This window comes from Ceratosolen solmsi, unplaced genomic scaffold (assembly GCF_000503995.2).
Source record: "Ceratosolen solmsi marchali unplaced genomic scaffold, CerSol_1.0 scaffold10, whole genome shotgun sequence".
In the NCBI taxonomy this organism is placed as follows: Eukaryota; Metazoa; Arthropoda; class Insecta; order Hymenoptera; family Agaonidae; genus Ceratosolen; species Ceratosolen solmsi.
In genome coordinates, this window is record NW_011948412.1 from 26,786,911 (window position 1) to 26,931,089 (window position 144,179).

A 144,179-nucleotide genomic window follows, 5' to 3' on the forward strand; every position below is an offset into this window, starting at 1 on the left:
ATAATTTTGTTATATTCAAAATTAATATTATAATATGTAAATCACTTAAAATTTGACAATTAGAACTTTAATGGTAATGAAATCTAATCACTATAAATAAAAGAACCGAAGATATATTTTAAAATAATAAAAATGATTTAAACAATTTTAGAGAAATAATTATTGATTAAATTATTATTTTAGGTGCCAAAAGAATTATTTTTTCACACTGATTATCGTCCATTAATCAGAGATGCCAATAATTATGTATTAGATGAGCAAACGCAAACAGCTCCACACTTAATGCCACCACCATTTCTTGTAGATGTAGATGGAAATCCATATCCTCCGATATTACAAAGACTAGTTCCAGGAAGAGAAAATTGTAGGGGTGAGCAGTTAGTTCCAAATATCGCTGTTGGAGCAAGTGGTAAACATATTAATCAATTTCATTACAAAAAGTATATATTTTTATAATTATAATTGTTAAAATAATATAAAAAATATTGATTTTGGCTATCTTTGTAAAAAAAAAATACAAAATTTTATAGAATTTTACGATATTGTATTCGATTTGAAAATTAATTTTCTATACCTTTAAAAGAAAAAAAGATTTATAATAAAATATCAACTGAAAGTTCATATTTTGAAAAAAGTGTACATACATTATTTTATAAATTTTTCTGATAATTGTTAATATCTTATTACACCTAATGAAAAGATTATTTCGTATTAAAAAATTAACCGTTTCATCTACCTAATTTACGAAAAATTAATTTTATGCATATTATAGGTCAGCAAGAGGTCATTGAGGGTCTACCTGAACAAGAACAACCACGTTCAAATATCGACCGGTTAATAGAGGCGTTAGCTCAACGTCAAATTATGAATGTCGAAGGTGTACCGATTAATGAAGAAGAAGATAATAATGTTCTACAAAATGAGGATCAGCATCAAGTTCGGCAAATTGCTAGTCCGCGTGGTGGCAGATCTGGTTTACGTCGTGTTGGAGACGTTGAAGGTGTTCGTCAAAGTAGCGGTAACTGGCAACGTGATAATACAACACCCTGGAATAAGCCAATGCTTGCAAGACCTCTTAATCCTGCTATCCTTGATACTCAATATAAACAAACGTAAGTTATATTTTTTTTAAATGAGCATGCCTGTATATAAAAATATTAATTTATAAATTTATAAATTTAACTTCTGATTAAAATTTTAAACTGCTAAGGATTTTGTTTAAATATGAAACTTATATAAAATAAAGTAATAAAGATTTTTTTAAAATTAATTTATGAAAATATAATGTAATGTTGATATCACGTTTTAATAGAAATGCAATGGCTGAAATGGAGTTAGAATATTGGAGACGTGAAATGCGCAGAAGGCCTCAAGTGATCTCAAATACAACAATTACGTCAGAACAAAACAGATTTTTAATTCATGGTAGAAGGAATCGAACTACTAGACATAGCTACAGGACAAGGGCAACTAGAGGAGAGGAGCAAGAAGATGAAGAATTTGAAGTAAGTAAACATTTTAATCTATTAAAATGTAAATTGGTTTTATTTTATTTTTCAATTATTTTAAAGTTCGTTATTAAAATATTCATTTTATTATGACATACAATTTACTATAATATGTACTAACATAACATTGCCAGATAAATATTATGTTACTTAATAAAATATTCACTTTCAGAATCCAGAGAATTCTGGAAGTTCAGGAAGTAGCAATGAATCTTCTTCTAATGAGGAAGAATTGTGTTCAGATAGTTCGACTTCAGATACTAGTAGTGAATATTCAGATTGGATAGCAGATCATGGCGTAAATTTAGAACCACCAAAGCGAAGTAAAAGGAAACCTGTACAAAAACGAGCAATTACTCCACCTAGTGATGCAGATAGAAGAAGAAGTCAACGACCAAAGAAGAAGGTAAGCTATATATATATATATAATAAGTAAAAAAATTAATTGAAATAAGAAACATATTTTGTATTTTTATTATGTTATAATATTGTTTTAAAAGTGTCTATATAAATTCAATTTTAATAATATTTTTGAAAATACAGTCTCGGCTATTTTTTGTTTATTGTTTAATAAATTAAATATTATTATTAATTCATTTAATAACCATATATTTTAATAAAAAGTAATATTTTTATAAGTATTTTATTTACAATTTTTTCAATTTTGATAGACGATACCGATAGCAGAGCCAAGTTCTGTAACCGAAGTACCTGACATTTACCGTCCACCTGAATGGCTTAGTGAAGTAATTCCAAGGAAAGCACCTTATTATCCTCAAATGGGAGACGAAATTGTATATTTTCGTCAGGGGCACAAAAGATATTTGGATGCCGTTAAAACCAAAAAAATTTACGATGTCAGCCGTTCATTTGAACCTTGGACTAAATTAGATCTTAAAGTAAATATAAATATAAATAATAAATTTTTAAACAAATTTATCTTTTATATGTGCACTAATAAATATTTTTAAAAACCTCAGTATGTAATTTATAATTTATTTCAATATTTAGGCCCAAGAATTTGTAAAAGTAATAGGAATTAAGTACGAAATTCGCCCTCCTCGTTTGTGTTGTCTGAAATTAGCCCAAATGAATGAAGAAGGTTTATTAACAGGAATAACATTTACGATTAAGTACCACGATATTCCGGATGTGCTCGACTTTCTCGTTCTGCGACAGGCATTTGATAATGCACTCGAAAGAAGTTGGTCAGAAGGTAATAGATTTCGTTGCATGATAGATGATGGTTGGTGGACTGGTCAAATAATATCGGTGCAGCCACTTTCTGAAGAATTCTCTGATTCATACTTCATGTGTTTCAATATCAGATGGGATAGTGGGGAAACAGAGTTTATGAGTCCATGGGATCTTGAGCCCATCGATGAACAAAGTAAGTACCTGATTTAATATTTTTATTCAATTATATACAATTAAAATAAAATGAAAAAAATTCAAAACAATTTTAGAAGTAATTTTAAGGGTTAAAAAAATATAAGTAACAATTTTGTTATAAATTCTCAACGAATAAAATAATATTACCATCTATTTAATAATAAGTACAATATAAACTAACGTAAATAAAAATAACTGAAACTCATAATATTTATATAATATTTTGTTTATCGTTTGATATTGAAAATGTTCGAAACCGATAATACAATAATAAATGTATGTAAATTTATGTTTATATTATAGGTAAATAATTATATATAAAATATTATACATTTACTAATCTTTATGTAAATTAAAAAATTTAATGGCTCAATGCGAAAAATAAATCAATATCTAATTAATAAAAAAATTAAATTGACACAAGATTAATTTAAATATATTATAAGTATATGCATTCCAATGTTTTTAACATTTTTAGTACTATATTTTAATTAACATTAATTTAAAAATTAATTGATATAACTATAATAAAGCCATCATTTAACAGCTTTTTTTTTATTTATGTACATTTTAATTCAGTATTAGCTAAAATAAATATTTTATTTTTAGAGATCTTATAATATGTACAATACAAGTATGAAAAAAATAATTACTTTAAATAATATGCTTGTATTATTTCTGTACATTAGAATTGCTATAAATAAGGATTTCTAAATTATGTTTCTGATTGTGAATTTGTATTATGCAATTAAATTATTTTGTTATTATATTCACTATACAATTTGTTTATAATTTTTTTAGGATTACCAACAGAAGTAGGTGGTGCTGTGCCAGTGCTTGCAGAGGAGATCCAAGAAACTTTGTATCAACCTCAACCAGAAGAATGGCCAATGGGTGATCGAGAAGCTGCATGTCGACGTATCATACGTGGTCTTGATCAAGTTATGACTTTATCAATAGCTGAACCTTTTATAGCTCCCGTTGACCTCAATATATATCCATTATACGCATACGTTGTAGAATATCCAATAGATTTATCAACTATAAAAGCTCGTTTCGAAAATTTTTTTTACCGACGAATTACTTCGGCTCAATTTGATGTTAGATATCTTGCAACAAATGCAGAAAAATTCAATGAACGGCATAGTCAAATTGTTAAACAGGCGAGATTAATTACGGATATTTGTTTACGAATTATTAAGTAAGTATGAACAAACATTTCATTTTGTTTAAAAGACAATTGCTCAAAGATTATAATTTATGACTTTAAATATATTTATACAACAAAACTTACTATAGTATTTTGAATAAAATACAATATATTTTCATAAAAAATTTTAGTTCTTTATATTAGTACTCTTTTACAAATAATAAGTAATCTACTTATTAAAAATGATATTTAAATTAAATAATTATATAAACCTTGCAGAGATACTACTGATCATGATGTTACAACATTGTATCATGAATTAGCCGATGCTTATCATTCTTCGGATTCTGAAGTTGACATTGAAGATGATATCAACAGACCATCAACAAGCTCTCAAAGGCCCACACGAGCCATGACAAATCGACATTTAAATACACAAAATGTTAATAAAGATTGGAAAGTAGCTTGTCGACAACTTTTAGATACACTATGGCAGTGTGAAGATTCCATTCCATTTAGGTAATATTCAGTATGAATTATATTTTAGACAATACTTATTTAAATATATTTAAAATAATATTTGTCTATCAAATTTACATTTTATATTATAAATCAATTTTAAATCTTTAATTATAGGCAACCTGTAGATCGTTTAGAGAATCCAGACTATCATCTTGTAATTGATACACCAATGGATTTGCGAACAGTAAAGGAAGATCTACTAGGAGGAAATTATGAATCTCCTGCAGAATTTGCTAAAGACGTAAAATTAATATTTACAAATAGTAAAAACTACAATACGAATACGCGATCAAAGGTAATATTAAAATTTCTAAAATATACAATAGACATTATTTTTATAAAATATTAATCATTTTAAAATTAAAATATAATTTATATTATAAATCAGTTTAAGTAATAATTAATATTATTATCAATTTAAAAAAATGTTTATAAAAATTTTCTTAATATATGTAAATCTTTTCTGATTCATCAACTATTTTGATATTGTTTTATAGTCCTATTTGAAAAAAGAATATTATTATTGCTCTAATTTATCTGTACATTAGATATTGATCTATTTTAATAAAAAATTTGTACAAAAATGTTAATATATTAAAATGTCTATTTATTTTAACACAATTACCATACCAATTTCAAATTTAACATTTAGTTTGAATAAGAATATATAAATCTTAAATTTATTTTGTCTTATCTTAAATATTTGTTTCTTATTCATTATATAGCATTCGTCTACTATTCATATATATATATTAAAATATTTTTACCACATTTCAATATAAATAAAAAATTAATTTGCAGATTTATTCCATGACGGTTCGGTTATCAGCCATGTTTGATGAACTAATGCGTAAAATCATAAATAGATGGAAATCTGCTATAAGAATAAATGATAATAAAAAGACAAATAAAAATAAAAAAGGTTCTCCTATAAAGACTCAACTGATGAATGGAGCTGGTAAGAAAAGTTAAGAAATATAAATTAATAAGGTATTTGTATATTATTATATAAGTATATTTATTATGTATAAGGTCCATCTAAAAAAAAAACAGTTAGTAGTGATGATGACGAAGATGATGAAATTGAAGATGTACCTATAGACAATGACGATGACGACGACGATGATGACCATTTTGAAGATTTTAAACCATCAAAAAGGCCAACGCGACATTTAAATCATGACGTAGCGGGTAGAGTACTAAAGTTTAATTCAATTATTATAATACTAAATTTAATATATATTTCATTATATTTATAGTATAAGCTCACTAAAAAGAAAATAATTTTTAATATCTTAGGTCCATCTACTCTTATGAATGGTCACTCCAACCGTCTGGCAGAATCATCTCGACCTTCTCTACGTCCTCGTAATGTATCTGCCAAGCGACAAGTTACACATGTTAATTTCGATGATGAGGATGATGATGAGAGCGATGATTCTAGTCCAAGTTTGAGCGAGTCGAGCGACGATAGTGCACCTAAACGACGCACACGTTCGAGAAAGCCAATTATTTCTGTGATAAACGGTCATGTTGACAGTGACTCTGATGAGATATATGAACCAACCTCGAAAGGTAAACAAACACGTAACAACAGAGCAAAAAATATGAAAAAGACAAGACATAACAGAACTACAGAAAAGCACTATCTCGTGGATAATGATGATGAAGACGAGGAAATTTCTTGCCAGAGTGATAATAGTGAAGAAATTGGTCGTAATAGCAAAAGAAAACAGAAATTATCTATTGTTAAGAACAACATACAAGATACTAGTAGTGATGAAGAGGAAAATACCGTTACAATAATTAAAGAAAATAACCAATCACAAGACGACGAAAAAGAAGAGATCAACGAAAATATAAATGTCAGAAAAAACCAACTTGAAGAAGATAAAGATGAAGAAGAAGAAGAGGAGGAAAAAGATGACAATAATCATAAAAACGTAGAAAGCGATAATGTCGCCGATATCGTTGAAGACAATTTAATGAAGCAAAATCAAGATTTTAGTCATGTCAATCCCTCACGTACAGTAAATCAACAACTCCGAAAGCTCCGCGCTTCCCGTGATTCGGAAAGCAGTATTACTGCTAACAATAAGCATCATCTACGTCGTGCGGGAACCAAACGCATGCATTACAATGAAGACACAGATGAAGAAGACGACGAAGACGGTTATGATTCAGGTGTACCAATTACAAAAACACGCAGAAGAACGGTTAAGCGACCATATTATGGTGAAGCTAGTGATGAGGAAAGCTGTAGCCAACCAGGTTTAGGAGGGAGCAGTAGAGAACAGGATATGAGATTAGGAATCAGTGTGAGCAGCAGAGGTCGTGTGAGAAAAATGACACCTAAAGCAATGTCTGCATTGAGATAAAAATGACAAAATAATAGTAGTAATGTTTGATAGGCTATTTATAATTGTTTGAATAAAAGATGGAGAAACATGGCAAATTATTCTAGGACATTCTTGCTAATAGCATTGAACTCACGACTTTTATCACTTTTGCTTTTTGTCAAGATAGTGCAGTGTACACAAATATGGACATTTCAACATGAGTAAGGTTTGAGCTGAGACGTATAATTAATAATTGTATATAGGCTTCCGACGGTTACATGAAAATATTTTACATCGATAAACGTTTCTCTTTTATCAGCATTCGAATTATCATTAATATTATATCATTTTTTGTAGATGCACAGACAGTTAAATTTTCTGTTACTTGACCTTATTTAAAAGAAAACTATTTACTGTAATAAAAGCTTATGACATTACATAAAAATTAAGTAAGTTGAAATATTATAATACTTTTATTTTTCTATTTATGATTTTAAATCTTGTAGGCGAGAAACAGAAAATTAAATTATTCTTGTGCATTAATAATTAAAATATTTAAAAAATTGTAATATACAAATTATTCATTATAAACCGAATGCTGATAAAACAAAAATCATTCTCGCTGTCATAATTGAAATTATATGTTTTAATGAGAAGTTATTGAATGTTTTTAGATTTCAAGTAATGAAATAAAAAGAATGCTATTGTTTATATTTTTGGAAGAATTTGATTTTGATAAATTAAAAAAGAGATATTTTTAATATGGTCATAAAACAAGTATATATTTTCAAATATATTTAAAAGCAAATGTTATGAAAATATATAACAAGTTTTAGTAAAAGAAATTTATATACAGATAATATTAAAAATTATTAACGTTAATTATGTAATTTTTACTTTTCTATGGTTTAAGCTCATTCTTTGAAAAATTTTCCCTTGGTATGTTAAAATACCTTATTTTTAAAATACTTGTTTAAAAATTGATTGTTTACATAAGTAGAAATTACTTATATATCAATTTCAATTGTCATCCAAAAATGTAAAATCGAAAAAGTAAGTGTATATAAAAATAAAAAGTGTTGTTTGAAATAGCATTTTTTGTTGTTGTTTGATATTTAAAAACATTCCCCAAAATTTTATAAAAATCTATTCCACATATAATTACTATGATTCAATTATATTTCATAGTAATACAGTAAATCATTTTATTGAATTAAAAATTATAATTCATGATTTGTGGTAACCTTATTTATAATTTATTACTTCTCTACCAAATATCTGCAATTGTTTACAAATCAAAATATCTTACTACTTATAATTTAAAATTATCAATTTTATAAGTAACTATTTATTTTTATATGAAACACTGTATAATTTATTCTTCATTTTTTCGAAAAAGTAGTCAGTTTATTAACAGGTTTAGTGTGGTTATTACATTAAGCAAATTCTTTTTATTTATTTTTTAAATAAATGAAAATGAATTCTCGATTGTATAATCTATTATTAATATTTTTGTCTATATTGAAAACAAATTACCTGTAATAAAATAGTTTTGAATGTTTAATTTTAGATTTATAGAATTACTCTTTTACTTATACCACATCTAATCTGTTAATTTTAAAATACAGAAGCAACATGATTCTGATTAATCACCTACATGGCCTTTTTCATTTTCACGTTTTATACTGAAATCGAAAAGCGATATTTATTTTACCAAATTTTTCTATCTGTATTATAATTTTAATCTTTATAATGTAAATATTTTATAAGTTATAGTTGGGTATAAAACTTAGTATTAAACGTTTTAGATTATGAAATAGTCGCTCTAAAATGTTAACATTGTTTTTTGTAATTGAGAATAATTATTATTAAATAACATACATTTAAAGTAATAAATGATGATCATGATTTTGGATTATATAATTTTTTAAAATTTGGGTAAATTATTAAATATGTTCATTTTTATTACATTTGGCTATAAATTATTAAAAAATAAAAGGTATTATTCAGTATATGTTGTATATAATAATTTAAGCGGTATGCAATCATTTGTAACTTTTAAATTGATATTTATTTTTCATTTATACTTTTTTATTATTATATACATTTATGCAATCAGTTATTTATGATAAAATGATAAATTATTTAAGTAATTTACTTATATTTGGAATCTATTAACACTTTATATACATTTAATACGTGTGTATAGTCAAATGAAAGGATAGTAATAGATGATAATTTAATAGAATAAGTAAGAAATTATAATGGCATTCGAATTTAGAATATAAAAATATTTGAATCAAACAGCCTATTATGTACATATACAATTATATTATTAATCTTAACAGTAAATGCTATCTATTATATTTAAAAATTTTAGATTAAAATTTTTTAAGTCGCATTTTTATTTTAATTATAAGAAATAATATATTAACTTTTGTATTCTAATTTCTTGTTAAAATCAAATTTTATTTTGGTTATAGCAAAATTTTATATTTATTACTAGTTCCAATTATTTAATTATTCATTACAAATTAAAAAACATTTTACAATATTGATTTACTATACTATTAAAAACTAATTGAGATTTCTATCATTACGTAAAATAAATTTCATTAATCTAACGAATTAAAGATCTTTTGGAAGTTGTCAATGCTTTTTATCGTTATGCTGTCAACTAAAGTTTGCTATTAATCCAAAAATTAAGAAAAAAATCCGATTTGGCTACTTTATTCAAATAATTTTTTAGACAATCAGAATTAAGTTGTACTTATTTAAATATGTATGTCTTCTCTATTAAACTTCTTATTTGAGAATGCTTCGGTAACTATACTCCCAACTATCCAGTGAATTATGACCTGAGAATATGTAGATAACTATTAGAAGGTATGCTCTGTAAAGTAGCATTAGCCCCATGGATAATGCCTGTCAGGCTTTACTTAGTTTTCTTTTCCATTCCTTAATATACAGTAAGTTACATTCTAATATTATTTTATGTAGCCGCTTATGCCGCTTATTACGCTTATTATTAGGATGTATGTGACTACAAACCTTTTTAATATCAAAATGTTTTATATCAGTTCTTTTCGTACTCTAAAGATTACTATATTTGGTAAAAAATTTAATGTACTGTACATCATATCCATTTAAAAGTTCGTTTTTTCAGTTCCATTTGTTATCATTTGTATTTATATCAGATTCTCAGAAATAAATTAAATAGAACTTCAAAGATTTCTATATAATTCTTAAGAGTTCTTAAATAACTAAATATTGAAACCCATAAATAATATAATTTCTACTGCCATATTGATTGAATCTAATTTCGATTTAGCCCAATTTTCTATACATATAAATCGTTAAAAAATTTAACATCTTTTCCATTTTCACAAAGATCTCGTAAATAATGCGCTAACTTGAGTTTTATTTCAATGCTTTGTTAAAGAAATTCATGTTTTTATTGATAATATTTCTTTACTATCTGTAGTCTTCTGCATAAATGTTTTCTCATGCGATTTCTGTTCGATTTTTTCACTATATTAATCAATTATATATAACTTTGTTATCAATATATCTGTTATCAGTCACTCCACGTACCAATTTAAAAATCTTCTGTTACTTCCAAATAAAAAAACGTGTCCTATCGATTACTTCAGAAAGCTTTATGGCATTAAGTTTGGATATTACTTGTCTATTAACAAATTATAATTTTTTATTATAAACATTTTATTCGAATATGTAATTAAAATTCAAGTGGATAAGAAGTATATAAATTTTTTCTTTTATATCTAAAAATCGAATGTTCATAATTATAAATTCTTACTTTTATAAGTATTTAATAGAGTTCAATTTAAGTTGACATAATAATTAATATATTATCGATATGTATAATTTAAAGATTTTGTATATGTTTTAACTTAAAAAGCCTCGACATGATAGTATAAAATTATTACACATTTCAAAAATAAATCTCAATATTTTTAATCTTCTACATTAATAATATATTACTAAAAAGAAATATCCGATAAATTAGTCGAATTGCGTTACTTAATTATTTTTGTTGCTGTAGTCAGTTTTTGTTATTTTTAAAGAATATATTTAAAAAATGATATTATTTAATAAGTAGTAATGACAATGACTTTTCTTTATTGTTTAGTAAGAATATGATATAGATATCTAAACTTAAATTTTTAATTTTATAATTTATAGCAAAAGTAGTTTTTTAATTTTCACAATATTCAAAAAGTTGCATATTAAATTAATAAGGGATTAATATCTGTAATAAAAATGTAAGTAGTTAAGATACTAGTAAAAATGTATATACAAATAATAATATATATGTGTGCATGTATGTATTATATGAATAAATGGTAAACAGAATCGATGTACGCGCGCGCGTGTTCTCTATGAATTTGTAAGTGCGCATAAATATGAATTTTAATGAACTATTTTATTTTTGATAAAAAAAACTTTCTTTAACATTTAAAAACAGTAAAATAATATAATCGATGTAAGCATCGATTTATACTTTCTTTGAATACAGTACACGGTGGAAGTGAGTACGTAAGCATTAATTTTTGTTACATTATGGATTATTACAGAGCTTGTAAATAGTTTAAAATCAACATAAGATTAAGAATAAAGTAAGTTGTAATTTGTTAAAAACTTATATAATCAGTTGCTTTGATGAAATACTGTTATAAAACGTTATATACAATATGTCAATTGCTTGTTAAAGCGATACATTTTTGTATTTTAACCGAAAGAAATTTTTTTAATATACAAAAAAGAAGATAATGCTCAACATAAACGAGACAATCTCAAATTCATGGACGCAGTAATTTTTTCATAGTTTTTTAAATAAATACTGAAAAAAGAGAAACTATAGATACTGATGTTTTCAGTAGTATATAGTTGTATTGATCTATAGTTTTCTTTGATATTTAAAAGTAACTTTTTATCTATAAAATAGGAAAATGATCATTAGAATATTTTCTTTTTTTACTTATCTGATATATTAAAGATTTATAAGTTTCTGTCCTCGAAAAATAATTGTACTAAATTTATATCTACATAAACGAACAATAATTTCTTGGCATCAAGTACATGACAGTGCCTTTAATTGTCATTCAAAATGCGATACCAGCCATTAATGTATAATATATATAAACAATATGAAAATTTATACAAATTTCTTACTTAACGGCTGTTATGGACTGCTTGATGTAATAGAATGGAATAGAAGTTATTAATTTATACATTACTATTTCTTACAGTATAAATTAAAAACCTTTGTTTATAGTCAAACAAAATTAATCAAAACCATTGATGAAGATTAAATTGTAAGATTTTTTAAAATTATTTTTAATATGACCGCTAATTAGTTAAAGCGAAAACTACGAAATAAAAGAGATATTAAGTATATTCAGGTCTGCGTAATTAATGTAAATCTTGACTGTTTTAAGCCATTGTGATATTAGCTTAAGAAAGTATAAAGTAATAATTATTATACTAAAAAATGTGGGTTAGCAATGGTTATTTTTTTAATAACATTAATGTCATATCAATTAAAGTGAACATAGATTAAAGAACTTGACTGATATTATATTCATTTAATAATTGTCCCATCAACACTTTATAGAAGTTTTATTTTCTTTTTATTGTCTATCCGATGCCATTTTATGTAATCATATATAAATATGTATTAGAATAAATAATGAATTCTTACTATCTTTTATTTAATGCTACATAATACTACAATAAAGCGTATTTTTTTATAAAAGATAATAAACTGTGAATAGGGCCTAAGTGTACTTTGTGATGTACAGTGTTACTTTTTTCTATGGTTAAATAATAAATACTTATGAATTATTTCGAAAAAACTAAGCCATAAATTTATTCGATGAGAAGGTAGTATATACATTGAAACTTGATAATTACACTCATTGGCGATGTTATTTTGTGTAAAGTCGTTCCCGTACGTTTAGTTAGTACGCAAAGTATATAAATAATATATAAACTACAATCATATATTTATCTGCTGTTAAGTTTTCGCACATTATAGTATCGGCAAGCTAGTAATATTCATAAAAAATTCTGCTTAGGCGCCCATGTGGACACAATTGTATGCGGGAGAAAACTAATACAAAATAAAACAAAACCGCGATCAGTAAAATAATTCTTTATTCGGTCTCAATCCAAAAAATTAATTTAATAATAATAATAAAGTACTTTCGTAACAATAATAGTTGATATAAAAATAAATACTTTTTGATACTTGGTTTAATTATTCTCATTTGCTCGTTCTTTCACTCCTGTTTTATCCTTGCATTTAATTACCTTTTTATTTACTTGTTTCACTTTAATCAAACCTGTATTGTGTTTCTCTTTTTTATATTAACTGTTTTACTACTATTTTTCGATTTCTTACCTTTTAACATATTATTAAATAAATCCATTTTTACCCTTTACGCATATTTAATGTACTAGTATCACCTAAACGATTAAATTTTATCAGTCTCTCAAATATTAATAAGATTTTATAAATAGTTTTGCACCCGTAGAAAATGAAGAAATTCGTTTTTAACTTTTTTGAATTTTATTTTGTGATGAGCTTTCATTAATACATGGTAGGATTTGTAAAATCTTTTGAAATTGTAACTTTTACTGACAAACTGATGATTCTATTCGTTACTTTTTTCTCTTTTTGAATAATGACTTATTAAACGAAGACTTTATTTTCAAACTTCATGAACTATTATTGTGGACTTCAGATTTTTATTGTGCATTTAAAATGTTAATTTACGTCTAATTGTCATAAAATCAGATTGATTTTCTTGATCAGATTGTATAGAACTAATTATCTTTAATGATTTATTTACTTAGTAACCTATTATTGCATAAATCCGAAATAATATGAAGCTTTTTAACCGGATATATTAAACTCGAAAATGCAACTTTAATATGTATAGAATGCCACTTTATTTACTTTACTTTATGTATTTAAATTTCTTTCCTTCAATTCTTCATTATATTATCTACAATTTTATATTTGTATTTATTTTTATTACTCATATATTTCTTAAATAGATTTGTTAGATTTTTTCTTCAAGTATAACAATAAATAAAATAAGCATATGATTTCAATTGAATACCTTCTGTGATTGTATTACTAACAATATCGATAACATTATGTTAGTACATTAATTTTCGCAATGATAAATTTATCCAAATTATTATTGAACCTTGCAATCATAATTAAAAAGTTCTTTATTTCAGATAAGAACAGTTTAAATGTATGCCTGCATATCGCGTTCATAGAATTGTTAATTAACTTTATATTAATGTAAAGATTATTTTCACATTAATCATTTATTAGTTTATAATATATTTAATGTGCCTTTTATTAACAATTTTTCATTTAGATTTCGAGAAAATTAGTTAGCACCTACATAACAGTCATCTACTAAATATTATTGTGGTATACATTAATTCAAATTTTCTTTTTCTGTAAATATTTTTATATTATTATATTCTCATATAAATATGCAGTCTTTTGTACTAAAAGGATTTATACAATAATAACATTATTCATTATATTTTTATTTTATTTAGAAAGATTAGATTTGTAATAAAAATATAAAGCAAAAAATATTGTGGAGTTCAAAGTAATTTGAAAGTATACAGTTTTGATTTTAATAGTTTTAGAACATTGCTGTAACATACCACTAAATATAGACGTATATACAGGTGTAAGTAATTGTTGCTCCATAAACAAACACAATAGAAGAAAAGGCGATAAATTGATTTAAAAATCCGAATAAATTATTTCAATAGAGTTGAATTTATAAAATTTTAAGTAAAGTTATTGCAAGGTTACATTATAATTTTGTGTACACGTATATATTTAATAGAAAATAAAAATAAAGTTAATAGATTTGATTTTAAATTTAGAATTTGATATATATATATATATATATATTTTTTTTGTTTTGTTAATCTAACCAGTAAGCGAAATGATAATGATAATGATAATGTAATTATATATTATATGTTTAGATTAGTATATTATTGATTTATTTTATTACAATTTGATATTAAAATTCATTTAATTATATTGGGGCAAATATAGTCTACATATATTATGTATCGTATATAATTTTTAAACTGTGTTTGAGTTGTAATAGAAAACGTAACCAATTCAAATTTAAGAAAAATAACATTTTACCATCCGTCTCAAATGTTTCTTTAACCATGTATTCTGAAATCGAGAAGCGGAAGTATTTCTCTATTATTTCATTTACCTTCATCCTTCGTTTACAAAACATTAAATTTTATATAATTATTGTATTTTCCTCTTAACAATCCTATATATTTGCTATCCCTCCTTACTGATTGTTAAACTTGTGCATATATTATTACTATATATCTTAATTAAATTTCTCGTTATTAGTTATTTTAGAGATTTTCCTTACTTTGTTTATATTTCTTTATTGTTTATATTATACATAATATATGTATTTAGAGTATATTACTTAGTATCATTTTTAGAATGCAGGCATGCATTTAAAAAAGTTATATCTCTCTAGACTTATAATTATAATTTATATTTATATATTATTTTCAAGAATATTATTTTTCTAATTTTGAGTAAGCAATAATGCCGAATAAAAATCGTTAGTGATAAAATCTCTATTTGAGATCTTTGATGATTGTTTTGATAGATATTTAAGGACAAAGGTATTACTCAAAATCTCATATTTAAATACAAATCAAGAATATTTGAAATTTTAAATATTAAATTTAATTATGTAAGTTAATCTTTAAGAATTATAGTGAATATATGTTTTTCACTCTAGTAAACCATTATAAAAGAATCCCAGAACTGCAAGTTATATATATAAATATATTTCGATTCGATTCGCACTGATTACAGAATTTTAAAATATTGTAATCATAGAATTGTTAAATTACAATCTAAAAGAATTTTATTAAATAAAGCTGATATTTATATTAATAATAAGAACTAAAAAATTATAATAACGAAAAAATTAATTGAAAATGTATAACAAATATAAAATATATAATAATAATATACAATGATAAATATAAAGTAAAATAAAACATCAATAATAATAAGAATATTGATATTAATCATTAAAGAGATATTTTTACTAAAAAGAAATATGCTTTTTTCTTTATTTTCAATATTTTATTGATAGCATAGAAAGCTCTAACGACCGCTTAGGATATATATCTCTCCAATAATGTTTAACTATTCATGTACATCCGTTACACTAGTTGTGAAAATTATGTTTTACTGATATCGTAATATTCTTACTCCCATTTTTTATCTGTAAAATTATAAAATTTAGTAAGCAATCTAAGATTCTAAGCATGTTTAATATCTCTAGTAAAAATTTCTACTTCATAGCCTCTATTTATTGACTTTTAAATTACATAAATGATTATTATGAAATAGTCAAGTAAAAATATTCAAGTTATGACTGCCTCTCAATTACTATCAATGCTGATTCATTATCACTAAAATTATATTTACATTAAAATAGAATCTTATTTATTTCCTATTTTATCTAATAATGAAAAAAATATTTTATTTTTAAACCTGCTTGGTCATATATTTAAATTGATATTGTTTAAACCAAATGCGTATAATTAGTATACACTAATAAAATACCTAACAAAATCATTTTGAAGCATTTAATATAAATCTACAATAATTTTTTTACCATTTTACACATTATTTGTAATTACAATAAAATTAAGTAAATAATTATTTATTCTATATAAAATATAAATTTAATTTTTACTTATAATTTTATACAATTATTGATAATATTATTAATACAAAATTTTCTGTTTAAAAAATATTAACAGAAAAGAATAAAAAATTATTCTCAATATTTATAAACATATATTTAACTATAATTTTGTTATTATAAATTTTACTGATAACATGATTATAAGAATAACAATTTTTTAAATGTATTTATTTTCAAACCAATAAAAAGGTATTTAATATCTAATATAAAGTATATTAAAATTGCAATCAAATAAACATAGAGCTTTTTACTGTATATGTATGCATACGCTCATATATATTTATATTACTAAATAGTCATAATACATGTTATTTAAATAAAAACTTGATTTTTCTTTATTAATGTATTTAGTAAATATACACACACATGCCTGAGCACGCGCTCCATTTACTCATTAGTGGAACAGAAGAACAACAAAATGGTACTTTACACCAAAGATCGAATTCCTTTTCTATTAAAAAATCTATTACATTTTTCGTTCATGTATAAATAATATACGTTTACATAATAAGGGTCAATTCGGTTTTATTTTTAATTTCTTTTTTCATTTTCTTATTATATATTCTATGTTTTTTTAATATTAATTTTCATATAACAGATATATAAAGTTAGAAAGATTATAAATTATTTTAAAAAATTAATGAAAATGACAAGGAAAATGGAATTCAGGATTTTGATTAGATAGATTATGTAAATTATAATTCTAAAACTTACAACAGTATATCATTTAACAGCTTGCTTGTTTTTAGTATTACAAACATTATTTAGAATTACTTTTTTTATCTCAACTTCAAATTTGATTACTTTTTTACGTTTTTTTGATAAGTGTAGTAATCTTAGTTATAATAGATGTTTAACAATTGGTTCGCTTATTTTCTGATTATTATAGTACATCACATTATTCCATTTCTGGAATTTTTCTCATTTATTTTTTGGCAATGATATGACGAATCACAATACCTACTTTAAAAGATACTATCCTTTAAAATAGCTATAGCAAATGAAGCGCGGAAAAATTACTTTGTTCTTTTCTTAATTTGCCACTATTCAATAAAAAGAGTAATTCCTTCACTTATACAACAAATTTATAAAATACCTAAAAACATTGTGGATTGTGTATTAAAAAATTTATCTTAGTTTTTTTGATCTGATATAAGTGTAACATTTTTCATTTACATTTTTATAATACACATTACCATTTTTCTGTAAGTATCATATCTCTGATATAAAATAATTTAAATTCATTACTTTTGGTCACTGATTCAAAATAATAATTAGTAGCATAATAGACAATTAATAACATTGATTGTGATGACTCGCTTTCTCTTCATCTTCTAGATCTATAATTTATAATTTATGTTTAATATTTTTTATCCACCATTGGATTAAATTAAAATCAATGATTATTTCCATATACGTATGTAATTGTATATATGTATAAATAAGTATGAGTATGAATTTGTGTTCTACGCATATATATGCTTATAGTTGCAAGTGATACTTTGTGAAAATTTGTGTTTGTCTTTATTATTTTGCTTATGCACTACTTGAACGCAGGTGGTGGAGCTCGCTGTTGCTGACTATTTAACTCTGGCTTACTGTCTTCAGTCATTATGGTCACTAAGTCACCAACAGCCTTGCTTAAGTCATCTAAAATATGATACAAATTTTAATTGATGTAAATGATTTATTATTTTTTTATTTTATATATACTTTATTTAAAAGTGATCTTAAATATTGTGAAATTTTATTTTCTATATATGTAAGGTTTTACAATAAAAAATAAAATTAATCGACTCATAGCTTTAATATATTTGTTTTCAATTAAATAAATTTAGGAATAGAAAAAACATGAACATATAATTTTGAACCTAAATACTCAAAATAATTAGAAAGATTAAAAAATTAATTAACAGCATGTAATTAGATAATTTATCATTTTAATTACAAATTTATATGTGGTTTTGTCATACACAAAATATTTCAATTAAAATTCATTTTTAATTCTTGAAATTACAGTAAAACATAGTTTTACAAAAATTATAAGTTTAGTTATAAAGGATAAAAAATATTATACACTAATATATAACAATAATAATATAATAATATAATATAATATAACACTAATTATTATAAATATATCATATTAACAGCTTATGAGAAGTTCATGGACAATTTAAGATTTATAAAACTAAAAAATAATACACAATATTGTATGTTTATAAACTTTTATATATTATTTAGAATAAATTAATAATATAACTTTTTATATTTAAATGAGTAAAAGTGTATATAAAATATATAATAAATATCAACTGGAATAATTGAAGATATTTATGTTGAACTGGTTCTTACAAAGTTAAAACAAATGATAACTTTTATTTGCAAAATTATTGTTTCTCATGCCAATTTTAGAATAAATTCAGCTAAATATTAAAATTATTTTTAAATTCAAGAAAAGTCCAAATCTAAGAAATAATGTTATCATTATAAAAAAAGTCATTTTAATAAAATTTTTCTATAATAATAAATGAAAGTCAACATATATGAAATATTAAGTATAAACGTAATTATTATATATTATATTTTATTAATTACAATAAAAAATAATTTCATGCACAAATTTAAAATCAAAATTAAGATATATAAATTAATTTTATTGACACATATAACCAAACAACAATGTGTATATAACAGATTTGATACTACTAAATTTTCATAAATTTACCTTTAAAATTTACATTAAAATGGTATGTACATTATAAAATATAATTAATTTGCCAATATTCAAGAATTAATATTTTTTATAAAATAATATTCTGTTACAAATGTGTGAATGACTAGAGTATAATAAAAATATTAAAATTATAAAAGAAATTGTACATATTAATATAAAATCACTTTCTACTCGCACACTTATTTATTTTGCTTACCTTTTTACATCCATCCTAAAGTAATAGCACATAAAATATTAACATTTTTAATGAAAGGAATTATAAATATAATTATTTAATGGAATTTATAAATTCAGTTATTTAATTAATTATCTAAAATTAAATTTAGTGATTAATATTTTATTATATAAACGTAATATCAATGTTAAAGAGATTACAATCAGTTACAGATAGTTTTATTTATTTCAGTTTCATTTTTTTTAAAGCATACAATACTTTAAAGTTTTACTATTAATTTTTAACTTATAAGATTTTAATTATTTAATAAATCAATTGTAATGATTCTTTTTAATTTCCATAAGAATTCATTATTATATAAACATTACTAAAAATTGTTCTTTCTTTATTAATTTGGATGTTTTACATACTTTAATTAATTAAAATAATTTCTTTACTAAAAATTTGTAGATATTTAAATAGTATTGTATTTAATTATTGTATTAAATTTTAAACTTTTTCATTGAAGAGAAGGATATTAATTAAAATACATTGATTGAAACTATGAAATGAGAAATTAGATAAATCCAAATAATAATATTTGTTTACTGACTAATACTAGTTTGTGAACAATAAAGAATCGTTTATTTCAGTGTTTTAAATTTGTTATTCGAAGTTGATAAGTAGTTAAAAACTGAATAAATATTAAAAGATATTTTATTACCAAGTATTTGACTAATTATATATTTTATTTAAAATAATTGTGGAAATAAGAAGCATAAAACATTGTATTTGATTTTATCAGGATTTCACTTTTATGAAATATAAAATTTCAACTGACAATGTAACACAAATAATAAGAGTTTACTTCAAATGAGTTTATTATTAAATTGAAAAAGCAGATGATAAAAGAAGCTTTAATATGAACACAAACCTGCCATGTGTAAGAGGTTGCCCACATTATGATTTATGCCGTGAGAATGAGGCGGCGGCGGTGGCCTTTCTAAGCTGTTTATTTGACCATCTCCCGAACCTTCACCACCAGCTAAGCCCAAGCATATCCGAAAAGCACAATTACATAGAGAAAAAAGGATATAATGCACACAAAAGTATAAAAGAAAGTGACAAAGAGAGAGAATATAGATTTCTAAAGTTTTTATTTTTAGAATTAAGCAGATCTAATCATTTTAAAAATGAATCAAATAACTAAGTATAGCATAATTTTGAATACCATACATTTACCTTATAATAATCAAAGCATGAAAATTCACAAAAATCGGAAAATAAATTTTTTCTATTTAGTAATACAATTAGTATGCATATATATATATATATATATATATATATAACTCAAATGTTAATATAAATGACAAAATTTTCAATAATTTTGAGTTAAATATAATATTTGTTTAATATACCTGATGAATCATGGTAATGCCCATTGATTTTAGCAGGAGAATCAGTAGCTAGTTGCGAAGCCGTTACACTTCGTGTTTGTAGTGTTCCAGTTTTAGACGGGGATGATGCATTCGGCTGAAAATTTCAAACAAATTAATATAGAGAAATATAACATTATTTTATTTTGTATTCTCATGATACAAAAGTTTGTTTAACCTAGTTCCCTCAATTACAATAATGTATTGTGTATTAAAATATTCAAGTTTCTACAATAAAAATATTACTTTGTGATAATTATAAGCATACTAGCTTAATACATATACATTTTTAAATATATATAAAATAAATAATTTCTATTAAATAAAATTGTCTCAATTTGTATTTCTTTAATATACACTGTGCATATATAAGTAAAAAATACATATTGATTAATTAATTGCTACATAGTATATGCATACATCATCGAGAAGTTGCCTTAGTCTCTGTAATTGCGCTTCAAGCTGTCGGTTATGGTCCTCGAGTATTTGCATACGTGCTTCAAGCCGTCCTTTGTGCTGTCGTAACAGCTTCGCCTCAGCAATCATATCACAGTCGGGTTGTCGACTCGAATGAACGCCATCTTCCGGTGTCGAGCCTGGCGTTTGCTTTGAACGTAGCCTCTCATACTCCGCTTGTAGCGTTGCATTTTCCTCTTCTAGTTCACGAATCATTGCCTCGAGCTCTTCACGTTGTTCAGCATCAATAGCCGCCATTACCTGTTGACGGCATAAATATTAAGCATACCTTATTAACAACTATATATAGCATACATTCTACATATTGCAATTATGAAGAAATAAATGTAAAATTATGATGCACTTTAATTTAGTAAATATCTTATAAACATTTACACAGTATTTGCAAAATTCAATAAAATAAACCAATTGTTAAATTATTGAATATGTAAAATATAGAAATTAAATGTATCGTTTATAATACGGTTTAGTGATTTTCATTATTTTGTATACAAACATATGGGTTTAAATAAATTTATTTTATAAATTTAATTATTTGAAAAGCAAAATTGTTGTAAACAATATAAAATACAAAAAAAAACTTTCACTGAATATTAAAGTTAAGATCCATCTTGATATTACTTCAATAAATTACTTAAAGCATTATTATTATATGATTCTTACCTGTACTGGACTACGCGGTACGTTGGATCCATCGCCACCATTAAGATTCTGGCAATAATGAGCTATTAGTTGATGTTCATCATCACTATCAGGTGTTGAATTACTTCGAGTACGAGATAATTCAACCTCTGCCAATCGGGAAGCATAGATTTCAAGACGTGAGTGCATATCCTGGCTGAGTGAGTTATGCTGCGGTGATGGCGCCGGACTCTCCAAAGCATCACCTTCAAGAACTGTTTGCACTGGTAAGTAACCAACTCGTGGATGTTTTTTAAAGTATCGTTTTGACTTAAATTTGTTACGCAAAGCGCGCGTAAAGTCTCGCACATCTTCACCGGATGTTGTCTGCAAATAAATATGCATGATTTGGATTTAATTGCATTCAAATTTCCTTCGTCTAATTTCATTTTTCATCCCTTCTAATATTAGATTTTTGCATAATTCTTTACATTTTATAATTTTTGACAAATCCCTTTATTTAACTTATTGATTATATGATACTGCCAACCTTTTGAACAATCAAGAAATATTTTATAAAAGTGTCGAACAAAATGAATAAGTTTGTATATTATATAATCTCAAAATTATAAATAATATAAAATACAATAATCAAAAATACTGACCGCTGTGCAATACTCTTGCATTGGATGCGTAAGCTTATGATTTTTGGCCTTTCTTCCTGAAAAAAAACATCCTTGGCACATGTCGAAATTGAAACATTTAAGACATCTGTAACGGAAACCCATAATTGGATATTCTTTACATATGTTGCATTTGGCTTGGTGTTTGGCATTTTCAGCCGCAGAAAGTCGATGCAATACTGGTAACCACACCATACTTTGGGGCTCTTGTTGCAACCAGCTTAAAAAATTTACTGCCTCAATTTCAGTCTTGTCTCTACCAGCTTTTTCAAAGCAACTACGCACCGAAGGTTCAATATTTGATCCCCCGAAGGCTGCAACCTCCCCAAGCTGCCGAGGTACTTGAATGCAATCATGGAGAAGTAGTCCAAGTTTTCGTTGGTCCACAAGGCGATTCGAATCAGCAATTAGTCGAAAAAGATCTGACAGTCAATGACTTTATTATTTCTTTTATTTTTATAATCGACGTCTATCAAGAATAAATCTTTTCGTCTTTATAATATTACATTTAAAAAAAAGGATTTCATATTTTTTTTATTCTTGAATAATAGCTTTACTACAAAAATAATTTATAATTTATAATTTATTTAAGAAAGTGAATAATCTAAATGGTGAAATTGTTTTACGTATAACTCAAAGCAATTTATAAAATTATGCGTTAAAATTAAATTATATTAGATTATAAATTAATAAACCGATGGATATTTGAAAAACCTTGTTTTATACTTACATCTGTATTTTTCTTCCAAATATCCTTTACAAAGTAATACCAATCCAACTTTAAAAGATAGAACTCGAATTTGACCTGTTCTTTGGCTGTAAAAAAGTATGAACATTTTACGATTTCATTATAAAGACGTATTAATTACCATATTTTTATACATGTTTATCAATGTATTACAAAATTAAAATTTGTAAACTCAAATTATTTTTTATTTAATAATTGAAAGTAAATTCTGAACAAAGTAATTATAATTCAATTAAAAAATTTATGGAAAAATTATTTATTCTTGGCAAATTTTCTAGTAAAATACATTCAAAATATGGTTTAAGTAAGATATATTCTCAAAAGCCACGTCTATTTAAATGGAAATTTATTTCTTGTAAAGCTAATAATTTACTTCGATAAATAATTTTCATAAAATATAATTGTAATGTTCCAAAAAAATTTTTTTAATTTATTGTTTAAAATAAAAATTTCAACCAATTAACAAATCTATAATTTTTAAAAAATTAAAAATTTTAGTTTTAAAAATCTTTAATACATTTCATGCGCAAATGAATTTAAATATCTTTAAAAAATTGGTTTTATGTCGAAGTGCTGATATTTTTAATACATATGCGTCATATAATAAGAGTTCTAAATACATTTCGTTAACGATGCAGTAAGCACGTAATGTGGAGAACGTTAATCATGGCAATAGTTGGAATTATTATCGAATTTCATTCATTGTAAATATGAATCCAATATTCAATAGTCATATGATTTATTTAAAGCTCTATAACAACCGTGAGATTTGAACGAAGAAATTATAATATATCACTCATCATTCTGAGCTTTTCAACATATTTATTATAATTCTTTTTTTTCTGTATTATTTTTATCCTTATAGCAAAAGACTGAAAATTTTTCTTTTATATTTGCACTATCATAATCTATTTTAGCCTAAATTGCAAATTTATGGTATAGTTATACCACGAAAATCAATCTTATCTTATCTCTATATATACTAGAGTATGAAATAAAAACGTTCTTAGAATAATTTATTCTTCTTTTAATATTTGTATTATTATTTTTGCCCTAGTTTCCTAGTTGAGCAGCAGTCAATAATTTCATTCTAACAGCAAAATTTTGAATGATACTAGGTGTAATAATGATACCTATTTTGCAGGATAACAGAACTTTAAAATTTAATAAATTAATATTTTATTTTAGTTTTTTATTTATAATATTATTAATAATTTATGTTAATATTTATGGAATATGTAGTAATATTTATATATATATATATAGACTCAAGTTCAGCATACCTATGTACACGTAGCATACCCACATACAAAATTTAATTTCGACATGATTAAATTATATTAAAATAATATGTTATATACATTTACTTTATATTTATTTTTAAATTCATAAATATTTTTATTTTAATTATATTACGAATCGTATTGCATTCTTTATGAACAATAAGAAGAATCTCGTACCTATCGTAAACGTTAAGTAACCAATTAATCGCAAGATCTATGCAGAGTGATATAGACATTTGGGTTGGATTTTCAGCAATAATAAGTTCGTAAATTGAATTAAGAACTGTGACCATTGAGCTTATCATTCTGAGCTCGGAGACCGTGGCAGTCGAATTGTTCCAGTGCAGTGGAGAGGCTAAGCATATCCACTAAAAATAAAATACTATTTAGTAATACTGTTTTCCAATTATTTTTTTTTTATATATTATAGCTTCCTTAATTCAATTTAATTTTGTTACGCAACCATAATCTTCAATATTTAGAGCGATAGGAATTGCATCATAAAAAATTTTCCTAATGAATGTTTTTTTTATTTAAACAACTATTACATAAATAGCTGCGATTAATATAAAATCAATGATAATTATTTAACATAATTTATCTATACTAAAAAATATAATATTCTAATCGTGAATCAATTTGAAAATGAGTAACAACACAATAAAAATAATACTTTATACAAAGTTAAATGTTCAATTTAATTAAATTTTATACAATATATTTATTGCTAATTTACATTGTCATTCTATTATTTTAAAATTACAAAATTATAGAATTCACTGGAATTTTTTTTAACTATTTAGATGTGTGCTCTTTTTGATAGTTTGATAGATATAGAAAATTTTGTTTTGACTCTGCGAGTAAAGTATTTAAGGATTTAAAACATTTTTATTATTCTTTAACTAATTATAAGAATATATTAAAATGTCTTATATAAACAATATGAAATTAAACAAAATATAATTTATTATATTATAAATAAAAAATTATTACTTACAGTTGAGTCGCTTCTGCACTGTTCTTAATTTCATGGCTGTTCTGTACGCAGAGAAACGAACCTCATTAAGGTCTCCTAGTGAAGACATGAGTTCTATCATTTTTGGATGATCCCAATGCGTTGTTTCTAATTGGTGACTATATAACGAACAAAGTTAGTTAAAATATTTATCCTTTTTACATTATACGTTGAATTTTAATAATTTTTTTATTAAAATATCTATATAATGTTCGTTTAAAATGTTCAAAATTCTTAAATATGTTAATTAAATATTTTTATAATATAATTTTTGTAACATTTAATATTATATATATATATATATATATATATATATATATATATATATATATGTATATAAACAATAAAATAGTTTTTAACAATTTTATGATACTAAATTTAAAATTTAAAATTTTAATATTTCAATAGATAAATCTACTTTAGTCTATTTTATATTCAAATTAAAAAGCAAATAGATAATCTCATTTTGAGTACTATTTGAATATATATTTAGCATATAATATAAAAAGATCTACATTTTCATACTTGATATAGTAAGGCACTTTGGCAGGCGTGAGCGCTCTTTCCCATGGCGCTTCGACGCTACTCGCCAGGAATGTTTGACTACCTGGAGCGCTATCTTTCCCAAAGTCATTTAATAATTTGTAGCGTTCTTCAACCGACACCTGAAGTACCTTCCATCTATACAGAGATGATAATAAAATAAAGATAAATCGAAAGTAAAAAATAAAAAATAATCCTAAGGTCTTTCTGTAATATTTTTAGTAATTAATTTTTGTTTGGAGACGGTCACTCGTTCATGATTTGTAGCTATTTATGATATAATACAAAAATATATAATCTATATAATACAAGATAACATATATTTGATATTATCTTATATAATATCAAATAATATAAAATAATAATAAAATAAAATATAATATAATATTGGGGGTTAAATGGAAAAATTCCCAGTATAATTTCGGCAAATAATATCGCTTTTCAATAAAATTATGATTCAAATTATGTTCTTTGATCGTATTATTAAATGGGCTGCATTTTTAACTTTAATGAAAACATATATTTACATTAAGTAATAGATATCGTATATAATAAATAGAACTATAGAATTTTTATAACATATAAGTATTGAATAAAAAAATTAATACTTTTATATTCTTATATTAATATTTATTCGAATAAAATTAATCTCATTACAAGCAATTTTATTGGTAATTGGACTTCGTATGTGTAATAAAAATTAAAAAATTTATTAAGTCTCGGGGGCAATAAACGCAATAATAAAGTAGAAAATTTACATACCTGGTATTGAGGTTTTCGTGTTTAGTAAGTAGCGCATGCGAGACAATGACATTGCTAGACACGAAGGCACTCGCTTGCTCATTGGCTTCATCAATAAGCCTTTGAATGGGCGCAAGACGATCACCAAATTTCTGCAGCTGTTCGAGCTCCTCTGTGGATTCGATATCGGTAATGTTGATTGCCTGCCATCCGCTTCGAATTGCTTCTGCAGCAGCTATTTGCGATGACACCTCCTCCAATGACTTTTGGAAAATGCATAATTTCTAGAACAGTTAAGAAAAAAAGTTAATTTTACAAGACTACTTAAAAGTTACTTACATATATCATACAATATCTACTAGAAATTTTGCATGTATTTCTTTGTCTTATTCCAATTTTGTTTTACTAAAAATTTTATCTTTTATCTCTTTATAGAAGTATTACATTTTACTTACATCGTCATATTTAGTACTCTTCTTAACGATTCATACTTCATAAGTATATTATATATGTCATTTATCGAAAAGTATAAAATTTATATAATTTCTTAACCAGATAAGTAGAGAATCAATGTATTATGATAAAATTTAGATTAAACAGCTATTCATTTATTCATTTAATTATGAATATTCTAATATTGAATTTTTTAATTAAACATTCAATTAAGTCTTTCTTTTGAGAGAGCTTACTTTGTAAATATCTTAAGCCTAGTTTTTCTACAAAACATACATAATAAATACATACATTGTTTAATTATTCAAATTATTATTCTATGAATGACGTAATGAAAATACATGAAAAAAAAATTTACTGAAAAAGTTATAAATGTTATAGATTTTTAAGTTACTTTTTTATTTTTTTAAAAATTAATGTCATGATTCATTTATTCGATTCAATCTATGTATGAAATAAATAATTCTAAATTTTTCTAAAATTGAGTAATTTAGTAAAATAAATTAATAAATACAAAATAATCATGTATGTTTATTTTTTACAAATGATTTATTTTGAAAAGAAATGCAATTAAAAAAAATGAAAATCATAAACCGAACATTAGAAGGATCTAGTAATTATTTAATATATTCATTTGATTATTTATCTTATTTGTTATATTTTATTATATATAATCACTATTTATTAAATTATATTTGGATTTAATTTTCAAATGTAAAATATCGTCTTATCATAATCTTATCAATAGTACCATAAAATATATTTTAATGAACACTTTGAAAAATTTTTGTCAATAGTAGTTAAATAATAAAAAATGATAATTATTACGAAACACTGAGTTTAATATTTTTCAGTAATTGAAATTGACTTAAAATTTTCTATTTCAAAATTTTAAAATATCACTTATGAAATGCCAAATTATTATTTTGCTTACTATTTTCTAGTAGAAAATTAGATAAAAACAGTTCGATACATAGTTACAAGAGATAAATTTAGATGTAAACATTCATTTTTAGTTAGTACATGGTTACACATAGTTCGAAGGATAACTTTCTAATTTTGCAACGAATATATGCATGGACGAATATTTGTAATTTTCTCACATTTCGCATTTAACCTTTTAACTCTTATTACAACTTGTAACACTTCGTAAGAGTCGTTCTATATAATTTGAGGAAGTGTATAGACTTACAGGCATAGAAGGTACGTCGTATGTTTGAACCTTTTAATCTTAGTTACTTCGCATTGTTAACTATTTAGTTCATCGGTATATGGTTATTGAGTTTTCTTCAAACAATTAATTTAATGCATCATTTTAACATCTTTTATATTTTTCAATAGTAATTTTTTATTCAATTTTATTAAAAAATAAATAAGGTTATACATTATACATATAACATTTTTGCAACTTACAAGTTTTATATAATGCAAAAAGTTGAACTGTAATTATTAAAAGTAACCTTTTCTTATAAAAATGTAAAAAACATGATAATGTTATTTATAATTTTGTTTATAATTACATACACTTATTCATAAAATTAATTGAGACCTATTACGTAATTATTAATATTGATAAAATGTAATATAATATTAAAATCATATTTATAATTTACATCGGAATTTATATTTATTCCCAAATTTATTCTATTCACAATAACTATTTATTAAATTAAAATACTATATATTGAAGTATGTAATAATAAAAATACGCTTTATTCTAGAAATGCGCTAGTAATATTTGCAATATATATATTATATATTAAAGAAAAGTACCGACTTATTATGGCCTATTAATTAAAATGTAAAAATTAAATTATTAGTATTTATTATTATATAAGTAACATAAATTCTCTAATCAAGACAAATATTATGATATTTTTATTTGTTGATAAAAAATTATAGCCAAACATTCTCTGGATCATTGAGAATAATGAAGTTTTCATATTACATAATTGTCAGACAAAATCCCAGACATAATTAATTTAAACATAAGTAATTTTTTTATATTTAATTTATTAATAATTATTTTTTAATTAAGTTTCAAATTTATTTGAACGACTTCAAAACTATAAATAAAAAATATAATATTAGTTAAAAATTTCTGTTCTCTTAATTATTTTTAATTAACAAAATTTGTTAACTATTTATTATTTTTAAAAATGGAAAAATATTTAACGTTTTTATACTTTATTAAAAATTGAAATTATTGTTAAATTAAACTTAATAAAGCTATTATTTTTTAAATAATATATATAAGAAAAATAAAAAAACAAAGCTTAACTCTGGTATTTAAATTTACTACATATAAGAAGCATTTTTAATTTTTTTTCTCATTGAATACTATAATATTGTTAGTGTATAATAATGAAATAAAAAAGAAAAAAGAACTGCTTAAAAGAAAATAAATACGCACTTTGACAATCTATGTAATTCAACTATGTGTGCAATCTATTAATGTCAGCATTTCATAATAAAGTATTTCATACCTTTCTCTTTTTATCATGATCCACGTATATTTTTTCTCTTTCTTCTACTATTACAACTGTTCCTCCTTTTTCTTTTCGACTTCGTTTTCACAAAGGAAAAATGAACTTACGTATGCATTCCAACAATATTAGTTGCACTGGCAGTAGCAAAAAAAAATGTGCAGTGTATTGGAAAAAACAACGAATTGAAAAAAAATAGTTATAATACATATTAAAATATATTTCGAAACAATCACTTTTTATTTTCTTTTAAAATAATATGATTTATTATTAAATAATTACATTAACTTAATTTAATTAAATAATATTTAAAAAATACATATTGATGTGTAAATAGTTATTGTATTATTGATAACCATACACATAAATTTGTAATTAGAATTAATAAATATTTTATAATACAATACTTAGTTAAACTTGAGAAATTTTCAATCAATTGTGATGTTTAGACGGTTATAAATAAAATAATGAATTATAATTGTAAACTTTAAAAGTACATGCAAAAAATATTAATTTAATAAAAAATATGATAGTACTAGTTATTCAGTTGAATGAAATATTTCTGTACTACAAGCAGTATTATAATATAAAATTCTTGATATTAAACAATTTTTTATGAATTGGCTTGAAAAAGTATTATCAAAGAATATCCATAAACCCCTAAATCTAAAGACAAATGTATTTTTTAAGCACAAATTGTCAATACTTGAAGTGTGAATACTTTGCGCACACTTGAACGAAATTTAAAATTAAAGATGACATGCAAAAGCTATGCGGACTTGTGGCTATGGTCGCGGGTAAATATCCGCCTTTCTACCGGATATATATCAGTGGAAGGATTTGCAGATAGAAGCAAGTAACTGGATTTTCGGTATACACAAGCCTACATTGAAACTACAGAGTACATTCATGTACCCACACGGTTTCAAACGCCAGGTAATAAAACTGGTTCGCCTTCGAAAGCCGTTCTCGTTCCTGAATATATCTCGCGAGATACGAGAAGCCGAGGTTAACGCACGCGATGAAAACGCAGCTGCCTTAATTTTCAGACTGAGCTTACGCCGCCAAAATGCCTTTGCATTTTTTCTATCTTCTTATCCGTTTCAGGAATACTGGCATTAAAGCTTACATTAAATTTAAGTTTAGCTGAATAATTCTTAACTAGAAACTTTAAGCTGCAACGTTTTGTATTAACCAGGATTTTTATCAACTTTTAATATTTGAATCTTGTTTATAGTATATTCTCGTTAAAATATGAGTCTGGATTTGGAGTTGAATTTATACGTTAAATTGTACTGAGAATTTAATTAGAATAAATGATAGTGAAACCATATGATAATATATTTATCAGAGCTGTATTTAAAAGATTTTAATATACATTTTTCTTTATTAGAAATTTTGTTACCATTGCAACATTTAAAAAGTAATAATATTATATCATTGCTGTGCTAATTTCAATATCTTTAATTTTATTGAATACTTATATATAAATATATTTTATAATTAATAGAGTGATTAAATAAATAATGATTTTCTGGGCAGTTGTTATCTGCAAATATTCAAATTCTCCTTTTTAACGAAAAATTAGTATAATTTTCCAAAACAGCGCTTTGACGACACTTTATTTGTCATTGCACGATAAATATAGTGTACACTAATTCATTGATTTTATTTTCGTATCTGACAGGATTTAATTCATATCACATTTCAAAGATTTTAGGATATTATTACTTAAGGATCTAAGGAAAATAAAGATAACATAAATTATAATTTTTGTGATAATAAAAATTTAATTTTTAGCTTTGTAGAATAGAAAGCTATTTTTATTAATTAATTCTTAAATTGCAGTTTTTTATTACAATTTTTAGATCTTTATTAAATTTCTTATTTAAGATAATTAAGAACTTTATTTTCAGATTTAGTAATCACTCACGTTGACCAATCATTTATCAATAAATCTGTATATCTATTATAGATTCGGGATTCGATACCTTATGCTAATAATTGTTATTTAAACGCAAATAAAGAAAATAACATTGTTATTTATACTCAAAGGATATAATATTGATATAACTAATATTGGTATTTAAAGTCAAATGAAAAAAATAATATCATTATTTAAAGTTCAATGGAAATAACATATGATGGATAATATAAAAAATCTTTTTTTCTAACCTCGTAAACTTTCATTTAGTATATTGATTTAAAAATTAAAAAAAAATTGTGATTTGCGCATACCAAAATAGAACTCTACCTCTTCCTTTTGAAAAGATGAAATGACCTCATAGTAAAACTGCTCGGCCATTGAGAGGTCAATTTTGAGCGACGTTTTATCAACGTTCTCATCTAGATTCTTATCTTCATCTTTATCCAATTCATAATCTTTAATTGCGATACTTCGTCTTGACAACATTTCGATCCCACCACTATTAACCAGTTCCATTTTTTCTTGATTTTTTTTTATATTGATTTTCTAGGATAGATTAAAATTTATTAAGATTTGCGTGCACTCTTACATGCATTTTCTTACACTTTTTCTTCATCTTTATCACAGCCGAATATCATACATTTTGGTGCCATCGAATTCTCTTGCTCAATGCTGAAATCGCGCATATCTTGAGTCATGAATGTATATTTTCATTGTTCTCATTTATTGCATTTATTATACTCGCTTTTTGTAATACCTCTCAGAAAAACATTTATCAGATGAGTACAATCATTTTTTTCTAAAACATATTCTATGTTTTTTACTCCTCAATTCTCAATTTGATTTGGGTACAATTGCATCATATAGACAGGCAGTCAAACATATGTAATCAATCTTATAGTCAAACTTCAAAAGTCATTATTTCAGTAGCCGTTATTTTATTAACTTTATGCATACGCTGACCAGCATTTATATTAACTGCTTGGTTTTGATTTACTGAGAAGCTATCCACTGATTTTAAGAAATGTTGACTCGCCTCTCTAATAAGCTATAGCAGCGATTTATTCTGGACAATACACTCGTATTAGAAATAGAAAGAATTATCTCTAGCCAAAATGAATAGAAAGTTAGGGTATAAGAATATACAAGGAAATAGCGTATATAATTTTTTATATCTTTCTGAAAAACTGCTTTCGTAGAATATGATTATAACATACTACTAACTGAATATTTTCACTTACAACCTTAGTAGATTAATATGTTAGTAAATTAATATTAATATGATATGTATAGAAATCTTATTTCTATTACTTACATATAAGTATCATTATATATTAATACATATAATTCCAACCATTTTTATAAGGAAATATAATTTTTGCTATTTCCTTGTATTGAAGTAAAAAAAGTTGTTCTAGAATTAATTTCAGCTTTTGATTTAGATTCTTTATACAATAACAAAGGTATTTTTAATTTATTATTTTAAATTTCGTATTTTAAATACGAAATATTGAGTGAGAACATATTAATAGCTTAATAATTCCTTTAAATTGAGTTGAAGGCATAAGGTTTGGTAATTTTGTAAATTTTTATTAAAAGAAATTTTTGTCGCACAATGTAAAAAGTATTTTAATTTGATCGATTATTTTTCGAACTATATAGATTAGATATTTATTTTGAATAAAGAAATTATAGTAATTAATACAAAAATATTAAATTTAGCTTAAAATATTTTTAGATTTAAACTAAAACATTAAATAAATTGTATTTTAATTTAAATGTTGTACTATTTTTGAAAATATAAAAACTACTGTTTGCGATAGTATAATTAATATATCAATTGCATTACGTTTCTTTTACCTTTCAATAAAATTATTAATTTAACTAAATAATTAGAATATTAATATTATTCTTAACAACATTGATAACTCAATAACAAGGCATCATAAAATAATGATCAGTAATCTAATTATTAAAAAGTTTTAATATAAAATTAATAATTATAATATTATTTTGAGAATATAATATTATATTAACATAAAATATTTATTTATTAGTCATTACAGTACAGCTTTATTTCTTAAATATACAATTATAAATTTTCAAAACTGTAATACTAAGTAATTTTAATATTTTCATTTTACAACAATAATACATTGTATATAAAAAAAATTATGACTCCACAATAAATAATAATTAAATTGTTGCAGGATTTATACAGAAGAAGAATCATAACTATACATAGAACATATAGGAAACTCTAAATCTAAAAAAAATACTTTAAAAAAAGAAATTAATAAACATTTGAATGAATTATATAAAATGCAAAAAATAAATAATTACAAGACATTGTAAAGAAAAGTGAACAGGCGATTATGAAAGTAAATTGGAATAAGTTGTTCATTATTAAATTGAAAGTGTAACGATTAGCATTTTCTTATTGTACTAAATCGAATGAATTAATATATTAAAAAATAAGATTGCTTACAAAATTCACGCAAAACGAGCACCAAAATTAAGATAAAAATTGTAATTAATTAAAAAAGAATGAATCAATACATAAAAAAAGAATTAACAAAAGGCATAGTTTAAAAGTATACACACAACTGCACACACGTTGACAAGCGAGAGTGAACTGAGGAGAGTAGTACTGGGAGAGTGAAATAGCTGCCTATGGCGAAGACTTGTGTGCGATGCTACGGCGCTTGCGGGAGTCGTCACTCCCTTCTACCCGCGGCGCGGAGTCCCTAACGCTGATTCTCTCTCGTCCACGATCTCGTTTGTGCATGTGTTTGCGAGCGTGTCACTAAATGTCGGCAAACACAAATCCCAACGGGTTCCAAGAGATTTCTAACTGAACAACGGCTCCTTTTCTGTACTTACTTGCCTCTCAGCTCTTTCAACGAGAGACGGAATTGTTTTTCTCATTCTCTTTGTATTTCCTTCTCACTTTTCTTTATATTTAATAGTCACTTTACTTTATTATAAATAAATAAAATTAATTTTTTAAAGAAATGATAATTTTTTAATATCGTATGACTATTAATTATTTGTACATTTTTAAACATTGGTTTACTCAATTGATATAGAATATTTAAATATAGCCTAATATATTTTGTATGAAAAAGTTAAATGATTCATAAAATAAGAAAAATTAAAATTTATAGCGGTAATATTCCTCTTTTATAATGTTATTATCTTATGAAATACATAAAAATTTGAATCTTTTTCTATTTCTTGTAAACCTTAACAAACTAAATAAATTATAAGTTAGATTTATAATATATAGATACTATGTATAATATATTTGAAAAATATGTTCTACAAATAGTAAATAATAGCACTGATTTGTATAAAAATTAAGTTTTTTATATATTATATAATTACTGATTTAAAATAAACGTAATTATTCTACTTTATGTTAAAAATATATTTATATAAACTTCAATTTATTTGACTAAATAAAAAATTAAGTATACGCATATCTACAAATATTTTTCAAACATATTTTCATAATCTTTCAATCTCATAAATACATATTTGTAAATTTTAGTATACAATTATATAATATTTGTATAGTTATATATTATAGTTATAATAAAATTATAACTATATAATTATTTGATCGTGAACTATACATGAAATATTTTCATATTGTCAAAATCTATCATTCCTATATACACACATATTTAGAACGTTTGTAAAATTTTATAATTAAAATATATATATTACTTTTAATTAATTTTTTTATTTTTTATTTTTATTAGTGTATTGTAATAAATATATAAAACTATAATACTATTATAATAATAATTGAATTTATGTAATGGGCATATTTTTATAATTTATTATAATGAATTTTAAACTAATTTTAAACAAACGACCTAATTGATATTCGATTAATTATATTAATTATTAATTATTTCTTATTTTACAGCTTTCGAAATTATTTTAAAAATAATATTTTATTAAATTAAATATATTTATAAATAATGTAATTTCAAATATTTAAATTTGACAAAATCTCTATTACACTATTTATTATTGTATATATTGAATAAATAACAATATACATTTATATCTGTTATACTCTTGGATTTTTATAATTATCTTTCATTTAATATGGCTTTTGTTTAATTTAAAAGCATTGTTTGCATTTTATATTAATAAATATTATATAATTATTATATATTTTTATAATACGTTTTATTCTATATTATTAATTTTATAAAATGATTATTTTTATTTTCAAAAAGATTTTTTAATACAGTGCATGAATTTTCATGCAAATAAAAGAAAAGTTTTAGATTTATAAATATATTTTTAAAAATCTTATTCAAAATATGTTTTATTTATTTTAATCTGTTTATTTAATTACACGTTTATGAATCACACTGAAAATTTTTTTTTCTCCTTCACTCATTTTATAATATTATAATATACTTGGATTTAAAATGCTAACTCAAACTTAAGTCGAGACTCGATTGGCATTAAAATTTACAGTGATTTTTTCTTTTCCTGTCCAACTTTCTCCTTTTCTGTATAAATTCTATATAAATTGACATTAAATTTTTTATGTAAAGAGCTCTAGAATTTTCTAATTTAGATATTTTTTCAAAAAAATTATGACTGAATATTGTTCTATATTTTACAAAATCTTTATTTTATTAAAAATAATAATGTAGGTATTGGATTGATAATTTTTAAATTCTATTATTTGTTATTAATAGACAATATTTTGAATAAATTATGATAATCTCAGAAAATATTAAGTAGAATATTGCAATCGTAAATTAAGAAAATTAAGTGACAATTATTGACGTCAAAATTTTTGGTTAAGTTTGTTTATTGAAAACGTAGAAAACAAAAAAAAAAGTAGAGAATAGATAGTATTAATGTAAGTTTATAACAGTTACATGATTTGTACAAATTACCAACCATACAAATACAATCAGTGTTAGAATCGTTAGAGCAATTATAACTAATATAATAATATTATTATAGAATCATTTTTATATACTTTTATAAATTATAAATTAGTATATTTTATCTGCAGAATTAATTTTGTAACTATATATTTTACATAAATATTAATATTCTAAAAATAACAATGACGACAATAATAATAAAAAGAATAATAAAAATGTATCAAAAATCACATTTGTTCAATTATTTACGTATACAGTGATTAAACGAATGATTTATTAATAAAAAGTTAAATGTACTCTTATTTATTATCAAATAGTCTCTTCCAGTTATATAAAATTTTATTGTACAAATGCCATTTTACAAGATTTTCGATGTTTATAATATTCCAATATGAATATAGATTCTTTTTGCTGCACTTTCAATGTCAGTTCTTATGCATTTGACTATATTTAACTCAGATTAATCACTGAACTACAACTGTTTTACTTATTAGCAATGGTTTTTACTCATATTCATTGTATATGCATTACAAAGTTACAATATATTTTGTTTATCATATCTACAATCAAATGTATCGAAGTTAAAGATAGAAGTTAAATTAAAATTCGAAAATTATTACTTTCTTATTTCTATAAAATACTTTATTTCTTATCACTATTTTTAAGATTTTTGCGATTAATAATTTTTTTAAATTAAATTTTTAAATGGTAAATATCATTAACTAATAACATATTGTTTAATTGATACATATTATAGAATGGAAAACACTAGTAATTTTTTAAATGATTTAGAAAAGTTTTCTAGAAACATTTATCATATTATTTATAAACGTCGAACACTAAATTATTTTATTTATATGAACGAATGATATTATTTTTGAATGTCATGCAAAATAATATGGCATTATTTTATTCTTCAGATTTGTTGATCAGTGATGTTGAAAAAGTTACCTTAATTTCATGCAATACTTGGTCAGATAAATTTGTAAAAATGAAAGTACAATAAAAACTTACAAAGTATATATTTATATTATATTGTATAAAATTAACCTGTAAAATGGTTTTATGAATCTATTGTTATGGACTCATTATCAATAAGTTCGAATAATAATTTTTTGTTATAATTAAAAATGTTTAATTTATTAGGAGATTAAATTGAATTATTATATGTCATTATAAATTTTATTTTATTTTGTAATATTAATTCATTTAATTTTTTAATATTATTCCTACAAGAATAAAAACGAATTTAATATGCGCTTCAATTTTATATCTTATAAATTGAAATTCATATTCAATTAATATAAGATATGAATGAACAAATTTTTATTCATTTTATATTTTTTTGATATAATAAAGCTGTTTTTATTTCATACATAATAAATTATTGTTATTCTATATAAGTAATTTTACAAGAGATATAAATATTTATGTAAAAGTATAATCATATATGTGTATATCAATAGTAAACATTAAAATTGAATCATTTTAATTAAAAAAGGGTATGTAATTAATAATGAAAATTTGTTCCGAAATCATTTTAATAAATTAATGAATTTTTAAAATCCAAATATTAAAAATATTTAAAAATGTATATTACAGTATATCTTAGAATACATAATTATACAATTTTGAAATTTATATACTTTGCATATATAACTGAATTATTTTAAAAATTATAACTGAAATATTATTTAAATCATAAATAATATCTTGTAAAGCTCGAATTAAATTTTTGAATTTTATAACTTTCATTCGCTTTATACATTGCATTTTCTGTTATATAATTGTATAAGATTCATGAATACATTTGCATATATTATTATTATTATTGTTTTTATTATTATTATTTTTATTTTTATAAAAGAACTAGTATATAATTTAATTCCATAGTAAAATGAGAAATTTTTATTAATCTTATTACACACGATATTGAAATTAGTAGTATTAATAAATTCTAAATAATATTTATTTGAAAATCCAAAAAATATAAGAATTAATTTCCTAATTAAATGAATTAAAATTTTTAAAACTTGTTTAGCGAAATACATAATTTATACTTAAATTTAGCTTTTACAATGATTATATTTTTCTTATACATTACATGTATTACTGTACATGTATGTTAACAATTTACGGTCATAATTTGCTAAAATAAAATGTAATAACACATTCTTGTTCTAATTCATGATCTGCATTACTGATAATTTTTAACAAAAACATGTAAAAGTAAAATGTAAATTACAATATTTCATACGTATATCATTAAATCCCAAATTTCAATAAATTCTTATTAATTTTTAATCTGATTGTTTAAATTTTGCCTTAAATGGTTTCATTAATATTGTCTTCTTATCTTATCTTATTATACAAATTTTATTTTACAAATTTATTGAATCAATACTTTTCTAAGTGTTTATATTTATTTATTTTTTGTTATTGTTTTCGACTTTCCTTTTTTTAATTTATTCTATAAATTCTATATTGGATGTATTTAGAATTTTGGCTTTTGCTTAAAAATATATCAATTTTATATTCATTCGCTTTTTGTATATTCAGTACTTTTGTATATTGGATTTATTTATACATACTGTCTAGAGAGCAATAAAACTGACAAGAGTGTGTAAAAGTGACCGGAGTGTAAGCGTAAATATTTTCAACCAAATATTTTATAATAGGCGCAATAATTAATTATAGAAAGAATTTCTGTTCATAATTCCAGTTACAAATTATGTCCATTAAAAAGCATTTGGAAATAAATGGTGAAAGGGATTTATAACTATTTAATTGTTTGTGTTAGTCTTCCTTTCTTTCTTGTTTGTGCTGAAAAGAAAAATAAACGTAGAAATTTTTTCATTATACATACGAGGAATGAAATTATTTTTTTAAATAAATTAATTTTATCATATAAAATCATAACAGTGCTTATTGGAAAAAGAAACTTCAACGTTTTAAAAATAATTATTCTAATATTTCAAGATATATATGAATTATGAAAGTATATATTTCGATTTATATGCAACAAATAGAATTAAAATAATTTATAAAATAAATATTTATACAAGATTATTTATACAAGAATAAGATAATATATATATATGAATCGAAATATATATTATCTTATTCTATACAATTACAATTACTCAAAAATTACAGTTAAATAAATTATAAAATAATTAACGTTTATTATTTTTAGTAGGAGAAAAAAATATTGAATTTTTATGTGAAATATTTCATTTATTTCTTAATAATATTTGTATCTAATTTTGTCATTTTTAATAGAATAGAAATCTTATTAGATTAATACTTTTTTTAATGAAAAGATCTGTGCGAACAAAATTCTGAGTAATAGATGTTGCATCAAGATCATAGAGGACTATGTACTTATTTTTAATAAACAAATTTTCTACATTGGCTTTAGTAACAAATAGTTATTTATCAATAATTCTCAGCAGTTTATATATAACTTCATCAAAACGTTTTAATATATTCAAATATTCTCAAAAATAATTTTAGATCTAATTCTTCATCTGATAATCAAAATTTGTCCTTTTTTATTTACATTCTGAATTATAGCTTGATTTTCATTTGAATGCTTATTAGATTGCAATATAATGTAACAATATTATAATATTTATTAAAGCGATTAATTTAATACACCTTGCTACATAATTATATTATTACATATAACAGAAAAACTATGAAACTGTTTTATTCGTTATAGATCATAAACATCTAGTATTCTTCCCGTATTGCCATAGTATTATTTATTAGTCATTTAATTAATAAATTAGAGTTTTGTTCTATTTCCATAAAAATTACCATTTGGATTTAAAAATTAATATAAGTAAAATAAAAGATAGATAAATAATAAATAAGTTATATATAAAGAATATATTAAATAAAAAAAGGGAAAAATATCCGATATTTTCTTCATATTAGTACTACGGTATTAGTTTTAGTATTTGCTGTTCATTCATTCTTTTAAAATGTTTCATTGTATCGGTTGGTTCAAATAATAGAAATAATACAAACAATTTCTTTAAAACGAATATAATAAAAATAAAATTACGTTATATTTTAGAATTATACAATAATCCATAAACTATCAAAGTTTCTTTTAAAAAACGCAAATAGGCAATTATATTATTATGAAAATAAGAAGTACTCGTTTCGAATAAGGATAAATTAAATAAAAATCGATGAAATTACTGATCGATTGAGAATACCCAAATGACTAATTAATTAAACATAAATTACTGTTGTTCTATCATTAATTTTTATAATAATAATAAATAAGATAATCTTAAACAATAGAAATTCAATTTTACATCGAGTCTCAAAATTAGCAGATAATAGGTTGATTTATATACAAAGCTTCAATGCATTTGAATTATGAAAACGTTCTAGGATAGCTTAATGTCTTTGGATGTATATTTGTACTTATAACACTATAAATGGCTTTGATATATTGTTGTTCCCTGAGACTATACACTGACAAAATTGAACAAAAATTATAGTTATATTTAATTATATCTATTAATCAAGCTAAACGAGTAGTTATTCGAATAAAACGTGATCGGGTAACAAATGAACTCTTTAATATTTATTCAAATAAGTTATCTTGCAATTGATATTTTAATTTTTTATATCAAATCACCAATTTAGTATTAAAAAATTAATTATTTAGTAATTATTAATAATATTTTTTTTATTGCGATTTTTAATTCTTAATTATATTATTTTATTTATTATATTTTCCATTTTCTTTTGAAATTTTGATATTTATTTTTTACTTTATTTCTTCCGACTTAATTTTTTCCTTTCATTAATTACTTTAATTTCTTCCTTCGTTAGAAGTAAAAAAAATTATTTAAAATCGAAATCTTTATATGAACTGCAAAATAACTTTATTTATTATTTTAAATTCATTAATAAATAATAAAAAATTTTTTAATATTATTGACATAAAGAACATTTATATTTCTTTGATATAGATTTACATGTTAGATTTTTTAAAGGATTTATTATATAAGAAAAATATGTTTAAATTTAAATACATATAGTATTATTATAAGGAATATTTAAAAAACACATTTCCTTTATATTTTGACTATAAAAATTGTTCTGATATTACATTTGACTATGCTGTATTAAAATTATTTGAGGACGTTTGAAAATGAATTAAAAATACTATTAGAATAATTATTTTTATAGCAAATTTATATATTTGTTCAAAGTAAATAAAAATATTATTCATTAATATTGATATGTAACTATTTGTTACACATATATGTTTTTATAATTGTTTCATAGTTCTGTTTATTAAATTTAGATCTGACTACTCTATAAATATACATTATATGCTATTATTATAAAATATTGTGAGATTATTAATATAAATACTATTAATATAATTAATATTAATTTACTTTCAATTTATTCATAATTATGTTAAAGTATATTTAATGAAATTATAATTCATGGTGATATAACAGATGATATCAATAAAAAATAAATTAGACATTTTAACTAAAACATTGTTAATAATTTTGATTAGTATTCATAATTAAATCAATTTGCTTATAAATATTATAAAAATAATTATAAAATTTTAATAAATTACGTGGAATACATATTTTTACGATTTCGTAACAGTATTGTGTATTTCAAATATAACTATTAAAAAGAATTTTAATTATCTACAACAAATATGTTCTCAAATATATTTTTATTATATGTTATTGATTGATAATAAATTGTGTATGAAATAACTAATAAATTAGATTACTGTTTAAATTGAGATCAAAGTTTGTAATATAGTATTTTGTATACTGTATTTCTATTATCGTAATTTTGAAAAACACAAAATGAATAATGCAGATATGAAACGCACTTGCCACAAATATATCCATTTTTATGAAGTGTAAAGAAATAAACGAAGTAAAATAAAATTAAAGAATATCGAACAATGCAACATAAATAAAGTTTTTCTTTCATTAAAAACATAATAAATAAACACTTACCGTAGCTGTGTCGTCAAGTTTTCGCTTCCAAGAGTCACTACGCTCGATAAGGGCATTCCATTGCTTCGAGAGCTTACTCACTTCACGGCGTATGCTACTTGTAAGCTCACGCGCTTGTTCCTCGGTACTCTGATAACCACGAGAGTTGCCGTCAAACTCTAGACCGACTAAAAAATTAATGAAAATGAAAATAAGCATTAATATTTAAGGTTTTATTTACTAAAAAATACATAAAATTATTAAAAAGAGATTATATTTTCAAAAGTAGACTTCACTCTTTTAGTTAGCGTTTTGTAATATTAAGAAAAAACTATAAAGAACGATTAATTGTCATAATAATGTTAATTGTAATAATGTCAAATAATGTTAATAAAAATACAATTTTATATCAATTCTTTAAAACTTAATTAGTAAGTCTTTATTCCAAGGATTATATCTCAACAAAAATCTCATGTTAATGGATGAATATTATACTATAACGTTGAATATTTTCCATAATTATAACTACTCCGTTTGTGGCTAAAGATATATATAATCAATAATATTTATAATATTTTAGCTAATTTACATATAAAAATTATAACAAAGGGGTAAAAAATCTATTAATTTACACATGAATATTTTAAAATCAAAATATTTCGAAATGAACAGATACCAAATTTCCATGTCTTTTTTAGGCATAGTGATGCAAGTATAAGTTAAATTTGTTAGAGTTGAAATAAAATCATTTTAATTATTTTATCGTTGGATTTACTATAATTATTTGATGATTTAAATATTAAATTAAATGAATTAAATTATAATTAGAAAATTATTTTTGTATATATTTATATATTCAAAGTCTATTATAAAAATGAAATTCAAAGATATTCAAAGTGCTTTTATCTGATTACACATTACCAATAATAATAAAAATTATTGATATATATTGTTTATATATATATGTTTTTAACCACATTAAATATTAATAATATTATTAATTATATGTGAAGTAATTGTCCATGTACAAGTAAATTGAAAATTTTTAAATAGTTAGTAAATCTTAAACAAATTACATGAAATGAAATGTATAGCTTGAACTGTAACGAGTAAAAGTAAATCAATGAAAATTAAATTCAATTTAAATTGTATCTAAAATGTAGACACATGTTGAGCATTTATTTTCGTTTCGTGTAATATTATAGCTGTCCAGAGAACTTACTTTCTGTGTCTGAAGTATCTGATAAAGCCAGCTCATTTGAAATATACTGTTGACCGCTAAGCAAACTGTTTTCGACAAGTGGTCTCTTGTCTTCCAGTTGTCTCCTAAATCCTCGATAATCATCCTGAGAACAATACATAATACGTTTTGTTTTCAAAATATTATTTCAAATAATAGTATGAGATGTTAAAATAATAAGGATATTAAGTTTATAGTATGCATAGAATAAATTAATTATTATATACAAAATATTAATTTACACATCTATAATGTTTCATCCGAAATAATAGAATGAATATTTATTAATTATTGAAATTTAAATTAATAGAAATAATATATTCATACAGGAATATCATATTCCAAGATACAAAGTAATAATAATTTAAAAATATGGGTTGTAGTATTAAGATAAGACTCTTTTAAATAGTTAATTTTATAGATAATTTTAAATACAAATTAAAAAATTAATTTTTCATTTATATCCTTGTATAAATTATGTATATTTTTAAAATTGCTTTAAAACAATTTTAAACAGTTAATACGTTAATATATTTCATTAAATTTTGTTTTTACGATTGAATTTTTTAATCGGAAACAAATTGCAACACTATTCAAATGTCTTCTTATATTTTTCAAATTAAATGTTTTTCTTGTGATACATATCAATAAGAAATGAAATGTTAATATGTGGAAATACAATTTAATCATGGTCCGAGTTCATTTCTGCGCAATCCTTATCATTTATTTTATTTATTTAGTTATTATTGATGAAGTTTTTTTATTTAAATAATAAAGTTTTTGATTCTTCATTAATATTTCTAAACGGTCATATCAATTCAAAGGACAACTACGGGATTACTAATGCACAATTTATTATAAAACGTATAGGTGATATTTATATTAATTTCAATTAATATGACAGAAAATAGCTATATTAGATTTATTCCATTGATGTAACTGAATGTAATTTTACGACGCGAATGTGTGGAAGGCTTGCCACTAAAGCAATTCAATAATTTCTGTCAAAGAACAAAAAATTTTCACTAAAATTTAATTTTGATAAAATTGAATAAATATTTTCTTTATGTTATTGAAATCTTTTTGGATTGAAATTTAAACGGATTTGTATTACAAAAAATTTTTATTATAATTTTCCATTATCTAAATCAATAGAAAAATCAGTAAGTAGCATTATTTGTTTTTCCTACTTGGGCATATCTATCGTAATAAATTGTTTTTAATTAAATTTATTTGTTGTTGAAAATTAACCATCAAAAGAAGTATATTAAAATAAATCATATTCAAAATTAAATTTAACGAAAATTAATTAGAATTGAAAATAAATAAATATGAGGGAAATTCGCTGAATCATATTATTTATTTATAATTCAATACAGAAATCCAATAAAAACAAGTAAAAATATATAAAACCGATGTAATATTCTCTTTTATCGTTAACGTTTACACACATTTCATATTTGTTCTTATGTGCAAGTTTTTCAGAGGTTTTAGGACATGAAGAATAAGAATAACTAATTTTTTTTTATATATAAACATTTGCATATATATATATATATATATATATATATGCAATATCGTACATCTATGTATACCAGTTTTGTACATATATCTTGCAGACTTGCAGACGGGATTAGGAACAATATGTACCTGCTGTTTCTGAAGGGCTCCAATATCACCGCAGACTGGACCCAGGCCAGACAATTCAGTATCCTTTCGTATTACCCATTCGATAAGTTCGCGTAAGGACAGCAAAAGCGCATTCCAATGTTCGGTATTACTTTCTAGGCGATTCCTATAACGATATCGAGCATTTAATTTTGATAGTTACTGGATATTACAAATGGTGGAATATTGCTTCATTTGGAAAGAAAGGAGAGTAACTGGAGATAATCTGAGTGGTCTGTTATATTTTACCATTATAAAATATAGTTTAATATTATTAGAAATGGATTTTTACAATTACAAGTATCAAACAAGCGCTATAACAAATTTATAAATGTATATATATTTATTACATTGATAAGATATATAATTCATGGATATTTATAACGATGTGTCCTAATATTTATAAATATTAATTATTATTTAATCCTATTGATCGCATTAAATAAAAAGTGTCATTAAATATGCTTTTTATTTATACAGCTCCACTTAGTTTATTTCTTATCATTTCGAGTATATCCATAACTGAAGAAATGTTCAATTTTGTATTTTAATATATTTAGAATTTATTTTAATATTTCATACTATCAGGAATGTAGTGAAGTACAACAATATTAAGACTACGTAAAATATAAAATTACATAAGTCCACAAAGTAACATTTTTAGATAATAAATTGTTATATGAATATTCTGTAAATAAATATAAAATTTATAAAATGTAATTGTTATAATTTTTTATTAATTTGTAGTATTTAAAGGAATAAATAGAAAACTAATGTGTAACAGAAAAATTATTGCTAATGGAAAAATATTTAATACAATGACAGAAATCGAAAAATATTTTTATTTTATGTTTATAATATATATGAATTGTAGATTAAAATTGAAGAAAGTTAATAATATTAAAATTACTTATTGTAAATTCTATTTAATTCAATTCAAATTATAGTATATTAATAATATAAGGACGTGAAATCAATAAATTTATATATCTAATAACGATATATTTAATCTACGATTAAATGTTTTTAAACATATACTTAAATATATATTAAGGTTAAAGTATACAAGAGCTTTTGTTTAATTTATGATAATATAGAAAATAATTTATGGCTGTATAACATTACTGATTGTATGTACACATTTGAAATTCTGAAAAAATATGGAGTCAATAAACACAAGTATCGTTTTTATGATCTAATGACGGTGATAATTTATGGAACAAAAGGTACATTACTATATATCGATCTATGAATTACTAAAATATTAAAATTTTAAATTATTTTATTTGTTTATTAATATAATTTATAATTACTAATGACTAAGTTTCTTTGAAATAGTTAAGATTTAATCTATTTTAATATTAATAGTCATAATAGAAATATTCTTTCTTAAAGTTTATATAAAACATCTTAATTATTCCTATCAGATTATGAATCTTAAATAAATCTTAGAATTTATATTAGTATTTATGGAATATTTAAAAATAATTATTTTTCTCTATAAACATTTAATTTTTCTAAAAAAAATTATTAATATCGGACCTGGAACTTGAATTATAATAATATTTATCAGGTGTAATTTTATTTTGTTTAATGTTTACATTTATTTAAATATTTATCTAATAAGAATTAAATAATTAATGGCATTTTCTTTGTTAAGAAAATGGAAATTTTAATTAAATTTTATGATAAAATAATTTTTTTGTCCTCTTTTTCATTAGTTTTTATGTAGAATATGAGAATACATTGAAACATTTTGTTAAATAAATTTAAAAGTATTAGAAAAATACATAATAATGCTGTATAGAATTAGACTAAAAACTTCCAGGTGTTCGGTGGGAGGATTGCAGCAAGTGGAAGGGTTAGCGTATTTATTCAACAATTAATACAGTTGCGTGTCTTACTGTTTTTTTCCTTTATTTACAGATTACACAATGAATATGATTCTAAGATGATGTTGAGAATCTGCGAGATCTTGCAGTTAGGTGGTAATGATCACGTGGCGTTAGCATGCACTATATGCAGGGGTAGGAGGTTGTAAATCTTCTGATCCTTGACCTAGTGCGCTTGATAGTAAATGGTTAAACTGAAAGTAAGAGGTCGTAAATCTCTAGTACTTTTTTGTATAATGCCAGTGACGGCTGGCGCGCTCGCGCCTCAAAAATGCCCTTGTAGTCGGTATTTTGTTCGTACACCTTCAACCGTTCGCGAGAGCTTTGCGATCATATAATGCCTATCTCGGCGGGTGCCACTCGTACCTTCAATGCCTTCGTGCTTTCAATAATGCCGAACGTGGCTGGCGCGTAAGTGCATTCAATAAATGGTTTCTCTATTAATTGATTTCACGAAAATTTTATTCGTCTTACCTAATTCTGTGATGATCGCGCAGGTGTTACACTTCTTATTTCCTGAACTTTTTTGGAACGCATTAGCACTCTTGACTGCTTGAACTATAGCGCACTTAAAACAGGTAAATGTATTGGTTTCCCTGTATTTGGTTTACTAACTTATTGTTGCTGAGTCTGGCTAAATACGTACGTATAATGAGTAAAACTGACTGTTTATTATATAGCGTAATATGGTTGCTTTATAGAGTGATAACTGATAACTAATTGATTGAGAAATTTACCGTGAGCCTACAAGCCTGAACAGGAAAACTGAACAACAGGAAAACTGAAGGATTGATGTTTACTGCGTAAGTTCACTGCACGAGTTTTTCAATGCGAAAGAGCTAGGCTCGTCGCCTGCTTGCCTTATATATCCACGCGGCTGCTTACTTAGCCAGCAACAAAGCATCGTTGTTGCAGCGCTGGAATCTTATATGAGGCGCAGATAGAAAACTCTAGAAGTTTCGAGAATTCTAAGAAAAAACAAGGCCAGAGAAATTTGGAAAATTCAAAGTGATGTTATTACTTCAAGACTATAAACATTTTAGGACAATAGAAACCAAAACAAAACAAGTGCACGAAAAATTCTCGTCCCTAGTGTTTACAGAAAATTGAGAGCACAGAGATTAGCGATGCCGATGTCACGGTCTTGGAAGTTGCTTCAATCCCAAACAAATACAATATAATAATAAATATTCATGTTTTAACATTTTTATTTTTTGAAAAATCGAAAAAATTGCACAAAAAGATGTTTACGTAAAATATTCGATGGTATAAAACAAAACAAATAAGGACTATAATATTCCAGTGAAATAACAAGTATAATAGGAAAAGTTATATGTAAATTATTTTTTCACATGCCCCTTATACTTAAGAGTGCTTCATACATGTATGCAAGCGTATTCAAACCAAAAATTCTTATGATATTTACTAATATTTGCTATGAATATTGTACAAAACTTTACTGGGACAGTGGGACTAAACTGGGTCCTGTACACATGTTTTTCGAATTTTTGTATCGACTGTATTCCATTTTTCAACTATTTATCTTTTTTTGAAAAATATTTTACAACTTTAGATATAATTTTGTTTGGATGTCTTTAGAACATATCGTAATTTACTATCTTATACTTCAAGCCTCTGCACCGTATTGAAGAACTTGTTTTATTATTACTTCGTTATTCTTTACTACATTTTTTGTCTTTATTTTCATTCTAACATACGCAATTATTCCATCTTCATCAAATGAATCGTATTCAGCCATGCTTTATATCAATATTTTTGAAAAATATATTACTCTCAAGATAGCATGCATCATTACAAGATATAGCTAAGAATGTATATGAAATACAAACAACTTAGTAAATTAATCAACAAGGATTTGACATTGGGTATTCATTTTTATATTAAACTTTTTAAAAAATTTAACAATGAAATTGTGTAATAAATACAAGAATAAAATCTTCTTGAATATTTATACATAGGGCAGAAATATAATAATCTATATAATTTATTTTTATGCCAGTAAAGCGATAAAGTATTTAATGAAAGAAAAAAATAAGAACAAATAAGAAAAAAGTTCTTGGTTAAATATCATTGATGCATTTATAAAAGCATTAAGGATTTATTATTATGATTATCTCCATTGAAACAGATTCATTTATAACATTATGAAATAATAATTTAAATAATAATTTCAATTAATTAAATTATAATTATATATTTGAACATTCCAAAAATCTAATTGGGCTTTATTGATAATATTTTTATTCAATTATAAAACTAATATTTACTTTCCGTATTTTAAATATTTTCCGAAAAATGATTAAATTATTTAAATAAATGATTGTAAAAACGGTTTATATAATTGACTAGTTAAATTCTGAAATATTATAAATAAACACGAAACAGTAAATGACAAATAAATTACAAAAATTAGTCAAAAATACCTTGACTAGCATATTTGTCACTGGGGAATAATAAAACCAAAGTAATGTTTTGAATAATTGTTTGAAACTTAAATTCAAATACAAAGAAAATAAAAAATTAAAGATGGGACTAATAACAATATCCTTATTGAAAAAGCACTGAAAATATAAAAGTTTAAATTGTTATTACATTTTACAATATTTAAAATTTGCTCTTTATATAGAAAAAAAAATATATTATTCTATGCGGGACTGATGTATTGCAATAAATTTACCTAACTTTTAGTAACTCAAATGAAAATAAAATTAATCAATCGACTACCTCAATTTTATTCAGTTTGATATAGATATATTAATGGTGGAATGCGTTTTTTTGTACAAATGAAAAATATAATGCTTACCTAATAGCCATGCTTTTTGCCTTCAAATGATGCCATCGCTGATTCATTTCATCAAGGCGTCTCTGGAGCATTACTGCATCATCCTGACTAGCAAGAGAGCTCAAAAGTTTTCGTCCGGTACCGTTAAGTGACGAATATACATCATGATGTGTTTCAATTTCCAACTGAAGATCCTGAAAGAAATGATTCTATATGCAAAAGTTGATGATTTTAATTACAGTTTTATACATTTTTTTGTAAAAAAAAAAAAACCAAATACACATTATAAAAATGTAGGATTAATAAATAAAGTAATAGGTAAAAATTAATACTTCCTTAAATAATAAAATTATACATTATTAATACCGTACACAAATATTTAATTTTAATATCTAAATGTCAGATTTCAAATAAGTTGTTTTACTGAACTAGTGAAAATTATAAATTCAATAAGCGTATTTCATTCGTACGTATTTTTTATTATAAATATAGATAAATATGATTAATATTGTAAAATATAAATTTTTAATTGTATATATGTAGACGTTAGTTCAATTACTTTTTTACTTTTTAAGCATCTCTCTTTTATTATATGTATATACATGCATTTATGCGTGTGTGTCTACTAGCTAGTAATCTAGAACACGAAACTTAAAACTTTGTGTATGGGTTTTATAAAGTAATATTATAAAAATATTTTAATCTTTGAAGCTTTATTATTTCATTTTTCCAGAATTATTTTATATACTTTTGTAATTGTATTTTAATTTTTATATATACATAATGTAATACAAACATGTATTATATTCGAAGTAATAGCATCATCTTGAATTATTAAATAGTAATAAAATGAAAATGAACATAACACATTTTGTAATACAGGTTAAAATTAGTTTTAAATTGTAATTTAATTGATTTGCGGAAATGAAGTATATTGTTATTCAAATTTTAGCTATGTAATAAAAAAAATATGTATATATAGAGAGAGAAAGAGAGAGAGAGAGAGAGAGAGAGAGAGAGAGAGAGAGAGAGAGGGAGAGAGAGAGAGAGAGCAGTTGAATGAACTGTGAATGCAAATGTGTATATTAGCGTATGAAAATCAATTATAAATAATTATATAATAATTAATTGTTCAATCAATCACTACTACAGGTAACACATATATTCTATAAGTACATTCAGAATGTGTTTTTTTGCTTTATTAAATTCTTCATTTTTATCCGATTTCAACTATTTATTTTGTCCACATGATTGAACCGATGAATTTATTGTTCTTGTTTCATATTCAATAATTCATATTCTTGTTTCATATTCAATATATGATCTTGAATTGAATGCCTATTTTTGTTAAAACAAAGTCTATTAAATATTTTTATTACATTTTTTTAATTAATTTATTATAAATATGGCGTCAAAAGTTATGAAATTTGTTTCTGTCAAATAATAAATATATAATGTATTTTATACTTCCATGCAAACAAAATGCATGCCTTATATTTCTTTCAATTAATTATAGTACATAATAAATAATAAAATAAATATTTGAGTATGATTATAAACATTATTTATTGTAACCCTGCAACAGAATTTATAAAATGATATTAAATATTTTTATTCTATTAATTTACCATTTAGTAATTACTTTATATTTAATAACTTTACTACAATAATATTTTGAATTATATTTATTAATTCATTTGCATGATATAAATCATATAGATTAATAGTATTGTTGAATTGTTTTATTATAATTTTTATTTTAAGATCCATAATGTAAATTTATAAATATTTCTCAATTGTACATTACACATAATTAAATATTAAATTAATTATATATCTCATACAAATTTTTTACGAAACATAAATTATATACATAATTATATATACATATCATTATATACATGTTTAAATATATGTAATTAAGAGTAGTTTATGTATGAACTGATATATTTATGAATAATTTTTTATATAAAATTAATTATATTTTCAATAAAATTTAATTAAAAATATTACGTATAATTGTTGAATCTACTATTATTTCGAAAAGTAGCTCTGTTTCATTATATTTGATTATTTTTACATTTAATTTTTTATATTATAAACAATTTAAAAAATTTTGATAAATTACATGTCGAATTTCTTTTATGTAAAATAAAAATTAATTAATTTAAAGAATACAGCAAATAAATTTCATAAAAATTTAGAAGCATGTAATAAAAAAAGGATACAAAAAACAAAATAAATCAAATGAATAGTAATGCCCAGTCAACACGAGTTCTTATTTTTATAAAATTTTATGCAGGATATGTTGAAATAATATTTTTTAATCAATAGTATTATTGTTAAATTTATTGTATTTAACTATTCTAAATATTATTTATAATCATTGAAAAATCTCACAGTAAAAAATGTGTTAATTATTAAGTTCAGATGTAATTTTAAGGATATAAAGATTTTACTAACAGATTAAGGTTATATTCGTATATGTTCAATACTTGTCTAAAATTGGAAAAATAGTAAGTTATAAATAATTAACTCTTTGAATAATAACGAATAATATAATTAAGAATTTTCCAGTTTTACTTATACTTTGATAAAAGTAAAATTCTTTTTTATTTCTATTTAAATATTATAAGTAGATAATTGTTTGTTAACAATGAAATGATAAACATTTATTATCGGTGTTTTATTCTGATTATTTATTATGTATAATATTTAATATATAATTAAATATTAAATATTTCTATAAATATTATATCATAAAAATAAAAAGTGAAATAAAAATGAATTATTTGCATTATATATAAAAGAATTTTATTAAGAATTATACAATAACAATATTACAATATCTTATAGTTTTCAAACTATTTATAGTATCTATACTTTTTACATACAATGAATTAATAAAATTAAAAAAAGACTGTAATATTCATAATAGAATCATATATTTATTTCTATAAAATTTATAATGTTATTATCTTTCATTAAAATAAAAAAAAATTTATTTGTAATTATATTATTATTTTATATCGTTAAACTCGATTACTTAAATAGCCTTAACTATCTTCAATATATTATAAAAAAATAGGATACACTATAAAAATATTGTTCATACACACACACAGACGTACGTACATATATATATATATATATATATACACATATATATAGTATATATATATTATATTATATATATTATATTATTATTATATTAATATTATATTATATTATATTACTATTATATATATATACTATTATATATGCTATTATACATTAGACATTATATACGATTATAGACTACTTGAACATAGGCTACTTGAATCAGGTAGGAAGTGCAGGTTCAGGAGCTTTCACTAGCATCTAAATGCTAGTATGTGTCAAAGGAAGAATGATGATGGCGCTTGAGTAAAGTCATCTTAAATTAAGTATCTGTGATTTAGTTAAATTATGTTCTCTAAATTTTTATTCGCTTTGCCACTAAAGCGATATTTTATTTTAAATCGAAAACTTACATTTAAGTTACTTAAATTTAAATTTTTTATATGTTAGATAAAGTATACCATTGACTATTTACATAAATCCTAATAATTTAAGTTATTATCAATAGTATTATATTTTTGGTGACTACATATTTTGATTTTTCGTGGCACAACCAATTGATTTTGTACAAAAAAATATTATTTATTAATATTAATCTAATAAAATTACTTGTTGAAAATTTTTATTGCAATTATTGTGTATAATTTTTTAAAATTCTTTATAATTTACATAATGAAACGAATATTGACACTTATACATGTTATTAAATATCTTATTTAATTCTTTATTAAGACATGTAACGACTTGCACAATATTTCATATTCAAATAAAATAAAATAAAATAGAGTTTGTATAATAGCAATAAAATAGCAATAAAATAAATATTGCTAATATTTATAAAGAATTCTGATTTTATTTGTATAATTCGACACTCCACTTACAAAAAATAACGATACATATAAAAAAATTTGCATATATATTTGGTGTACAAATAACAGAAAATGTCCTTTACTTAATATTTTCAATACAAATTTTTGACAAGATTTGTTATTTCTGGAATCAATAGATAATATGTATTAAAAATAAAAAAACTTTTTAGAATTGCTAAAAAACTGTTTATATTGTTCAGATAAGTCGGAAATCAATTATCGAAAATTATAAAGTGAAATAATACTTTATCGTCGTATAATTTGGTTATTTCACTAAATAAAAACTTCGTTATTTCAAGAAAATAGTTAAAATATTAATATGCGCAATAAATAAATGTCTGCTAATAATATATGTTGGTAAAAATGTTATTACATAAAACTTTTTGTAATAGTATTATTATTCAAATAAGTTAGTTCAAATTAGTACGCAACTTCAGTTACTTGATTTTATAATTAATATTTTGATAAATTATTTTCAAATTATTATAAAATATATTTATTTTCCCGATTTCATAGGTATGCAATCGCATAAAGTTTTAGTAATCACATAATTCCAATTATATTATATTAATAACAACATTTTATAAAGATTATATCAAATATATTAAAAATCATTTTTTTATTATTTATTCATAATAATTTATGTCATATTTTTTAATATTCAAATTTACTCCACAATAACTAGTAATATTTTATGACTTTAAAATAATAAAAAATACGGTGAAAGATTAAAAGAAATTATTAAAAATAAAATATTTAGAGTATTTCTTTGGATGTTATTTTTAACCGAAATTCTTTTATTTGAGTATTTATAATCTAATTATTACAAGATTATAAAGAATCTTATAATATTAAAAATATTATAGTATATTCTTTTTTATAGATTTTAGATGTCATGTTCTCTTTTTTTAATTTAAGATGCGTAATTCACATTTTTACTTCCTCTTTCACCTACAACTAGTCATGAGAAACGTTTTAAACGCTTAAGGAAGTTAAAAACTTTAAAACAATAAGCTTTATAAATTAATAATTACAATACAATATAATATTTAAATATTTAAAATAAAGAATAATCTTGCAAATGAAAAGATAATAAAGCAGTTCAAAAATAAAGTAATTATAAATGAATGTATATATAAAATTTATGACAAAAGTTTGCTTGATATTAATTTTATAATGTAATAACAATGTAAGATGTGGTCCACAAACAGTAAGTCCACAGACAGAGAAATTTCTATGCAATATAATATACGTAAAGCTACATCATATATGTTATGAAAGCAAAAATGCGCATCAACAGCAAATATTATAACCATGAGAATAGTATTGGTTTACGGAAGAAATCTTCAGAAAATTACCCTATTACTTTTTTCCATTTACGTCATAAAAGTGCTGAAAAGGATTTTTTTCTGTTTATACCTAAGTTACTATTTTTTAGAATTCCTCAATCATATAATTTTAAATGAAATTTAATTAGCTCATATTATTCACATAAGATGTGAATTGTTTTTTCCTCTTCTTTTTCCTCCTGAGACTCTTTCATCATTGGGCGACTAAAAGCATACTTTAAGGAGGAATAAAAATGAAATTCTCTCCTCCCTTTTTCTACTTCTTTTCCTCATTTTCTCCTATATTTGTTTCGCTATGTATTACTTTCTTATTTTATTTAAAGTATAATCCTTATCCTTGATGTTTATTCAGTTTTCATAACTTTTTTCTCTCTTGTTCTTAACTTACCAAAAATAACACGTTTTTCAAATTCTCTTAATTATATAAAATTATATCTTACAATATTGTAGTTTTTGTTTTAAACAGAAAATTACTAAACTTTTTATATATAATCTTTTGTTTTAAAATATCATTTTATTATAAATATATAAAAATCAAAATATTATGTAGAATAGTTATTGTAAATTACAAATTTGATTAATATAGAAATGTAATCATTACTTTCTTATATAATATTTGTAAGACAATTTAGATTATTAAATAAATAGTTATACAATAAAATACAATAATAAAATTAAAATAAGAAATTATTGTGAAATTATAGATGTAATTTACAAGTTATCTTCTTACATATATATAACAATCATCTAAAACATAAAATGTAACATAAATTGCTTACATTTAGCGATATTTAAATATATATATATATTAATGTATTGCAAAATTTTAATCGTGAATTAAGAATAACTTTGTTTTTCAAATGTATCAAGTATTATGTGTCTATGATAAAGTATTTAATAAAATATAAATGATTATCCACGCGTTATTCACATTTATTACAAAAGATAATATGATTTACCTTATAATAAATATTTAAAATAATTGTATAATATTTAATTAACAATATTTTCTCGTATGAAATTTAAAGTTTTAATTTACATTTTCAATTAAATTTTACAACGATAATAATTAATAATTATAAAAAAGTCAAATATATATTTTTGTTGATTTATAATACCAATAATAAAACCCAATAATAAAATTTGGGTCTGGATATGTTTCGATCACAATTTTTATGCTATTAGTCGTAATAAATTTCCATGCTTATATAAGCTTATATTAATACATACTTTTTAAAAGTTCTTTTCTGGTCCTGTAAAGAAGATTCTCATTAATCCAGTTAAGATCTTTTTATATGTTCTTTTTAACACCTTCTATTTAGCCTCAAACTAAAAATAATATCAATATAAATTTTTTGGAAGCGATATTGATATATTGTTCCTTTGATACTGTCGATGCTATCCATTTTTTGATAGAAAATTATATTTTATATTTTAAGACAATATTAAAATGAATTCAATAATTTTTGATAGAATTTTTGGTTCAATAATTTTATAAATTTATAAAATTTATGAAATCAATAGGAGTGACAATGTAGAGATATTTTATATATTTGTTTATATTATAAATACAATAAAAATCAGTAAATATAAGCATTGTAATGTCATGCATAATTTTTAATTTAATATTTTTTTAATTATGTTTTAATTCATAGAATTATTAAAAAATCTAAAAAGGTAATGTTCTTTACTAACGGACATACAGATAGATTTAATTGAATATAATAAAGTTAGATATTTATCAGCCTAAAAAATAAATTTTATGTAAAAAGTAGATTAATTACATTGAATACATAAGTTTATCTAATAAAATTTACTATATATATAGAATAAATTATAATATTAAACAATAATTCCAAAATGAATAAATTGAAATGTCAATAACAACAATAATGTGATTGCACATTTTAAACAACTATTTTTCTAGTGTTTCTTAATAAAAACATTTGTAACTAATTATGTTATCTAGTATTTGTTAAAAAAAGAAAGTAGCAATTTTATCCGAATACTGTAATTGTTGATGTATTAAATTTTAACTTTTTACATTTTTTTCGATACTTTTATTAATGCTTTAAAAATGTATATATTACTATTGAGATTAAGTTGGATAATAAAGAGAAAAAGACATTTTAAATGAAACGAAAATGCTCTTGACATGCATATAGCTGATTTCGATTTGATTTCTTTAAAATGTTTAAAGTAGACCTAAAGTAATTTAAAGTACACTATGTTCTTTTGTTATATTGAAATTGAAGGGCGTGAATATAAAAATGAATACGAATGTAGCATTAAATAAATGCAGGTATCAATAATAGTAAATCGATACAAACAGTATTTCAATAATGAAGTATTTTACAAGTTTAGAAAAAAAATTTTTGTTTCTATTGTATTAGGATATTTATTTTTTGCACTTTTTGGGATAATTTTTTTTATATCTACCATTAGCCAATTTTATTCTTGAATCAATATCGATTTTATTATAAAACACACACACACACACAATGTGTTATAGTATTACAACTGTAATAGTATTTTTGCCACTATATTTTATTACTATAATAATGCAAACATAGTATTTTAGCATTTAAAAAATTCTTATATAAATATTGAAAAAAATGTAAAATAGAATAATCGATTCGTTATTTCATTTTATTTATAACTATTTCTTTAAATTATTACATTTTATTTCTAAATTATGTATACAGTAAATTATATAAAACTAAATTTAATATATATAAAAGTAAAATGAATAAAGTATGGTTAATATAGAATTAGTATATTAATATAAGGCGATAAAAAGTAATCACATATTTGTCTCTATTTTTATCTACTGACCTTAGTAAATTTATCCTGTGCAACAAAAATTTCAATAAAAACTGAAAGTTTGTTGTTGTTAGTTTTGAAATATACTTGTAGAGGTTGTAACCGATGTTGCAGTTTTCTTACTTTTTGTGAAAATACCTGTATTACTGGTATTATTACTTGAAATACGTAAATGAGTACATCCAAGAAATATTGGATTGCCATTAGGTGAGACTCTGCAAGTAAAAGGTCTGAAAGGCAAACCATGAAAGGTAGAACTTGATTTGGGTGTCGTAACCCTTAATAAAGCCTGAGCCGATAGTAAAGATAAACGTCGACCTATGCTTTGATTTTCAGATTGAATATTTTTTAGTTGAAGAGATGCTGATTTTGATAGTAACTGATAATCACTCGAAATTGAAGGTAAAGTACAATAACCCAAATCTGAATGTGAAGTATCTGTAAGTGGAGATATAAAATTATCTTGTAGAGTAGAAGCTATATTAGCAGGTCATGATTTCAAAGATATACTAGAAGTCCAAGTATTGAAATTTTCAGAATTTATTAGTTCACTTAAAATAGATTCTTGGCTACGACTCGACTGAGTTTTGATACGGTAAAGTTGAAGCATAGGTCTCATGTATCACGAGTTGATGGAATATATCAAAGGTATACAATTGAATTGAGTCGTCTCGCATAAGAATTATTATATTTGTGGATTCCGGCAATTCAATTTTGAGTTATAATTTTACCTAAGGCGATTTAGGATACCGATATAGCGGGGAAGATGATGATGAGCATATATTTAATAAAGATATTGTCTTGATACTACGTAACTTATGGGATAATTTCTTACAGTATTGAACGTAATAATTCCATTGTGATTGAATAGTGTGATGGAATAAAACAGTGTTGTAATCGAAATTAGATTTGCAGGTACAGTCGTCTCGTATTTCTGTTGGTGATATTGAAACTCTAATAGATGAATACTTTTGAATTTGTAGTTTTAGACGCTTGTATTTCGATATAGCTATTGCTGTTGCGTTCTGTTTGTTGAATTTGTTAAATTAGTACCAGATATGGTAGTTTATAGTCTGGTAGATGATAAATTATTGTTTACTGATATTGGTTCTTGCTGCGCCAATGTAGTACAAGAACAAATTTCGTGAAGGCAGATATGATTATTTATATAGTTGTACAGTGGTAAGGTATGACGGCAATCCTTCTATGAAATGGTTTGGATAATCCATTAAGAATAAAGCGTATTTTATTGATACAAGATGCGTATATTAACGTTGGACGTTTGTATAAAGGGGAACTTCCACGATGGAGACTTTAAGTAGCTAATTGTATGAATGGAAATGATTGAAGGTTATAGTCGAATTATTGTAAATAATTGCTTATAACTGCAGATTGAATGGTATGGGATGAGATGAGTATGGAATAGGCGCAGGTGGAGACTCGCGTTGATGTTCATATGTTTCCATAAACCAATTTTACATAACTGAGAATGTTGAAGATTTTACTGAATATCTTGATAATACTATTGATAGTGCTAAAAACTAATTCGTTGCTGATAGTATTAGAAAAGACGTTTTATTAGAAAATGTAGTATCATTTAGCTCTACATTTCCCACGGTATGATCTTGCTTTTGTTGTTGTAAAGCATTAGAATTCAAATTACTACGATTAATTAAGCTATCCGAATAAAAAGATGTGTTGGAAGTGCGACTCAGCATTACTTCTGTTTGATTCGTCTATTTGCACTATTCCGAAACAATAATTAGATCGACTTTTTTTTAATTACTGTTTAACTATAGTTCATTAATTTAAAAAGAACAACGATTAATTTTAATTAATTTTTTTCTATTAATTAGTACATATCTGTATTGATTGTTAAATTGTTAAATTTATTCATACAAATATATTACAAATAAAACGAAAGAATTTTAAACTTTTATATTTTTACTGCACTTATTTTAGTATTTTATTTTATTTTTAACGTGTTTATAACTATGGGATCCTGCCTGGTTTTGTAAGGTAATGATTCGAATCTATTTTATATCAAATTATTGTTAAGATATATAATTGTTTCTTACACAATATTTCTTTGTATTTCTTGGAGATACCCGTTATTTTATAATAATTCAATAAATATGATATCATACTTTGATAAATTGTTAGAAAATGAAATAAAAGTCGTATTTTTTCGTTTGTTAAAATCATTCTTTTATTATCCTAGCTTTATTTATTCGTTACTATGCCGAGCAAATTCACTTGAGTTACTTCTAAGAAATTTGAATTCTTGTATAAATGTACTTATGGAATCTTTTCAAAACCTTTCAAGATAAAATAAAACGAAAACATATACCTGAGAAATACGGGGCACGTGTGGCTCACCAGTATTCAAACAGGCCTTCCTTGCTATTGAGAATAGCACTTACACCGACTTATTTTTAATTTTCATTTTGTTTCATTTTGTGTTCATTTATTGTAGTTGTGTGTAAAGTCTATACTTAGCATACATTAATTCTTGTATTTCTTTAAAAATTAACATCTATTTCGATAGCTGAATGATTAAAAATCTATATATGTATAAAATATTAATGATAAATAATTAATAATAAACTAAACAATAAAATAATGCCACTTGAAAGAAACGCCGATATCTTACTCAATGAAACCAATTCACGTGTGTGCTTAAGTTGATCTTTTTCCTTCCTGTGATAACCTTATACTTCAATTTCCATAACAAAATTACATTTGGCACTTATTAAAAATAAAAAAAGTATTATTAAAAAGAACTGCAATATGACATCCGCGATCTGAATCTATCGGAATAATTCCACTATCGTCGATGCTGCAGACCCACAACGTTCTGCCAACAAAACGATTGGGATGATTTACAATTGCTAACGTATCTCGATAAAACAAAAATGACAATAAGAATATTTCGACGAAACGCTAGAGTAACAAAATGATCAGCCATCTCAGGCCTAAGCACAAAACATACGTTGTCAACGGGCCGAGGTAGTATGCCGATTAGAGGTTAGATGGCTTCTAGCATGACTACTATGTACCGGTTCAGAAGAGAATAAAGAATAGAAGCAAAAGATGTACACATCTAAAAATAGTTGCACTAAGAGTATGTATAAAAGGAACAAAAGGATCGAGAGAAGGAAAGTTTCTGCTGGATGTAGTTCGCACGCTTGCGCCGCACTTCTGCGATGAACTGCACGTTACATACGCGTCGATTCTGTATCATCTTGCCTCCCTCATCTTGCTGCGTGAACTACATACAAGGTATTTTCATATAGGAGTAAACATGGACGTACACGCGCATAAACAAACACAATGAGACAAGAAATTTTCTAAAATTCATGCCATTGGTTTATCATAATGCAATTTCATTGTTAGTTTTTAAATTAAGAAAATAACTGGAAATTTATGATTCTACATCATCCATTAATAATATGGAAACATTATGATTAAAAAAGTTGATTCAAACTTTATATTCTAACAAAAATATTTATTAATATCTGTTATTTTAATTATTTATTATTTATGTTGAATAAAGGATTTTTTAAAATATTTTTCAATATAGTTTTTATTAAAAAATTAATGAAAATCATTATTTATTTCTGATATTTGAAGAATAATTTATTTTTTAATTAAATTTTCTTATATTTTATATAACTTAAAATTTAATTTATGTATGATGATTTACTAGAAATATATTTTCATTGTATGTAAAAGATCTATTTTTATTAACTATTGTTGAATATATTATAAATCACTCATAACAATTGTACAATATTGAAAATTGCGTGTGGAAATTTTATAGTATGTTTAAAATTCATAAAATTATAAAATTCGTTATAAAATTCAAATTCATTTATTATTTGAACATAATTAAAATTATATACTAGTTTAATATTTAAATATATGTACATTAAATTTGGTAAGTATTATTTTATATTGATAATGATGCTTTAATTCGTTTAATGATATTGATTGCAAAATATAAATAATAAATTTTATTAAAACATATATATATTTTAAACTTAAGATTTATAATATCTATTAAATTTAAAAAGTATTTCTTGTAACTTCGTAAAGTTAAAAAATTAAATTTAAATGTAGCAAACTTATTAACTTCATTGAACTAGCGTTATATATGTTTAAATATTGATAAATTTATAGCAGAAAATTTTTTCAAAAGATAATGCTAATTTTCATTCTATAAGACAGTTTCGTAATGTTGATATTGTAAAAATGCATTTAATCTTTTAACTTTTCGGCATTTTAAAATTTCTATTTTTAACTGAGGGATAGGAAAAAGAGTAAGCTTCCGAAAAAAGAATAGCAGAGGCTTAAGCACTGTGTTTGAAATATAGGTTAGCGACTTAAGAAACTCGTGCTACTAGTCTCCTCGACAATGCTCCACGTACATCTGAGCTTCAAAGAGAGAATATATCAGTACCTTTTTCTAATTTAAATTTTTGATACCTGTAAGTCTCATTCAATTTCAATTCCTGTATGATTTCTAGATTTTCAAAGGTTTTAATATAAAACTTTTTTTCTTTACTCATTATGAAATCAATATAAAGTATTTTTAATTTATTTATATTTAATTTAAATTTTAGGAAAGATTTTTCATAATTAATATAATGTTTGAATAATAAAAAATGATTTGTTTTGTTATTTTATAGTTTTTTCAATTAATTTAAACAAGAGAGGATTATTTATAGTATTTGTTCAAATTGTTTATAAATCTTATCATATTTTAATTTATGAAATTTAGATAAACATATAAATGATCATACACAATGTAACTGTTATTAATATAATTCATTAATAAACAAATATAATTTGCATACATAATAAATATTTAAAAGTAGATTTCAGAAACTAATTACACTTACCAATTATAAATTATATCAAGTGTCGCTTTATAAAAGAAACTTCAATTTAATTTATTATAAAAGCACATAAATTATTAACTTTTTAAAATTAATCTCAAAAAATATATTTAGTTACTGTTAATTAAAGATTATGATTAATATTACATTTTAGTTTTCAGAACATATTTCATTTTATGATACTTTAATCATTTTTTTAGTTATTTCAGATTAAAACCTTTTTAAACTTTTATATGTAAACAAGTTAAGGGAGAGATTTTTATTTATAATTACATGTTATGTATCTTTTTTTTTTATATTTTAAAAGCAGCGAAACTTCAAATATAATTTTAATTTAAGAAAGTAGTAAAATCCATTAATACCATTACTTCCAAAGAACGTAATTTTAATTTAATATTTATACAATTATAATTTTGAAAGTATTAATTCTTGTTACAGAGAATGTTTTAAAATACCAGAATATATCATTAGTACTTACATTTGAAATATATTCTACAACTAATTATATAGAATTATGATTCTTTAATAACAAAATAATAAATAGAATAATTTATACTATGTTAAATTATATTGAAATTAGAATACGAAACTACTTAGCTTACCATTTTCCAGCCTTAGATATGAATAGACTGATATTAAATTTACCTGTAAAAAATATAAGATATTAGAAAAATATTTAATTAAATAGTTGTTATATAATATTAATAGCAAATATGTAGATATTTTTTTAAGCTAATAAAATTAAAAAAAAATTTGTTACTATTGTCTATGTCAAAATATAAAATATTAATAACAAATAGAATAAAATAACTTATATAACATTGATTAATAGAATCTTCAATAAGCACGAATCAATTAAATTTTACAATATATTTATATAACGCATAATTTGTATATATTTTTTAAATCTTGTTAAAAACAATCATATAAATATGATAATAAGGCCAGTTACTATATCAAAAAATAAAAAGGTAATTTTACTATTTCTTAAAAAATACTAATACATCTATCATTGAATGAATTATTACTATGCAATTAGTAAACAAATTAATGATTAAATTTAGTAAAAATGACTATAGTTAATAGATTATATTATACAGTACACATTATTTTATAAAAATAATAATAATTACTAGAATATAATATGATATATAATAGCTGTTTTCAATTGTATATATAAATCATACTTTTAAATACTTGCACGTGCATTTATATAAATAACATAAATTAGAAAAAAGAAAATTGATTCTATTTGTTGCAATTTTTTAGGATTGTGGATAACATATAAATTATTATGTATATTAAATATAATGAAATATATATTTTATGCCAACGTTTTATCTGCAAAGCAAATAAAAAAGTAACCTAATTTTTTTAATAAAAATCTGGTTCATAAATAAAATAAATAATATTAGTCTAAACGATCCGTGAATTTTTTTAACTATATGCTTAATTATTTTTTTAATATACTTTATAAATTTATTCATTTGTTTCATAAACAAAACTGAATACACATACGTATTAAAATGCTTACAAACTTTCATTATCATATACAATAAATAATATTTAATATTTTAAATGTAAAAATAGTATATAATTTATAACTAAACAATGAATAATAGTAATCAACAAAATTTAAAAAACTTTATTTTGTAAAGATATTTTATTTATAATTTATTTAATAAGGAAATATTGACATTAAAACATATAAATAAAAATATATTAATATTAAAATTTTTTAATTTCTATTAATACTATTACGTCACTAAAATGGCTAAAATCATGCTGAAAAGAGCAATTTTTTAATATTGATATAGAATTGCGAATTTTCTAAATTTAGCCAACTTTGCATACATATAATGGCAAAATAAAATAACAATTAAATCAGTATTATTCTCTGAATCATTTTCGCCAAAATCAATTCTTTATTTCGCATCTTCAAATAAATTTCTTAGAAATCACACTTATAAGACCATTAAAATAAGGAATTTATGAAAAATGAATTTTAATGGGCAAATATAAATTTTATTATATAAATTTTTTGTTTATTTAACAAATAAAGTGAAAAACAATTCTATTTACTATTATATTTAATTATATTATACTTATACTTAATTATACTTCGGTAGATCACCAATTCAATGCACATATTAATTTCCATTTTTTTAAACTATAAAATGGTTTTGATTGATTTTTTTATTAATTTTTTCAGTGAATATATGAAATCAAATATGGTTGTTATATTATTAGATTATTTCTTTATCAAAGACATTTTTCTTATTAGACTTTTTTGTATTTTGCATCGATTTACTTATTTGTACATTTTAACTGTATAGAGGATGCATTATACATATATATTAGATTTCTATATAAATAAATTTGATATAGTTGTAATTAAGATGAATGTATGCATCATTAGTGCAAGATTCAAAGTATTATAAAAAAATAAGAAAATACTAGAAAAGTGTAAAAGGCGTATATAAAAGTCTAATTCAGCTGTTTCAGGCAAAAGGTTGACTTATGTTGACAAGTATATATAAAAAATATCGAATTATTATGCAAATTAATGTTTACATTATATTACTATATGTATTATATTATAACACAAAATATATTATGATAAAATATATATAAAAATTTTTGTTTTTAAAAATACTAGAAGTGACCAAAATAAAGTATTAAAATGATAATTTCATAATATATACTTATGTTCAGGATTGAACTACCTAATAAAAAATAATAATTTATTGTTTGTTATAATACGATTTCGATACATTATATTTAGATTAAGGCGCAATATTTGAATTATACGTTACGAAAATCTCACTGGAAATTTAAGCCGCGTACTATGTCCGCATAGCAACAAAAGAAGCTTCTCGAACGTACTAAAGCTTGCTTTCAGAGAATTCACTAGAACCTCCGAGAATTACAACGCTAAATGTACGCAATCATATTTAAGAAGCAACGAACAGAGCTGGAAATTAGTCTTGTTGAATTCAAGTGAAATTAGTGCCAGTCATACCAGTGAAAGTTGAACTCGTCTAAGGGAATCCGTGCAAGGTATACTCATTTGTTTATATTGATTATCCTATAATTGCTGGCCAGCTATCGGTGCGTCCTCCGCAACGTGACGATAGTCAGACCGCATTGAGGACGACGGCATAGATTGACATCTCCAGCACGTTATCAATACTACACATAATTTCTCGCGGCCCGCGCCTACACTATCGGTTAGACCCTTGTAACTTGATTCTTATCAGACCGCTAAAGAGAGCGCCGATACTGACTGGTGGTCCCCGCCAAATTCTCATTACTGCGGCACAGCGATTATACTATCGGTCACGCCGCTAAGACTTGGTTCTGATCAAACCACAAAAGAGGCTGTCGACAATCAGTAATAGTCCTCACTACCTTCACGATCCAAATCACGCTCGGTAAAATCAATTCAAACGCCTAAGCAGTCGCGAGCCGGACAACGCTCAGTAAAATTCTAGCGCCGACTCAAACGACTAGGCATTCGCGAGCCGAATAACGTGCCGTAAATTTTATTGCCGAATTAGTTGTCAAGGAAGTCGCAAGCCCGACAGAGCTCTCTGGAAAACTATTTCCGAATCTATTGTCTAATGATTCTCGAACCGGACAGACTCCTTTAAACTTAGGGACTAAACCACGTGCCCAGTACTCCCAATTCACCCTTTAGACTTGCACTCCCGGACGACGTTCTAAAGTTCATTGTCAACTGTCTAATCAATAGGAACTCAACAATTCTCATTATAATCAGTAACACCAACACCACTGTAATAACTGCTTAAATAAAGGTCACTGGCGGCTGGAATTCCAAACAACTTATAATTAAATAAATAGTTATGTAACTGTATTACTATTATTGTTCTACCCGGAAACTGTTATTCGTTAATGCTTGAAATATAAAAATTTGATAATAGATTATATTTATGAAGTTCATTATTTACACATTCCAAAAGTTTTATTTATGGTAATAATTAATTTACAAATACTTGTAGCTTCATTCAACAAATTGAAAATTTTATTACCATAAGTATAATCCTATTATATAATACAATAAAACACATTTATGTTAAAATCTAATATTAAATCATATTAAAAGTCTTTATACAATCAAAATTTTATAAATTTCCGTTATTTTTCAATTATTAAACAAAAAATTTTAATTGATTGAAAATACGAATATGGTGATAACTTACATTTATCAAATGTCTATTTTTTCTATTCAACAAAAATAAAAAAAGAGTGCAAAAAAAAATAAATTTAATTAATGGTAATATATTTTGTGATGCGTGAATGGTTACATCATTTATTACTAAGATGATATTGATATAATATTATAAGAACACATGGCTTATTTAAATTGTATTAATATTAACATATATCTAGTACATTATAAATACATGTTTTTTATTTCTCCATTATATAGCAAGTGAAAAAAGGCTTTCGATTAGTAAACCTGTCTGTAGGAAAGCTATATTTTTAAAATAATTATTTTCGATAAAAATTAAGAAATATGTTTATTATTTGAATAATATCTTGTAAAATATTTTTATATAAAATAAATATGAGAAATAAAATTTAAAGTTAACAGAATAAATAATGGTTAATGAAAGTTAATGTATTCAATTTCAAATTTTTAAATTCGAGTTTTATATTTTATATTATAATATAATATAAAATATAAATGGAATAAATTAGAGGCAATAAATTTTTAGCGCTATTTATTATTATCATTTTAACTTATCTCTGAAATAAAATATACCTTATAATACCCTAAAATATACCCTGATGTTTTTGGATCAAATTTATGTTTCCAAAAATAAAATATAATTTTAAGATTATATACGTTATTGAATTAATTTATTAGAATTTTTTCTTCATTTTAATTTCTACTAAAAGTAATATAAAACCACCATATGATATATAATATTAATGTCGCATTACTTTAAAACAAAATATTTTTGTTATGTTTTAATGAATAAAGAATATTATAAATAATCCAAGGAATTTCTGTATAGTAGCAAATAAAAATAAATAGTAATAGTTACGGCAATTGATTAAATGATGGAAAAGAGGCAGAGACTGAAAAAGGAAACGAAAATATAAATAAACTATTTAAAAATATTCATGAATAAATCCTACTAAAATTTAAAAATAAAGTGAGCGAGGGGAATTTTTATAATAATTCTTAATTTTCGTAATATTAAAAAAAAAAATTATAAACATGTCTACCCTATTAACTATTAACTAGTAACTATTACTGTGTATATTAAATATAAAAAAATAACTAATGGTACAAGTATGTATTTTTAACTGTAACTAAAATAATGATTAAATTGTACATCATAATGATGATATTTATTAAATATATAAATAATTAATAATGTCCATATATAATACAAATAAAATACTGGGATTACTATTTTTACATAACATAAATTAATTTATATCGTATTTTTTTTGTAAATAAATAGATTGCAAATTTGGAAACTAAAATTATACACGAAAATGAGACGATTATTGAAATTTTGAAAAACAATTTTAGCAAAAATACATTGCTTTTCAAACTAAAAACATTTCCATTTTACATATATTTTTATCAGTATGTTACTTTCAAGAGAAAAACTAATATAAAGTATTTTATATCAAATTTTCTAATACATTATGCTACTCCATATACTTTATATTAGTAATATATTGTATATTATATAATAAATATTAATACTATATCGTAATGGATATAATGTAACATGGTATAATATATTACATGTTTTTATATTTAAAAAAATATCATTAAGCAAAATAATTAAAAAGAAAAAGAAAATTTTATTATAATTAAGTCAATAATTTTTGTATACTGACATACTAATACATTGAAACTTGCATTTTTATTAATTATGTAATAAACATATAAATATTTTGTATCCGAAGAGTATTAAACTCCTTTAAAAAATTAATAACATGGCATTAATTCTTTGTTTATAAAATATTGTATTAATTGTATAATCTAAATCCTATAGAATATTGAAATTCCATACAATAATATTATTTTGTGCAATACTGTAGTAATAAATTATTAAAAAATATTTAATATATTCTATTAAAGTTTGAAAAAATAAAAATAACTATTTTCTTTCATTTTCTTTTTGAATGTGAATTGCATTATTAAAAATAATTATAAGATATTAAATTGTTTTTGTAAAAACTATTTTAGAATATTGTTTCAAATTTTATCAAAACTTAAAAATTTTTTTTATTGAAAATTTATTAAATATCATTTTACCATTATTTAATATATTCTTTTTTTATTTTTATTTAAAAATGAATTGATTTTTTAACTCTAGCGATTCCAATTATTTTTTTAATTTTAATATTATTTTGTTAATAAACAATTCAACATAACAACACAACTAAAGGCAAATTGTCTCATTTCAGTAAATTTTTTTTTCATGAATTGTTTTGGAATGTTTTTCACTTTCCACGAATGTTCAATTTCATTTATGTAAATACAATCAAATAGAAGTTGGATATTTTCTTAAAATAATTCATAATGAATTGAATTGTAAATTTTTTTTCATGAAGCATTTTTAAATCGTTTTACGAAAAGTTAGTTAATAATATGGATGAAACGTATCGTAAATGTAAGAAATTTTTTTCTATATTTAAAAATATTAACGGATATTTATAAAAAGTTAAATCATAAATAATTTTGATAAAATTAAAGTTAATATATTGTTTAACCTAAGATGTACTTAATAGATGATTATGATTTTTTAATTTTATCGGTATTTTAGTTTGTTTGATATTAATAAATATTTCTAAGATTTTTATAAATTATATACATATATAAGAATAAAGTACATTGATTATATATATATATATTTATATATTTTTTCCAACAGATGGAAAATTAATTATTTGAACGTCTTAGAACGCAGGAATTTTTACATTGTTAACATAACAAAACTTATTTTTAATTAAATAGATTTATTCTTTAGATAATCATTATCTAGTTCCAATATTTTAACGAAATAATCAATTATTTTACATAAATTATGGTAGAAAAGTAATTATTTTATTTTAAATAAAAATATTTATGTAGTTTTAATAAAACTTTCATCCATTATTTTTTTATATTTAAATATTCAAATAATGTTACAGGAACGTTAATGAATGCAAACTACAATATTAGAATTGGAAAATATAATCTTTACATTTATTTCAATTTGTAATAAAAATGATTTATTTATTTGAAGAAATCATTACAAATTTTTAAATAAATTATTAAAGTATATTATTTGTATTGACTATTAAAATTCTTTATCATTAATTAAATTATAAAATTGTATAGTTTTTAACAATTATTATAATGAAAAGTGTTTACAAATTAATTGGACCAAATTTATATAAAACTTGAGTAGAAAATCAGGATTTTTAATAGATTTTCTGTTTTATTCTAAATTCACATTTATAAATTGATTTATTTATTTCCATTATTTGTTAAATATGTACATATATATATATATATTTTTAATAAAACATTTATTCTGCAGATTGTAATAAAAATAATTTAATAAAGAACATTAATATAATTATTTAATACTTTTCCAATAAATAACGACGTAGAAAAGATACTAATACGTTTAAAGATTTCTAATCTTATTCAGTTTATAAGTACCATTGTCGATACCAAAATAACTAATGATTTATTACAAAAATTAAAAAAAAAATATAACAAATCATTTCTTAATTTAAAATATATTAAGAAAATTACTTTAAAAATACTGACATTACAATCGCATAGGTAGGTAATTTCTAATAAAAAATAGATTCTTTCTCATACTCATATTTTACACAAGTTCATTTTTAGTCTTTGAAATTTCTTTCTGTAAATGTATAAAATTTATATTTTCATATAATATAATTTATCATTATGAATTTACTTTATTTCAGTCTAAAAGTTCATTGTACTTAAGAATAAAGATTCAAATATAAGAACTAATATATTGAAATATATGAATTTGTTCGAGAATGTAAGAATACGCCCAGCTCATTAGACATCTGGAAAACTCGAGATAAGAGTTCCGGAAAAAAACCCTTGATTATCTAAACAAAAACAATTCATAACCACATACGGCGAAAATATGCGATCAAGAATCAAACGAAACACGTCATAAAACATGCGGCGAGAAATTCGACGCGAACACGCCATTAAAGTATCCATCGACGACAAGCCATAATACTTCTGGCATAATCAAGTCATAAAAATATAAGCAAAAACCACCTCGTCTGACATCTGAAAAAGGGATATTAAAGACAACACTGCACGCATACGCTGTTGTCAAACCTAGCTACATATGGCTCGGATAGTGAAGCGAGCACGCGCCAAAGAAGTCCCCCTCATGGTGGGGATGCAAGTAAGAAGCGCTCTGATTGGAAATGCCAAGGAGGCAATTCGTAAAGACCACGCGGTGGCCGAGAATGCTTTTAAGAAAGACGCCGACAAGGTGCAGCAGAGTTTCTTCTCACAAGAGAAGCCGGCAAGGCTTCTTCTCCAAAGGAACGCCAATTAACAAGGATGTAGACATACACAGTAAGGGCCAATTAAGAGGCAAAGCCTAGTCATATCCAACTCATAACATGTACAAGATAAGTGCAAATCAAATCATACACTCGCAGCAATGCAAGACAAGGAAAAGGAAATTCAATCAATGCTACTAACGCCACGACCTAATATACGCCCTTCTGTCCAATAACACAGTTCAAGAAAGTCCTTACGTGTTCAAAAGGAGCGACGACCATCCACATATCAGAGTCCAAAAAAAAGTCGGCAATTAGTCTTCGATCGGTACAAGAACTACAGCAGTTGGAAAAGGTGTATAATGTGCACCACACCTTATTACAAGAAAGATAGTAATTCAAAGGCAAGTACACGATCGAATAAGCTCATCGCCGACTACTATCAACACCGTTGATACCACGACCTAACGAGAAGTTACAATCATCACTCAATTAACCCCACCAAGGTTACCTACCCTGTTGCCCTGCCATGGCTAAAATTAGCTCACCATCGGTTACAGTAGAAGCACGTCCTCGAGTTGACAATGGCTCGGAAATTATGTTCAAGGAAGCTCAATACACCACAGCAACGGTCTGTCATTACCATTCATGGAATTGGAGTATCTATCGCAACGCAGGCTAAGGTGCGGCATCATTCACACTCCAGTCACTGAAGCTAAGAAGTCCCGAGAAGCATCAAACATCAACCTAACCCTGATGAGCAATGATGTGAGGATCATTCAAGGAAACTCATTCTCGACACTCATCAAGGATCTACATCGTCTGACTTCCAATGAAGAAGTTAATCGAACTCCTCGGCAACTCTTACACCGCCGCACATCAATGCCTGCAAGATTTGATAACACGCTTTGTGAGAGAGAAAAAATTATCGCCAATATTAAGAACTCATGCAGACACATAACGATCTCAACCACACGATCAGAGCTTCTCCAGAATCCCAAGACAAATCACTGCATTATCTATTTCATCGATATCTCTCTTCAACAGATATAATAAAACTGTATAGGCAGATAACAGTCCATGAGGATGATTGGGATCTACAATGAATTTTATAGACAGACAAACAAAATATCACGGTGCCATGCTAATTGCCAACAGTCTCATGGTACGCGAGCCGGCCCATTACTAGCAGTAAGAACACCGCCATAATTCTTAGAAGATGAAGGAGAGAAAGACCCTCTTATACTACCTTCCATTGCTCATGGAACACATGTCGACGATATCATTGGAGGTGCGGTCACGCCGCAAGAACTTGCTGAAATCGCACTACGACTGCAGAACCTCTGTAAGGCGAGCGGTTTCCCTGTAGAAAATGGCACTTAACACTTAAGGACGTCCTCACCACCATAAAGGCAGACCAAAGAGAGCAAACAGGAACCAACAACAATAATAGTTAATGAGTGCACAACTAAAATTCTCGGACTGCAATGGAATCCTCAAGAGGATAATTCACAGTGCAACAACAGTGTCCATGGACACCACTCAGGTAACCAAAGGATTGATATTATCAAATATCACTAACAATCATCTCGATCCACTAGGTAATTGCCGGTTAAAAGAAAGGTGAGATGATAATCAAGAATAATGGCTTCATACTATCAATAGGACGAACAACTGTCAGGCCAAGGCAGTCAACTCACGGGAAATAATAGTCGGGGAATAATATTGTGACAAAGAAGCCCGTCCTAGAAAAACCCCCTTAGATATTACATAACGCTGCCTAATTTTCCCATAAACTCAAGTGGCATGAGTCCAACATTAAATTGCCAAATATACATACTTTCCATCGCTTCACAGCTTACATAAAGTCGTGACGAATCATCTGAGTAGGAGGACGGCTGATGAAATCATTCATAGCATACGAATAAAAAACACCCAACAATCTACCACGCCAATTACGACTTTCAGATTTTACAATAGCCCAGGCCCATCTACCATTAAAAACATGGAGAGGCCGAGAGGCAAGGACGCAACAGGCATGGATTTGTGTTTTTTTTTTGTATATTTATCACATCTGCTGTACACCATGTTGTGGTCAGCGACTACTCAACAGAAAGATTCATCGCCGCTTATCGGAGATTTCCATCCCGCAGAAGCATCTCCCACACATTGCATTCAGATTGTGGTATCACCCTTGCAGAAGCGAACAAGGACTAAAACGATTATTCTCACGAAGCTTACAGGAACGTCATAAATTTGCAGCACTGATGTCACCCGATAATGTTCGATGGAATTCAACCCACCAGCTGCATCTCATAAAAAAAAACAAACCAACGTCAACAACCATTGCACGATCCACACATAAGCTAACAGTTCTCTCTATCTCGGAAAGTGAAGAATAATCATTAATAGAATTGCTGATGGCGGGCGGAATGTTCGAGATTGCGAGACCTTTTATCAATGCAATATAACATCTAGCAAAATAATATCGTAAAATTATAGATTTCAAAATTTTCTTGCTCGCAACTATCTAGCAATAGTGTCATAAAACATCTGGAAAAACCCACTCAGTTAGGCATCCGTACGAATTCGTTCCGCTCGGTAATTACTTCAAGCATTATTGCGAGCGGACCTACGAGGACCTACCCCCCTCCCGCTGTCGACAAGTTGTCATGCTGTCGCCAGATGCGTCAGCAATAACGAGAGCTCTTCTTGCCATGAAGACCAAGAGACGACTAGGCCCTTAATTAACTATGAAGCCACAAGAGACGCTGTCCGCGCTCTGTAAGGGTGGAGTCTCTGATTGGACGAAGAATAAGGGAAGGGGTTCAAGTGAAATTCATGGTCAGCAAATGTATTTAAGGGGCGGATTTTTCAATACTCATCACTCTTGATATAACACTCTCGATATAACTCTCAATGCAGTGCTTATTCAAATAAGTGAAGCGGAAGTCCATTAACGCTGCGAAGGGAACAGTGCTTACACGTCCTAGAGGAACGACGACATACACTCATATGTCCACTAACGTAGTTCAAGAAACCGTCGTTACAAGTTCAAAGGGAGCAACGACAATCCGCATATCAGAGTCCGAAGATGCTGGCAGTTTCCTATTAACGCAGTTCAACACAGCTATCATTACAAGTCCTATTGGCGGGCGACGCATTCCAACGACAAGTGTCCAGTGACAAGCCCCCTTATAAGAAGAAAGAACAAGGAGGTTCCCATTTTAAATAAACCAGCAGTCTTCGTAAATAATATTATTATTACCATAATTACATACTTTGAGATTCAGAGTATTACATCGACAAGCAATCAAGGGCGAAGAAGCTCTCCCCAGAGCAACAGTGCGGAATAGATTCCAGTACGCGTCGTCAAGTTCGCGCCCGCTAAATGGGTGTCTTTCGGCAACCCTCACCTTAGTTCAAGTTCGGACGCTTATGAAATTAAGCAACAAACAGCGCGAGTGTCGACGAATCAAGCTTCGCGCCACTCTGCGGTAAAATTCAATCATTACGCTGCATCCGTAACCTCAACCACACACGTGCTCATTCAAACAGCGCTAGTGTCGACGAACGAAACTTCGTGCCATTCTACATTCACATTCAAACAATCGAGCTGCATAGATGAGTATACGTTTTCCACTGCAAACACATCACTTCAACCCAAGAATTATTTCAATTATTAATAATAGTAATACTAATCAACCTTGACATCAATAAATAACAGAATAAACAGCATATACATCAGCCATACTTGTATTGTATTATTATAATATTCCTTCCACTTGTGACCTTTCATCGCTACCACACAACACCCGTGGTCTCTGAGTTGTCAACGGCATCAATTTGTATCCTTCGAACCGGCCTTGGTAAAACAAGCCGGAACGGCGAATACATTTTGTACAAGATGGAAGATTATATCAGAATCTTCATAGTAATATAAAAATAATCTCTGAAATAAAATTATATGAAGTTTTCAACCTCGTATAGTTAACAATATTGACAAAAAGTTGAAATAGAATAAAATAGGATAAAAGAAGAATAATATTTTAAAATGGATTGTATTTATTTTAACAGAATAAAATATTAATATTAATATAAAGTATATACTGAATTATAAATAGATAACATACACCCAGAAATTTATTTTCTTGTATTCAGATAATTATTAAAAAATAACAATTGTATAAAAATACAATTATTTAAATTAATCCAGTTCTTTACTCATCTTCAACTCATTTGATAATATTAAATATTATTTTTTCTCTGTTTAAAAATTATATAGAAAAGAAAACTTCTTGACTTTATCTGAATGTCCAATAATACCGTCAATCGGATTTTATAAACTTTAAAATATATAAATATGTTTCTGTGAGGAGAAATAATTATAAATATAATGATAATGCCAATAATTTACCTTATACTGAAGCTGTGAGCGAGTCAGAGCTGTCTGATCTCTGCGTCCACATAGTCGAACAGCTTCAGTCTCCAGCGTTTCTGTTGACGACTCGGCTTCGCTGACCCAAGCAAGGAATTTATCCAGTGAACGATCAAAATTATGTAATGAATTCATCGCAGAGTGTAATAACTTTCCACGATTAATAATACTGGATTAAACAAAAAAAGAATTCATATTCAACATTTCAAAATTAGATTTCTAATTAAAAATTTAAAATTCCATAGATATGATATAATTAATTCGTTACATCTTTTACTGAAACCAATGGCCTGACGATATGGCAACATAATTTATAAGAAAATTTTATAATACTTAAAAATATATAATTTAATTACAGAATATACTGCTTATAATATATAGATCATTTAAGGTATATTAAAGACTAAACTCAAAAAACATTTTTTTCTATTTTACACAAATATGTATAGTAAAATTTTGATTTTAGATTAGTAAGTAATCATTACTTACCATTTTTATTTACTAATTTATAATAAATCAATTTTTTTTAATGTAGGATAACTAATTCCAAAAATATTCTATTTTAACACTTAGATACATAATATATTAAACTGATTTTCGCTTATTACTATATATAAAATTTAATTATATTTTATCAAGGCTTAGTGTTTTTATTATATTCGTATTATTTACTTATAAGATATAACAGATATAAATAATTAATAAAGAATAGAATTTTCTTATATTCAATAGAATTAATTATTCAGTCTTATGTACCTTTGTCATTATCTATATAATTCTAAAATTTTGTTAAACGTGTAATAAAAAGTATGTTACTATTTGTAGACAAGCATCGTTATAATTATCAGTTTCTTCAATATTATAATATCACAAATATTGTATAAATTGATTAAAAAAAATTAATAAATTAAAAGATAAAACAGTTAATTTATTTGTATTAATGCTACTAGGATAATTCGTTAACAATTTTTCGATACATTTTTACAGCTACTTATGAATAAATGTGAAGTATCATACCTAGTGTTAAGATTATTATATCGCTGATTAATTGTTTCCGTAAGTTTTTTTATACGTGTAGTATCATCTTGCTGATATACTGCAATCAGATTTTGCGTTAATGAATTGAACAGCTCAATTTGATGTTTATATTGATGAAGTTCGGCATGAAATGACTGCAATTAAAAAGAGTTATAATTGTATTAATTTAAATATTTATTACAAAATTTTACGCAAAATTATCTTTTTTAATGTTTTATTTATGCAACTTTTAAATCTAAATATAAATTTATTCCAAGGTAATTTTTCAATATATCTAAAGATTTATAATCATCTAAAGTTGTAATTAAATGGTTCAATTAAATATTCAAAGATTACATTCGGTTTAATAATGCATTTTTAATTTTTTAATTAAGTATTAAATAAAAAATTTAGATTTTCAAAAAAAAATAGAAATTGCGATTTTATTAATTAAATTATAAATAAAATAATACATAATTTCTAATAATTAATCCCATTTTTAAATTCAAAAAGAAATGTTATGAGCGATAATAAAATAAAATTTTACTTCTATATATTAAAGAAAAGAACATTTTAATTATCTTGTAATTAATGATTATGATGTAAGCAGCTGGTTTTCTTTATAAGCTAAACGTCGGTAAACTTATTGTTGTTAAATCTTTTGGAATAAAATTGAAAAAATATGTTTTCTAATAGATCAGTAGAATTAACGTCTTGAAATTTAAATATAAGTTTATTATCTTTTAAATAAAAATATTATTTAACTAATATTAAATATTTTGTACATTATATACTTTTATACATAAAATCAATCAGCCAATGTTTTATACAAATTTATAAATAGTTCTTAGTATTGAAGATTAATTTATTAATAATTAATTTAAATAAAAATAAATAAAAATAATATTATATATATATTATAATAAAATGATTTGAGCATATAAATTTAATCATTAAGTTGATGTTGAATTGTATATATGTATAAATTATATAAATTAAAGATAATGAAGCAGTAATTTAATAAATAAGTAAAATAATCTATTTTGAGAAAAATATTTTTAAAATGATTAAAATGAATATTAATATTTAACAATCTAAATAATTTTATTTAATATATTCATTAATATAATTATGAACTACACTAAAGTTTACTAATAATGCATATTTAATTCGATTTTTTATTAAATATCTTTCTCAGTTAAAAATGTTATAAAGCTTCGAATTAAGCCAAAACGTTTAAGAAAAAAATAAGATATGAATAAGGAAGTCCGAGTGCATCTGTCAAACGAAAATCATTCTACCTTTTGTTCTCGTAACTGAGCTTCCAGAACATCAGCCGTATATCCAACTGCACACATTATTTCCAATCGATTCTCCATTCGTGAAAGCCAGATTTCGACCTCGCTACGCTTCGCATCGAATCGCTGACTGTCGCCCAACATCGCGTCTAATTGACTTTTGCGTTGCAGAACCTTGGAGTTTGTTTCGTCCCAATGTTCGCGTAATTTCGTCACTATAACATTGCAAAATAGACAAATAGTGCATAATTAAAAAGGAAAAGTATTGGATATTTTTTAAAGAATCCAAATTAGTAGAATTGAAATTCGAGAAAATAAATTACTTTAATTTATTTATTTTTTGTTTGATTAGAATTGATATAAATACGTTAAAAACAACATTAAGTTCTATTTTTATTCATTTTAAATTTCAATTATTAATATATTTCTAATAATTAAGAGTATATTTTAATTTTCAATTAATAACTGATTAAGTATTATATTTACAAAATCTTAAATATTTGTCGTAAGAATAAATACTGAATAAAAAACCTGAATAGAACAGTAAATTCAAACAATAATACTGGTTTTACTATTAAATTATTTATATAAACCAACATTAAGCAATTGAATTAATTATCATAATAAATAAATGTTACAGAAGAAATATCAAAATATATTCTAAAGAAGATAGTTTCATTATAACGTTGTAGACACAGTATATAAGGATTACGATATCTATTTATCTATTATTTATAATCAAACAGATCTACATATTTTTCTAATAATATGACTTATTAAGAATATTAATAATATAACTTAATGATTATAATAATAGGAATAATTTTTATTAATTATTATTATTATTAATAAATTATATTTTTGGTTTAATTTAGGCTTTTAAAATCGATTTACAATAGAGCAAATTTTTTTTCGAGCTTTTATTTATTCATCATTTTATTAAAAATAAATTAAGTAAATAAAGTTCAGTTAATAGTAAAGTTAATAAATATTGAGTTTGTTTCTTGTTTAACTTAAAACTTTTTAATTATGAAACATATTTAATAAAGTGGTAAGTGTTAATTACCGAAGAATATTTATTAATATTTAATATTATTTACAAATAAATTCCAAAAACAACATAAAGTTTTAAAGAAAAATTATGAAAAATATATTTTTTTGTGCTTTTCAAAATTTAGTAAATATATTCTATACAAAATATTTAAAGTTTTGATAGAATTATTAAGAAAATAAACAAAACGAATATTTAGTTAAAAATTATAAATTATTTTTAGCGGAAATTGTAATGTAATAAATTAAATAAAGTAAATTGCTTCATAGATTTTGTAGGTCTATTATTTGTAAAATAAGTATGCTAAAAAAAATTTTTTCAGGTTTAAAATTGAAAAATTTCTTTCTCTCTCTCTTTATAATTTGGTGACATACTTATTTGTAACCGCTGAAAAATTATTAAGATTTATTAGCAACATATATGTTGAAAAATTCTTGGATCAGGAAAATAATTATTAATAATATATCTGATTAATAAATTAATAAACATTAATGAAAAGAATCAACAAAATAATCTACGAGAACAACCCTCATGAGTTAATGCATACTTCTATTAAGTGTATGAATGTAAAAATTTCGATTGTGCTATATCACGAATTATGATTAACAAGAAATCATGTTTTATATTGCACACTCGAAAGAGAATTGATACACGTAACTTCAGATTCATATTATTATTATAAACTGCCATAAAATTAAATACAACTCTTCTAGTATAGTGAGAAGTATAATACTGTCTACTTTACTGTTTAGTTTAATAAGGTTTCATTAATGCTACCACATGAAAGTGATAGTCATTATTCAAGGTATCTAAAAAAGCCGTATGTTACCTATTGTAATGAGTAAAACACTTAGATAAAAACAATATTCTTCTAAGACAGTAAATAAAATGAAATGAAAATAATTATTTTTCCAGCAATATTTGTACAAATAAAATCTATCTAGTATAGACTCGGATAGCAAAGAAATTGTAAATACATTTGTTTAATAAATTAATATATTAATCTTAATTTGTTTCACATATATAGAAGGCATACCTATAGTATATAATAGAATTAATTAAAAATATCTTAAATTTAAAATTTGACTCAAATTTGTTATTGTAATTATATTGTTATATAATCGCAAAAAAATTTATAAAAATTTTCAATTTTCTTATTTTAGATTTTCTGATAAGTAAATTTTGGTAATTATTAAAACCTTCAATATCTTCCTTTTTAAGACCTCAACTTAGACATTTTGGAACACTTTGAATATGTATTTTTTATAAGAATATTATCCACTATTTATATAATAAGAAATTTATAGATTTATATATTTTCTTAAAATATTTAGTAATGAAGATGCAATGAAATTATATTTATGCATACATTATATTATATGATATTAAAAAGTAATTTGTGTTCTGCTCTCTCTCTCTCTCTCTCTCTCTCTCGCTCACTCTTTCTTCTACAAATATATTATTTATTTCTATCAGTATTAAGGATAAGTACACACATAATATATTTATGAAATACAGGGTAATCTGTCTCTCCCATGCTATAATGGAAACTAAAGAATGATACGTATATATGTATATGACGAAATACATTCATATGCATATTCTTATTCAACCTAAATATAAGTGAGAATGACTTTCGCGGTTTAAAATAAAAGTCTACCTTTTACTTATCACACATCGTTAACAATGACGAAAAAACAATTTAATAAAAATAGAAAAGGCTGTAAAATCTGTTTTATTTCTTACATCCGTAGAAAATATAAGATGAAATTTTAAAGGATTCAGAAGATTTTTTACATTGTCTGATCTTATATCATATCTTATTCATATTTTGAGAACAAAATTTATCCAAATTACTTTCTTCACTTTATATTAAATTTAATCACATTTTTATAAATCCTTAAAGATCCTTTAAGACTTCAATTAATATATAATTAGTATATAAAAAATCTTATATTAATTAAATGATCTTTATTATTAAAAAAATTCTATCAATAATTTTTAATGTTCTATTTTTAAGTATATGTTTAATAAAATAACGTGATTGAAATTATTATTTAAAAATTATTATAATTTAAAATTTCAGAGAAATATATACATAGATTCTTGAAGAAAAAATATATACCTTGACGATTGTTCGTTGAATGTTGTGAAATAACGAAAGCCATCCTCATCTTAACTCTGGAAGGTATAATAGATTGTGATCCAATACTGCGGGGCCCAACGGATTCATAAGACTATGTATAAAATTTAGACGGAAACAACTACTCAAAGATGAATATATCCTGGATGGCACAATTCCTGACAAGGGAATGCCTATCTGTTGATTTTCTAAATTGGAGCGCGTTATTAGGATGTAGAGTTTGGATGATTGTTGTAACGATAATGATTGTTTAAATGACCGACAGATAAATTATAACTATTCGTGTATTGGCCACCTCGAGACATAATTCTTGTTATCTAATTTATTCGTGCTTGCTTATTTTAAAATTATCAATTTGTTGATCAATAGTATTAAATAAAATGAGATATTAACGTTCTAAAATGTTTCAGAATAATCACATTGAATTAAAAAATGGACAAAATTTAAGCTTAACTTTAATTTGTTAGATATTTTAAAGCGTCCCCTTATAAAAGTATTTATTAATTAGTAGGATTTTCACATTTAAATAGTGAACGTAGTTTGTAATTGCATTTTCAACTTTGTAACATTATACGACCTTTTTTATGAAAATCGTTTTATTCTAATATAAAAATAATATAGCAATATTTATTTTCCTTATTTATTATGTTTATTATTTATTTATACCCATTCATTATGCTTAATTATATAAAGGTTCGTACTCTAAGTATTTTACGTTATATATATTTCATAAGCCTGCTATTGAATCTATCGTACACCTAATAAAATATTTATTTTGAAATATTGTAAGAAAATTAAAATATTTATGTATTATTTAAATGGATACAATGTGTTTTGTTCTTTCAAAAAATGTTTTACTGAATATGATTCAAAGCTCTTGAATCCTTACAAATCTTACTAATAATTTTAATTTAAATATTATTTTTCATATTTATTATAAATTATAAATTTACAATAAATTATACTATTTGTGTTAATTCATCAAAGATCGTAATATAATATTAATAACCTTTTCTATATATACTCCTTACACAATGTGATATGTATCTACATACTTCTCGCAACACACTTTATAAATTATTTTTAATCATTTCAAGAATAGATCTATCAATGTATACCATTAAAAGAAAATGTTTATATTAAGCAGATACAAATATTAAAATTTATTTAATATATCAATTTTTATACAGAAATTATGTTTAGCATGATGTAATTAATTTAATTAAGTAATGGTTACATGTTATTGATATTCTCTTTTAAAAAAACATACCTCTGCAATTTCTTTACTTCCATCATAATAAATAAATTGTTTAAACAATGATAGAATGCAAAGTATATTCAAAGTTTAAGAATTTTTTAAAAATTAACATTTTAATTCAAAATATTTCATAACAATTATTTCGAACATTATAATTATACCCTGTACAAACGTTGGAATTATTTTCACACCTCAAAATAACACAATATTACAATGCATCCAATTTATTCGAAATTATCGACGAATATTTTTTTATAAATAAATACAGTTTTAAGTTTTTCTTAAATTACTTGATTATTAATGATGTATTTCCATCGATATATAATATATTCGATAAAAATGATATAAATATGAATTAATAAGTTTTAAACAGTTTATTAGATGTTTTTAATTATTTTTATGTAAAATGCTTTTTTTTATAGAAGTGAATTTTTTAAATCTATCATGATAAAAAAATATTTTAGTTTTAATTTTTTCATTATTCTTATATTAATATGAATACAAAATATTATAATCTCAACTTTGCAAAATTCAATATTTTATAAACACGTGTATTAAATAAAACTTCCGCTCATTTCTAATTATTTTATAAACTTAAAATAAGCTAATAAAACGTAGTTTATTCGTAACATAAAACAAATGTTAAAATTCAGTATTTACTTTTAGAATTATTAAAATCTTTGATACTTCAGATTTATAAGTAAAAACTTGTTCAGTCCATTTTTTCCCAATATATAGAATAATATACCCCTAAAATTCAATTATATAATTAGAAGTGTGTATAGAGGGAAGCAAACCTCAAAATGTGCATTAAGTTAACATTTTATATTATTTTATGTTATGATGTCACATCGATATTAGCACAAAATATTAATTTCCATTAGTGAACATAAGATATGCACTTGAATTATAAAGTAAAAGCCAATACTATAAATTTTATTTTCATAGATTGTTCATCTTAAATCCAATTTTATACCTATTATTTCTTACATTCTTACAAATATTGGTCATGACTTATTACATACTGATTATCATCAATCAAGGAATCATTCAAATCAAGGAAAAATTGGATTCACCAATGCTACATAATTCTTCTTCCTAACTCCTATCAATGTTTCTCGCAAGTACGTTGATTGTACATATGTTGCACTTTTTCCTTCGGTATTTGCTTTCATTCAATCGTCCCTCTACTAAAATGGTTCTTGTAATTTTATGTTCTTTTACAGAAGGCATTAATTTAAATTAAATTATTTAAGTGCATTGAATTATTTATAATTTCTTTACATATGTATATATATGTATATATATATATATATATATATATATATTAGTTTATAGCCATAACAAAATATGTAGGCATAATAATATATAAATTGTTAATATTTTTAATTGAATTGTATTTACGATAAATAAATGTATTTATTTATAATAACTAAATCAATGTGTTACTATTGAAGTTTTGAGGCAGTGTGAAATATATATAAAAATGCCATTTTTGTTAATTAAAAAGGAACTAACGTATCATACTATTTTAATCTATTTAAACGCTCGTTTATATTACTTGTTATAAAAATATTAAAGTCATTATAAATAATTCATAATCAGTGAAAATTTGTTATTTTTGAAAATTCAACTTAAGTTAGATAATGTTTGCTTTTAGTCTTTTTCGATCTTTATAAGGAATATTAAAAATCTATATAAAAATTCGTCATCAAATTTATCAATATTACATAATCGTTATTATCTTGGACTTCCTTGACTACATTATTATTAGTTTTTTGTATGTATTCTAAAAAACATAATTTCTGATCATTCCTTGATCTTAAGTCCATTTTAATTCATCAACATAAAGTTATATAAATGTTCGGGTAGTTTTCATATTAGTAAGCGGAACTTAATATTTATTATCAAAAAAAAAAATCTTATTTCTAAAAATATCACAAATTAAAACAATATTTATAAAGCAAAAAATATCCTCGTGTAACACGAATATATATGTGGCCAACACCACATCAAACGTTACCATTAAATTCTCAATATCATAAATACGAATTTGAATTATTATTATAATGTAGTAGATAGAATAAGAATAACTCACTGGACGATACAAGCACCGCTTACTTATTTCCTCCCGCCCTCACTCCCATTTCACACTCACAACTAAAACATGAAATACATATATAAATAACTATATGTATACACGATATGTATAACTCTATATAATATTATTTAAATAAAGAAATGTTAGTAAAATGACAAAAAAAATGGAAGTGGTTTTAAGCAGACGAGACAGGGAGCGGTCGCGGGTATACTAGTCGATGTAACTTCTCCTATGCGCACCCCATACAGCGTTGACGGCAGTGGTACCGGCAAACCCCCTCTGTCGGTTGTAATCTATCTTCTTCTCTCCTACCTTGCTTGTGTTTCACATCAACACATAAAGGTAACCGATGCCATTCCCAACGTCGATATTACTCCCATGCTCCGTCCTTATCAATGCTACTATTCGTTCACTTTATCTACTTTTATACATCAATACTTATTTTTCAAAATGTACTGTTTCCAATGTCTTTTAATAATACAGTTTATCTTTTTGTAAAAACATGAACAAAAATTTTATTATGTTTAGGGCTAAACTCTCTCTTTTAAAATGGATATCAGTTTTATAATATTTTCAATTATAAATACAAAGATTTTGAAAAATTTTATACTGCTATAAAATACATACCGAACTTAGTGACTCTATTAAACTAAAGTACCATATATATACTTATTATACATGATGGATAAAACAATGTAGCTTATTCATATTTAGCAAACAAATTTGAAACAATCAAGATATTAAATTTAAATAAAAAGGATATAATATACATTATGGATAAAATAGCAATTTATAAATTAGATTTTATATAGAAATTAAGCATTATATTCAATTGTTTACGTCTAGTCAACTATCAAATTCGAATTATAAATATTACAACTATTCACTGACAAAAAATGAATATACGATCAAATTAACTTCAAACTTAATGCCATACGAACTAGGTAATTGAAAAAATTATATTATATAATTTGACTAATATAATTAAATAAAGTTCTGTATTATAGTAAAAAATATATAGTAGAAAGAGATATATGGCGTGGAACATATAACATAAAATTTTAATTATTCTACTTCTCTTTGTCTGTCTCTCTCATTCTCTCTCTTTCTCTCTCTCTATCTTACTTTCACTCAATCACTAATTCAAAACATTTTTTTATATTAACTTATATATTTTTTATAAATGTAAAATCTATAGTATATTAAATATATAATTAGAAATTTAAAAATGTAGAAACTTTTAAAACATATTTCTCTTCATTCAACAGCTTTTAGTTTTTATTTACTTTAATTTTATTAGACTACATAAATCAATTTAAAATTTTAAGAATCAAAACTTAGGGAAATAAATTTAATAAATTTGAAGTGAATATTTAGCTTAATACGAATTAATTTTAATATAAAATTCTTATTATTTTCAAAATATTTTAGTGAATTTTTAGTATTTATTTTTAAATTCATATGAAAAATTTTATTTTATTTTAACTAATTTTAGAAGTAATTTTTTTTTATAATATTCCGATATGAAACAAAAAAATAATGCAATTTGAATCTATTCTTGTAATTAAAACTCTTTATTTCATTATTATAATTTATTTTTTTATATCTAGCATTTTTAATTCTTAATAATCTTCTAAATATTTGATCATATTAGACATTTTTATCATAACATAGTTAGTATATATTGTATACATGCACAATAATTTCAATATTTTTCATACAAATATAAATTATCCTTAATAATTCTACGACTTTAGTGAAAAGTATTTATGATGTTGAAATTAGAAGTTAATTATTTGTAAAAGAATTTAAATACTATTCAAAACATATTAGAACATATTAGAAATGAAAATTAATCAAAGAATATATATTTTTTATAATTTTTTCAATATAATAATTATATCAATAATAATATTAAGTTTAATAATGTAGTTTAAAAAAAAATATATATTTATTCGCATAGTTTTAATATTTCGGTTTAATTGTACATTCTTCAAACTCATATAAAACAAGTTTTTATAAATATTATAATTTTATTTATTAATATTTTTAGTAAATTAAATATTATAAAAATATGTTATATTTTATTAAAGTAAATTTAATTAAAAAAAAAAAGAAAACCAAAAGGAGAAGAATAAAATTATTGTACTATTAGTTTCAAAAATTATAATTTTGATTACTTCAAACTATGTAAATTAAAGACTATTTGAGTATAATACCATTTATTTTAAAAATGAATTTTCGCTTTTAGTTCCTAAAGCACGCTGTATTAGCACATATGGTTAACAGAAATTATGTTACAGTTTTTTCAACAAAATTTTAATTTAAGTAGTATTTAGTCTTATAACTGCGTTTAAAAAGAAAATAGAACAAAATTCAAATTATATTGACATCATTAAGATTGCTCTATTTTCTACATATACTTTCTACAAATGGCGATAAATATTAGTCCAATAAAAAAGACAACATATAAGTCGACTATAAAAATAAATTGACTTAACAAAACTATTGCAAAATACTTATTAGTCGTTATATTATAAAAATATATTTTACTAAATAGCTAATAAAAAGGAATTCTTGAATAGTAAATTTTTTAGCAAGCACATAAAACCACTTATTTGTTTTATAAATTACAAGTACCTACTGTTTTTAATATAATAAATAAGAAATATTTCTATATACTAAAAATGAACCAAAATTAAATGTATTTTATAGGATCTTTTAATTCATTTTTATATATCTGTTCTTAGAGTTAAATAATCGATTTAAAAACCGGTATCTGAAAAATTAAATAAACTTACATTCTGAATGACAAAAAGATATTTTATTAATTCTTTTTAAATGGTTCAGTATTTAATTCCATTTATATATAATTAATATTTTTGAAATATTTAAACTATATTTAGTAAAAATTCTACAAATATTAATAGTTGTCCAAAGCTTAATTTATATAAAAATATTATAATAATTATAATAATTATAATTAATAATACATTTGTAATTTTATAATGAGAATATATATAATAATTCAAGGAAAATATATAATACTTCAATAGATAAAACATATCTGAGCTCGCAGGTATATAAATTTAATAAGCCATTGAAGTATATAAGTGTATAATCAAATAACAATATTCGTCGAAAGAAATTTTAATTTATTTTTAGTGATGATTTAATTTTTATTTTTCTTTATTTCTGTTTATGTATTGAGATATGCCATCTAACAACATCAATTATATATTATATTATTAATAAATACAAGCATATTAATAATTGATATTATCGCTGTTTTTAATGTACTTTATATCTTCTGTTACAAAATTAAATATACTCGATCATATATTTTTTTAAATAAAGAAGGTTTTTTGTACACGCATGTTTGTACTTCTTTTTATACTTTATTATATTGTTTATCGTGATTTAATCTCATATTTAATACATTGATTGATACCCTTCTCTCAAATTACGTATACCTATAGTTTATGTTGTGTATATAAACAAACAAACAAGAAAAACTCTGTTATTTAGGAATCTTTAAAACAATATAAATACTTAAAATTTGATAACGTATTGATTAATTCATGTTATATTTTCTAATTTAAAAAATGTAAACCATTGTTCACTTCCGTGATTGTAATTACATATATTTAAAGTAAATTTTGGTAAGAAAATATTAGAATAAATTTCGTAGAAAAGATATTACTTGAATATATTTAAATCTTTCTAATATACATTATTACTAAATAAAAAATATAATTAAATATTTGTAATGTAAAACTTTTGCATATTTTTAGCAATATAAATTATTAAATTATATAGGAAAGTTTACATCAATATTTGTACAAATACACAGTAAATAAAATTCAATAATTATAATATACGTACAAGGATATCATTAATAATTTTTAATAATGAATCAGAATTTTTTTAGCAGAAGAAAAAAATAATATTTATTATAAATAAAATACATAAAATATCTTATGAATATAACTACTTACCCTTGCCATGGAGTTGTTGTCGGTTAGTGTCCGCACGCAGATTCTCTGCTGTATGTACAAGTTCATCCAATTGTGGCTTTTTTTGTTCCAGCTCCCTCAAAACTGACTAAAATTTTTTTTAGTACGTAAAATTATATAAATGTTTAAATAACTACTCATTAAAATTTAATTTATTGCAAAATTTATATATTTGCTCAAATATAAAACAGTAACTTTCTTACATCGTGAATTTAATTAGTCATTTTGAATTCTAATTTAAATAATAGATATAAAATACGGAAGGAATAAAATCACCTGTATATAATATACAAAATATATATAATACATTACTATGAGTTTTATGTATTTTGATAATAATGAATATATACAAAATAAATTTATAACGTCATATAATAAAGCATTTATATTAATCGTGGAAATATCATAATTATTTTTTTAACGTATCGGCAAAATATTCCAAACAGTTTAGAAACATTAGTTCATTACTTATTCAATGTGGCTATAATATATAAACATTTATAATATAAATAATTAAAATTGTATTTTTTATAAAGTACATAAAAATGCTAGAAAATATGTATTATTTCAAATTAAAAAGGATTACTAAAATTAAAATTTTTTGTCTCCCGAGCTTCTTATTATATTTTATACTGTTTTCATGGATACTATCATATAAAAGCTTTATAGCAAAAATCTTATAATAAAGGATGTATCATAAAAAAATATAAAATATTTTATTTTAAATTTCATAAATTTAAAATATTTAGTTTAAATGAACATTGTATTTATAATTAAGCAAATGTTAATTATTATATTTGTTCGTTATTGAAATTTTACTTTAAATTCTTCAAAATAAGACTTCATTATATATATAATAATATAAAAAAACAAATATGGGAAATAATACTCTAATTAATATATAAGTTTAAAGAACGTTGAATGTTTAAAAATCTGTAATGATATTTCTTTTTGTTATTTATTGATATACTTTTTAATACTTTAACAAAATTTTGAATAACCTTAAGAGTTATTCTATCAGACATCTTTAGTATTATTCTATCATTCTTTTTTAATTATTATTTATCTATTACTAACTTAAATAATCGGCATCCTTAATTTATCGATGACTTTTTAAAACTTTTCATCGTTGAGTTTATTGCAAATTGACCAAAATTTCTGTCAAATCTTATTATAAATATTAAATATCTCAGTTACTGATTTCTATCATTACGACTGTATAAAATATCTTTAGATGGTCATTTGTAGTCTGGTATTTTAACGTAAAGTATAAATAAAAAATTCTGAATTCTCTATTTGTAAGCTGGTTTCATTTTCTGTAATAATTTTAAACGTGGCGAAAAGCGAGATAGATAATTATTTGTGTACGAAAAAATGAAATCGATATGAGGCAGAATTTTTTCGCGTTCAAGGAAACGATTCTCAAGCATCGCATGGTACATATAAAATAGTTTGCTAGTCCTCCCTCAATTTTCCTTTTCTTTCAAGTACCCATCGATCACCAGTTCTAGGTAGACAGTTTCTTTTGCACCTCTTTTGTTCACACGCAAGTTAGTCAGACAATCGATAGTTTGACACAAAACTATTCTCATAGACTTAGTTCTTTCTTTTTTCTAGTCACTCTCTCTCTCTCTCTCTCTCTCTCTCTCTCTCTGTATCCTAAATGTGAATCGATGCATGTGCGTTAGCACTTAAGATTCACCATGTGTACTTATATGTATGTCAATGCACTGATACTTTCTTTTTTCCATCGCTCCTTAGAGTTACACGTTTGCTTACTCACATATTTTCTTCCTTTATCTATCTATCTCCATTTCTATATATATATGTATAAAAGTACACACATGTATAAATAAATGAATGTGCCAGATGTTGCTCGAAGCAATTAACAATTTCGTAAACTTGAAAGTTTAAAATCACAAAACGAGAAGTTTATATACTGTATATTTAATAGTTTAATTAATAATTATAATTGACTTTTGTATTTTAGTATTTTATTTAATAATCAACTATCCTTAGGTTTAGATATTTTATTCAACCGCGAATGAATTTTTGTTCATTCTATTTCATTTCAATATATAAGACTTTTAAATTTATATATAATAATGAGTTATACTATGCTATTCTCAAATATTTTCACATATTTAGCTAAGTCTATACAAAGAATAATTAAAACACTATATTTATTTACGAAACAATTCGTAAACACCAATATAATTAAAATTCGAAATTATTTGATATCCACTTATTAAAAAATAATTTAAGAAGCACTTAATACATCAATTTTTTAATACATACTTTAGATTACCATATTGAAATATGCAAATTAAAAAAAAATTTATACAATTTTTTTTTTAATTTTATAAATATTTAAGCTAAATGTAAAAATACTCTATTTTTTCGTATTGTCAATCTAGAATGATGGATTATCTACATTTACCTTCTACGTATTAATACTCAAGAAATTAAATCTTCTAATTATATTTGGACATTTTACAAACTTTATATTTTATTAATTTATTAATTTATTAATTGAAGTAATCTAAATAAAAATCTAATGTAAATAAAAATAAATAATTTCTATTATAACAATAATTCAAAAATAAAAATCAATAAATAATTATTTTAGTAATTAAAATTAGTTCTAAACTACTGTTTAAATTTGTAATATGTTATATTAAATTCACTGAAAGAAACTCCTATAAAATAGGATATATATAATAGAAACCTATTCTATCAATATAACAAAAATTAATTTGTTAAGTGAACGTTATATAAATATATTGTCCGAGTGACAAAAGAAAAATAAATCTTAATCCTAAAGATAAGCATTTAAATTAATTATTGAGAATAATTATTAATTCAATTAAATATTCATATAGTTCATCATACCATAAATAATAAATACAAACAAGAAAAAATATTTGTTAAGAAATCTACTTTTATATGAAAATTGTGTATTAGAATTAATTTTTAGTTTAAATTTTTAAATGAATTTATTTTAAAAACAGAAGTTATAAATATATAATAACAATATTGTTATTAGTATTTCAAATAATCATCGTCATATTAATGCAGAGACCAAACAAATACCTTTAAATTTGTTAAATTTCTCACATTTTTAATCATTATTTTTTTAATAAACAATTATTTGATTAAAGGATTAAAAATTGACCTTTTGTTTGTTAATGAGTTGAAGGATGTTATCTACATCACCCACTACAACGATCTGTTGGCGTATCATATCTTCTTTCTCCGTAAACCAATCACGTATCTGAAATTATTAATTTAAAAATAGCTAATGAGAAGGTAAATTAAAAGTTATTTTGTAAACAATAGTATATTTAAATTTCTTTAAAATAAATCATTATTTTATTTTTTAAATTTTTATTTATGTGGACAATTATAAAAACATTAAAAAATTTTAATTCATTCTATATATCTTATAGATGTTTCCTAATACATTATAAATATAATTAAAAAACAATATATTTTGTATATATTTTAACATTTTTGATTATTTAAAAATAAATTTTTATTTTAATAATATTTTTCTACATGTTATATAATTCAACCAAGCTTTTTAGTTGATAACTAATGATCATTTTTGTAAACCACATTTTGTTTAATAACTCGAAACATTCAGTAAAATTAATTTATATTGTTCTTCTATATGCATTAATTATTTTTCTGTAACTATTTCAATTCACAAATTCTCATATTTAAAAATATTCCTGAGAAAAGCTTAATTTATGCATAAATTTCGTATATGTTCAATATAGAGTTATTTTTATAAATATGGTTTTAAAAATATAAAATTATATTTACATTAACATGAACTTAAAGAGTCGATACAACTGATGTCAGAAACAATTTGTTCCTTGTACTAAAGAAAGAGATACTTAATTAAGAAAATGAAATTATGGTGCAAGTTTCTTATTGACTAGTTTATAACATTGTCTTTAAGGTAGATTAAAAATATCACTTACTTAATATATAAATGTACGCATGAACATATTTACAGTATACCAACTTCAATTTTTGTTATAAAAAATAAGAAATAATCAATGATATTGTACTTTCTCAAATTTAGAATGAAAATGCTGTTAGTCAATAATATAAGCTTTGATATTTAATAAATTATATTTATTATTTAGTTAAATATTTACATTTTTGTTTAAAATGAAAATTAATATTTACAAACTATTTATCATTTACAAAATTAATTTTAAGACAATAGTACAGAGAACCAAGAACGTACAGTATTATTACCTCCTCCTCCCTCTCTCTGATTTATGTAGGACTTTAGATAAGCATGCTAATGATCGATACGTAGGAATTCCTAAATTTTCCTAATAAATAAAATCCATATTCAGTAATGAAGTAAATTTCTTTATTTATTGCTGTGATTCGTTAACACCATCATATAATATTTTTATATTTTCATACAAATCCACCATAAATATTTTCTAGATTAAATTTTAATGATCTTCCATTGTCAAGAAAGGCATTTTAAATATGTTAAATATCTGTTATATTAAAAATATTTATTTCTTTATTACAAATACAAAATCAAGATTATATATTATAGTACTCCATATTCTTCATTTGTAAGTTTCATATTAATAAAACGAACTAATCATTAAGTTTAAGTTAAAATTTTAAGTATTTTAGAAATAAAAAAGGCTTAAAATTTTAAACGTATATTATATATAAAATTCCACTAATAAAAGGTATTTTTCGATATGCTGCAATATTAATTTTATAACTGTACATATGAAGTTTATTGAGATAAATATCACACATTATAATATATTTATTTTAATAATAATAATAAATTAGTACCATTAGATTATTATAATTATTGAAATAATTAAAAATTATGCATTAGTATATCACTTTATGTAATTTAGAATGATATTATTTACGTCTGTGATATCAATATTTACGATATTGCTACTATAAAATATTGTTAAAATATAAAAAATTTTAGTTCCGCGTGTTATTACCTAATATTTTACTTAAAAAATTAAAAAGATTTAATAATAGTCTGACATTAATCAAATACAATAATTAAATTTTAAAAAAGTAAAATTATAAAAAAAATAAATAAAAAAATGTAATAGTATTATCAGTATTAGAAGTAAAATGAATTTTAACAACTTTAAAACAAATAGAAAGAAGTTTCAAAATACCAATAATTACCTGGAGTAATTGACTATTCAATGGGACTCGAGGTGTTGTAGTGATGATGTCGGTTGTGGAAGAGAAATCGAACGAACTTGTCGAGGGGTTACTCACACCAGGGGTGGAAACAGCAATTTTGGAGGGGGCGACGGTGTACGGTCCTCCGACCGCATCTGCCGTTGATCCGACAGCCGAAGAATCGCCGACGCTTGGTGCTGCTGTACCTATACGTCTTTCCCGTTCTGCATCAAGTACAAAATGAATCGCTATTAATTGATCTATCATACTAAATTTTGCTCAATAATATTGGCATTAATAACACTCTTAATATTGTTTGAATTTTGTTTGAATCATAAAACAACGATAACACTAATTTCATTAATAGGTAAAATTTTATTTACTTTGTTCAAAACAGGATTTCAATTATATTTTTAAATAAAAATGTATAGAATAACGGTATTTGAATGAGCCATTATTTATATTCTTTGAATATAGGTAATCAGTATAATCTAATTCTAAAAATGTATCTTGTTTCTACCTTATGTTTCTAGTTGTAAATTACATAATTAATCAATTTACAGTAAATCTAAAATTTAATTACTACTAATAATTGATAAAAGCGATATTTTCTGTATGCTTATATATATAATTATTATAATTGAAATAAAAATATAATTTATATTAAATTAAATTTAAATATAATTTAAATAATTTATAAATTAATAACTAATGTTTATATTAGAATTATTCTACCTTATTCTATATTATTTCTATTATATTATTATTATTATTATTTCTATATTATTCTATCTTATTCTATATTTCTATATTATATCGTTTTTGTTTTTTCAATTTAATTTAATATAATTCAATTGCTATAAATATTGCTAGAATTAATTAAAAAAGTAAAAATTTACTTTGAAAAAATAATAGTCCTTAATTCTTATTTAATAAAAAATTAGAATTGATTTGAAGCTTTTACTTCTTACATGCGTCCGCAGAAAAACTCAGAAATTGAAAATTTTTTTAATTCAATTTTTAGTAACTTAAATACGAAATGATAATCATAAGGGTTTGAATTATTTAAATAAAGGTAATATATCACTGTGTCGAGTGTAATGTATGGAAATCTGTAATATATTATATTTAATATACTTAAATTATAAATGTATTAAATGCTTTTTTGATACAACAAAAACTCTCTCTCTTCTTCTATCTGTGTCTTCTTTATTCTTTTATGTTAATAGGTATCTTTATTTTGAACAAAAATAATAATATAAATTTCTAAAAAATTCTAGTATAAAATTATTCTATTAAAAGTCTACTAAAAATGATTTAAATTACATTTAACAAATACTATAATTATTCTAAATTTTATTATTTTATATTTTTAATAAAAAATTTCTTTTTATATTTATTTTGCCGATACAAAAATTCAATTATTATAAATAAATAAAAAGTTCCAATTTTGAAAATTCTCTTCAATTAAAATGTATTATGTTTGACAATAAAATTTGAACATTGAAACAAGGGGTGTTTAAAATAAAATTAAGTAATGTACAGAATCCAAATTGTTAACAACTGTATTATAACTATGCTGAAGTAGGGGTGACGATACCATCAATATCGGCAATTATGATAAAGAACAACATAATGTGCGAAATGACATGCAATATTTGCAATATGCAATGACATGCAAATTATCTACTATTACGTCTTTTTATGGTAAAACTCGTTAAATTTTATATAATATTGAAAATTTTATCTAACATATATAAAGGTTTATTTTTCACATTATATTACATTTAATTTATATGATTCAATATTTTGCATATGAAATATTTTTATTGAAATCTATAAAAATATATATTTTAAATAATTATATGTAGTTATCTTATTTATATGCATATATATATATATATATAATATTAACTTTGTTTTTAAGAAAGTATTTTTGTATATTAAAAATAATATTAACTTTTTACATATTAGAAACTTACGTATAAGTATTTTAGATTAAGATAATTTCCCCTATATCAACATAGATCACGGTGAATGTTAGACTATCTCCCATAAATTTATTTTTAATGTATGCTTTAACACAGTATATCTTTGTACGCATTTTTTAAATAATTTTTTAAGGTATTATAAAACTATAATGCAATTTCTATTAGAATATAATAGATCCAGTTTATATAGTAAATAGTTTATATTTCAGTTTATAAATGAAAAAGATTTTTTATATTAAACAAACATCATAATATAATTATATTTTAATGATAATTTATATCTGTTGGTAATATAAAATAATAATATGAATAACTAATGAATACTATTATTATTATAGGCACTTTTTATAAACTTTAATCTATTAAACGAAATAAAAATTGAACAACCATGTATTTAAATGTAGATATATATATTCACAATACCAAACTTACTAATTCATTGTTTAATTAACCCCTAAATCACAGTAATTTTGTATCTAAAAAATAAAACTCTCTTAAAATATGTTACTAAGGTGAGTTGAATTGAAAATATCTATCAAGAAATACAATAATAAAATCTAATTATATAACATTATTATCAAAGTAAATTAATTTTGAACACTTGATAAATAAATGAAATTATTTTAGTTCACTTTGAAATTCCAAATTTGAAATTAAATTTAATTGTTGCCAGTGAGTAAACATGCAGTTTCAAATTCCTTTATAAGAATACGGAAAAAACATCTGTACAATATCAAGTGTATAGATAAGGGTAAACATTTAAACGAAATTTTCTAAAACGTTTATCTTTAACTATTCGAGGTCCAGAAAATGAAATGCTAAATACATTTTATAACGTTTCGTATAATAAGTATTAACAATTTTGAATAAAATCGAATGTATCTCCCATCATATACTTAAATACCCAACATATAGATAAATATAATAAAAACAATTATATATATATTAAGAACTTCGCTATTTTTAAAGTAAATTTAATTTCTTTTTTACATTTTTAATATTTATTTGTGCTGTAATTAGAGAGTCTATTTTTTTCTAAATTTGCAAATCAAAGACAATCGTTTTTATGCAAATATTAATTGCAAATTAATAATTCTCTGAATCTATGGAATAAATTTTATGTTATTAATATATCTATGCAATAAAAAAGGAATTCTTTAAATTTTTTTACTTGTTCGCTTTCCTTAAGAAGGATAGAGAAATAAAAAATAAATTAAATTATCTTATTATTATAACCACTTTCCTCATTTTTTAACTCATAAACTGTTCCTATTTGAATATGGCTTGATTTTGAAATACTTAAACATTTTATGCTTATTAACTCTTTACAATCAAATACCGAATGCCGATATTTTAGATGTAATAACAAATTTTTATTTGCATATGTCATATAATGAATAACAGAGAATTGATATATATATATATATACATATAAGTGAAAATTGCTTAAATTCGATAAAAAATCATTCGAATTAATAGCATATCAATCTAAAACTATTATATTATTCAAAAACCAAAAATTAAAAAATAAAATTAAAATTTACATTTATCAACATTATAAATATATTAAATATATTGCCAATAATAAAATTGTCAATTATATAAACAATAAATTTTCTTTCATCTATTGAAACTTAAAATAAGTTTATAATGAATATAAATTAATAATCAATCTATAATTTCAGTGCAACGGTACTTTTTGAAGTTGAACATAATTATAAAGTATATACGGATATTTCATTTCATTTACAATTATAAATGCTTTTTGCCTACGATGTCTTTTATCAATTTCAAATATTTTCTTTTCGTATTTAAATTCTATTTTCGATAATTAATTTTTTTTTTTGAAAAATCAATTATTAAATAAATACGTTTTTTAATTCATATTTATCTATGTACCTAAATATTAATTTACATTTTTATAAATAATATTATAGATTTTTAATTCTCATAAATAAACATATTATGTATATGTCTTAAAAGAAAATTTAACTACAATAATATACAGCTACTTCGATCCAAAAATATTTCACTTTTAAAGATAACGCATAACGAAATTTTCATAAAATATTTCATGATAATATTAAATTACATATTATATAAATCATTATTATACACAATAATTAACTCAATTTTTTGATGATAACGAAACTATTATCGCACATATTAGCATGACAATTAAAATGTGTGAAATTTATATAATTCGGAGATAAAAAAAAATTAAACTGCAATATTATTTGTAAAAATATAAATAGTTTCGATAGTTGTAATAATATTAATTTGTATTAAAGTGATTTTATTAAATTATGGAAATAATTTTAAGTAAATAAAGTAAATATTTTTCAAACATAAAAATCTACATTTTATAGTTTAATATTAATATAAATTATAACATGTACTTAACTTGAGTTATTTATTTAAAATTGATTATGAATATATATAAAATAAATAGAAAATAATATAATATATTACATCTATTTGTTAAAAAATAAAAAGTATCTATAATGAAGACAATTATAATTAATAATTATAATAAAAGAATAATTAAAAAATGAGTAGTTATACACGAATGATGTACAAATAACACTATTGCTTAATGAATTTAAGTTCAATTATTTAAAGTTAATGAAAAAATCGTGTTCATTTCTATTTTATTTACAATTTTTTAAATTACCATTATAATCTAAACATTAAACATGTGTAGTTACAATATACAAATATTTTTTATAGTATTATCATCAAATATAAATAAAATAATATTAATCATTTTTTAATGTAGAAATTAATTACAGAAGATTCAATGTTAAGGAAAATAATAAAAAAATTTATTTATAATTTCATTTTTAATTAATTAACAAATTAATTACAACAGAAAGTAATGAACTCTCATTTCTAAATATGCAAATATTACAGTAACGCGTCAAATATTGCGTTAAAGTTCATTTTTATCGACTTTCACTTTACTCAAATTTAACTATTTTATATTGATAAACATATTTATTAGAACCTAACCAATGAAAATCCAACATACCATTAACAAATGTTTCGATGTCCATTATCTTTATTTAATATTCTATACTATTTAAGTTTTATTTAGCATTATATTTTCGATGATCAAATCAGAGGTAATGGAAAGTGAACTTCCATGAAATAGTTTTATTATTCAAAATCTAAACTTTTTACTATAAGAAATAAATTTGTATAAATATTTTTCAAAACATAATTTTAAACAATAAATTCGTATAAACAAAGTATAACGAAATTCATTTCAAGTTCTTAGATAATGGAGAAGTGAAGAATACAATTGGAAAGCCTAATTAATTTTTACATGAATGACATTTATATTTTTAAATTCAAAAGAATTTTCTAAATAATTAGATATATTCTATAAAATTAAAGAATTCAAATTATAGATTAATTAAAAAATTACAAATAATAATCAACTCTAATTTTATCAATATAAACTGTCATAAATTAATAGCATACTTCAATTTTAATATATTTTATATTTTAAGTATGTTAATAATTTATTACATATAAATAATATACTAAATTTTTTAAGACTAAAATTCTGAAATAAATTTGCATTAAAATATATAATTACATTAATTAGTATATTTATATTAATTTTCAACAGTTACAAAATTAATTAAAAGATAGATAATACAAAATATAAATAAAATTTAAAACAAATATTAATATTGTAATTTTGGTTAATGAAAAATATATAAGTTCTTCACGTATTTTATATTTTATATCAATAATACTTTCTTTTAATTTTCCTTGTTTTTTTATTTTAATTACTTTTTTTGTAAAATGTATTGACTCATTAAATTTCATTTGATTTACCGTTTTAATTAAAATTATTTTTCTATAGTTTGCTATAAAATTATTTTATTTTATTATTTATTCCTTTTTTAAATTATTTATCAAAATAACAATTATCATATAATAAACCAGCCAATATAAAATGATAATTAAAATTTATTATATAGTAAATGTATGTAATAACTTTATGAATTTTTATAAAAATATTAATTTTGTATACGAATTTATTCATTTCAAATATATGTTGCCTTTATATATGTCGAATGGTTATTTTTTGACCCTCTTTATTTTATATTTTTTTGAAAAGAAATATTAAATAAATAGCTAATTGTTAAATGATCGAACAATTTTAACATGAATAATTTATGTTAGATTTTGGAATTAGTATTACATTTTAATTATATTATATTAAAATTTATTTAATTTTTCAGTATTAATCTATCAGTATCCTACAGAAATTATAGAACTATTTCAGAATCAAGAACTGTCCATTTAATTTAATTATTGTACTGATTTATATGAATGTTACAAAGTTAAATAATTAAAATATTATCTATATTGTTTTGAATAAAAAAATGACGCCAATCTCTTATCTATATTTAAATATTATTCGTTTATAGATTAAACTAAATTTTAAAATGTTTTTGTTGATACTTATTAAATATTACAATTTATATTATTAAAATCATAAAATATTTATATTAAATTTATCACATTTGTATTTAGTTAAAATAAGTAATAAACAATAAATATAAGTTAATGTATAAAAATTACGAATTTACCATTCTTTTTATATTAATTCTAACAAAGATAAAATCAAGCATTAATCATAAAAGTTACTCTAGACTTCTGTACATATTCTTGAAATTTTACCTTAATAAAAATAACAAATATAATAATAAATACATTAAAAAATAACATGTTTTTTAAAAGCGAACTTTGGAATTGTTTTAAAGTTATTTTTAAAACGTCTCTTCAATCCAATCGATATCAATTAATGGATCGAATAATTCACACGTACATCTTGCTATCATAGAGTTCACGTAGTGTGCTCGCTATAAATCATGAAGGCAGCAAAGGTATCCATGCATAAGACGTGCAAGATGTGTGTACGTATACATACTCACGTGACGTCGTTCATAATTCTGAAGCATGCACACTTTTGATATGTGTGCACTACCAACGCTCCCGCTTCTTTATGATTCCTTTAAGATCTTTTCTTAACGCTTACTACCGTTTTTGTATGACTCGTTTCTAACTTACAGCGAAAAATCAAAAGCTCGTGAATCAAACTATTATTAGCCAAGATAAAAGAATAAACTAACACTATATGCACGTCACTTTCGACTAAGGCACACATGTGTATGTACAGAAATCCAATAATAAAATAGAAAAACGGTACGGAAGTAGCTACAACAGGTACCCGGGTTAATGGTGGAAGACTCGTTCTACAGTAAATGCAGCGTCATTTACGACTTAACTTCTAGTAATCATCTTCTAGTATCTAACATGACATGTAAAGGTGACGATAATATGTATAGCAAATAATAAAGGTATGTAAAACAAAGGGATATTCATCTAAATACAAAATCGCGATACCTTATACTCGTTCAAAGATGTACTGATGGCTCTGTGCTTCCCTCGCGAAATCAACCCCGCTAGCCTTCGTCGCAAACGACCGACCGCCAATACTTGCGCGCGCATATATGTGTGCATGCGCTACCGGATAGCAAAGCGATCGGAGCAAGGAGCTCACAGATGCAAGGGTAGCACCAAAGAATGGCGAGAGTTATCGAGAGAGATAAAAAACATTGAAGTGGAGGGAGATAGAGAATGAGACTTATAAGAAAGTGAATAAAGTATGTGCGATGTATAGAAGTCGAAAGCGTAGGAAAAAATGAATGAAAAGAAAAATGAAAATTAGAGGGGGAAAACGCCATATAATTTAGTTTTAATAATCAATTTCTATTACAGTATATTCCATAATAAAATATATTATACCTACATGCAACATATCTACATATTATATGAATTGATCTTATACCTGGACATTTTTTTTATTTTTATGTACATGTAATAAAAATATAAAACAAAAATAGTCTCGATATAATAATTACAGTATTAATGGACAATATGAATACATTTTGAAAGTATACACTTGGAAAAAGTAAACACTTGGAAAAAAAATACAATTTGAATAATTACAAAAATATAACAAAAGCCTATTTTTATTTACAGTTATATTCAACTTTCGTGATTGTAAAATTGTTTAAATTTATGAAATGTATAATATGTATTCGTTTGAAAATCCCCTTAAAATAAGAATTTATAAGTGTCAATCTTAATTATTAATTGAACATCGTTAAATAAATGCAGTTATGAGAATATGTTTAACCTCAAAATACTAAGAAACTAATTATTTCAATTTTTTTTCTTTTAGATAATGTAAAAAGATGTTTTATCTGAATACTGAAATATAATATAAAATTTTTTTTTATATTATTCATTTTTAACATTAAAACTAATATAAAATTGAATATCTATTTATAAATATAAGTATTCAAAAAACTGATCTTAAAATAAGGCAATAAAATATTTAAGTTATTATAAATTCTCATTATAGAGTATTGTGGAAAATCATTTTGTGAACAAATTAATATATTTAGAATTAAAGTATTCTTCCTAACAAGAATATGTTGTTTTTCCGTCTGAAGCGTTGTGTAAACATTTATAAAACATTCAAATTCTGCTTAGACAATCAATTTTTAAAAAATAAATTTAGGGCACATAAAACATAAAAACTCATTTTTGTAAAAAAAATATATTAAAATTATTTATTCGATTCCTCCCTATTCTTTAACTTAATACCGTAAAGCATAAAATAATTAAAGGCACGGGAGAAAGACGTAATCCAGAAAAAGATGTTCTTATTAATCTACTTATATACCTGCGCAAAAACAAGATCTAAAATGCCTATTTTAAAAATTGAGATAAAAGAAACAGACCTTACTAATAAAAATTGAATATATAACATTTTTTGTCATTTCGATTAATATATTCAAATTAAAAATTTATTATAAATTAAAATTCAATACCAATCCCAAAAGAAAATTTTTTTAAAAATATTGTAATTTTGTTTTTCAACAACTACATAAAGGTTTTTCTATTATTAATGAAATTACTGTTTTAATGCTATTAATATAATATAAAAATGTCAAACAATATTCTTTCAAAAAAAGCTTTATTGATTCCTACAACAACAATTCGGCGAGTCCTATATTATATACCTATAATAAATAATAGTAACAGAGTAAATGAAAAGTAACTGCATATCATTGATAATAATTAAAATTATATGTTTTTTAAATCTATTGTTTAAAATATTATTTTACCAAAAAATTACATTTAATTAATAAAATCATGCTATATATCAGACATAATAAAAGTCATGCATTATAAAATTTCAATTTATTTATAAACAATTAATGAAACATTGGAAAATTAAAAAAGTATCAATAAAAAATTATATATACGTATGTATGACAATTTAGTAGTATCTAATTGTAAACGTTAGAGAAAATAAAAAATAAAGTGCTAAATTAGATAACAATGATAAAATACGCAATGGAGGAAAAACTATGAAATGATGATAAATATGAAAAATGTCTATAACTTGTTAAAGCCCTTTACTTTATGCTACGTACCATTCTTCATGCATATTACTTTAATTATAATGTTTTGATTCCTCTGAAACTAAATGATTAATTTAAACCTACGATCTTTTAAACAGAATCTGATTTTTAATATAACGAGCGATACTTTTTTAAAAATTTTATTTACTATTTTTGTAACAAGGTATTTAAATATCCAAAAAATTAGAATATAAAAATTTTATAATTTCAAATTTTTAATTGACTTATAAATTCTTTTAATAACTGTATAAAATACACTATTTGAAATTATATAAATTCACAGAATATTGAATTTACATCAAGATTTTATCTATATACTTTTAAAACAATTTAAAATAAATAAAACCTATCTTAACTAAAAATTAAAACAATTTAAATAACAACAAATGAATTTAACAAATTAATTAATTTACTAAAATTTTCGCATATTATTAATAATAAATGGCGGCGAAATATTTTACTTAGAAATGTATAAAAATAAAAACAATAATGTTTATTAACAATGAATAATCTATCATAATTCATTACAATAAAAACAATTTTTGTTATCAAAGTAAAAATTAAACATTACATACGAAATTAAATATAAGAGCATTTTTAATAATCCATTGTATGAAATAAGATAAAGAAGATAAAAGTATTATTGGATTTACCAAGAAGATAGATAAAAAATATCTGTAAAGATAAAAATGTAAGAATAATAAATTTTATATATACATTATTGAATATTTCAGTTCTCTATTTTTTAGTTTGAATATTTTCTTTCAATTTTTAAATTATTATACGTAATATCATTTTTTATTCTAAGTGATGTTTGTATTCTATATATCATTTTTTTCTGTTTCTTATTTCTTTCATGTAAACAAAACAAACTCATTAAAAAAATTTAATACATTTATATTGATTATATTTAAAATTTGTACGTGATGAATAGATTTTGTGATTAACCGATATTAATTTATATTAAACTACTAAAAAGATTACTATTTTTGTCAATAACATACAACTTACAACTTCATATAGATAAAAATTTATCATATTTACCAATCTATAATTCTTTTGGAATTATTACAAAAACTCTCTATGATTGATAATTGATAATGTATTTTAAAAAATTCAATTTGTAAAAATTACTTACCTTTCTGTTGAATTTGTGTAGCCAGAAGTGCAGATTCTAGTTCTGAATCTCCACTATTCTTTATTGCATTCCAGTCATCTCTTAGTTTTTTTAATTTTCCCTGCAATAAAGTTCAAAACTACATAAAGTGAAAATATTAAAATATTTTAATTTAACTATTAAAACATTTCCGTTTTATAAGAATAAGGCTTTATAATTTTTTCAAGACATAAATTTGAATTTCAGGAACACAATATTCAAAAACTGATTTCATAACATTATATAGTAATAATACAAAATCCTAAATAAACACTTTAGAAATAATAACATCATATTTCAAACTTTAATTAATATGCTAATTAATTTAAGTACTACATAAAATGATTAAGATATTTATATTATATATAGTTAAATTTACTTGAAGTTCAATTGAAACTGTCTGTTTTGCTGCTTCACATTCTTTTTCTAAATTTGTATAATTTTCTAATACATCTATCACGTCCATTTGGCGATCATCAACATTAATCTGTATAATAAAATCAAATAATTATGTAAGGTAAAAAAATTAAATTTTATAATCAAGGAAATTAAAAAGCTACATTTATAAGATATAATGAAATACATAAATTTTAATTGATTTGCCTTATAATTTGTACAATTATAAATTTATTAAAATTGATTTTTTTTCTAAATAATATTTTGTAAAAATATAGTCTACAACAGCAATTGAAATCATAATAAAAATACGTAGTAATAACTGAAAATATATTATGAACCAGAACATTATTTAAAATAAATTCAATATTGTAAAATATTCTTATGTAAAAAATACATTTCAATCATGATAATGTAGACATAATATTTTCAGTATATTTAAGTAAAATTTAAAGATTTTTTAAAACTAGTATTAAAATTTATAAAATCATGATCGAAAATACCAATTATTTTAAAACAATTTGAAGAAAAAGAGGTTAACAAAATTTTAGTTTAGAATACCATTATTTTCTCAATAGTTTTCACACTCTCCTTTTGAGAAAGTTTGCGTAAAGTGGTTATCTTCGTATGAGTCTCCATCACCCAGGTCATGATCACACCTAAAGTCTGTACGTATTTCTTAAGAGATGTCAATTTACTTTCCACATATTCCTTATGAGTTAAGATAGCTTTATATGCCTATAAAATTTTTTCATAAAAATATTCTTTGTAAAGTATTTATAAATTAATAAATATTTTTATAAAACTATTCATAATTTAATTTTTTCTAATAAAAAATTTTCCTTCAATTAATCAAATTAATTTCTTTCTATGTTTACTATAAGGTATTTATTTGATAATAGTTTAGAACAGTAAGATCAATAATATTTTTTTAACGAATCAATTTAGAAAATGTAATATTGCTAAAATATATAACTTATTATAAAATATTAATAATATTTATAAATAAATTATAAAATATTTAAATATTAAAATTAAAGAATTACAATAGCAGAATTTGCATTATTTTAAAGGGAACTGATATACCTTGAATTTATCCCATCGAACCATATTAACTTTTGTCTTTATTATTTCATATTAATTCAGAATATGAAAATATATTACTAAGATTATTTATAAAATTAGAATATTTATTTTTTGAATGAATCCGTTATATCAAATTATTAAAATAATTAAATATTTATTAAAATTTTATTAAATAAAAATTAATGTGTCTTTCTATTTTTAATATAAAAATTTTTTAATGTTTATCAATATTAATTAATAATTCTTCACATATGTAAACTTACCTTTTTTAAATTTATGATCAATTTATTACATTCTTCATCGCTGATATCAGTATTTTGTTCAATTTTTAACAACTCCAATTCTTTTATTTGATCCAAGAGTTCCTTTTCTCTTGCCTTTAATATGTTAATAATAATTAGTATTGTGAGTTAAAGAAAACATAATAAAATCTCAATCTAAAAGAATCCATCAAAATACTTTGAAATAAACATTTAAAAGAATAAAATTCTTCTAAAATATTACTACAAAATAACAAATAGTTAATGACTGTTTAAAAAATGTCTCACGAAACTAAAATTTTGATTTTTGTTTTGATTTTTGTTTTGGTTTTTGTTTTCAATATTTTTTGTAATAATAATTTATAACCAAAAAAATTGTATTCGTTAACTGCAATATATATCTGTTTTAACAAATTTATAAATAATCTTAAAAATGTATAGGTTGTAAACTAACCGTAATAGAAAGGTTTTATTCACTTTGACACGTATACTTAACTACACAAATATATTGCAATATTAAACTTTAATTTATAAGTATAATAATTAATCGAATACTGATATATTAATTTCTTTAAATATGTAAGTATCTTAAGTCCATATTAAAAAATACAAAATGAATGGAAAAACTTTTAAAAAATTTTAAACTAATCTCATTAAAATTATTTCTAACTTAATTCTAGCATAATATTTTTAATATAAATTATTAAAATGTTTCACTACGAATTTAAATTTCAGTTCAAAACGACAAACTGATTTAGTATAAGATTAAATAAAATTATAAAGATAAAGTACTTCTCTTATTAATAAATAAATAAATAAGCAATATACACAGTGAAATACCATATATTGTCTCATGACAATAATTTTCAATATAAAAAAAAAATTAAAGTTTCATCAATCTATATCATTGAGAATATTGCACATAAGTACCCATTTAAGATTAATCTAAATATAGGTCGCCTGATTCATTATGATCAAACGCAACCGTAAGATACATTTTATTTTAAAAAGATAAATTTAGCAATCCAACAAATTAATAAATTTTGTCTGGTACGTGCATGCTTACCTCACATAAGTTTATACCTTATAGCTTTACTGAGCTTAGACAATACTTTCGAAATTATAAATAACATTTAATTCGAATTATATAATAATTTATATATATATAAGTATGCTAAATAACAATGCATAGGGTAAATGATCCTATATGTCATGTTTATATTAAACATAAATAGTTAAATTTTTGTAAAGTTTTAATATTTATACATAATACATTGCTACTTAATTTACTTTAAGTTATTGATTCATTTATTAAAAATTATGATATTTATTAAATTTTAACAAATAAAAATTTTACGACAATATACAGATTATCTTTTAAAAAACAAAAAATAAAAAAAACAAGATACTAAAAATATTTTCATTTGAACTTTTATTCCTAACTGAATGTGGGAGTCTACTTGTGTCCATTTAATTGTTATTACTAATAAATAATTCTATTTTATATTTGATCAAGAATGTAAGAATGTAATCAATATGTCGTTGTTTTACAAATACACAATAATATAAATATTTTTATTTATTTATAATACAAATATATTAATTTCTAAATAAATATTATACAATGCACTTTCGTATATACTTTATTAATATTAATCGATAAAAATTTATTCTACGTATAAAAAGAAAAATATACATTGCATCACTCACCTTCACCATTGATAATCTTATTGCAAGCGAAGTATCATCCGATGGATTGGCTGTAGAAAGCAATAACGCATTTACTTGAGTTAGAAGATTGTCAGCACTATCCATTATCTGCCGAAGGGTGCTGTGTTTACTCATTGCACCAGATCTGATGAAATATTAATATAAAATTTTTTATGCTGGTCAACATATGTTACAAAAATTACTACGTATCCATTACTCATATCTGAGAATTAATTAAAATTACAATGTAAACACGATCGATGCGACAGAAAAGCGAACAATAACTGAAATAATTCACGAAAAGCTATGTCATATTTTCTACGTTCTGATTTTTAAATGTTTAAACTCTTATCTGAACTTTGCATTTCTTAATGAATCTGAAGAAATGAAACAATACTTTTCAAAGATTATGAGTTTGAGCATATTTACACGATAATTAAACTATAGTAACCAAATAGTTACTGTATATTATTCTATATAACATAGTAATGAATTATTTTATATTATTAAGATAGTTCTATCAAAAATAGTATTTTTGAAAAATATACCTGTAATTTAATATATTAATCTAAAATTGCATGAAATTTATTTATAAACCTATATACAAAGTAAAAGAATTATAAAAACTATGACGATAATAATATAATAAAAAATGTGTACGCATGAATGTATAAAATATATGGTGATTGAGATATTTAAAAAGTACACATCATTTTTCTAATAGTAGAATGTTAATCAACAAATTACTAATTATAATAAATTCTCATTGCAAGGATAAAATATTATAAAAGATTTCAGAAAATTATATTAAAAAAATATATAAATATTAATAATTATTATTAGATTTATCAAGCAGTATATATGTGATAATAAATATACGAGCAAAATGTTATTCATCAAAATCCAAATCTATAGTAATAAAACATTCCAAATTTTAATTATAAAAAACATTTTAAACTATTTATTTAATAATAATTTCATTTAGTATGCATATATATAATTTTAATCATTTAAATATTAAATAACTAAATGAACTTTTATAATTAAAAATATAATTAATAATACATATTACAATAGAAGGAAAATTATCTTGAATTCTACGGAAAATTCGAGACATTATTAAAAAAATTTCAATTGACATATTTTATACCTGTTTTTATACATGTTCCAATCTCTAACAAATTTCTGCCATCTCATCTTCAGATCATCAATTACACGTTGCCAATCTTTAATATCTACTGGTGATGATCTATTTGTTACATCAGTGATAGTTGCACTAATTCCATTCATTGTTTTCAACATTCTAGGAATTTCCATTTCTAACATCTTCGTGAGATTAAATTTACTCTGTGAATTTGTTACAATCTCCTTCATCATGACCTCCATTTTTAATAAACGATCGTCGAAGTTCCAACAAGCGTTTCTTAATTCGTTAAGCTTTTCATTACATTTGGCCCAACGATTATAACGTTCAATATAGTTTTGATTCACAATTGTCCACTCATTTTTCAAACTGTCATTAAGGGGACGTGCTTGTTGATTTTCCGAGATATTTTCCCCTAAATAAGCTATTTCTTCTACACTTGGTTTTAAAATATTTAGAGCACTACTAATTTTTTTAAGGCATTCATCCTGATCTGTAAAGAGTTCAAAATCTTTGCCATTGAGCGGCATAGAGTCGAAAGATTTGGAGAGAGTCGCGATGGCATCACGCAATTTATTTGCTCGTGTTACATAATTTTGAACTGTTAGTGCACCATCTGTTATTGACTAAAAAATATTTCAGTTGTAATACATGAATCATATTTTTATATTTTATTTCGATATATTGAAGTAATAAATAATTATTATTTAAACAATTCTGACAAGTGAATGTATCTTGTTTGGTCACTGCATAATTTTTAAAAGAAATGATTTATCAACTATTTATAACTAAATTCAATTTAATAATTTCAATTCAAATTAATTTTCAATTTAATTTAATCATTAGATTTGAATAGAAAATAAAAAAGTAAAATTTAATATGAAAATGGAATCTGAAAATCTCAATTGAAAAATTACAATTATTAGATTCCTACAGAGTTTATACAAAGTTTTATCTACCATAGGCACATGTATTTTAAAAATAATCATATATTCTTAAAATAATAGAATGTTTCAACTTTACTATGTAAATCTAAATGGAAGATTATTTAATTGTTGTACAATTTAATACACTCTTTATAGAATTAACTGGAATTTCATTTCTATGTAAGTCCAAAAATAATTCTATGTTTGGAAATTGTGCAAATTTATTTAAATTAAGTAGAGAAAAATTATATTATAGTAAATAGTATAAAATTAGAAATTTAAAAATATTTTCTCTAAAATAAAATTAATTAAAATAATAATTCATCACATTATTTATATCGATTTAATGCATATGAACGAAAATATTGATTTACACACACACGCGCGCGCGCGCGCGCGCACACACACACACATATATATATAAGCACATATCTTAATATTGTATAAAAAATTTACTATAATTTACCATTTCAACTTTTTTATCAGTATGCTGTTTATCTTTATCTTTACTACCGCTAAATCTTTTAAATTGTGAACTTATCTCTTGCCATTTACTATTAAGAGTATAATAGATTGTTTCATTATAAGCTACATTGAATTTCATAAGATCTTGCTGTAGCTGGTTCAGTTTCTTTATTTGTTCCTGTCGTAAATCGAACTCTAAAGTAAATGCTTCTAATTGACCTTCATAGTTATTCGCCTGTTCAAGTTTTTGAAGTGCAAGACGAAACCAGTCTTCTAATTCTGCAATTAACTGATTATATGCATAAAGAGTATCTTCAGCTTTTAAAGCTTGTGAACGTTTAGTCTCACATTCCTGCATTATCTGATGCCATTTGCTACGTAACTTATCTTGATGTTCGTATTTAATCGTATCAGCACGCAATGGATCAGTTCCATGAACTGTCATCACCAGACCGTCACCTCGACTTATTAATGTCGCAGCATCAGATGCAAGACAACTAATTTCACCTTTTAGTACCTAAAAAATAAATATAATTTTATATCCTTCTTGAAAAAAATAGTTGAACTAAACTTCAGTTTAAAGATTTTATTAGTAGTAATAAAATGATTATGTTTTTATCACTATTCTTATTTAATACATTATTAAAATGAAATTTTAACAATTTAGGTATAAACTTTTTTTCAAATTTTAATAATTTATTCTTGGTCGCATCATAAACAAAAGCCATAATATTCTAAGTCGACAAAAAATTATATACAGTTGTGTATGGTCTGAAAAATGCAATTAAAAATTGCATTTTAATTTATACCTCAAGTCGTTTAGAAGGATCTTTTTCATTTGTCACTCCAATAACTGTCATCAACATAATGTCCATTCGATTAAGCATTTCCTGCGATAATTCTTCAAATTTTATAATCTCTTTCTCTAAAGCTGCTTGTAAAATTCCACCAATTTTAAAAGGTATCTTTTTTTCTTTTAAGTCTTTTTTATCTTGTATATAAGTAGGAGTTCGTTGATGCATCTTTCCTAATTCAATCTTAAATCATAATATCATATATAAAAAATTATAACAACAAATTTTAAATTGTCTATAATTTCAAATAATTAGTACACATGCATTTAAAAACATATTTAAAAAAGCAATATTAATAAAAAAGCTAGTAATTATTATTTGAAAATGTGAGTTAAATTGAATACATTTTATGACGTTTGCTGCAATAAAATAAAAACATTATATACCAGGCTTGAAATAAACTATAATGTTTTCATACATTTATTTTATATTAATATACATTGAAATTGTTGAAATATTTACAAAATTTACAAAAATTATGTATAAATGTTACTACTCTGAAAAATTATACTTTGTTTTTTAAAATTCTATAATGTAAAAAAGTATTAATATATACTTAATATGTATAGTTATATATATATATATAATTTATATAAATAATTGAAATATGATTGTATGTAATGTATTATGTTATCTTAATTTAATACTATTCACGTTTATAAGAGTGAGTGAAAGCGAAGAAATGAATCACATTTTACAAAGTGAATGCATATATACATATGTACGTGTTGCATCTTCAACGGAAACAATTTTATATTCCGTTTCATTATTTAATGAAAAATGTTCATTTCCATTTTTGACAAATATAAAAATATTATTATTAAAAAGTGTTATTAACTTGATTAAAATTGTAATCATTTGTTAAATTTCTATTAGATTTCTAAATAAAATTTTTTGTAACTGTAAATACTTTAAAAATTATTTATATTAAAAAGAACATAGATAGAAGACTTAATTAAAAATAATCAATCGTATTGCGTAATATTTGTTCTTCGTACTAGGAATTAAAATAATTTTTCTACAGCACTATCTTTTAAATTGACAAATTTCGCTAATAATTATTATATTTGAATAAAAAATAAATGTTATGCTTTTTAACCTACACAGTAATCATTTATATGCCTTTAGTATAACATTTTATTTATTTAACAAGCCGCAACCAAGCAAATTATATTGTCATCGCCTTGCAAAAGAGCCTAGCTTATACCTTATCCAACAGATTCTTTTTCTTCTTAAAATTACTATTGATCTCGCTCTCTTCAGAGCTCGAACTGCCTACGTCAATTTCGCTATCATCTGAAAATATCAATATATCGTCCGTCTCCTTATCACTTCCATAAAAACTATCACAATCTTCTCTAATTTCAACGCTAGCTATAAATTTCTGTATTTTCATTCGTTTAGATGTTGGTGAACTTTTGACTTGATATTCTTGAATTCTAGCAAAAGTAATATCTTTACCATTTCTAGCTTTCCTTCGAGCACCACGATCTAAACTATTATTGACTTCTCGATACCGCGATTTCAGAAATACATTTTTGTTTCTGATGGCAATTTCGCCGTCATTAATCAAATACTCGGCAACACCTTCTGTATTTATACGAGTTTTAATTACTTCAGGTGTAGATATTACTATCGGAACTTTATTTTTTTTCAATAAGCTGGTAGAGGAATACTCCGATGAATCATTGAAAATATTGACTAGATCTTTATCAGAATTAGAATTTCTGTGTTTCAGGATCGATTCGAGTTTCTTCCTAGCAGATGGATAGATACTGGATTTTTTATTTGATATTTGCGTTGTGGCTCCAATATCTATTTCGTCAGAATCTGTATCGATTGATTCAGGCTCCGTTTCTGTGTCCTCAATTATCTCCACGCGTTCGACGACCTACGAATATCCCAGGCTAAGCTAATCACATAATTTTACCATTATTTTATGTAATACAATAAATAGTTTGTTTTCTAAATTTATTTAATTTTTATCTATGTCTTTATTTTAATTTATTGTATTAAATAATAGATTACTTTTAAAATACTAATTATATATAAAAATTAATTTTATGTGAAAAATTATTAAAATTATTTAAGCACTATATTTATTACATAATATTAAAAATATAATAAAAATTTATAAAATATTTCTTATATACAATATACATAACCATATTTTACATATAAAATATTAAATAGAATGTATGCATTTTTATAAAAAATTGTTATTTTAATGAATTAAAATAAAAATTATTTTACGTAATAAAACAAAATTTATATGAATTTCTAAAATATTCTTAAATATATTAATGCTCATTTTTTTTAAGGATTCTATATTAAAAGTATTAGGTTGCAGCTTCAACATAGTAGTAAATAAATTTATCTCAGTAAAAAACTTTAAAATATTGAGCTGAATACAATATTTATGATCAAACTTATAATCAAACTATAAATTTTCATATATTCAAATTTAGAGTATACAAATAGAAGCCTGCCTGCGTTATACCTGAGGCACTTGTTGCACTCCAAATTTGGCGTTGAATAAAACAACTTGATTATTGTTAGTAGCTGCGATAGATTTAATAATTTCCATCTCCTTCACCTCCACGATTTGACAAAAAGTTGAATCATTCATTTTATTAGATACTTGATTTATTACCGATGTTTTTAATGTAGTAGATGAAACTTGTGAAAAGAGTTTGCTATTTTTTGACAAAAAAAACTCATCTTTATTAACATCAATAATTGGTAGAATTATTCTATTTCCATTATTCTCATCCCCAATAAAATGATGTTTTTTATATTGTGATGTTTGTACGACATCAGGAATTGGGTTCATATTAAGACGTCTTCGAACCGTGCCACTAATGTCTATGATTCTTGTATTTTGAAATTTGGACGAAGACTTATGGCTGCGCATAGCTATGTTGAACGACGATGACATTGGTGTATTCGTCGAATCATTGATTCCTGATTTGAGCGAATTAAATTTAATATAATCCAAATCGATGAAGTATTTCAATCTTCTTATAATGGTCAAATTGAAGGAATTGTATACGAAACTCGTAAAAATACGTAACCAATTAATCTTGAATTGCTTTGTACAAAAAATTTGGTATATATGATATTATTTTAAAATTTGATATTTTTAAATTTTGTATGACTCAAATACATCATTTTAATGGACATTAGTGTATTTAATTATTGTATAATAATGTATAATAACGATATAAGTTCATTACTCAAGCATCTTATTAGCCCACTTTTATAAAAATAATTTATTTTATGATATTGTATTTTATAAACAAAATTTTTAACAAATTAGAAGAATAGAAAATTCTGAATGGTTTTCCATTTTAATTAATTTTAAAAATGTATTTGAATTAAATACTTCAATATTTTTTTGCGTATAAATATTATAATCCTAATTTTGAATGTATTTTATAATTAAATGTACATACTTTTGACATTGTTTAAATTATAATTTTTCAAATTATTATAATCATAATTCACCATTATTTTATAATATACATTATTAATTCACATTTAAAAAATTAAAAAAAATCTTTTAATTCTACTATTTATGTTACAGAACTATACAATAATATACATAAAGATTTATAAATAACTAAATCTTATGCAATATTTTAATATAATACATAATTTTTCCTAATACTTCGATAAATATAAAAATGATTCGAATATTACACAAACTTTACTTTTCTGTTGAACTAAATATATATGAAAAAATCAAAAGACAAAAAATATCGTTATAGAGATCATAAAAATTATATCAAACAATTTCTATAATAATATTTTTTCAACAGAATGTATATATTTTCGAACCAGCAATTGCACTGTACATCCCGCCGGTGGCACCATTGTCATTGAAAGCCGGATTCAAGTAGCCTATTCCATACAGATTATCCGCATCAAGGGCGAGATTCATTGCTGCTTTCTGATTCATCACCATGGCGGTACGATTGTCTCTCCCCATAAGTGATTCGCCCAATGTATTAGAGTTAATTAATATCTTATCAGTGATCGAGTGGATCCATTCCTGCGAAAAGATGATACACAGCGATTCACTGTCGAAGATCTTAGGCATACGCAAAGATACACTAACCACGCTAACACACAATATTTAAATGATTCAACGGTTTAACGTTATTAATAAATAGTGAAAAAATCGCTATAATAATACGGTACCTAAAACAATGGTATTTAGTGGCTTCTATGAAGCTTGTGGAAGAGACATCATAAACTACCTCAAAACTAGGGTAATATACCTAAATTATTATTTGTATGCGCGACGTAAGAAAGATAAATAATCTATTATTTGTATTTATAAACAAGTGTATTAAAGAATTAACAACATAAATATTTATTAACATTTCAATATGATTTTCAAATGCTATCTGAACCAATATTTGGAGTATATTTTTACTAATATTGGTGTTAAAATTATTTAATTTAAAAATTGGTTGTGTCCTATATAAGTGAATATGTGTAGCCATTGACTTCAAAATATCAATATAAAAATCTATAGTTTTAAATGTTTTTTTACAAATACTGACAGCATTATATGGTCGTATTACTCTTAAAAATCTTTCGTTATTCAGTAAGAATTGTCATTCAAAGTTAGAAAGTACATTAATTAAGTGTACATTAAACATATGTGCTAAAAATTTTAATTTTTAAATATTATAATAAAATTTTACATAATTTCATATGAAATAAAAAATTGTTATGATGTGCTTTTATAAATACAAGAATCTTAATGCTAATTTATATATTGAATTAATAATTAAAATTAATATTCTTAAAATATTCTGGGCCACTGAACACTAGAACAACCTTTTACAATCGCATCATATAATTTAATACGAATAGTATATGTTCGCATATTCAAATATTAACATCAAAGGCATACATTTAGTTATGTGTAACTTCGAAACATACAAATGTGATCAGATATACACATAAATATACGGTTAAAATAAAGATAATTTAAGCTAAATACTTAAGCATGATAATTAATATTTATTCTTGAATTAATCAAATAAGATATTATACAAAAGAATAATAATAATTTAAATACATTTTTGTAATGTACATGAGTAACCATCGATTATGAAAGCTTAAACATAAAAAAATATCTGTACCCTTTTATAAATAATGAATATAATATTTTGTGGTAACGAATTTGATATCTATATCTATGAAATCAGTGAAGAAAATGATAAATTTTTTTATTTAAATAATATTTCCTCGAAATTATTTATTTAAGGACAAAGATATTTTGCAAAAAAATTTAATTTATCAACATCAATAACATCAATGTATAAATCTTATGCCAAAAAAAAAAATTATATCAAAGTTAAGTGTATCGATATTGCTTAAAAAAGTATACAATGAGAAAACTTGACAAATTATCTAACTTCGATGAAACTTACGGCAACTAAACAAAATAGGACTATAAATGAATAAAATTGAATATAAGACGCCCATTGAATTTTTATTGATTAAATATAAAATTATCGATACATTTATAAAGAAACTAAGATGTCCAAAAAGAACTTCTCGTGAATTTACTGTTTTTGTTTAGATAATAAAGAAAAAGTAGTTTTATAGTATTGTAAAAATTTTGCTGTATTGAAATAGAATCACATACAGAAAAATTATTTATTGTGAAAACTAAATATTGTAAATCATGAGAATTTAATATTAAAAAATGTGATTGAAAAATAAAATATTGCAAATTATTTTTCAGATATGTCAAATGTGAAAAATATTTGCTCTATCAAACATACAGTATTTGTAACAAATGCTTAGAAAAAAATAACAATTTATAAAGAATTAAGCAGTGACAATATTTTTTATTGTTCCATATGTAATTTTTATAAAATAGTTAAAGTTTCAATTAAATTTTCTTTGAAAGGGAATATTCAAAATATTAAAATTGTTTTATAATATATCTAATAAAATCAATACAAAATATTTTTACTATTATATTAAGTGTTATATTAAAATATTAAATCATATTAAAGTATCATTTAAACTATCATATTATTTTAAAATAATTAAAATTGTAAACAATTATTTTATTTGCTAATTAGAATTACCCCTTAATTTCAGTTTTAAATGATTGTAAATGATTTAAATTTAAATGATTATAAATGATCACATTTAAATAATTTATTATACAAAGCTAAAAGAATAAAGGCATATTATTGGATTATTTGTAATGGCATCAACATTATTTATAAAATAAAGACAGTTTGTATTTTTGAGCTATTGCGTTAACAAGAAAATTTCTAAAGAATAAAAATTTTGTTTAAAAGAAATCAAGATATTCACTTAATAAAATATTAACAATGATACAGTTTTTCAAGATAGAAAAAATGCATGAAAGAAAAACACACGAGATATTTCTAAGAAATGTGTTTTAATAAAAGGAATATCTAAACTATAAAATTATTAAAATTTTTTTAAAAAACTAAGAAATGATTTAAAATTAAAAGTATAGTGTATTTCTTTGAATTTATTACATAAATAAATAAATCATCACAAAAGAAATTGAAAAATAAATATTTTTAAGAAATTACAAAAAAATATTGACTAAAATACAAATATTCCAAACTATTTTAATTCTGATAGAAGTAAAAAAAATTTTTCTTTTAAATAATTATAATTTGCAGCTTGTAAAGTCTGTTAAAATATATTTATAAGTTTTATTATTATTTACATAAAATTTTAAATACTTAAAATCTTATGTAAAATCACATCTTTATCTTCTTAAAATTTCGAAATTGTACTGTTCGTGTAATATCTATTATTATTTTTAAATGTTTTAAGCAATATCATTAAACAACGTTTGAATATTTTAAGAGCATCTAACTGAATTTGCTTACAAAGATAAATAATTTGTTATTTTTTTATTGTATGCAATAATTATAGAATCGAATATTAATTAAAAGCCATTTCTGTGCTAGTTAAAGTGAAAAATCACTAAAAGTAAGAATTATAAATAATACGAGGAAATTTATATATATAACAAAAAATAAAATTGGCGACAGAAATAAAAATGCATTGCATAAGCATTATGGTTTACAGTTACTAATATTGCTTAATTAATATGTCCATCACCAATGCATTCGACAACCATTTTGTTTTTACCAACTGAAAGATCTTTTTCAAAACAAAATAATTCAGATATCGAAAAAGAGACAATGTTATATATTCATGTATATTTGATATAAATAATGATTTACAAAATTCTTTTTTTTCTTGTTTTCAAAATGTGGCAATATACGCTAATAATTCTCAATATAATAATTTGATTTTACAGAAGTGAAAAGAACAAATACTGTTGGATAACGTATTTTTCTTATTTGATTTTTACTTGTACGTGTTAATAGAATAATTTGGATGTGCATACAGGTGTGCAGAAACCCTTTATATATAAAACGAATGTTATACTTTTCCTTGCATATATTTTATACATACATATATATATATATATATATATATATATATATATCCAATTATTTTATATACTTTTGATATTTATGATGTGACTCGGCTTAAGTAGATGAATATTGTGAAATATAATAATAATTTTGAGTAGCAAATATTATGAAAATAATGTGTTTAATTTTATAAATTATGCAAGCAAATCTGTAAATATAGACGAATCTTTTGTTGTATTACTTAATTCTGTGTAGCTCTTTACTTCTTCTTGAAACTTCCTATTTCCTTAGAAAATAATTTCTTTAGAATATACTTATTAATTATTTATACACAAATTAAAAATGGATTGATTGCATTCATGCTTACTTATAATAAGTTATATGTAGTTCATGTTATAAAGCAAAAGCATAGGATAAGAAAGCAAATATTTTACAACGTAATTTATGTATACTTCTATAAATACATAAATGTAAATTTAAGAAATATTTTGAAAAATATTGTACATAAATTACATAATTTAAATTACGTTAATTATTTAAAAACTTACCCGTATTCTATTAGAAATGTCTTCCCATTTTCTGCAGACCTCGGCTACCTTAGAATAATATGAATAATATTGAAGTTGTACGATTTTTGGTTGAGACTCCATTATTTCTGTTTGCACTATCTATAAAAGAAATGGTTTTATTCTTTAGAAAATAAGGCAACATATATACATTTAAAATTATTTAAATTGGTATATGTTTATTAAAAATTATTTTTGTTCAATTGAAATGAAATTCATCAATATTTGATAGAGCTTTCAAGCTCTTTATATTGCCAATGAAACATTATTTATAATATAATTTTTTAACTTATTTAACATTTCTTACAAATATTAAAGTTATATAAATAAAAGTATGGGAATTAATTATATGGCAATATAAAATATATTTAAATACATTACAACATAAAATATTTCTAGTCATAAATAAAAATTAAACACATTTTAATTTATATATACATACTTTGCATTGCTCTAAATATTGATCATTAAATTGTTCCATTGGTATACTATTCAATTTATCCAATTTTTCCTCCATTTGCAATAACCAAGTATTAATTTCATCTACATTGGGTTCCTCCTATATTAAAAAATAAATATAGAAATACAATTTCAATAATAAAAATTGATTCGTCAAATACATTCACATACATTAGATTCATTGCACATTCGTAGACGTTTTTCTGTGTTTGTAAGTCTGTCAATGATATCAGAAAGCTTTTCCTTTAGTTGATCAAGATAAGTTGGATCACAAAGTTTAGAAAATTCATCCTGAGTTTTAAAAAGTTTATCTTTAACTGCGTTTAATCGCGGAATTACTTCCGTAAGTGTTTCCTAGATAATAGAAAAATTAAATCATCATTTTTTATTATTGCTTAGAAATTTATAAATTAAATTTAAAAATGAAAATTTATTACGTACATTTATATTATATTTTGTATTTAATTATTTAACTACTAGTATTTTAATATTTAACTAATTTTGATAAGTATATAATTATACAATTATAATTATGTATTATACTATTTGTGTAAAGCTTTTAATAATAAAGTTACAATTGAAAACTTAAAATCTACAATATATTTTGAATGCATATAATATAATTATAATAAGTTTTCAATAAATTATATAATGTTCATCATACCGTAACATAAATTGCATTCACCGGCAAATCAGGTCTTTGTCTTTGAGTATCCAGTTCTTTATTAATACTTTCAATCGACATATTAATATAAAATATTTGTTTGTACATATCTCGTGATAATTCTAACGCAGATTCAAGCATTGACTTGGATTCAGATATTTGCATTCCAAGCTATACCAAAAATTAATTAAAGAATAAATAAAATATTGAATATTTTATTAGAAAAATTTTCTATTTTTAAATATATACCTTATTGTATAATTCCTTAAGAGTATCTATCCGTTTGGAAAATGTTTTTGGTTCCAATACATTTTCTTCTTCAACTAATTTACGTCCAGTAACTATTATACTCTCTATTTCACATTTAATTTCAGTTAATGTTTGATAAAAACGCTGTAATAAATATTTTATTTACAAATCGATTATATAATTTGATTTAAAACGTCGATATTAAAATGGTCAAATCAGAATATCATTTAAAAATTATTACCAAACAGTGCTTGAGTTGCCTTTCGATAGCATCTGGATCCTCGGTTGCTAATTCGAGTAAGCACGTGGCTTCCTCGATACCACGCAATTCTCTAAGTGCACGAGATAATCTCGGTTCGATATTTACAGGATTACGAAATCGTTGAAATTTATTTTGCACCTCTTCGAATTTCTGTTTGATAAGATCCATTTGTTCTTGCAGTCGCTGAGCTGCTTCAAATTTACCAGCTGTCTTATATATTTCTATCTGGGTTGCCATCTCGTCGAGAGTTGATTGCTGACTATTCATCTCCTTCATCAATTTCTGATAAAATATATTCATTATTACCATTTTCTTACCGTTATCAATTATGTTACATCTATTTCAATCATATAGAAATCCTTTACAGTTTTCGAAAATTCGACTATTGTTCCTTTTTTAAGAAGAAAATTTAATTTTTAAATTAAATAAAAATGAATTTCATTAATAATGAATTAATTAGTAATATATTATTTTGATTATTTAAATATATTTTATATAGAATACTAATATTTTGTAACCGTACCTAATTTTAGGAAATTTAAAAATTAAATAAATATTTAAAGCAATTTGAAAAGTGAGTAAATAAATCACTTAAACATTAAAATATATGTAAGCGAATCGTTAGGTTTATGATTTTTCGAATACACAATATTCGTAATACATTTAGATATGTATACTAATATATAGATTAGATTTTTATTAACACTAAAGATTAAAATATTATATCTTGAATTGTACTATAAGAAACTGTAAAGAACTGTAAAGAATAAGCAAAAATAATAATAAAAAATAATAATAAAAAATTTAATAACAAAACGCCATACTGGTCATTTAAGCAAGAACACCATATATATTAATAATCCCAAAATAGCCATAAAAATAATAGATAAAAATAATTAAATAACTTAGTTTTAAATATATATTAAATACATATATATATAAATATTTAATTTTTCATTAAATATTTGATATTAATATGACAATATCAATATTATATGAACGAAGTTATATTATTTTCACTTGTATTATACATAAAAAAAATAACAATAACACACACCTGGTAGTCATGAGGTAAATCTTCGGCAGTGAGATCACAGTCTAGTCGTGCGGTTAATACTGAGTCTACTTGCGTTAGAGAATGTTGAAGAGCGAGAATCCGACCTTCGGACTGTTCGGCCTGCTTGACCGATCCCTCTAATATCTTTGCTCGTTCATCAGCCTGTTCAAAGATTGCAGAACATTCTATACGCTCTTTTTTACAATGTAAATATTTTGATTTCAATGCGACATTTTTTATGCATTTTTTCAAATAGAAATTTTTTTTTAAATAGAATAGAATAGTATTGAAAATTAAAAATATTAATATTGCAACTATAAATAAATCTTCACAGAATAATATTGTATCCAATAAATAGTACTTCGAGTACAATAAAGTAATTGTAATTATTACTCAAAATTTGACAAATTCTTACATAAAATCAAAGTAATCCGATGCTCAATTCAACAATCTTTTCTTTAAATTTATTTAAGTATTATTAATTTATAAAAGAAATTTATGCAATATAATTCATAAAATATTAATTTTAATTTTTTACGATTCAAAGATTGTTCATGTTTCAAATTTATATAAATAATAATTTACTACAACTTGAAAATATCAACAAACAATTACATCTTTCTTTGACAGATATATAATAAGAAATTGTATTACACTATAAGGCAATAAATGTAAATTTTTATTTAATTTCGTTATTTAATTTTTATTACATTTAACAATAACATTTAATACTTGTTATATTAATTTATATATTATTTTATAATATCCATTTAGAATATTATATTATAATAATGGATATAATAATTACATTATAATAACGGAATAACTATTCCGTTTTTCTATTACATATTACATTCTTTTACGTCTATTCCATATTAAATAGAATCTTTTTATCCATTTATAATTAATAACTTTTATTTTAAATTATAATTATTATATTCTTTACATCTTTGATTTTATTTTATAAAAGCATTTTTTTAAATAAAAAAAAATTAATTTACATATATACATTATTTAAACGAAATTAGTGATTGAATATAGTAAACCACTAATTACAATAATTCTTAAAATTCTATGTAAATTCATTACCTGTTTATTTAAATTCTTCCATCGTTTCATTAGTGTTTCCACATCGGTTTCAATTGATTGCGTCATGATACGATTATCAATAAGCTGTTTACTGATATCTTGTAATTTCTCAAATCGTGAATCTGGATGATTTCTAATATAATTTTCTAAATCCTGAAAAAAAACCATTATGCATATAAATTTAATTTTTATATTATAATTATCAAAGGAACAATATTATTAATTAATATTATAATAACTAGTCTAATTAACTATATTGAAATTCTTTTTCTCAAATATTTCATATTCTTAAATGTTTAAATTTGAAATATATTTTACGTCGAGTTCCTCGGATATATCCTCGGCATCAGCAGCATTATTATTGGATTTTCTTAATTTTTTTTCTAGTTTGTCCAGCCAATCGCTTTCATGTGCCACTAAGGCTCTAAACTCGCCATATTCATGACTCGCATTTTGAAAATGCTTGTATCTTTCGTAAATGCGATCTGTTACGTCAGTCCATCTAGCATTGAGGTGCGTAAACCGTCGTCCAAGCTCATGAACAGAGGAGCCCTCGGAACTAAGAAGCTTGTCACTACCAAGCTCATTAAGGTTTCGAAACTCTTCCACGCGACGATCAATTTTATCTTTAAGCATTTGGTAACGACCTCGTATCTGAAAAAGCTCTATTGAAGAAGTAACTTTACCTTCGACAGGAATCTCACTCTCAAGATTCGACAGCCAAATTGTAAAATCTTCTATACCATTTATAATCTATGGAAAAAGAACGTAATCAAATTAACTTTTGTAAAAAATGAATAAAAAGTATAATTATGAGAAAATAAACAAAAATATAAATAAGTTTGATTTAAAAATTGAATACATCACAATTAAATAATTTATTATCATAAAAAGGCAGATTCCATACTATTTTTAGTACTACTATTATTATTTCAAAATATTTTTTATCGTCTACTCAGAAAATTTTATTTGTAATTTAAGAATTGTTATGGATTATGAATACAGAATTTATGGTCTATTCCAATATCAACTCAAAATTTCAGTAACTTTTAACAAAAAATTTTAAACATTATAAAAAGAACATCGATAAGATTTTCGGAATCGGTACTATTCCACTAATTCAAATCGCAAGGTTTTGGCGAAATAACGTTTGAAATATCTATCATTCATATAAATAAATTATATGAAAACAATGGAAATATTAAACAAAATGAAAATAATTTTATTATTAATCTTCATGAGTATTATAAGAAATTTAATGGTCTGAATTTCAAAGATAGTTATATTAGGTAAAATTAAATTAAATTAATTATAAATTTAATATTTTTATATGGTAAGAATAATTTATATGTAAATAAAAATTAAGATAATGATATTTAATATAAAAAACAATTTTATAATAAAATAAATATAAACTTACTTCATCATTTTTTCTTAAGGCATTTTCAAATTTATCACCCTGTACTTTTGTTTCATCAATTATGGCATTCCATTTATGAGAAATATTTTCTAATTTACCATTTAACAAACTTGCAAAATTAGGCTCAGAATTTTCCAGCATGCTGTTGGTAAGTGTTTGAAGATTTTCTATATTCGGTTTTGTTTTGTTTATTTCTTCTGTAAAGTCACGAATTTGACGAAGCTTATACTCAGTTGTCTCTACATCTTTGATAAATGAATAATTTGCAATTTCTTGTAAATATACCAAAGATGTTTCAAGCCATGCTTCAAGATTAGTAACCTCTGCATCAAATACTTTTAAAGATTGAATATCTATAAATCGAGCATTACTGTAGTTTACTATTACATTAAAATTATAAATATAAATTTTAGTTTAAACTGCATTATAAAAATAAATTATGATTTTATTAAATTTTATAAATATACAATACTTTATATTTTTTCAATCGATTATGTAATTCTTAAAATTTTAAATCAATACAATAATATAATTTCATAATATAATAAAATATACCTTTCGAAAATTTCTGTAATCTTTCTTCTAAAATAATTGGTACATCACTCCATTTTGTATTAAGATCTTGCAGTTCTTCTTTAATCTTATGAATTTCTGTATCACCATTCATTTTTGAAATCAAATCTTGTCCCACTTTATTTACATAATCTAAATTAATTTGATGAGATTTTAAACTTAATTGTAACTCTTCAAATTGCTTAACTTTTTCTTGCATAGTTATTTCATCAGACATCACAGCATGTTCCGAAAGTAATATACTCTCAATGTTATTGATTAAAGATATTAGTGCATTAATTGTGTCGTTATACTTTTTGGGTGGTATTTTATCAGCTGCATTAGTTAATGAATGTGCTTTGTCTAATAATCTAGAAAATATTTTTAAATACTTTCATAAATATGATATAATTATTTTCATGATTACATATTTAAAATAATATTTTTATAAGTACAATAAAAACATTTTTAAGATATTTTTAAAATCGTGTATAAATTATTAAAAATATTTTTTACTTTTTTAGTAAACTATTCCTATCGGAAATAAAATTATCAATATCCAGTTTTAAAGTAGCTATTTCATCAATAACTACTTCTTCATCTGTCAGTCCCTTTATCACTGCTGTTAATTTTTCTACACGATCTTCGCAAGATTCGATCGATTTTATTTTTACCTAAATAAAATATAAAAAAACTTTTTAATATTGCTTTCAATCATATCAAAAATTTGCTATTGTATTACTAAATTTTAAAGATTAATAATGGAAATACAATTTCAATTTTAAATAATTAATTTCAAAATCGGTTGATGGTTTACTATTTATATCAGTTACTATTGCTACTTATATATTGATCTTTCAATAAAATACTAAATCAAAATATAAAATGAAACATACTCTGAACAATTCAATTTGGCAGTTCTCATAATTAACATCAAACCACTTATAGTGTCCATCCAACATCAATCGTAAACTTGTTAGCTCAAGTTTTTTCTCTTTGATCGTCATTAAAAAGTCTATGTTCTCCTTAATTTTCTTTAATCTCGCATTTGTTGTTAACCAACAAGTCTCCACATTTTTTAGTTTTGCATCCTCTTCATCGTATTGTTCATTCGCTTTCCGTAGTTCATCAATGAAACGCTTTCCTAATTGAATCACTTTCTCATACTCAGCTTCATGCGAATTCACATCAGCCATATTATCCTCATATAAAATCTTTTTTTCATCAACAGATAACTTTTTAAAAATATCTTCAGATCGGCTTATTTCGAGGTCAATATAATCCAACCACTTATACAGATTCAATAAAATATTCTCAAATTCTAGTTTCATTGCATTATCTATGCGTCGTTTCTTTGAGTCACTATGCGACGGTGACTGAAGTTTTATCAAAATATTAATTATTTAATATAATTTCAATTAATAACATATTATCGGATTTTATTAAATTTTATTAATTATTCCTAATTGTACTTATAATTAATAAATTAAAATATTATTAATAAATTATCAAAACTACTTACGATTCCAGCTATCTCTTCTTTTTGAGCATTTGCAATTATTGACTCGTTGATCCAATCATTAGTAGAATACATTGATATTTGAGCATTGAATAGATCAACTTCAAATCCAGAGTTCGATATCTGCACACAAAATTAATAAGTTTTTCTAATATTTAAATTAAAATTTATACAAATGTAATGTTAATAAATAACGTTTTAAAAATTTTGAACATTAAATCATATATATTGATTATAATATTAAAATATATAAACTTAAATCATAATTATCTCCAATTTAAAGACAAATTTAGCTAATATTGCCACTAATTAATAGTTAATTATATTCAATTAAAACTATGATTAAATTTAGAATGAATGAGATAATATTATATGTAAATACTTGAGAGAAAGTCCTACCCTTTGACTTTGAACTTCCATAATTTGAACAACAGCTTCACACTGATCTTCAAGATTTTCTAGTTTTTCAAGCATTTTGATACAATCATAACTTAAGCTGTGCCCCTCAAAATTTCTTATAGCTGTCTGCATATTAGTAAGCTTCTTTTGAATCATATCCATTTCCATTTTTAAAAGCTGTAACTTTTTGATACGCTCAAGTACCTGGCCAATCTCCGAAGCAGGAGAGGCTTCCATCTGCTTTAATGTTATCTGAGTGTCATTAAGCCACGATAACAGTTTTTTATGATCATCTGTAAATTCATTACAAAGCGACGACAAACCCTGAACATTTTGACAACGCTTCTCTTGCCACCGACAAATATGTGTCCAGCGTTCACCTATTATTTTAATTAGTAAGTACGTTAATTTAGATATACATAATTTTAAAGAACCAGTCAACAGTTAACAGAAATTAGATGTAATGTAACAATAAAATGTAACACTATTTTACTGTATAGTTTAATTTGTAAAAAAATTAAAAGCTTTAAATTTTGATTGTATAGATAGGATATTTAATTAAATATACCAAAAAGTGTTTTTTATATAAAAAAAATTTTAAATTAAATATACAAATAAATAATATCTATTAAGAAATTAAAATTTAATCAATAAAAGCCTCATTAGATCTTACCGAGAGCTGATAATTGATCCTCCATCTGTGTATACACTGATTCAGAATTTATTTCATCAACAACAACAACCATATTCTTTAAACCATCAACAATAGTTTGCTGATTTTTTATATCTTCTTCAAGTTCTTTCAACTGTTTCAGCTGATCATTGAGTGCAGAGTTATTTTCTAAATCACCCATACGTGATATTCTATCTTCCGTTTTTGTTAACCAGTGACGAAGCGAATTCAATTGCATCTGTTGAAACTCCATTAGAATCTATAATAACAAAAAATACGTATGTTATATATACATATATTTATTTTGCATTTATATGTGAAAAGCAAGTGTAAACATTCCAGTGTAATACAAAATTGATGTTCAAACTATTAGTATAATATAAAATTAGTGTTATAATTTATATTTTTGTTATTTAAAATCAAAATTACAAAATTATAAATACTGTAGTCAAAATAAGAATAATACTATAATAACCTTATTTTTACTTCCTTTTTATTACTTATTTTTACCAAATATTAATTTTTTTAGAATATTAATCTTACATTATATTAAAAATTAATTTTGTTAATATTTTATTTTATGTTAATATTAATGTTAAATTAATATATTATGTTAATAATAATTAATACAATTTTCTTAATATAATGTAAAATAAATATATTTTTAACTAATATCTTGTTAATTATAATATCGAAATATTTCTGTAACATATATTTTATAACAAAAATAAAAAATGGTTATGTCCACCATAATTGTATAATATATTTTAATTGTAGTAATCTACAGAAATTCTATTTGAATATAAATACTTTTAAAATCCAAGAACTGCGAAGTAAAAAATAAGACTGTAAAACATAAAATATGTATTTTACTCATCTACTATTGTTAATATGAAATTTTTAAATACTAAATATGTAATTTAAATACTAAAAATATAACATATAATAATATTTTCGCTGAAAATTTGAAATACATTTATCTAATATTTCTGATTTTTTATAAGTAATCCTAAGCCTAATTAAATGCATTTATAGTAATTTTTCGAATATCTTCTTTGTTTAAATATATATATGTATAAATAAAAATTTACTTAGCATATAAAATTGTATATAAATGTAATTTAATGATTATAACGAATATGCAATTTACAATTTTAACTATATCGACAATTATATTATAAGGATTCTATTTACCTTGTGAATTTTAGATTGTCGATCGAGCGCTCGTTTTCGTAGACTCTCCCAGCGTGAATTAAGTAAAGACATCTGTACGCGAACTTCATGCTCTTCGTCCTTTTGTAAGCCTCCTTCAGCGAGCAGTCGCTCACCTTCTTCAAGGACAGCACCTACACCATCCTGATGACCTGACAGCTCCACAAGAAAAGACTCGTGCTCATGAAATTGACGTTTCAACAGTTCGAGATTCGAACCAGGGTCTGCCGCATGACTTAGTACATCCTCTGCCTCTAGTAACCACGTGAGTACTTCCTCAAGAGCCACTTGATATCCGCCAAGCTCGACCGATACATTAGTTGCGAGACTCACAGGACGCGAATTACTCATCTCAAACTGGGAAAACTGAGGAAATTCAATAACTGCTTGCTATAAAAATGAAATAAAACAATAAATCAGTTAAGAAAGGAAAATAAAATATATATTTTTATCATTATTTCACTGTACTAAGAATATGTATTAAAAATATAATTTTCGCATTTCAAAATCAATTAAATAATGTGTAATGAATAATAATTAATAATCAATTAATAATCAATTAATACATAGAATATTCTTTACTTAGATAAAAAAGGAATTTCTATAAAATAATTTACATAAAATGTAATTTTTGTTTCATCTATGTCCAATATGCCATAAGTAATTAAAATGTTATTACCTCAATCCCTGGTGTCGTAGCAGTAGATCCTGAATCACTGGCTGCAGAAATATTAATTCCTTCAATATCTTGTCCAGAATGAGGTAATGATTGAAACAAACAGGTTACATACATTAAAATAGATTTCTTATCGGGTACCGATGTATTAACATCTGTAAATAAAAGAAATCATAAAAACTTTAATACATACACTTTGAATTCTTACGTGAAGTATTATTACTGAAATGTAAAAAATTGCTAAAATATTAAGTTAATAAATTACATATTCATACAAAATCGTACATACAAAATAAATGCCATACACATAACGGAAATTTAATAAGTAAAAATTATTACTTTTATGTTTATTAGAATTTATTTTAAATTTTATTACTTTTATTAAGCTTTAAAATTAAAAAATGGACTATAAATACTACTATTCAATAAATAATATTTTAAGTAAATAAAATAAAATATATTTTTTAACAAAAAAAAACTTGTTCTATTAATTCATATACATAATATATAAATACAGATCATATATAAAATAAACCACCACACCTTCAGGATCAAGCAATCTTTCAATACCAAGTATCTCTTGGGCCAATCGAAAAGCATGATCAAGCCTTGCATTCGGATGTTTCCGAGCTACAGAATTAAAATCAAATAATTGTGGTTTCCATTTATGTAACAATGCATTGAAGGCCAATCCGTCAGACCAAGATGTTGTAAAATTTTTTATATCGACACCTTCATAATTCTAAAACAATATCCATTAAAAATTTTCATTTATTTTTCTACCTTATTTTTAGTAAAAAAAAAACAACTATATTATATATTATAATTTTTTACACTACTTTATCATAAAGAATCTAATATTGATTGTGAATAAATATGTGTACATAAAAACATAACTTTCACTATTAATAGAGTATTTCATATTAAAAAAAATTAATATAATAATCATGATTATAATAAATGTATTATTAACCTGGACTATTTGACAACACCAAGCAAGCAAAGTTTTTTCCAAGTTTGTTTGTTGTAATTCTGTCATTAAATCTTTTAAGTGATAATGTACCTGAAAATATTATTATCAAACATATTTTAATTGTTCTTTTTATTAAAAAAAATTTATTAATAATAGGAATCCGTACATACCTGCCAATGTAAGATAATACTCCAAACCAATCCAAGTGTTAATTTTGGATTACCGTCAACTATATCATTACTGCTAATATTGACAAGTTTGACCTAATATTTTTAAGATAAATGAATTTAATATTATATATATTAAAAAAAATTAAATTGATACGATACTAATTTCGACTAAGTTTTCAATATAAAGCATTTTTTAATCACTTACATTGTTTTGTTCTAAAATTTGTAATGCCTTGTTAACATTATTTAAATGGTGAACTCTCATACGTCCGCGCTCCCGTTTCTGAAACAAAGTTTAAACTACAGTATATTCATTAAAATTTAAATTTAAAACAATTTTATATTATACATACATATGATTTTGAAGTTAAAACTTCTAATAGCGAAAGTAATCTATTTCCATCGCGTAAATCCAAAAACAAATCAGTTATAGGATCATGCTGATTCTAAAAACATAAATTTCATTTACATAATTTTTAAAATATATATACTATGATTAGAAAAAAAAATGTATAACTGATTTTAAAATTTAAAATTTAATTTTGTATAATATTTAATTATTAACATTCAAAAATTTACAGTATATAAATGATTGTACTATACCTTTCTTTTAATTTTAATGAATTGTACTTTTTTTTAATTTTTCGTAAGGATATTATACACAATTCATTATACATAATTTTTATTTTATAATAAACTTATATTATTATATAAGTAAAGCATTCGAATTACCATTATTACTGACAATCACATTCATTTAAAATTGTTATTACTTAAAAATTATAAAGAAAACCATCATATAATTTCAACTAAATTCAAAGTATTACTTTGAAAACAGCAATTTTTTTATATATTTCTATATAGCCTTATTTTATAAGACACACGTTTAATTTAATAAAATTGTATTAAATTATTTTTCATTAACTATATTATAATATAGCTATAGTATAAACAAAAACAAAATTAAAACATTAATATTACTTGCTGAATTATTATTGAAGATTAGATTAAAAATACTATAGTATGTTTTAATGTTTACAAATTCGGATAAGGATTTCTTAATTTATAAATATTATTATATATAATGTCTTTTCTTCTTTTATCTTCCAAGCAATATGAATGAATTTATTTAAATACTAAAATATAAGCAATCTAATATTCATTATAAAAATAATAAATTACTAAATATATTTTTAATTACTTTAAATGAAGCAATATTATTAACTACAAATTTTTTTTTAATTATATTAAAAGAAAATACTATTTATTAATATAGCAAATACTTCTTAGAAATCAACATATATAATATACAGAATAATTATTTAAATATATTTTACTTTAAGAAGCTGGGAATTTATCCATTTAGCAAAGGTTTTCTTTTGGACATCCTCACGTTCATCTAAAATGAAAAATTCAACATATATCTTGAATTAAATAACGATTTTCAAATTTAAATAACAAACGTCAAATTTAAATTCTAAAAAATCTTACATTTTTTAAAAAATTTTATTGTAAATTTTTAATTAATATTCTACTCTATTAATAAAACCATGTTAACTGTATTTGTCTCAAAATATTCATCAAAATTTTAAATATTCGTATATTCACAAATTATTACAATTAAAATCTAATATTTTTATATTTTTAAAAAATAGTGTTGTACCATATTTTATTTACGTATTTTGGTAAATTACTTGATGTATTGTTTGTTTTAAATATAACTGACACAAATTATAAATACTCAAGTGCTATAATTAATAATAATAACAATTTCTGATACAATTTTAAAATTTATTAACATAACTAATATCACACATATTTCCATTTACAAATCAACGAATGTATATTTTTATTAAAATTTTGGTTAAGACGCATTATTCTTATTAACATTTCGATCTCTTAACCCTAAATATACATGCAGCGCAAATAATATAACAGATAAGCGAAGTAAATCTTAAATTAATTCTGAGAACAAAAATTGGCGAGTTTATTATTTTTAATATTAGTGATAATGATATATTTAAAAAAGTTAATAAATAAAAATATCTAATTCATAATTTATATTAATTTTTCGTACTAACCCATATTATCAAGGATTATTGTAAAAAATGAAAATAAAATCTAATCGAATATTTTATTATTTTAAGGCAATTTAATCACAACTTAAGAAACATATTAATTTATTAAAAATTATCAAGAAATAAATATTTTCGTCAATGTATCTATTTAAAACATTTTCGATAAATGAATATTAAACTTTGTTATATAATCTAACTTTTGTGACAAATCTTAATATTTTAATTAATTCGATACTTCTAGTGTTTAATATTGTATTAATTTAAAATAGTAGACATAATAAATGTATAGTTGACAATAAATTGATGAGGACCTTGGTATCATGAACATTTCTAAAATTGGAAACGTTTCCCAAAAAGAGAAAAAATAACACTCAATGTGTACATCTTTCTTCACAAAATTAAGTGGGCTGATGATTAAACAGCATATACCACATCGGATAACAGACGCATTTTAACTGACAACACTGTAAATGCACACAAGAATTTCATTTGATGAACACGTTTTTCAAAGATTCTTTTTATATATCCGAACCTGATCGTCCTAATTTTCGATTAATGTTCCATTTTCTTTTTTAAATCGTAAGTTCAGCTACAAAATAAAATTCAACATATTTATCTTCTTCAATTTTTCTTCTCACATATTATATTCAATGCCTTTTAATAGTGGCAAATTCTTAGTTTTATATTATTTACACTTCATTTAATATAAATTAAAAAAATAGTACAAAATTTCATGAATTTCAAATATGTAAAGGCTAACAAATATTTCTTTATTGAAACTTAAAAAGTCCCAATAAAAATGAAGACAAAAATATATTTTACATAAAAATTAAACTTTAACGCAATTTTTTATTTTTATGATTCTTAATTTAAAAACCTTAAAAAATATAATTTTATTTTAAGGAATAGAATGAACCATATTTAATTATATCTGATATAAATAGCAAATTTTAAATATTTTAATATACTAAATTTAAAAGTGATGTTCAACAATTTTTTTTAAATAGAATTTTTGTACCATATATTTTAAAACCATTTATCATACTAGCAGATTTACTAATATTTCAAATGAATATATCAATTTTTAATTAAAAAATATTATTCTCATAATAAACGATTTATTAAATTGATTAAAATATTGATTAATAAAAAAAAATTATATAAAGATTTTGAATTATTGATTAAACTTAGTAATTAGAATAAAATAGTTTAAGTAAATATGTTATTAACTTAACTGATCAATTATGCATTTATTAATTTATATTATCTTTCATGTATTTTAAGCTTTACTTTTTACAAAAATAATAACACTAATATAAAAAGTTAAGAATTGCCAATAGGATATCGAATCATATAAATAAGATAAATATAATGATTTTGAATAAAAAAAAGATTGAAAGATTGGAAAGGGTTTTTAAGATAATTTTGAAAACTTAACATACTACAAAATTAATATAGATAGTAATAACGTATAATATATTAATAAAATAATAATAATCTAGATAATAAAAGCTTCTTCATTATAGAATAAATGATAAAAATAAAAAATAAGATAGAAAAAATATTACACATACCGGTTAATAATACCATAATACCGGTTAATATGAGGGGAGTTAAAACAATATGTTATTTTTGGCAAAAGCCGCACCTTTCTCTTTCCTTCTTTTCCTTCTTTCGTATTTCATCATTTTTATACTATTAATAGAATGTATTGTTATTACATATCATTTTTATATACAGTACTTATAACCATTTTAAAATCCGTTAAACTAAGTCCATGTAATACACAAAATCAACTTATATTAAATTGAAGATGGGAAAGATGATAAACCTTTGAGAAATAAGATCTTTTATGTATGTTTTTAATTTTTTGAAAATAAAAATTCAAAATAATTATTGAATCATTTAAAATTATTAAAGAAATTTTATATTATATTATTATAATTTAATAACGTTTATTTATGTATAAATAATAAAATTGTTTTTTTACAAACCCAAGTATTGCAAAATCTTCTTAGTTTTATAACCTACGTGATATGAATAATAATAAAATTATGATAAAGGATAATAAGAATAATTAAAACTTATCTGATACTAAGAAATTAATAGAGACAATATTAAAAAAAAATGTATGTCTTTTCTAATTTTAACATAAAGAGAAACGTGAATGTGTTTTTAAAAATTTAAATAGTTATATAAAATTATGTTCATATATTTTTCAAGATAAATTTGTTTATCTTATTGCATTAAATACATCATCTCCAATTTTTTTCATTTTTTAATTTACTAAAAAATAATATTTTCATAAATATTTTATTTAAATCATTATATAAACTTTATAATTTATATGAAATATAAATTAAATACAACTCATTTCAAAATAGTGAATAGATAAATAGACGATGATGTATATATGTATGTACATATAAAATAAACAATATAATGATGAAAGTCTTGAATTAATTGGAAGAGTAAATCTAACATCCAAAGCTCCAGTTATTTGACGAACATATATAACTTATTTATCCATTTAAGAAGTATAACATAATATAATTGTCCTTAAAACTGATGTAAGCACACATCTACATGTCAAATCTATTTAGTAACGACACAAATATAAAGTGAAATATGCCCGTACAATAGAATTGACTGAAATCAAACGCTTCCCCTATAGCAGCAAACAACACCTAGTTAAAGGTGGATGCTTGCACAAACATTTCCAGAACATAATATGCGTATGTGCATGAAAACAATCTCTACCATTTTGTTTATAAACATCTTTTTCCACCTACAGGTAAGACACGCCTATGAAAACGAATAGATTCTAAAGTGTCACAATGAAACAGATAAGATATTTCTAGCCAAAATATATAATATTTAAATGCAAAAAGAAATTACTTTATCGAACTTATAAATTATTAGGCTGTTGACTAAATTTTCTATATATTGCATTAATAATCATTTAATAGATATAAAATATATCGGAAAAATAATTTATTCAATTAACAAATCATTGAAAAGCAAAGAATTTGTTTCTGTAAGATATTCTATTAATTATTGAGTACTAAAATTTTTATATTGCATATAAAAATATATTAATATATTATGTAATGAATTAAAATACAGTTAAATTATTTTTCTATCCAATTAGAAATTCTATAAAAATAATAAAAGACAATTGAATTTATATTACTGAAATAATAATAAAGTTCTACATAAAGCATAATAAAATACATTATCCAAGATTAATTAATAATTATTAAAAGTGTAGCTTTATATTGTAGTTCTAATATTTTTTAAAAATATTCTTTTTTAATGAAATTTACATGTTTCTTACTTATTGTTCACATTTACTATGTATTTAGAATTATTAAATAAATTTAAAAACTTTATAATTATAAAGATTTTTAAATATGTAAGAGAAACATGATATAAACATATTAATATAAGATTTTATGAATTATTTGTATAAAATTTCATTTTATTTACAAAATAAATTTTACTTTTCAGCATATTAAAAATTTTAATTATTTATAAAAATATTTAGTTTAATATAAGTATAGGCATAATTAAAAATAAAAAAAATTTAGAAAATTAATATGCATTTGGTTACGAATGGTTTTCATAAGTAATATGCTATCACTTCGAAAAAAATAGTTTTGAGATATAAAATTATTTTTATTGATATTTTCAGAGTTTCAAGCCAAAAATTTTTCCTTTCATTTAATAATAACATTTATTTATCTTTATGTAAGATTTGTGTGACTCTTTAGTTTTTAATTGTTCACATTTGTATGCTTTCTTTCATGAACTGTCATTGTTTTCAAACTATATGTAAACTATTGTATGTCTAATAACATGCATGTAGATAAGATAACACATTACGTAGCATTACGAAGATGCACCGCCGGATTACATCCGACGCATATTTATGGAAACATCAATATATTAAGTTATTGCATATTATATAAAGATATTAAAGTCTTGATATGTCTGTATTTGCATAATATTTTTGCCTTAAATATAATTGTTTTATCCTAGGGATTATTGGCACAAACTACATAAATTGTTTAATAAAATATAATCTATTCTAATTATTTATTAACACAAAATTCAATTTTTTGAAAATAGAATAAAAATCAAAATAGTGTTCTCGTGCTTATAATGACTTTATAAATGTAAGAAATGGATCTATTGTTCACTTATAGAAAATATTTCAAAAAATTATTGTTACAACTGTTATATCTTTTAGAATAATTTTAATATTTTAATTCAATTAATCAATACTTGTAATAATTTATATTTTTTAATACTCGTATTTTAAAACTGGTAATTGTAGTTTTACATCATTTTATGTTTTATTTTATGTGTATTCATGAAAAATATTTGCTAGCATTAACGCTATATTAAAAAATAATAAATTGACATAGGTATAAATAAAAAAATAATAAAAAAAAAGTATAAAAAAAACTTTACGAATATTATAAAAATTTGAAAAATACATTGGATGGCGAGACGAAAAATACACTAAAATTGAATATTGTACAAAAAGTATTTAAACAAAAATTTATAAATAAAATCATTATTAGTAGAATAATTAGATTATCGTTTTTAATTACAATTACAAATAATAAACGTCAATATTTGGTGTTTGTATGGTTTATAAATAAAATCATAAACACTATAAATTGTTTCAGAAACTCGGTTTCTATCAAATAAAAATGACCAATTAAGGAAAACTTAACAAGAAACAGATGTTTAACTATTTATTAGATACTTTATATAACTTATATATAAGCAAAATAGTTTCTAAAAACATAAATAGTTTTTTCTAAAGTTATACATATGATTTGCATATAAAAATCCATGTTTAATATAATATACATTCAAAGAAGCTAAATATAAATCATTATATAGGTTCGGTTATAATTTTCAGTTTATTTAATTAATTATATATAAATTAAAATATTTTGTTTTCCCATTTTCAATTTAAATCTTTCTGTTCTTCAAACTTGAAAAAAGCATTAATTTATATACGTTTTTATTTCAATAAATCTTTGAAAAAATCTATATATGGTAATATCTATGAAATAGTTTTTATCATGAATAAGGTAAAAGAATTTTACTAAGATAAAATATAATATAATTGACTATAAATGTATAAGTTTCATACAAATAAAATGTATAACATAGATTGAACTATAAAATTTATATATTTATTGTTAAGTAAAAATTAAATATTTAAATAGTGGAATTCTTTTAATATTCGAAAATCAAAACTAAATAAATTGTTTAATATTTATCTATTTAGTATACATATTTACATTATAAAAAGGCAGAATATTTTGTACAGTTCAATTTTTTCGATATTTTTCAAAATTTGTACAGTTCAAATTGCATTGCATAAATCAGGAAATGTACTAATAAAATATAATAGAACATATAAATGTCAAGCTACGTATTCTATATAAATATAATTTATAAAAATTAATTTAAAAAGGAAAATTATTTTTGTACTTGTAGTTATTTTTGCAAAGAGTTTTCTAAAATGGTACTTTTCATAATTTACAAATGATGCACATTCTTTTGAATTATTTTCGAAAAATTAATTAATATCTAACTGTGTTTCAATTTTATTAGTACGACAATGCCAAAATTTATTATTAACACATAAATATTGTAGTGATTTAAAAAGTACCTGATATTTATTCACTTTAGAAATATTGATTTCAAAAATATATTAATAAATAGCAAGTTTTATTATAAAAACGATTTAACATCATATATTTTAAAGTATAAAAATGCAGAAAAATAATAGTTATATAACTACATGAATGATTTGATTAATATCAGACAAAAAAATAAAATTATTATTTTTATCTTTGATAAACTCAAATATTAAGGGGTTCATCTCCAAATTTTTCTATTATGTAACAAAGTTCAATCTACAATTACCTCAATGGAGAAATTTAAAAATATTATAAAATAGAACATTGTAATCTGTTTAATTTTGTTTATTTACCAAGGATAATATTTGTAATACAATAGTGTAATAATATTTATTTTTGAAGTTAAATTTTTTATAGAAATTCCTATTAGACAAAAATAAAAAAACTAAACGAACCAACCCCTAGACAGGGGAGCGTGTAGTAGTTAACGACAATATTACACGAATGATGTACTGATGTATAGATGCAGAGCTTATAAAAAATTTGTGAACATAATATACACACCTATGTAGACGACTTCCATCTTGGAGTCGTATTTCACAATTTATATATTGTTATTGGAATGAGTAATGTTGCAAAAACGCAATTTCTCTAACCAATTTCCACATTCAGACACACATAAACACACGATAATTCATGAAAAAGAAAGGTCTAACTCACTCGAACTACATTATTTTTAGTAACGAAAAAACATACGACACTGAATAAAATATAGCAAAATGTTGAGGTTATGTTCCTATCAATCCTTCTCCGTTACTCTAACGATTTTGTCTCTCTCACTAGTGTACAACGACACTTGTTGATCCCTTCGGTGAGGAATAATACACACGCGTTTACAGCACTACAAAGAAATAAAAAGTAAATAAGACAAAAAAAATTACTACATAAAGATATTCAGATGCATATGGCAAGACGGATTAACGACTTCGCTCTTGCCACCTCATCCCCATCACGTATTCTAACTTCTCATCTACAGTTTTAATAACGAATGTAATTCTGTTTACAGATTCACGCTACAAACAAATCACTTGCTTGTGATATTACTAAAAATGAGTGATAATACGCTTTTACTGCGCTCTAATTAAAGTAAACAGTGATTTCAGCGCTTATTTCGTGCTACCTATACAGTACTGTATCGACAAACACTACGTCTATTCAATAACTAACTTGGAAGTTTCGACTCAGTATTAAGTCGACATGACGAGAAATTGGAGTTACTTTAACCCCCTCCCTTTTTCGTTATCTCTTTACTCCCTGCCTCTCTGACCATCGACCGTCTGCTTGTCTCTCTCTCTCTCTCTCTCTCTCTCTCTCTCTATCGCTCTTTATCTCTCAATTTTTTCATTGCTACCATTCACAGTATGCTGACATTAACACCTTACGTCACAATAATCATTGCTTCAATTTGTCAAAAACACTCTCATTTAAAAACCCTATCAAACTTATGAGCTAAAGTATACAGGAAATCAATGGTAATACAGTTACATGACGAATAAAATTAAATAATAATAAACATTTACATAAAAAAATTCCTGTTCTTTCTACTACTCCTGGAGTTCTTTCTATTTCTCCACTTATCCAACAAGAATCCACGGAGTAGAAACACTAGAGTTCTGCATATTTTCTCTCAGGATTTTATATTTATTTCGATAATTTATGAAATCTGTAGTAACGATCGGATGTTTTAATGAACTAATTCGTACTTATGTTAAATATTGTGCATAATTAATTTTTGTTTATTTACATTTAATAAATTCAACATATTGATTTTCCATGTACTTTTTTTACCTACATCCGATTCCCACGCGCTTCGTACGACATTTTTACTGCCCGCGGTACAAAAACAGAACATCATCAATCTCCATCCGTTTACGTAAAATAAATCACTTTATTCTTTCTTTGCTTTTTCAGCTTTGCCGATTTTCTGACTGTCATCTTTCGAACTTGCTGCCCATATATCTCTGTCTCGCTTATATTACATGTAATCTGGCAACGACGTACTTGCATCTCTTGCAGGTTCAAATAGTTAATGTCCTTATACACATATACTATTGACTACATACAGTGTTACCAAATCCAAATAAATCATCATATATACACACAGATCACCTTCATAGAAATATATGATATACCACAGATATCATATAGATAATAATAATAATAACTCGGTGGACTCGATATACATAAAAAAACAAACAATTGTATTACAATTTTGTTAAAATATGTATAGTTTTAAAATTTAAAAATCGAAAAATTTATTCATATAAATTAATTTATTAAGTAATTATGGAACAAAACTTAATTTTCATACATAGATATTTCATACATAGTCTTTTTGATTTAAATAAGATATATGAACTTTAATATTATATGTAAATTAGACATCTCATAGGAACTAAACAGTAAAAAATGTGTACCGTGCATGCTCACCTACAAGTGCCTCGTATAAATTTCACCCACGCACACACACGCGCGCACATATATGTCTATATATATAGTATGAAAATAATTGTTAGAGAAAGATGATCTCCAACTCTTTAATGAATATGTTACAAACTACATTAGTAATAATCAGTATTTGTAATGAATAAAATTTGTATTATTTAATTCAAATAAATCCTTACAAAAAATATATACTGATAGTTTGTAACTTTTCAAAAACTTTTGCAAGTGTATATATTATTACACTAAAAATAAGAATATGGAACTAAAAATTAGTGAAAAGAACACGACCATTTAAGTAAAAACTAATATTAATATAATAATGTACACAACTAATAGTGTATATACAATAAATAACGATTAATATAATGTAAACAATATTTTTATAATTTCAAATTAAATTAGCATTTAAAACTAAATCAGAAACTTTCATTAAACATTATATTCAAATCATTTTATTTATGAAAAAATTTGTTCTAAAATAGAAAGTAACAATATTTAGCATAATATTCATGTGAGCAGTTTATAAGTATAAATTTATTCATCTAATTTCATGCATTTTATTTAACACAATTTATAAAAAAATAAATATACTTATATTCGATATTTAATATATATATATAAAATTATTTTATACATTCTTAGACATTAATTTAAAAATTATTTTAATTTTTAAAAGCTTACTGTTTCTAATTTATTAATTTGTTAAAAATATAATTATATATATTTCATATAAAATATCTAACATTAATATATCTAATTGTATTTTTAATTACCTAACATAATGTTAGATAACATGTATATTAAAGATTTTTTTCCAAACAAATGATAGTTTTATACTAAAGAGGATTATATTTTTAAATAATTTCGATTGAATAAATATAATATTATTTCTAAATGATTTTCAAATTTTTTGTTTCATTCAGTAACAATTTAAAATAATTAGTTTCATTTCTCTAATCGAATGTTTTTAAATTATAAAACAAACGTAATTGTTAAAATACATATTGTATTTAATGCAAAATTATTTAATTTTAAATGCATAAATGTACAGATTTTTATTCTTTTCAATTACTGCGATTGAATAAAAATTAATTTTTATATTACAATTATTTAATATTAAATATTCATGAAAATAATATTAAGTAGTATAATTATAACAAACATATAATTCATAATTATAAAGTAAATATTTAATAATTATATAATAAATAAAAATATAATTATTTTATAGTAATATTAAAAATTACAAAATGTATGTATATTAAAACAATCTATATAGGATAAATATAAAAAATTTAAAAATGAATTTATATAATTCTTTTCTATAATTTAATTTATATTTAATTATGTGATATGTAAATTAGTAATGCTCAAATATTTTTTTGTATACTTATGTAAATAGTACAATACTAAAATCTTTTAAAATAATAATAAAATTATTACATTTTTATTTTTATCTTTTTTTTAATTATTTCCGTCGCTAATATAATACTTATGAAACTTATGAAATATTTCAAATTTTTTTTCAAATTGAAATCATAAATTAGAATTAATCAGAAAATTTACAAATACTAATAAAAAGTATTAATTAAGGCCATTAAATAATTGTCTAAACATAATTTATAGTCTAATAAATTTTGAAATATTCCAAATAATGTATCGATGTTCAAGGAAATACGGAACTCGTTGCTATAATTTCAGAAACCTAATTTATTGAAATTTATTTACATAATCAAATTATTTACATAAAAAGTTATTTAGTGTAATAAAAAATATTTATAACATATATTTAATAAAGTAATCCAAAATGTTCCTGATCATTCCTGAAATGAAAATTTTGCATATTTATATTTTTTCGTAAAAAGGCTTTCATAAAAAACTTAGTTGAACGAATTCATTAAGAATGGGATTCCTAAAACCAATAATTGGTTTCAATGCAGTTATATTTAAATAACACAGAGTACTTGCCTTCAAATAAAGAAACATTTATGTATTATATCATATCAAACTTTCTAATTAACTACATAAATTCACAAGTACTTTTTAGATATATTCAAATTTCTTTTTCCTTCTCTCTTATATAATTACTTTATATCATTGTTACTTTCATACACGCTGAAGTACCTATGACTATTTGTTTGATTAATCATACTTTTTCTAATTTCCTAAACAATCAATCTAAACAATAATCTACAAAGAAAAATACATATCACGATAAAAATAAAAAATTATATACCCATTTAAACGATAAGTTTATTACTGTGAAATAATATTTAAAAACATAAAATTGTCTAAAGTATTTGTTACG

General features: G+C 22.9%; 4 protein-coding genes across 4 annotated transcripts in view; 1 reads left to right on the forward strand and 3 right to left on the reverse strand.

Moving 5' to 3' along the window:
* The window catches only part of BRWD3 (bromodomain and WD repeat-containing protein), a 15,386-nt gene extending 8,090 nt beyond the window's left edge, over nucleotides 1–7,296 (forward strand). The window contains exons 12-23 of the mRNA XM_011501524.1: nucleotides 184–409; nucleotides 773–1,112; nucleotides 1,313–1,505; nucleotides 1,681–1,914; nucleotides 2,180–2,407; nucleotides 2,520–2,898; nucleotides 3,702–4,101; nucleotides 4,330–4,569; nucleotides 4,687–4,867; nucleotides 5,374–5,530; nucleotides 5,605–5,763; nucleotides 5,872–7,296. Coding sequence (XP_011499826.1) covers nucleotides 184–409; nucleotides 773–1,112; nucleotides 1,313–1,505; nucleotides 1,681–1,914; nucleotides 2,180–2,407; nucleotides 2,520–2,898; nucleotides 3,702–4,101; nucleotides 4,330–4,569; nucleotides 4,687–4,867; nucleotides 5,374–5,530; nucleotides 5,605–5,763; nucleotides 5,872–6,950 — 3,816 coding nt within the window. The 3' untranslated portion in view covers nucleotides 6,951–7,296. The remainder of the gene's footprint in view (nucleotides 1–183; nucleotides 410–772; nucleotides 1,113–1,312; nucleotides 1,506–1,680; nucleotides 1,915–2,179; nucleotides 2,408–2,519; nucleotides 2,899–3,701; nucleotides 4,102–4,329; nucleotides 4,570–4,686; nucleotides 4,868–5,373; nucleotides 5,531–5,604; nucleotides 5,764–5,871) is intronic.
* A 10,217-nt stretch (nucleotides 7,297–17,513) lies between these two features.
* On the reverse strand, nucleotides 17,514–92,779 carry LOC105363763 (dystrophin, isoform B-like). Its single transcript, XM_011501535.1, is given in 21 exon segments — nucleotides 17,514–18,400; nucleotides 20,576–20,686; nucleotides 21,060–21,174; nucleotides 21,498–21,794; nucleotides 22,218–22,562; nucleotides 22,841–23,280; nucleotides 23,589–23,674; nucleotides 25,067–25,183; nucleotides 25,185–25,257; nucleotides 25,887–26,023; nucleotides 26,430–26,585; nucleotides 27,210–27,472; nucleotides 43,009–43,175; nucleotides 44,210–44,333; nucleotides 45,878–46,022; nucleotides 50,612–50,784; nucleotides 76,596–76,785; nucleotides 77,634–77,788; nucleotides 78,935–79,146; nucleotides 89,483–89,588; nucleotides 92,676–92,779. Coding segments are annotated over 21 exon segments (3,588 nt in total). The 5' UTR covers nucleotides 92,745–92,779; the 3' UTR covers nucleotides 17,514–18,293.
* Nucleotides 92,780–105,466: 12,687 nt separating this feature from the next.
* Nucleotides 105,467–106,878, reverse strand: LOC105366598 (uncharacterized). Its single transcript, XM_011505099.1, has 4 exons — nucleotides 106,855–106,878; nucleotides 106,330–106,506; nucleotides 105,752–105,859; nucleotides 105,467–105,472 (listed from the first exon to the last, which is right to left on the reverse strand). The coding sequence occupies exons 1-4, from the start codon at nucleotides 106,876–106,878 to the stop codon at nucleotides 105,467–105,469; spliced, it is 315 nt and encodes a 104-aa protein (XP_011503401.1).
* A 2,286-nt stretch (nucleotides 106,879–109,164) lies between these two features.
* Nucleotides 109,165–133,704, reverse strand: LOC105366617 (dystrophin-like). The gene is made up of 29 exons (XM_011505120.1): nucleotides 133,701–133,704; nucleotides 132,957–133,018; nucleotides 131,973–132,065; nucleotides 131,825–131,902; nucleotides 131,620–131,712; nucleotides 131,450–131,539; nucleotides 131,020–131,218; nucleotides 130,480–130,631; nucleotides 129,783–130,190; nucleotides 128,659–128,847; nucleotides 128,239–128,295; nucleotides 127,916–128,167; nucleotides 127,520–127,639; nucleotides 126,894–127,211; nucleotides 126,514–126,671; nucleotides 126,178–126,368; nucleotides 126,001–126,096; nucleotides 125,491–125,798; nucleotides 124,344–124,778; nucleotides 122,937–123,098; nucleotides 121,859–122,161; nucleotides 121,618–121,719; nucleotides 120,876–121,058; nucleotides 120,688–120,804; nucleotides 120,228–120,347; nucleotides 112,169–112,396; nucleotides 111,361–111,876; nucleotides 109,975–110,594; nucleotides 109,165–109,201 (listed from the first exon to the last, which is right to left on the reverse strand). The coding sequence occupies exons 1-29, from the start codon at nucleotides 133,702–133,704 to the stop codon at nucleotides 109,165–109,167; spliced, it is 5,691 nt and encodes a 1,896-aa protein (XP_011503422.1).
* Nucleotides 133,705–144,179: the final 10,475 nt, after the last annotated feature.

Coding starts and splice junctions, on each gene's coding strand:
- LOC105366598 (XM_011505099.1), bottom strand. CDS start 106,878: ATGGTTCGATGGGATAAATTCAAG. Junction 106,507..106,854: donor TTCGATGGGATAAATTCAAG/GTATATCAGTTC, acceptor AAAATTTTATAG/GCATATAAAGCTATCTTAAC. Junction 105,860..106,329: donor AAACTATTGAGAAAATAATG/GTATTCTAAACT, acceptor TTTATTATACAG/ATTAATGTTGATGATCGCCA.
- LOC105366617 (XM_011505120.1), bottom strand. Junction 126,369..126,513: donor AGGAATAGTTTACTAAAAAA/GTAAAAAATATT, acceptor AATATTTTCTAG/ATTATTAGACAAAGCACATT. Junction 121,059..121,617: donor TTAAGGAATTATACAATAAG/GTATATATTTAA, acceptor TCTATTATCTAG/GAAACACTTACGGAAGTAAT.